The sequence below is a fragment of the Onychostoma macrolepis genome, chromosome 03, assembly GCF_012432095.1.
Source record: "Onychostoma macrolepis isolate SWU-2019 chromosome 03, ASM1243209v1, whole genome shotgun sequence".
Taxonomy (NCBI): Eukaryota; Metazoa; Chordata; class Actinopteri; order Cypriniformes; family Cyprinidae; genus Onychostoma; species Onychostoma macrolepis.
In genome coordinates, this window is record NC_081157.1 from 21,077,759 (window position 1) to 21,221,937 (window position 144,179).

The 144,179-nt window shown below is 38.4% G+C and overlaps 4 protein-coding genes and 4 long non-coding RNA genes across 17 annotated transcripts; 4 read left to right on the forward strand and 4 right to left on the reverse strand.

The window, feature by feature from the left end:
* Positions 1-14,476: 14,476 nt before the first annotated feature.
* Positions 14,477-26,979, reverse strand: LOC131536925 (uncharacterized). The gene is made up of 3 exons (XR_009270143.1): positions 25,604-26,979; positions 23,248-23,344; positions 14,477-14,768 (listed from the first exon to the last, which is right to left on the reverse strand). It is a non-coding gene; the product is annotated as an uncharacterized LOC131536925 (long non-coding RNA).
* LOC131536924 (uncharacterized) lies at positions 20,756-54,407 on the forward strand. 2 transcript variants are annotated; one of them, XR_009270141.1, is made up of 5 exons: positions 20,756-21,032; positions 23,268-23,336; positions 52,673-52,750; positions 52,838-52,925; positions 53,490-54,407. It is a non-coding gene; the product is annotated as an uncharacterized LOC131536924 (long non-coding RNA). The 2 variants fall into 2 exon arrangements; XR_009270142.1 differs by lacking the exons at positions 20,756-21,032; positions 23,268-23,336 and adding an exon at positions 51,135-51,535.
* Positions 42,910-50,610, forward strand: LOC131536923 (uncharacterized). 5 transcript variants are annotated; one of them, XR_009270137.1, is made up of 4 exons: positions 42,910-47,919; positions 48,305-48,343; positions 48,525-48,804; positions 49,674-50,610. It is a non-coding gene; the product is annotated as an uncharacterized LOC131536923 (long non-coding RNA). The 5 variants fall into 5 exon arrangements; XR_009270140.1 differs by having other exon boundaries at positions 48,528-48,804; XR_009270139.1 differs by having other exon boundaries at positions 42,910-46,386; positions 46,563-48,343.
* An 846-nt stretch (positions 54,408-55,253) lies between the features above and the next one.
* LOC131535867 (uncharacterized) lies at positions 55,254-60,420 on the forward strand. Its single transcript, XM_058768379.1, has 2 exons — positions 55,254-55,519; positions 55,742-60,420. The coding sequence occupies exon 2, from the start codon at positions 57,352-57,354 to the stop codon at positions 60,418-60,420; it is 3,069 nt and encodes a 1,022-aa protein (XP_058624362.1). The 5' UTR covers positions 55,254-55,519; positions 55,742-57,351.
* A 16-nt stretch (positions 60,421-60,436) lies between these two features.
* Positions 60,437-62,565, forward strand: LOC131535868 (uncharacterized). Its single transcript, XM_058768380.1, has 2 exons — positions 60,437-61,685; positions 61,908-62,565. The coding sequence occupies exon 1, from the start codon at positions 60,437-60,439 to the stop codon at positions 61,400-61,402; it is 966 nt and encodes a 321-aa protein (XP_058624363.1). The 3' UTR covers positions 61,403-61,685; positions 61,908-62,565.
* A 12,731-nt stretch (positions 62,566-75,296) lies between these two features.
* On the reverse strand, positions 75,297-77,297 carry LOC131535891 (uncharacterized). Of its 3 annotated transcripts, none has more exons than XR_009269770.1 (4): positions 77,158-77,297; positions 76,621-76,671; positions 76,026-76,294; positions 75,297-75,829 (listed from the first exon to the last, which is right to left on the reverse strand). It is a non-coding gene; the product is annotated as an uncharacterized LOC131535891 (long non-coding RNA). The 3 variants fall into 3 exon arrangements; XR_009269771.1 differs by lacking the exon at positions 77,158-77,297 and having other exon boundaries at positions 76,026-76,081; positions 76,222-76,294; positions 76,621-76,758; XR_009269769.1 differs by lacking the exon at positions 77,158-77,297 and having other exon boundaries at positions 76,621-76,758.
* A 14,875-nt stretch (positions 77,298-92,172) lies between these two features.
* On the reverse strand, positions 92,173-109,772 carry tom1 (target of myb1 membrane trafficking protein). Of its 3 annotated transcripts, XM_058770231.1 has the most exons (17): positions 109,647-109,772; positions 109,068-109,177; positions 107,357-107,441; positions 105,679-105,757; positions 105,428-105,577; positions 105,173-105,307; positions 104,848-104,952; positions 103,791-103,907; positions 103,520-103,653; positions 101,491-101,527; positions 101,273-101,396; positions 99,573-99,624; positions 98,594-98,660; positions 98,323-98,400; positions 97,819-97,878; positions 96,922-96,952; positions 92,173-95,733 (listed from the first exon to the last, which is right to left on the reverse strand). In XM_058770231.1, the coding sequence occupies exons 2-17, from the start codon at positions 109,117-109,119 to the stop codon at positions 95,639-95,641; spliced, it is 1,401 nt and encodes a 466-aa protein (XP_058626214.1). In that variant the 5' UTR covers positions 109,120-109,177; positions 109,647-109,772; the 3' UTR covers positions 92,173-95,638. The 3 variants fall into 3 exon arrangements, with proteins under 3 accessions (XP_058626214.1, XP_058626215.1, XP_058626216.1); XM_058770232.1 differs by lacking the exon at positions 109,647-109,772 and having other exon boundaries at positions 98,323-98,391; positions 109,068-109,216; XM_058770233.1 differs by lacking the exons at positions 98,323-98,400; positions 109,647-109,772 and having other exon boundaries at positions 109,068-109,214.
* A 2,491-nt stretch (positions 109,773-112,263) lies between these two features.
* Positions 112,264-140,228, reverse strand: zgc:171844 (uncharacterized protein LOC100151763 homolog). Its single transcript, XM_058770234.1, has 6 exons — positions 139,976-140,228; positions 128,462-128,585; positions 120,807-120,880; positions 118,049-118,163; positions 116,343-116,413; positions 112,264-114,680 (listed from the first exon to the last, which is right to left on the reverse strand). Exons 1-6 carry the CDS (start codon positions 140,052-140,054, stop codon positions 114,562-114,564), a joined length of 582 nt encoding a protein of 193 aa, XP_058626217.1. The 5' UTR covers positions 140,055-140,228; the 3' UTR covers positions 112,264-114,561.
* Positions 140,229-144,179: the final 3,951 nt, after the last annotated feature.

Consider the following 144,179-nt stretch of genomic DNA (forward strand, 5'->3'; position numbering starts at 1 on the left):
TTTTGATTCTATAAGACCCTAATACATTTGGAATATGACACCTCCCACTAAGGGGGAGGAGCCGCTAAAAGATTTAAAGTACCGTTTCTATGGAAACGCAATGTCCGATTTCAAAACGGTTTCACAGGATGAATTTTGAGGGTTTTACGCTTTCAAATTATATATAATATATGATGATTACTAAAACATGTGTTTGGAAAAAAAGGAAACTAATAGAATTTTTGTGTCAAAGGTCAGAGCTCCTGTTATCCTGTTTTGAGGTGCACTCTTGTCATAAATTAATCTATTACTGCTCCTACAAAAGTTTTAACAACAAACAGTGGTAAAATATCTATTTAGGAGTCTTGGACCTTTCCAACGATATATAGTTTGTCATGATTAGATTAGAATTTAATTGTAATATATTGAAGTAAAGTTAGGTGTCCCATATATGGGACAGTGACAGTTATTAACATATCTTTTTGTACTGAAACCAATATCTTCGGCACTAAAAATGTCTCAATGTAGATTTTGGTGAGCTTAATAGGTACGTTTACCCTAAAAACATTAAACAAAATTAATAAGGTAGTTATAACACTGCGAAATCAGTTAATTTCTGATGCAGATTTTATACATACATACATATATATGTATACCCAGGTGGAAAAGACATAGTATTAAATGTATTAAAAATATACTTTAAATTCAAGTAGTATGTTTATAATACATTTGTATTCCCAACATGCTTATGTGAGGCGCGATGCTTAACATGCTTCCTCCTGACGCGCGCGTGAGCGCGGCGCTAGAACTGCTGGCCGATCAAATCACACACACAGAGCAGCGTTATCCGGACTCTTTCATCATCATTCTCGGTGATTTTAATAAAGCTAATCTCACCCGTGAACTGCCTAAATATAGACAGCACATCACATGCCCCACCAGAGACAGAAATATACTGGACCACTGCTACACTGTCTTAAAGGATGCATATCACTCTGTCCCCCGTGCAGCGCTGGGACTCTCTGATCACTGTTTGGTTCATCTCCTACCAGCCTACAGGCAGAAACTCAAATCTGCTAAGCCTGTAGTAAAACTGTAAAGAGATGGACTTCTGAAGCAGAGCAGGTTTTACAGGCCTGCTTGAACTTACTGATTGGAGTGTTTTGAGGCTGCAGCTACTGATCTGGATGAGCTCACTGACACCGTGACGTCCTACATCAGTTTCTGTGAGGACATGTGTGTACCCACCAGGACTTATTTAACATTTAACAATGACAAACCTTGGTTCAGTGCAAAACTCAAACAGCTTCGCCAGGCCAAAGAGGACGCCTACAGGAGTGGGGACAAAGCCTTGTACAAACAGGCCAAATACACACTGAATAGGGAAATAAGAGTAGCAAAATTAAACTACTCTGGAAAGCTAAAAAAACAGCTTTCAAGCAATGACTCTACATCAGTGTGGAAAGGCCTGAAAGCCATCACCAGCTACAAGACCCCATCCCCCAGCACTGAGGCCAATCAACAACTGGCTGAAGACCTGAACGAGTTTTACTGCAGGTTTGAAAAGACTGGTCTGACACCTCACACCCGCTCCGACTGTCTCACAGCACAGCCATTCACACCCTCACCCTCCCTCCCCTACTGTTAATCAGCCTGTACTCAAGATCTGTGAAGATGATGTATGCAAAGTCTTCAGAAAGCAGAAGATAAGGAAAGCCAAAGGCCCAGACGGTGTCTCTCCAGCCTGCCTCAAAGCCTGTGCTGTCCAGCTATCATCCATCTTCACATTGATCTTCAACAGATCACTGGAGCTGTGTGAAGTCCCTCCTGCTTCAAAGGTTCCACCATCATCCCTGTACCCAAGAAACCAAAATCACAGGACTTAATGACTACAGACCTGTTGCCTTAACGTCTGTGGTCATGAAGTCATTTGAGAGACTGGTGTTGGCCCACATGAAGGACATTACTGGACCCTTGCTGGACCCCTACAGTTTGCTTACCGAGCAAACAGATCTGTGGATGATGCAGTTAATATGGGACTGCACTACATCCTGCAACATCTGGACAAACCAGGGACTTATGCAAGGATCTTGTTTGTGGACTTCAGCTCCGCTTTCAACACCATCATCCCAGACACCCTTCAGAACAAGCTGACTCAGCTCTCTGTGCCCACCTCCATCTGTCAGTGGATTACCAGCTTCCTGACAGACAGGCAGCAGCTAGTGAGGCTGGGAAAACACACATCCAGCACCCGCACCATCAGCACTGGAGCTCCTCAGGGCTGCGTTCTCTCCCCACTGCTCTTCTCCCTCTACACCAATGACTGCACTTCAAAGGACCCCTCTGTCAAGCTTCTGAAGTTTGCAGACGACACCACAGTCATCGGCCTCATCCAGGACGGCGACGAGTCTGCTTACAGACAAGAGGTTGAGCAGCTGGCTGTCTGGTGCAGTCACAACAACCTGGAGCTGAACACGCTCAAAACTGTGGAGATGATAGTGGACTTCAGGAGAAACCCCCCTGCACTCCCCCCACTCACCATCATGAACAGCACTGTGGCTGCAGTGGAGTCATTCAGGTTCCTGGGCACCACCATCTCTCAGGACCTGAAGTGGGACAATCACATTGACTCCATCGTGAAAAGGCCCAGCAGAGGTTGTACTTCCTTCGTCAGCTGAAAAGTTCAACCTGCCACAGGAGCTGCTGAAACAGTTTTATTCAGCTGTTATTGAGTCGGTTCTGTGCTCCTCCATAACTATCTGGTTTGGGTCAGCCAGCAAATCAGATTTAAGAAGACTTCAACGGACTGTTAGGACAGCAGAAAAGATCATTGGTGTGCACCTGCCCAGCCTTCAGGACTTGTACAACTCCAGAGTGAAGAAACGGGCAGGTAACATCATCAAAGACCCCTCTCACCCCGGACACAACTTGTTTGCACTTCTCCCTTCAGGCAGACGCTACAGATCTCTGTGCACTAGAACATCTAGGCATAAAACAGTTTTTCCCCATGCCATCTCCAGCTTAAATAGCTAACACGTGGATCATTACCTGTGTTCTGTAATTCATTCTGGAATTCATTCTCCATCTTTAATTATTGCCTCCTCTCAAGTATAATGTAAATACACATACATATGTTTATCTATACAGCTGTATATAGAGTAAATAATGCACAAATCTGTACATAAATCTACTGTTCCAGATTCATACTTATTATTATTATGATTATCATCCATTGTTAAGTCTTACTATTTAAATGTTTTTTCTGTTCTCATGTCAGATGTGTATTTATGTATGTATGTATGTATGTATGTATGTACCAGGAGCACCTTAAAACCACAACACATTCCTCGTGTGTTTGCGCACACCTGGCGAATAAAGCTAATTCTGATTCTGATTCTGATTCTGAAGTGCATTAAAAATATACTGAATTGCATTTTAATATATTTCTAAAAAGTATACTTGAAGTATTTTTGTATTAAATATATGCTTAGTTATACTTCTAAGAAATATGCTAAACACAAGCATACTTTTAATGTACTTCTAAAAAGTATACTAGAAATACTTTGGTAATAAATATATTCTTAGTTTCACTTTTAAGGAATATACTAAACTTAAGCATACTTTTAGTGACGTTTTAGTGTATTTACAGAAAACACACTTATGTTACCCTTACTTAAAGTATATTTTATGTCTACTTTGTGTAAGAACATAACAAAATGATTACACTTACATTTACAATGTACAAACGTTTGTCAACTATCATTAAGCATTGCAATACTTAAAATATGTTGTTTAATGTGTTGTTCAGTTTTACTTAAAACGTTATACTTTGGTTGATTAGGCTGTTGTCCATTATATGATACATTAATTGTAAGAAGCTACTACTGAAATTCCCACAAGGATGTGAAATGCTTTAAAAAATAAATAAATAACTAAAAAAATCTTGGGTTTACTTGTGTTTAAATTCAAACAACACACTGACTAAACCTGACTGCTTCCAGAGCCATTGAACGACTCTGATTGGTTTGTATGATAATGAGCTGGCACTGGCAAGCTTAGTAAATCCGGTAGAATCCCCCTCGGTAGAAATCGCGATCGCGTTCCCAGTAGAGCCCTGCATGGGCCTCAAATTTAGGCCCTAGCCAAGACGCTCAGGCCCTAGTCCAGCACATGTCTGACAGTTTAACAGAATTACTAGCAGGAGTCCAGCCCGTCTTTTTTTCCCCTTCTCCCAAATCAGATTATAATACTGTTTCAGCTATTAAAATAGTTCAGTTTTGTATGTAATGGCAAAGTGATTATATTTCGTTTCGTTTTTTTATTAAGTTAATTTAGAAAAACGTTTGGAGCATTTTTTTTTGTTCATTAAATAATTATTTTCTTTCTTAAAGTAACGACCAAGTGGCCAGCAGCAGACCGGCAGGCTGAGCCTATTTGATCAATTTTAGCCTTCTCAAATCATCAGGACTTAAAATAAAATCTATAGATATACTAAAACAGTTCAAGCATATAGCAATAATGTTTAAACTTTAAACCTAGAGAAATGTGCGCTGCATCCAATAGTTTGTGCGGTGAGTCGAAGCTAAAGCGCAGGACATGGAGGCACAATCAATTGCATTTTTTTCAATGGAAACACCTTAAAATACGCCGTAATTTTTGCTCATAAAGGTAAGAGTAATACATCATTCGGAACTGTAAAGGGTCTACTTTTATTTGTGTGCACTCACAATATCAACAAAACGTTGTGCTTTTAAGAAAACAATGATGCGCTTTCTGCCTTCTTGTCTTACAGGAGTGCTTCACAAAAATAAACAGAAAGTCAGGGAATACATGCCTCACAGACATGATAAATATATCTATAGAAAGCTTTAAATTACTATTTAACGGAATAAATCAAATCGATAACAAAAACTCTTTCGTTATAATTCGTGAAGATGCACTTCTCTCTAAAGGCGCGTCTAATGAGGAGATGGTGAGTCAGGATCTTCATCTTCATCTTTGCTACACTGACACAGAAAACACTGGTTTATTAGTAAATAATTTAAATATCTCCCTACTATTTCCCCCTGACATATTCATGGAGGGCTAATTACTTTTGCTGGGGCTTTGCAGCAAGCTTCAGCCTGCATGCATTTGAAGCAGAACTCCTCAGCTGCGCCGACGGCGCGCTCTCTGCTGCTGCTGGACACTAAACACCGTCGAGCCGCTCTTCACAGTCGCGGCACGGTCTCCTGTTGTTTCCACCAACACGGCAGTTTTTTCATCACTAATTGATGCATGTCTAAAATATAAAAATAAGGAGAATCCTAAAACAGGCCCGAGGCCCGGCCCGCGTCTGAACTATGACATGAAAATTGGCCTGATCGAAGCCTGGCCCTAGAGGCGTAAAAAAGTCGGGGCCGTCCCGTCAGGCATTTCAGGCTGAAACGCAGGACTCTAGCGTTCCCCTCGGTAGAAGAGAGGATCCATCCCTACGCGATCTCCTCATCCACCTCCAAAACCCCCTCCATCCCTCCCAATGCTGTCGCTTGAACTTTATCATCTTCATCTTCAGTCTTTGCACACACACAGCTATTCACTTCTGCACTTTGTTTTTCAGTAAATTTTTATTTATTTATTTTTTCTTTCTATTCATTTATGTAAAATTCTGTACTTTTCAGTAATACAGGTATAACTGAAATGTTCTACAAATTGATAAGATAGCTCTGCCATAGCATTTCAGTCTTTTTCATTTATTATAATGTTTTTTGTATAATGTTTTAAAATGTACTTGAGTATGTTTGTAGTAATACTATACACATACTTGTATTTCAAGTGCATTTTTAATACATTTAATAGTATGTTTGTTTTTTGTTTTTTTTTTCACCAAGGTATACCTTATGTTTTTGTATTGCATATTGTTATGTTGTTGCATTTTTATGTTGCCAGTTTTGTCACCATACATCATTAATAGTAGCCTACTGTTTTATGTGTTTTGTTTTGTGCACACATTTGAATTAACTTGATATTAAAAGTTTTAACATTTGATAGTGCATGCATGATATAGGCTGATTCCTTTTAGTAAAATGTTTGCTCATTTGCAGACCATGCATAGAGAGCTCTGATTCTGCTGTGACCGAAACCGCGCCCTATCACTATATAGTGCACCAAATCGGGTGTCATTTTGTAGTGCAGTCCGACTCCGAATTCTGAGTGAACGACTTCATTCACTACTTTTTACCCACAATGCATTCTTATTTCGAGTTGTACAACCGATGTACACTCGCTGAAGCACTATTTCCCACAATCCAATGCGGAGAACCGACGAGCTGGAAGAGAGAGCGGGAGCAAGCGAGTTTGAATGTTTAATTTACAAAAATTATTATAATTTGGTGGATTTTTTAAAATGTTCATTAGTAGCGTATTCATTCTGATGTCAAATTAACGGTCGCCTGAGGGCGCTCTACGACCATTGTCATCTTATCTGAGTGCAAATCGCTGCTCGGTAGAGTTTCAAGATGCTACAGCCAATAAATACATATGAACGTGCTTATGTGAGTTTATTTTTGTTGACAGTTTATGATAAACATTACAAAACAAATGAAACCACAAAGCTGATTACACTAAAGTCATTTTAATTGTTATCGCTATTACTTTCTAAAGGTACATGTAATATAAAAGTACATATGTGACGAAGATGTTTTTGCAACAGCCAAGTCTCACGCGCAGTGTAGCCTACACATCACCGTCCGAATCCGTTCACTTCATTTTGTTCACTCCTTCTGATATAGTGCACTCAACTGCCACACACTATAGCCTAGGGATTAGTGAACGAGTGAGCGATTTGGACACCAGACATTTCGCAATAGACCGCAGGCAGAGAGAAAAGGAAATCGTCGACTGTCTTGATCCAAACTGAAACACACCCAGTCAAAACAGACTCTCCAACCATTGGTTCACACAACATTACACTCCACCAATAGCTGAACTATTCACATGCAAACTTTCTTCCCGCAGATCTCTCAATGACTTCCACTCCTCCTTCATTAAGACACAATCAAGCATCGATCTCTTATTTCACGCGCTGTTTGGCACTACCCCGGGAAATCCGCAGCAGCTCTTCGCTTATTGAAAGATCGTAAGGAATTACTAAAGTCAAAAACCAGTGACTGACTTGGAAATTAATCACGAGGGTGAGAACTGTGTGATTTTAATTACAGTATCTTATTAAACGCTTGTCATAGGCTGGCACTTATTTCTGTTCTGCTTTCTATCCGCTATAACTTATTTATATATAAATATAACTATTTTGGAGTTATTTGTTAACTTCACACGCACAAATGCCAATATTTCAACTAAAATAAATAGATGGTTTTGATTAGATCTTAAGCTAGTTTGCTTTAAAGTGTTTAAGTGTACTTGTTTTAGCTACAGGCTTGTACAAGGGATGAATGTCTTCACTTCACATAGTGAAATATCACAACAACCGACAAGAGACATTTTACTTGTGAAAAAAACCCTCATAATTAAATTTAGTCATTTTTATGGTTTTCTGTGAGGTTAGGTTTGAGGTTAGGGGTTAGTTCTCGGAGATAAATAAATAAATACCATTAACCTGATAGAAAATACTGCAATACAAATTCAAATCTCTCTCTCTCTCTCTCTCTCTCTCGCTCTCTATCTCTCTATCTATCTCTATTTCTCTCTCTCTCTCTCTCTCTCTATCTCTCTATCTATCTCTATCTCTCTCACGCACGAGAGACAGAAACTTGCAAGGGCTGTCCCGGCCGCTACTTATCAATAAAATAGTTTAAGACTGGAAAGCAATCTTATACTTATAGCCTATTTATTATTAAATCTGATTGCTTACAAAAAGGCTATCAGTTCATAAAATGATCTGTCACAGATATCATAAACTGTCACAGGTATCGCACACTGGACGCGTCATCTTGTTACAATATCTCATGATTTGCTGTGCAACTCATAAAGCGCCCTGAAAGCGCCCTCTCTTATACTTGCTTACTTTCGCTGAAATGACCGTAATCATAGTAATACGCGCACCCTGTTTTATCGCGTCTGGCTTGGGCGTGTGTTTTGTATTTTCTTGTCATTTAAATGGAAATATAAATAAGGCAAGATTTTAAAACAGGATGCAATGGTGCCTCGGCGTGTGGACACTCATGTAGCCTACAGTAGTCAACATTGGAAGTGGATCAAAAAAGTTAATCAAAGTTGTCCTAAGACAAGAACGCATTTTGGTTTTAGATTTTAAGGACAACTTTGATGAAAGGTTTTGATCCACTTCAGATGTTGACTGCTATATTTGAATTTTAAAGACGTGGCGCTTCTCGTCCAATGTGCAACCCTCTTTAAGCTTTGCTACTTTTGTTAGAGGCACCTATATTAAAATAAATTGTACTGCAGGTACCATGTTTGAATGTCTGTGGAGGCCACTAGTAGGAGTCTGGAGACTCCTGTGCAGCCATGTGACTGATGACTCTGGTATGAGATTTCCAAAAATATTATTTCAATATATAAGGCTAACATAAAATGCTTTACAGACCATTTAACTTGCAGTGTTTGTTCTTATTCAAAAGCTTAAGAAACACAATGAAAACATGTAGCCAAAGTAAATTCTATATACATGTCTCACCAGAAATAAAACTTTCAGAAGAGGAAACAAAACCAGTGTCCATCATCACCAATGTCCCTAGCTCTGTCCAACCATGGTTTGAGAGTTATGAAGAAGATGATGGAGTTTAGTGTGGAGGGGTGAATACATGACAATTGCTTCTTATGTTATTATGTTTTTTTGGCTGGTTGCTCATGGGCTCCCCGCCTCTTTCCCCACCTGTGCATATATTAGGAGCACATGCCTTCACTTTGTGGAACAGCTCTCCAGGAATCTGAAGGACAAGATTTTCCCAAAAGGGCCAGACTGTAAAAATTGCTGTGGGCATTTACCTTCAGTTCATTTGTTACACTGGAAATGGAAAATTGAGTCAAGCACTGGTACTGTTATTCTGACAATACTTGATTGTAACCTTGAGTATTCAAACTCGATGAGTATTGTTTTTTTTATTGGAAATGAGTGTTGTGACGATGTCATAAGTTAACTTTAATCTTTGGTATATGACATGTGTTTTGTTAGGTTAATGTTTGTTTCAGTTTACATTTAGCTGTATGAATGTTTGTCTTTTATTGTTTGTTTAAATACAATTTTGGACTTGTTTTTCTTGTCTAAGCTGCACATTAGGTCAAGAGAAGGGAGACACCAAGAGTTTTTCTTGTAATTTCTTTATTTATTTAAAGTTTATTCATTTAATTTCCTTATCTTTTTTCCTCTGGGTTCATGACTGCAGTATGGTTCTGGGGTGGGTGTTTAAGAGGAAGTGCGGCCTTCCTGTTTCCCGTTTTATACCATCATATGGAACGCTGGGTAATGCAGGCATAGTTGACTTGCTAAGCTAAGCAGGGGGATCATTGTTTGTTGTGTTTATTTGGAATATACTGTATGTATAAATGTATTGTATATTGTTTATTTCTTGTATTTATTTTGGTTAAATTGATGTCAATTTATTTTGAATCTTATGTTTAATTGAGTTTATTTAGGTGTTTGTGTAACAACAGATAATTTTGTTTTCCCTGAGTTCCCATGAGATGGTTTGACCCTTGGGTGTAAAAAGGGCTTACCTTTTACAATTTTAAATCACAGATTGTCACTTTTAGCCCAACTGTACTGTTATAGGGAACAAAAACAGCACTGAGCCTCAGCAATGTGCATAAAATCTGGGCAATGGTGATGTATTTTTTAGGCCACCCCAGAAGTTCACATCGCCTTGCATGTTCCCTTGACAAAAACCCAATGGGATTTTCCATTGACTTTTGGATTATTGCAGAAAATATGTTTTGTGACCAAGAAAAGTTTATGATTCTTACATGTTGTGTTCTTCATGATAATCTTCACAGATTAAGCCTTCTGAAGCCTAAATGCAATGAGCAGAAGTAAAAAGCTAAACGTAGGTTATAAATGAAATAAACCGTGTTCACATGCCTTCAACAACATCATCATGAAGCTCCTGACAACTGCTTTAGTGTTTATTTTAAACACATTTTCCCTGACGATTTGAGTTTGAATAGTTTGCAAGAGTGTGAATATAAAAACAATGTGGCTGTTAAAGTGGACTAGTGAGATGGGTGTGTTTGGTGTAGATGGTTTGATGACAACTACTGTAGTCTCATTTATCCTCTTGTTACCAACCTTTTTTTCAAGACACATTAAAGCATAAAGGAGTATTACTGATGTATTTTATGTCACATAATAAAATGTGAATGTCAGCTTTAGAATTGGAACTGGAAGCCCTAAAATGCAAACTTGTTTCCAGCCTTTGGCCTATACAAAACCACATCTTCCCTGCAGCATTCTACACATGGCATAGCTTAGCTATTCTTGCATCTTGTCAGTTTCCATTACAGCCAAAAGGTCTTTTAGATGTCAGCCAGTTGGTCATCGCTACTCCTCAATCACACTTAAACCTTAACTGTAATGCTCCATTATGAACATGTTAAAAACCTGCTTTAAGGCTGAAATCTTTATTAATTTTTTATAGCATAGATGTATCAGAAAATCTGTCACATGGTGTTATTATCCTGCATTATGACAGCATTAGTCTAATGTGTTTTTTTGAAGTGTCTTGTCTGTTGGACCACAGCAAAGGCAACTAAGCAACCCAAAAATATTTTAAGAGTGTTTAATGGTGGTGCATGTGGATCAAATGGGTTTTCTATGACATTGCTGCGAAAATCCCCTTATGAAACCTAAACCTTTATTTGTAAGAGTGCATTATTAAAATGTAGTAGTAATAATAATAATGATAATAATAATAATAATAATAATAATAATTCATTTTATTTAATGGTGCCTTTCTAAACACCCAAGGTCACATTACAGCAAGCAAATTGGTAAAAACAGTAACAGTAAATAAACAAGTCCTACCAGCATTACAAAATTCAACAGCACAACTGCATACATACATCATAAATACAATAAAGGCTTAATAAGAGCAAGTCATAAGAAAGTCTGGGTAAAAAGATAAGTCTTAAGACAAGATTTAAAAGTATGAAGGCTGTCACTGTACCGTATATTGGGGGGAAGAAAGTTCCATAGGTGAGGGGCCGCAAAACTAAAAGTTCTTGCTCCCATGGTGCTTAAACCTATACACGGTGACACAAGAGAGATTGAGTGTGAAGATCTGAGAGTGCAAGAAGGAGTATAGATGTGGAGAAGGTCAGTTAAGATACGGTAGAGCAAGGTTGTGAAGTGCCCTAAATGTGAGAAGAAAAAATTTAAAATCAATGTGATACTTTACTGGGAGCCAGTGTAAACGTTGGAGAACTGGAGAAATGTGCTTGATTGATGAAGTCCTATAAGAACACGTGCTGCTGAGTTCTGAACCAATTGGAGTTTATAGAGAAGTTTAGAAGGAAGACCAGTAAGGAGACCATTACAATAGTCATTACGTGAGGTAACCAGTGCATGAATAAGAACTGCAGTATTATTCATTGCAAGAGAGGGATGGAGGCGATTAATATTACGCAGGTAAAAATACGCAGTACACGTAATATTATTGGCATGAACTTCAAAAGGAAGTGTCCTATACAGAATGACACCGGAACTCCTAACCTGCTGAGAAGGATAAATTGCATTATTATCGATATCCACAGTAAAAAAATCAGATCTAGTCAAAGTAGATTTTGTACCAATAAGTAAGACCTCAGTTTCAACACTGTTAAGTTTTAGAAAGTCTTTAATTTCAGCTAAACATGAGGTCAAGGAAGGTGGAGGAAAATAAGAGGGTTTGGAAGACAGGTAGAGCTGTGTGTCGTCGGCATAGCAGTGAAAATGGATACCATATTTCCTGAAAATATGGCAAAGAGGAAGAAAATAGATGATAAATAAGAGTGGGCCCAAAACAGATCTCTGAGGGACACCAGTAGTAACTGTAGATGGTCTTGATTTAAACATTTTAATTTGAACAAACTGAGTGCGACCAGTAAGATAAGACCTAAACCAGGGGGTGCCAGTGATCCCTATAAACTAAACTATCCAGGAGTATTTTGTGTGAGATCGTATCAAAGGCCGCACTCAGGTCAAGAAGGACATGTACTGTTAATAAACCAGAATCAGCTACCAATAACAAATCATTAGTAATTTTGACAAGAGCAGTCTCTGTACTATGATGGGGACGGAAACTGGATTGGAATTGCTCAAACAATTTATTATTGGAGAGATGATTGTGAACTTGAGCTGCAACACATTTTTCCAAAATTTCATCTGTAAAGGACAACTATCATCTAACATTTTCACAGGAGATCCGCAACAAAGTAGCACATGTACTTTTTTTTCTCCCTATAATTTCAATGCACACTTGGAAAATAAATAGTTTTCAACAACAACCATATATATTTTCTAAACAGGACCTGTTGTTGCTGTTTTTCTTTCTTGTTGTATTGAAACATTCAAAGTAATACAAAAAACCCACAAACCACATCCTCTTCCAGCTTGATTCACCAAACTAATTTCTATAGTGTGCACTGTGGTAGCGATATCAGAAAACCAATATAATCCTTTATGGTAATTCTCAATTTACAAAAAAAAAAAAAAGAAGTAAAATAGTGAATAGAAAAATAATGAAGACTGACAAAACCACATGTGATCATTTCTATTCTAAATCATTATACTTGAATAAAATTGACAGGCATGCCATTTTCTCTCAGGAGCTCACAGGATGTCAGGCAGTTCATTCAGCTCAGTGTTTTTTTTTTTTTTTGCTTTTGTTTTTGTCAATGTAGTCTGCAGTGATGATGAGTCATCATCCAACACTTACACCCACATATTTGATGTAAAGTTCATAACATGACTGAAACAAAGATGATTTGGTAACACTTTACAATAAGGTTCATTAGTTAACTACATTAGTTAACATGAACTAATAATGAACTGCACTTATACAGCGTTTATTAATCTTTGTTAATGTTAATTTCAACATTTAATAATACATTATTAAAATCTTGTTAACATTAGGTAATGCACTGTGAACTAACATGAACTAACAATGAACATCTGTATTTTTATTAACTAACGTTAGCGAAGATTAGTAAATACAGTAACAAATGTATTGCTCATGTTAGTTAATACATTAACTAATGTTTAACTAATTAACCTTATTGTAAAGTGTTACCGATGATTTTTATAGTAGTCTTCTTACACTGGTATGGCACTTTATGTTAGAGATAAAGTTATGTTATCAAATATAAATATATTACACTTTATGGCATTTCTGATGTACTTTTATGGTGTGTGTAGCGTTATATGATGTCATGATTCTTATTAAATGTTATTAATTAAAAATATAATAAAATTGCTGTTTAAATGTTGAGGTTTGTTCAGTTTGCTGCAGTAGTTCTGTGTTATTTGGACACAACCATTAGATTTCAACAGTCCCTATCATTCACTCTCAGTTTTCATCCACTATTCTTATGCCCTGTTTAAAGAACAAAGACTAGCCTATTGTTCTTAAAACACCAAACAATGAGGCTGTTAACCCTTTCTGGTAAGTTTAAAATATTCTAGCTGTCCCCCCAGAGTGAGTCAGAGAGTCCTGTCAGTGGAATTTACAGCAGGTAAATTCATCAGTTTCTCCCAAAATACATGTAAGTAAGTGGCCAATGAGCTGGGAGAAGAATAGAGTGAACTTTATAGTTACTTACACTATGTGTATCTGATATGTATAAAACACGTTGGCAAAATGATATTTGAATGGATTGTTATTGCTGCTTCCATAGACATCCGTGTGTTTTTAAAAAAAGCTCTTAATGTATTGTTTTACTAGTACTTATGTGTATTTAAATGTCTGAAACCTAAAATAAACATTATGTGGTTAAAAACACTACATAGTTGTGATTATGTCACAAGTGCAGAGTGCATCTCAGCGCCAGCCAAAGCGTGAAACCACAGTTTCAATGGACTACTTGCACTGAGCCTCGTGACGCACTTCCGTTTTGAAATAACACTGCTCAGTTATTTCCGGTTATGTATATTTTCAGTGTGTCGTAATCATCTAGTTCAGGGGTAGGCAACGTTGGTCCTGGAGTGCCGGTGTCCTGTAGAGTTTAGCTCCAAACCTTATCAAACACACCTGAACAAGCTAATCAAGGTCTTTACTAGGGCTACAGGCAGGTGAGGTTTTTTCAGGGTTGGAGCTAAACTCTGCAGGACATCGGCACTCTAGGACCGATGTTGTCTACCCCTGATCTAGTTGAATTAAACGCTTATTAAAATGAGAGTCCGTGGGATGATTTCAAAATCCGGACATTGCAGGGACAAGAGAAGAAGAGATATTCTGATGTGTACAGAATTTTCCAAACTCGACAGAATTTTAAAAGAAGTTTTAATCCAACATAAACCAATCTGAGAAAGCAGTGGCTGGATTGTTTCACCACAGGATGTCAGTGCCACCTTTTTCTTCCTGTAAACATGGGCATGGCCATTTGTAAATTCTATAGGTCTAGCTTCTGGTCTCATCTGCGTCCAGTCAGAGATTGTCTTATATGCGTCCAAAAGTTCTAAAATGCTTCCTTCGGAGGCAGCATTCCAAGGCGGGCATCAAGCACGTCCGAATCCAAATTCTGCTTTACTTCCTGTGCCCGGAGGTACCTTCTTCTGATCTAATTTTGAAGGCAGCATAGATGTATCCTTCGCTGCCTTTGATATCCCTCAATCCTGTGCATTCCATTCCGTGATGGTTGAGCTGAAAAATAAAGATAGCGTCTGAAAATAACGTTTGGTGGTCAGTTTGTGTGTAAATGTATATTTCTGACTAACCTTTTGCACTTTTGATGTTATTTCTAGCAAGAAATCAGTATTATAGTAATTTAAATATTTGTTTAGTTATCACCAAAACTCATTCTATTTTGTTGTAGATCATTAAACCGTTACTCTGCCTCAGAAGCCTGTCCGAAATCAGTTTCATGTGGTGCCTTCGTGCAAAAATGCTGCCTGGAAAGTTATTGCGTCATAAGTGACAAAAAGTGACAAGTTTTGTACCCTTTTTTCTGAGAGTGTATTTATTGTATTCATCATAGCACTTTCTTAAATATCTGCAAACATATTATTGTATTTTTATGCTTTAGTAGAGTCAAGTTTTTTTTTTTTTTTACATTTATACTTAGACCACATTATTAGATTGCCTTTTGACTTTATGAATACATATAAATGACAACTTAATTATTTATTTTTTTTAGCTTTTTTGTGCAATTATTTCAAGACCACATGTATCATTTTTTTGTCACTGGTGTTACCTTCTTTAGCAATATTAAAAGTTTTTATGAAATATTATTTCTAAAAAAAAAAAAATCTGCACATGTAGTCAGAGTTACAGAAAAATAATGAAAATGCAAGAAATAAGGAGATTATGTTTTCTTTATTTAATGTGACAGACAAAAACAGTACAGTAACACAGTACCACAGCACAGTAACACCAGTGACAGTAACACCAGTGACATACATTAGACCTGATATACTGATCGTCACTGGTGTTATCCATAAGGAAGGTAACACCAGTGACAATTTTCATGCAAGGTATCAAGCCACATGTTGTCAATCATGGTATACTCACTAAATTAAGTAGTTTAATCCATTTGTATTATAGTTTTTTTTTTACATTTCCCTAACAATAAATAGGTCACACCAGTGACATCAACTAAAAGCTTCATATGAAATCATGAGATAAATTAGAAAATGTATCATAACTGAAAAGAAACAGTGGACTAAACATGGGCCTTTTTTCATAGATGTTTAGAAAATAGGAAGGAGGAAGTCGAGTGATGTCATCAGTGTGATTTTTTATTCCAAAATAAAAGACTTTTGTTAAGCGGTAACACCAGTGACACAACTCCAGGGGACCACTATTTTCATTATATATTTTATAATATTTTTTTGGCATTTTGTTTTATTATGCCATTTATATCATATATTTGATAGTTATGAATAGACTTTTGTATTTTAAATGGTAGAAAATCCTGTTTTTGACCTCAAAATAAAGCACTTTCCTGCTGTACATGGCTGTGGGGACGAGCAGTTTTGTGGTACTTGGAATTCTATATAGGCCTAATTAATAATAAAAAAAATTACTTCTTTTTTGAGACTTTATAACTCGATTTAACTCAACAATAGCGAGTTTGTCCATCCCAAAAAAGAATTGTGAGACAAAATAGGTAACGTTAAATGTAAAATGTTATAGGTTTAAATAGTATTTCATGCTGTAACTGTAGGGCAAATATAATATATTCCCTATGAACTGCATATGTGAATATTATGTAGACCAATTGTTTAAATCCTGGTTTTACCACAGTAGCCGTAGTTTTACTGTGGTATTTGTAGTTAAAGCAGTAATTGTACTGAAGTAAATGTAATTCAATATTTTTTTTCTGTCTTGCAGTTACGTCAGATCACATACTCCAGCAGCTCTTTTAAGTCATCTCTTGTAAAAGCCATAACTTGTTCCTATTTTTCCAAACTGTAATCCATAATTCATTTACACATAGTTTTTGCTCTCTTTCTCTTTCTGTGCTTCGTGACATTTTTAAATCTCATAATCTCATATTTTTGACCTATTCTTTCAGAAAGCTGCTAGAATTAACAGGGAACTCAATGCTGATCTTGAAGAAGCTGCCAAGGAGGCTGAACAAGTCCTTTAATGATTCAACTCTTCACAGTAATGTTGAACACATTCAGCTATAAATGATTTGCTTTAAAGAACGCATCCTTATTTTATGTGTTAATAATAACTTTCCTTACAGTCTTTCCTCTCAAATATTTTGGTCACTGTCTCAATGTATATATTTCTCTTTGTTTCAGCTGAAAGGGAAGACCAAAGGAAGGCCTGTCCTGGGATTTGATTTTGGCCGTATTGTGCGTTTATGGAGAAGACCCAAAGCTGCAAAGGCAAATGGTACGTCTGTGTTGGTCTGAGCACCTTGACTGAACTGTACTGCAGATACATTTTGCACAGTATTTGATTTTTCTTAAACTTTGCTTATCACACTTATCCCACGGCCCCATCAGAAAGAACCCCCAACAAAGTGTCATGTCGAAGTAGTAATAATTCATACAATTGAACAAGTCAGCAAATTCTATGGCGTTATTTTTTAGTCAAAAGTTATGAGCGTGTAAGACATGTTCACGAGCACATTATGTTATTTCACACGCGCAAAAATGAACCTTCAGCTGGCATGATAAAAGTACTCGCGCACAAATTCAACAACCGAGAGGTGTACAGGTAGCTGCGCGCGAGCGCCTGGCATACTCTCATAGGTTAACTCTGCTTGTACAGTGGAATCCTGCTTGCGCGCAGCGGGCTTCTGCTCGCGGAGTGCTGTTTTGCTCGCGCAGTGGATTTCTGCTCGCTCAGCTGATTTCTGCTCCCTCGAGTCTACATGACTTTTGACAATTTGGGGACGGAACCACGGGAGGGCACTGACTCTCTTATGATTGGTCAACTTTCATCGTAATCACACCCACAGGGACATCCTTGTACCTTGATTGACAGCTCTCATTACAGGAAGCACGGAGTTGGGTTAAGTTACCACCGAAGAAGAGTGGGAATGAATTAGAATGAGTTTTCTAATATACATAAAATGTCTCTGCACGTATAAAATGCTGCGCAGATCATAGTTAAATCACTGCACAGTGGACGGAATGGCGGCGACACCTGAAGATGTAGGCGTAAGTGATATTGATATATGATGGGGGCTGTGTGTTTGACAATGTAGCAATTTAATCTGAAATTTGTTTGGAACATGTAAGTAGCTGACAAAAGCTAATCAACCTTAACTAGCAAGTTTTAGGCTAGCGAGCTAGCAAACTCAGCAGGGGCTAACTAGGTGTCTCTCAGCAAACTAGCGTTTTAGTCAGTGCTGCATGTGTAAAACAAAACGTAAAGTATGGCCAGTGGTTCCCAAACTTTTCATGGCAAGTGTTTTAGTTGAACTAGTGACCATGTATGTTACTATAACATACAGCGCTTTCAAGAACGCCTCTTGACTTGGACTTCTTACATACTTCTTCCATACAGTTTGCATGTCGGCAGGAGCCTGTACCTCTGGGAAGCACTGTCAAGGCATGTAAATGTCCCCCCAGATATTGTACAGTGTAAATTTCATGTTGTTTTCCACTTCAACAGGACATAGTCAGACGTGAGATTACTTCCAGGCTTATTTTGTTTTACACATGCAGCACTGACTAAAACGCTAGTTTGCTGAGAGACACCTAGTTAGCCCCTGCTGAGTTTGCTAGCTCGCTAGCCTAAAACTTGCTAGTTAAGGTTGATTAGCTTTTGTCAGCTACTTACATGTTCCAAACAAATTTCAGATTAAATTGCTACATTGTCAAACACACAGCCCCCATCATATATCAATATCACTTACGCCTACATCTTCAGGTGTCGCCGCCATTCCGTCCACTGTGCAGTGATTTAACTATGATCTGCGCAGCATTTTATACGTGCAGAGACATTTTATGTATATTAGAAAACTCATTCTAATTCATTCCCACTCTTCTTCGGTGGTAACTTAACCCAACTCCGTGCTTCCTGTAATGAGAGCTGTCAATCAAGGTACAAGGATGTCCCTGTGGGTGTGATTACGATGAAAGTTGACCAATCATAAGAGAGTCAGTGCCCTCCCGTGGTTCCGTCCCCAAATTGTCAAAAGTCATGTAGACTCGAGGGAGCAGAAATCAGCTGAGCGAGCAGAAATCCACTGCGCGAGCAAAACAGCACTCCGCGAGCAGAAGCCCGCTGCGCGCAAGCAGGATTCCACTGTACAAGCAGAGTTAACCTATGAGAGTATGCCAGGCGCTCGCGCGCAGCTACCTGTACACCTCTCGGTTGTTGAATTTGTGCGCGAGTACTTTTATCATGCCAGCTGAAGGTTCATTTTTGCGCGTGTGAAATAACATAATGTGCTCGTGAACATGTCTTACACGCTCATAACTTTTGACTAAAAAATAACGCCATAAAATTCATATGATATTGTACAAGCGTACTCGTACAAAATTCTACGACTTTTACTCCTACTTCTGTCGTTGGCCATTGCCTCAACTTTCATGCAAATTGTGCTCATAGTAAGTAGTCAGAGAGTTTATGTCATAAAGATTATGAAACTGGTTGAGAGACACCCTGGGGCAGTGAACTGTTAATCTGAATTGAAACTGGTCTGTGAAACCAGAGAGTTTATTTTTTAGAGCCATCCAAAATCTAAGACAATACTGGTCATATATGAGTTTTTGTAGGGCTTTTATTTTGTAATGCAACATCAGATCGTCTTGAAACTGTTTGAGAGATACCCTGGGGCAGTGAACTGTTAATCTGAATTGAAACTGGTCTGTGAAACCAAATAGTTTATTTTTTAGAGCTATCCAAAATCACAGGTAGAATATGAGTTTTTTGGAGGGCTTTTATTTTGTAATGCAACATCAGACAGTCCTGAAACTGGTTGAGAGACACCCTGGGGCAGTGAACTGTTAATCTGAATTGAAACTGGTCTGTGAAACCAGAGAGTTTATTTTTTAGAGCTATCCGAAATCTAAGACAATACTTAACACATATATGAGTTTTTGGAGGGCTTTTATTTTTTTAATGCAACATCAGACTTGTCTGATTTTTAGTGAGTGACAATCTGAAAAGGTCTACTATCAATCTGAATTTAAACTAGCCTGTGGTAACAGGGACGTTCCTTTTTAGAACGATCTGAAATGCCAAGTAAAACAGGTTGGATATGAGATTTAGGAGGGCTTTTATTTTGTAATTCAACATCAGTTATTTTGATATTTTGTTTGTTAATTATTAGGTTGTTACTTAACACTTTTAGACAATTTAATTTTATAAGGCCTATTTAAAATACATTTTTTAGAGATTATTATAATAATATTACAGACAGTTAATCTGATATTACTTTATTAATTAGTATAGTTCATTTTCTTAATATATATTACCCTTACTCTTATTTCCTTGTTCTTGTTTGTATGTATAAGTTAAGCAGTAAAAAAAATAAATAAATAAAAAATAAAAAAATGGCTGAGTGAACGCAGGCGAAAGACCAGCGGAAGATCGCCGTAATGCACTGTATATGCGCGCATAACAAAACAGCGCGGCGGCTAGATTGACCATGCATTTCGGAGTGGCGGCTGGCTTGACCGCAGTGTGTTTCTGCCACCACAATGCGCGCGCAGCTGCGAGTGAAGTAACTGTGACATCTACACGAGGTCTATAGCTACACAAATAATCTTTGTATTTATTTTTCTCCTCTGAAACATTGTTCTACAGTTTAAGATTGCTATTATATTTTGTGTATCTGGATTTACATTTTTGTAATGTTCAATCAAAAAAAAAAAAAACTTTATGTAGCTTGCCATGTATACAGAGGCCCTAAATATTATGAGAAGTGATAAGGCCAAGAAGTTATTTGATTTGTTTAATAAGTGTGATTTTGTTTAATCCCCTACATTGATTATGGTTGCATGAATGTATTTTTATTTTATTTGGATTAATGTCTTGTATGGCGGTTTATTTTTCTGTTATAGTATGAATAATATGAATGTCTCAGTCTGTGTTTATCTCACACTCATCTGAAAATTTCATTCTGAGCAACTACTTTTTTTATTATTGATTTGGTACATTTTGGTGCGATTTAACTAGCATAGACAGGTGTTAGACATCAACAGTAGGTGGCGCGATGCTCCACTTTCAACTAAAAAGCAACCAAAGGAAGCAATGCGCGGGAACAGACATTTCTCGGCAACGAACAACTTGTTCATCTCTCTCTGCAGGAATTATTAAAAGAACGGAGATTTAATCAGTATAATGGAGCTACTGATAAAAACACCGACGAAAAGAAGATGCCGAATAAGGCGATTTAATTCTGGAGAAATTGGTGGGGAAAAAAGAAAAATAGTGAAGTGCATTCATTCCTTCATGCAACAGAGGCAACTTCAGCGAGAAGAGGGGTTTAGAAAGGTAAGCATTTCTTTAGTGTAGTGAATGTGTTGCCATTATTGTAGACTGTGAGTACTTGTTGAACTTTAGTGTCATGAGTTTGCGGAACAGTAGGAATAGCTTATCAGATCTAGGAAGAGAAAGCAGTTGGTTATAAAATGAAGTGCAAAATAAAACACTTGCTTCACGAACATACGAATTAGTTTTTTTTTTAATCGAGAATTTTATTGATCAAAATAGAAATTAGAACCAATTCTAAACTGCTGTTCGTTGGGTGGAACGCGCGGAAGCGAGACGGATTCCCTGGTAATGCCCAGAAGTAGTAGTAGTAAATGCTGTTTTATTGTAAAGTCACCATTGATTCCTCCGTGGAGAAAAAAAAAAAAAGTAATATTTTGTGTTTATCATTCGTACTATTTCTAACATTTAAAGATATAGAAATAGTAAGAGCTGTGCACGAGTGGTATGCAACAACAAGGACTAGAATGTGTGACAGCAGCTTGAGAGAATCCCGCCTGTCAGTCGCGGGTTGCCATGTACCGTGATTAAGCTAAACAGCGCACACAAGTAAAAATGGAAAACAACGCATGTTTTTACGTATCAGTGGGGTAGAGGGCTCGGGCCAGGTAAAGACAGAAACACAGGAAAATAATGACAAACAACTATGCCGATTAATGATGACATTTTGCAGATTGTGACTATCTTTATTGTAAAGAACGGATATGGCAACACTGACTTGCGGAACAGTTCCACAGCTGCGCCGCCAACCCATAATAATCAGATGCGCGTTGAAGTTTCCAAATTCTAATAATATGGAAACCAACACCAGAGGTGAGAACCTACTTTGTTTTTACTGTATGAAGCGGCGTTTGATCTGATTCCTGCAAATATCCCATGCTAAAAAACAAACAAACAATAGAAGCCCAATAGAAACCATCACAGAAATTCTAATGGTTTCCATTAAAATACCATAAAGCATTAGCTTTTTCCAGTAAAACCATTACAAATTTCCTTTTTGTAGTGTGTTTTGGGCATTTTTCCAATAGGATTTAACATCCCACCAATAGAATCCATCACATACCAGTAGACACCATTATAGTTTCCATTAAAACCAATACAATTCCCATTATAACCATTAAAACCATTACATTTTCTATTGTGTTTTGGGCAGGGCTCTATTGTTTTTTTCAGCACAGATGGGACGCGTTCTCTCAACCTGTTTCGTAGCTACTTTATTGTCAGGTATTGCTCAGAACGAGTTCATCCACTGTAAATATTTCGATTTCAATATCATACTATTAAATACAAAATAACATTGGAATAGAAGTTATTTGTGGAAGTTATCGAACAACTTTGGACCACGGAAAAACGCCAGATATGCGCCATTAATTTGAACCAAGTACCTATAGCTTAGTATGTGTGCATATTTCTTATAGAAGCTGTTGATATATTTGTTAATTTCTTGTGAATATGCTCTGTTTTTGTAACTGAAGATCGGGAGCATTGTGAATTATTCGTTGGATTTTAAATTAATTTTGAGTAAGAATGTCAAAATGTTTTAAGTGATTATTTATGTATTTACCTGTAAAAAAAGAAAAAAGAAAAGCCGTATGCGTTTCTAGCCGATCGTAATTTAAAGCTTAGTGTAGGCTACATAATATTTTTCATAGAAGCTGTCAACAAGAAATATCATTCTGTAGCAAAACAAATTATTCGTTGGATTTTAAACAGTGGTTGTTAAATGTTTTATGTAATCATGCAGAATTTAAAAATAATAATAAATAAAAGGCGTAAGTGTTAAGTCAATCGTAAGTGCACTCTAAATAAAATCTGTAAAAATAGGACACAACATAGCCTACTGTATATAATTTGAATAATTTTTTTCCGTAGCCTATTTATTTTTTTATATGTGCAGTATTTTAAATTTTGCACCATTGCATTGTGTTTTAGAGTTAACACAAATGTCCCTAAAACTATTGGATAATGTCGTGTGTAAAGCTGCCAGTGCTTTTTCTGTTATTTTACGGATTTAATTTTACAGCGTGCGATATTTACAGAAGCCGTCAATAAGTTTTATACAAACCCGCCCGACCGGCGGAAAAAGAAATCGGCGCCTATAGGACTTGAATTATTTGTATCAATAGCCTAAACGACGACGTGATGATTATAACCTGGTTTAAGTCTAGTTTATAGTTTGATCTATTTCAGATTAGTTTATTAAGAAGTGATCGCTCACAATATCTTATCTTGTCGCAGGTGGGATGTTTGAGTGTCTGTGGAGGCCTCTGAGAAGAGTCTGGAGACTGCTGCGCTGCCGTGAGCCTGGTGAGTATCTGAAAGATTGCAACAATATCATTAAAAACACTTTATTATAGTTATAAGTCATTAACTAACATTATATAGCCTAATGCTGAATAGATCAGTAGTTAATGAACACCAAATAAGTAGCCTATTTTATGGAAAAAGTACCATTTGAATATTAGGCCTACATTAATAGGATGATTGCAGGTAAAGTGGGCCACTTTTTGTTAAACGTTTAATTTAGATATCTAGTTTTTTTTCTTTCTTTTCTTTATTACTTTTAAGTTTAAGGTCCAACTATAATATATCAATTTGAATACAGTTCATAAAATGTTATTTGCAAGGTATATACCAATAAACATTTTGAGATCATGAGCTCAAGTAAAGTGGGCCATCCCTAATTTATCATAAAATAATTCTTCATCTTAGGAATTTTAAAAACTCTGTTTATTAAAACATATTATTCATTTACATTAAAATCAATTCAAAAATTTAATTTTATTCATCAAATGTATGCTTTAAAAAACCCAAAAAACATGGGGAATGCTTAAAATACAAATGTTCACTCAGTTAATGAGTACAATGCAAAACAATGCATGTTAACGTTAAATTTGCAAAATTTTAACAGAATATTGATGAAAATTACCAAAGTATAAAAATGTGACAATAACACACATAGGCCTACGAAAACTAATAACATTAAAAACATGGCTGCTGTGGCCATCAAGTAGGAGGAGGCAGTGGCGGTCTTAACATAGAGGCATAGGTAGGCGGTTGCTTGGGGCCCCCTACCGGCGGTCGAAGTAGGGGGGCCCCCAACCAACCTAAAAAAAAAACAAAACAAAAAAACAAAAACAAAAACCTTATCATCATGAACGCTTCAAAAACATGGTGAATTGTATTAATATTCTTAAGAAATACGTTGAAACATTGAAGTAGTAGTTAAAATGTCCAGTTCATGGTTATCTGTCCCTACACATATACAGCCCCTACTTTCATAATGAAATGGACCAGTCCGTGACGGTGCGCGGCGCGAAAGATAAACACACAGTGACAGGAGGACTGGGAAGTACACAAACAGAGACGAAGCAAGACGCGAAAATGAAACGATGTTACCCAAGCGGCTCAAATTAGAGAAAAAAACGAAAAGACACAGATAAGTATTTGGCAACGCTGCTGAAGATGACACACTTTTTTACGGCTACTGTTGTTGGGGTTGGGGATGCAGACAGCCCAAAGCGTTGAACATGCCGCTACAGCAGCATCAGCAACAGCTAGCTGTGAAGTGGCGCTAGTTGTAGTTGAGGATAACATTAACCAAGAAATCAATGAAAAGGACATCACGTTGTTGCCGCCCGCCGTCACCGACAGTGTTATCGACTTTGACACAGATGAGGTGGAAGAGTTGTCCAGTGATGGCCATTTTGACACCGATGATGACGATGATGGGGCTTTGGTGAGTCAAATGCCTACTTCTGCTAGTAATAGCCCTAGCCATACCCTAATAAAAATGATTTTGTGGTGAAGTAAATACTACAGAAAAAACATGTAATTTCTACATGTAAACGGTCTCATTCTCTCTCACTCACTCACATACACTCACGTGGATATACATGGATTTGCTTGGAGCCAAATGCAACCTCACCTCTCCCCAGTTCGCCCCTCTTACCCCCTCTCACTCACTACTCATTCACTCACTCACTCAGACAGACAGACACACACACACACACACACTTTCTGTCATACCCTGCATCCTGTACATGGGTCTGCTTATGCAATGGCCTCTCTCCCTCACACACACACACACACACACACACACTATCATGTACATAGGTTTGTTTGTAGAATGTTTGAAATGTCAATCTCAAGTAATACCAACTGCAACCTCACTCACTCACTCACACATACAAAGTAAATTATTCGTCTTGACAGTATTTGTTAAGTAGATGACTGTTTGTGGGGGTTTACCCTAACTTTTCTTGCTGGTTATATTGATTTGATCTTAAAAAAAAGAATAAACAGTGCTGGTTTCCTGGCATTTTGGCAAAGACGTGTTATCTGAAACCTTATTCTCTGTTGGGTTCCATCGTGACTGTTAGTTTGTATTGTGCTACACTGTGTTCTCTGCTTTCCATCTTCATTTTGGAGTAAAGTGTATGCAGGGTTTAAAGGGGAAGGTTTTTTCTCTCCTCTCCAACCTTTACTTCCCCGTAGATTAGCTTTACCTGCCTATCCACCATTTAGTCAGTACTTTCTTTTTAAAGATTGGATGGGGGGGGCCCCATACATACCTTCGCCTTGGGCCCCCAATTTGCTAAATCCGCCACTGGGAGGAGGTGAGGTCTGCTGTCATCCGTCGGGAGCTGTGCGATAAACATCTTTCCCCACTCATAGAAGAGATCTGCATTAATCCATTCATTGTCAGAAACCCTCACCATGGCATTTTGTGGAGAGCCATTCTTGCCTCACCCTCTTTCCCTTGAAGATGATCAGTGGTGGCACGTACTGCATAACACCATTAAAAGCAATAGCAACAACTGTTGTGTCGTTCTCTCCTGCTGTGACCTCAAACCAGGGTTTCCCAGCCCCTCCCACTGCCCGATCAGAAGAGAAATTGTCTTGAAATCCACTCTAGTTACAGTTCCAGATGACTGGGAAGATCTTTGATATCTAGTTTTGTGAGATGCGAAGAACTAATATTCTTCGAACCACCACCTGTTGGTTCATTCCAGCAGCCCTGGCAGCTAAGAGTACTTGTTTTTTTTTTAAGCAGAGCCCAGGATTGCGCTTCATGAAGCTCTTGAACGAGTAGTAGCCAGCTTTCTTTTCTTTTCTTTTTTTTTCTTCAGAAAATCCCTTAATTCCTGCTGCTGGTGCAACGTCATAAGCAACTTTCCAGTCATCAGATCTTTTAAGGGGAAATCCCTTTTGAGAAAGAGTTGTGAGCGAGCTGCAAGTTCCTTTTCAGACTCCTCTGATTTGCATGGTTTGCGCCCAGACATATGGCCAGCACCCTGTGCCCTACATTCTACAGGGTGCTCCTTGGCACATTCCATGCCCTGGCTAAGAAGCGCATTAGGATTTTTGCATAATTCAGGTGACCACGTGTCATTTTTCCCAGACACTTCCTTGCTAGGATTTGTGGCTTTGTTTTCCTGTTTTCATGCTTGCTGAAGGTAATGATCGAAAAGTAGTTTGACCAATAACATGCAGGCATTGTAATTGACCAATCATGATGTGTGTGAGAAGGTGGGATCTATGGTCAAAGCGATGCAATTACGCGTACATATTAGGTGTGTTTGACTTAAAAGCAGCACGGCTCAGACTGATCAGTGTTTGACATCAAAGTGCCTCGAGAGCGTTTTGAAAGCATAAGGAACCGTCTGTATGGTACTTTGATGTCATACACCGATCGGTCTGCACACGCAAACAAAGCCAAAACCGAGATATTTTAGGCGATATAGAAATCCTGGGCAGGACGCATCCGGGAAAAATGGCACGTGTGGTTACATAACGCCTCCTGCTCCCTGAGTTCATTAACTGCTCTTCTCATCCTCTCTTCATTCCATAGATTTAGCTTCACGCCTCGCCTAGCTTCCTCTCTGCTCTCTCTCTTTCCTTTCTTCACTCTCTGATCTGACATTCCTGACTGCACACTCATTTTCTGTGAATTACACACGATTATTATAAAATAACCAATGAATATCAATTTATTTAATGAATGTGAATAAAATTTGAAAGATTGTACTTTGCTCACTTTACCTGAAACCTACTGGGTCGCTTTATCTAACACATTCAGCCAGTGGTGTAGTCTAGTTTTTGTAGTGAGCATTCTGGGATTTGTTTTTGTTTGTTTTCCTCCCTCACCCGTCCCAAAGCGACACCCCATAAGCACCACTCACTAATGTGTACACAGTATGCATCTACATGTAACTGACAGCATTCTGAAAGACTGCTTATGCGATATCTTAAGTGTATATTTAATTCCATTTCTTAAATGTATATTTAAGAAATTTAATCATCTATGATAGATAAATAATTTATTTTGTTGTAAATATAACTTCTTGATTCTGGTACCTACCTCTGCTAAATATGTTTCTGATCTGCACAGCTTGATTTGCTTCACCTGAATGTCACACATCTTACTGGAGAACCATTTGAGTAGGCAATTCACTCTCCTCAACTTATAATCAGAGGAAAAGTTGTTCACTATACCAAAGACCATTTCTGACCAAGGAAAACCCTGTTTAATTTTTCAAGGCAGTCAGATAAATTAAAGGTGTATTTCACCCAAAATGTAAATTCTATCATCATTTACTCTCCTTCATGTTATTTCTAACCTTTATGATTTTCTTTCTTCCACGACAAAAAGAAAATGTTTTCTGTCCACTGTAACATGGAAAAAGGAGTCATGGTTTGGAACATGTGTGTCATGGATTCACCAGGCTCTCCGTCACACACACACACACAGACACAGACACACACACAGACACAGACACACACACAGACACAGACACACACACACAGACACAGACACAGACACACACACACAGACACACACACAGACACACACACAGACACAGACACAGACACACACACAGACACAGACACAGACACACACACAGACACAGACACACACACAGACACACACACAGACACAGACACAGACACAGACACACACACACACACAGACACAGACACACACACAGACACACACACAGACACAGACACAGACACACACACAGACACAGACACACACACAGACACACACACACAGACACAGACACACACACACACAGACACACACACACACAGACACAGACACACACACACACACACACACAGACACAGACACACACACAGACACAGACACACACACACAGACACACACACAGACACAGACACACACACAGACACACACACAGACACACACACACACACACAGACACAGACACACACACAGAACTCTCTCTCACAAGCCTTCTGATTAGGGCTGTAGCTATCGAATATTTTAGTAATCAAGTATTCTACCGAAAATTCTATCGATTAATCGAGTAATCGGATAAGAAGAACTTTTCTTTATTACTTTTAAGTTTAAGGTCCAACTATAATATATCAATTTGAATACAGTTCATAAAATGTTATTTGCAAGGTATATACCAATAAACATTTTGAGATCATGAGCTCAAGTAAAGTGGGCCACTTTTGTTAAACGTTTAATTTAGATATCTAGTTTTTTCTTTTCTTTTCTTTTCTTTTCTTTTCTTTTCTTTTCTTTTCTTTTCTTTTCTTTTCTTTTCTTTTCTTTTCTTTTCTTTTCTTTTCTTTTCTTTTCTTTTCTTTTCTTTTCTTTTCTTTTCTTTCTTTCTTTCTACAACATACAAACTGGGGATGATATGCTTTATTCAAAGTTAAACGTGTCTAATATGAGTTTAAATATCATATTGCGTGACCCTATAGCCATACTGAAAGCAACAACAGATAGTTTACCTTAGATCTTGAAAAATAAATTAAATCAAAGATGACCATTAAAACTGTGAACTCACTGCGAACCAATGACACCGTGTCCTAACTACACGCGACGCGACAAGATTCCAGCGACAAGCAATTTGGGTGTCCACACCAGACACGATGCGACACCTCAACGCGACAGAATCAATCAAATATCACAGCCAATCAGAAGCGTGTGTGGGCGGGCTCTCTGAAGCGCACTGCTCTTGCAACGAAATGGATACGTTTATAATCTAATTAATAAATTTCAAAGCTTTTAACATCATTAAATATACATACTGAGTGACTGATAACATCTTTGTTATGGAATACACTCATTGGTTCGCAGTGAGTTCACAGTTTTAACGGTCATCTTTGATTTAATTTATTTTCAAGATCTAAGGTAAACTATCTGTTGTTGCTTTCAGTATGGCTATAGGGTCACGCAATATGATATTTAAACTCATATTAGACACGTTTAACTTTGAATAAACAGTGCTGGTTTCCTGGCATTTTGGCAAAGACGTGTTATCTGAAACCTTATTCTCTGTTGGGTTCCATCGTGACTGTTAGTTTGTATTGTGCTACACTGTGTTCTCTGCTTTCCATCTTCATTTTGGAGTAAAGTGTATGCAGGGTTTAAAGGGAAGGTTTTTCTCCTCTCCAACCTTTACTTCCCGTAGATTAGCTTTACCTGCCTATCCACCATTTAGTCAGTACTTTCTTTTTAAAGATTGGATGGGGGGCCCCATACATACCTTCGCCTTTGGGCCCCCAATTTGCTAAATCCGCCACTGGGAGGAGGTGAGGTCTGCTGTCATCCGTCGGGAGCTGTGCGATAAACATCTTTCCCCACTCATAGAAGAGATCTGCATTAATCCATTCATTGTCAGAAACCCTCACCATGGCATTTTGTGGAGAGCCATTCTTGCCTCACCCTCTTTCCCTTGAAGATGATCAGTGGTGGCACGTACTGCATAACACCATTAAAAGCAATAGCAACAACTGTTGTGTCGTTCTCTCCTGCTGTGACCTCAAACCAGGGTTTCCCAGCCCCTCCCACTGCCCGATCAGAAGAGAAATTGTCTTGAAATCCACTCTAGTTACAGTTCCAGATGACTGGGAAGATCTTTGATATCTAGTTTTGTGAGATGCGAAGAACTAATATTCTTCGAACCACCACCTGTTGGTTCATTCCAGCAGCCCTGGCAGCTAAGAGTACTTGTTTTTTTTTTAAGCAGAGCCCAGGATTGCGCTTCATGAAGCTCTTGAACGAGTAGTAGCCAGCTTTCTTTTCTTTTCTTTTTTTTTCTTCAGAAAATCCCTTAATTCCTGCTGCTGGTGCAACGTCATAAGCAACTTTCCAGTCATCAGATCTTTTAAGGGAAATCCTTTTGAGAAAGAGTTGTGAGCGAGCTGCAAGTTCCTTTTCAGACTCCTCTGATTTGCATGGTTTGCGCCCAGACATATGGCCAGCACCCTGTGCCCTACATTCTACAGGGTGCTCCTTGGCACATTCCATGCCCTGGCTAAGAAGCGCGCATTAGGATTTTTGCATAATTCAGGTGACCACGTGTCATTTTTCCCAGACACTTCCTTGCTAGGATTTGTGGCTTTGTTTTCCTGTTTTCATGCTTGCTGAAGGTAATGATCGAAAAGTAGTTTGACCAATAACATGCAGGCATTGTAATTGACCAATCATGATGTGTGTGAGAAGGTGGGATCTATGGTCAAAGCGATGCAATTACGCGTACATATTAGGTGTGTTTGACTTAAAAGCAGCACGGCTCAGACTGATCAGTGTTTGACATCAAAGTGCCTCGAGAGCGTTTTGAAAGCATAAGGAACCGTCTGTATGGTACTTTGATGTCATACACCGATCGGTCTGCACACGCAAACAAAGCCAAAACCGAGATATTTTAGGCGATATAGAAATCCTGGGCAGGACGCATCCGGGAAAAATGGCACGTGTGGTTACATAACGCCTCCTGCTCCCTGAGTTCATTAACTGCTCTTCTCATCCTCTCTTCATTCCATAGATTTAGCTTCACGCCTCGCCTAGCTTCCTCTCTGCTCTCTCTTCCTTTCTTCACTCTCTGATCTGACATTCCTGACTGCACACTCATTTTCTGTGAATTACACACGATTATTATAAAATAACCAATGAATATCAATTTATTTAATGAATGTGAATAAAATTTGAAAGATTGTACTTTGCTCACTTTACCTGAAACCTACTGGGTCGCTTTATCTAACACATTCAGCCAGTGGTGTAGCCAGGGGAGGGGCCATGGGGGCACTTGCCCCCCTTGAAAACTGATTGGCCCCGCATTGTGCCCCCACCCTTATACGTGTCTGTCACTCAAAAATTCAAATATCAAATATCTTTCGGCTTTAATTTAAATAACGCTGCTTCTCAACAATCAACACCATGTCCTAACTACACGCGACGCGACGCCGCGACACGCGATAAAAGGTATCTTTTCCATGTTAATCAGAGTTTTTGTCCTAACTAGACGCGACGGCGACACGCGAAATTTCTAATTTAGAAACGGTTTCTATTTCCGCGACGTCGCGGCTGGAACAACAACATACAAACTGGGGATGATATGCTTTATTCAAAGTTAAACGTGTCTAATATGAGTTTAAATATCATATTGCGTGACCCTATAGCCATACTGAAAGCAACAACAGATAGTTTACCTTAGATCTTGAAAAATAAATTAAATCAAAGATGACCATTAAAACTGTGAACTCACTGCGAACCAATGACACCGTGTCCTAACTACACGCGACGCGACAAGATTCCAGCGACAAGCAATTTGGGTGTCCACACCAGACACGATGCGACACCTCAACGCGACAGAATCAATCAAATATCACAGCCAATCAGAAGCGTGTGTGGGCGGGCTCTCTCTGGAAGCGCACTGCTCTTGCAACGAAATGGATACGTTTATAATCTAATTAATAAATTTCAAAGCTTTTTAACATCATTAAATATACATACTGAGTGACTGATAACATCTTTGTTATGGAATACACTCATTGGTTCGCAGTGAGTTCACAGTTTTAACGGTCATCTTTGATTTAATTTATTTTTCAAGATCTAAGGTAAACTATCTGTTGTTGCTTTCAGTATGGCTATAGGGTCACGCAATATGATATTTAAACTCATATTAGACACGTTTAACTTTGAATAAAGCATATCATCCCCAGTTTGTATGTTGTTGTTCCAGCCGCGACGTCGCGGAAATAGAAACCGTTTCTAAATTAGAAATTTCGCGTGTCGCCGTCGCGTCTAGTTAGGACAAAAACTCTGATTAACATGGAAAAGATACCTTTTATCGCGTGTCGCGGCGTCGCGTCGCGTGTAGTTAGGACACGGTGTGAGTGTATTCCATAACAAAGATGTTATCAGTCACTCAGTATGTATATTTAATGATGTTAAAAAGCTTTGAAATTTATTAATTAGATTATAAACGTATCCATTTCGTTGCAAGAGCAGTGCGCTTCCAGAGAGAGCCCGCCCACACACGCTTCTGATTGGCTGTGATATTTGATTGATTCTGTCGCGTTGAGGTGTCGCATCGTGTCTGGTGTGGACACCCAAATTGCTTGTCGCTGGAATCTTGTCGCGTCGCGTGTAGTTAGGACACGGTGTAAGAATAAGCCAGCTGCTGTTTTCCAACGAAAAAAAAAAGCACATGGAAGTTGATCTATTTTAAATACCTTATTTTTTCCATTAGTGAGTTGCAGCGCTACATTTTTCCCTCTTTCAGTGTTAGGACAGACAGCACAATTAGCCTAGGTTTGTAGGTTTTTAATTTTTTAAATTTTTTGGCCGGTACGCAAAGTGATATTGAGATGCCGAAGCAAATCGTATGATGTTTATCTCACATTCCTCAATTTAAAAGCTGTAAATATCAGAGGTGGAGGAGTTACATGCGAATTTAAAGATTTCTAATAAATGAAGAAAATGACTTGACTTTGAGTTGTGAACGAATAGCCTACTCTAAATTAAATCAGTCTCGAATCGCATGACTCGATAATGGCTTTATAAGAACTGTAATTAAACTTTAAAAATCATTTAAAAAATAATTGCGACATTAACTAATAGCCTAACTCAGTGGTTCTCCAACTGGGGTACGCGTGAGGTGATGGAGGGGGTATACGCGAATAAGTTTTGGCATTCATTTAATTCTACCCCAAATTAAAGTAACATTAAAACCGAGGATGTATTTCTGATGAGAAAAATGTAGCTTCTAATATAAAACAGGAAAATGGAAGTGCAGTAAATGGTCAAATACATGATATCCAATTAAATTACCTCATCTTTTGCGGTCAAAACCGTTGGATAGGATGCCCGCTGAGTATGCTGCTTTAGCAAATCGCGCTGCTGTTCATCTTTAAAGTAGATTTGTAGCACTTATATCATGAAGAGCAAATATTGGCACTGACTGTACATTGAGTTTGATTTAAGAAACTCTCTTCAATACAGACATACCCTGTGCGAGTTATTGTTTTTCATGTTTAAAATACCAGAAAGAATGCAATTTTCCTTGAATATCCAAGTGATTGCAAATGTGACATGAATTTTAAACAACAGTTCTACAAAAAGGTGATATTAAGCGAACATTTTAAAATGTAGCCTACATTTTAAACACAATATTGTCAATATTGTTTGTTATATAACGCCTCGCTCATTAAGACAGTGACTTGCATCCACCTACTGGCGGTTTTATTTTTAAATCTACAAGTATCACTTCCTTTTGCCAGCATTTATTGTTTTATTTATTATATTAATAATACACTTAAAGGAATATTAAGAATATGACATAAAACATTACATAAAATTAATAAGGATAGAAAACCTTTGCCTCTATAAAGGTTAAAAAAATGCGCCTGTAAATCAATTTAAGGGGGCAAATGTTGTCCTTTAATAAAAAAGGTGTGACTGCGGTCTAAGTGGAAGAGAGGGGGTACGCCAGTGGTGTAGTCTAGTTTTTTGTAGTGAGCATTCTGGGATTTGTTTTTTGTTTGTTTTCCTCCCTCACCCGTCCCAAAGCGACACCCCATAAGCACCACTCACTAATGTGTACACAGTATGCATCTACATGTAACTGACAGCATTCTGAAAGACTGCTTATGCGATATCTTAAGTGTATATTTAATTCCATTTCTTAAATGTATATTTAAGAAATTTAATCATCTATGATAGATAAATAATTTATTTTGTTGTAAATATAACTTCTTGATTCTGGTACCTACCTCTGCTAAATATGTTTCTGATCTGCACAGCTTGATTTGCTTCACCTGAATGTCACACATCTTACTGGAGAACCATTTGAGTAGGCAATTCACTCTCCTCAACTTATAATCAGAGGGAAAAGTTGTTCACTATACCAAAGACCATTTCTGACCAAGGAAAACCCTGTTTAATTTTTCAAGGCAGTCAGATAAATTAAAGGTGTATTTCACCCAAAAATGTAAATTCTATCATCATTTACTCTCCTTCATGTTATTTCTAACCTTTATGATTTTCTTTCTTCCACGACAAAAAAGAAAATGTTTTCTGTCCACTGTAACATGGAAAAAGGAGTCATGGTTTGGAACATGTGTGTCATGGATTCACCAGGCTCTCCCGTCACACACACACACACACACACACACACACACACACACAGACACAGACACAGACACAGACACAGACACACACACACACACACACACACACACACACACACACACACACACACACACACACACACACACACACACACACACACACACACACAGAACTCTCTCTCACAAGCCTTCTGATTAGGGCTGTAGCTATCGAATATTTTAGTAATCAAGTATTCTACCGAAAATTCTATCGATTAATCGAGTAATCGGATAAGAAGAACTTTTTCTTTATTAAAGAGCAATACTAAATATACAAGAGAAAATAAGACATGTCTCTTAAAGTGAACAAGTAATTTGTTTCCTTTTTAGAAAAATTTACATTTTTATTGCTGAAATTGCATATATTAATAAAACTAAACCCATTTAGTGCATTTAACTGCCATATTACATTCAAAATACAAATATATAAAAATCAATTTCAAATTACTTTAAAAAAGGTAAACATAGTACAACCTAAAACTAAGACATTAATCAAAATAATAGTAATAAATAAATAATAATAAAACCTAAACATTGTGCAATTTAACTTTCAAGTTTCAGCCTAACTACAGCTTAGGCATGACATGAGCCTTTGTTGTCTTCTTAGAAGGCTTTGTGGCTTTTGTAAGAGGTAAAAATTAGTGGGCAGGAAGCTAACATGGAACAAAAACAAGAGTCCATACACAACATTTATTAACACATTTTTCAGCAACATAAATTTAAAGTTATTTGGAGAATAAACCCTCTTAAATGTCTCTCTGCATACTGGTGTGTGTGTAATCCTTTAAAGGAGCATGTGGTTGCAAACACAGTGCACTCTATGCAGTTACAGGGATGCACCGAAATGAAAATTCTGGGCCGAAACCGAGAATTCTGGATGTGCTTGGTCGAAAACGGAAACTGCTTTGTAATAATTATTTATTTTATTCAATAATATAAAGTAGTTTTGTAAGACTTTTTAATTTAACTCAATTTTAATGACACAGAATTTTAAAAACACAAGCCAATAAAATAACCACACTTTTATTGAAAGAAAATTGGACAGAAAATATATTAATATTAAATATCAATGTATTATTTTTTATTCAGTTCTATGCAACAGAATCAGACAAAACTGTTGTTGTTGTTGTTGTTTTTGACTAATTATCCAAATAATGTATAGTCCTGCAAACAGGGTTTTTTCTTTTCTTTCTCAAAATGCGGCGGAGGTGGTACCATCCTGATCATGTGCATTGAGCACACAATGTACCCACCCTTCAAGTGGATGAAACAAACACGTTTTACATAGTTTAGGTGTTATTATAATTATAGCTATGATTAAAGAAAATGACACTTATAAAGTTATGTTTTATAACTTTATGTTTTCTCTCATCTAATGTTTTATTGTTATTTATTCTGAAAATAGCCTTATGAAATGTTTTTTTTTATGTTTTACAAATTAAACGGGACTTTTAATTTGACGGGTTGCCGTGAATTCCTTTAAATTTCTGTGTGAATACGATATGACGCTAGTTTTACTCAAATGACACGGTGAAACGCTCATGAAGTGACTCTCAGAGCAGTTCTGGAGATGTTGTTAGTGTGTTTATGTCCTCATTGAGACGGCAGAAGCTGAAATCACCGCGAGCCTCACGCGCGCTTCAGTGTGTGTGTGTAAAACGCGCGTCGCTTCATACAGAGATATGATCGCGTAATATGAGTTAACGCTCGTCAGATCGCGTAAATCAGTGGGAAATGAATATAAATGATGATTCTGTGAACAGAAATGTCAAGTAAACGTGTAAGAATATAAAAACCCTGGCAAAGCTATTATTATCAGCGCATGTGAGCAGAGCATAGCGGGGAGCGGATCAGTGAAGGAGATTTGACCAGCGTTGCTCAGTACAGCTGTACTAAAGCATGTCACCGCTCAGTAACGCTACTGCAAACAGGAACAAGTATACTACATAGAAATTTCTTATCACGCGCTATTTGAGTGGGTTTAGCTTTTCCGGTGAGCATGATCGGTAAATGAGCAGAATGCACATTATACTATAATGATTATAGAGCGGAATATTGAACAGAGCATCACGTGGCTGGAGGAGAGTGAAACCTGAACACTGCTGTGCGGCGCGGGCGGCATATATTTTCGGCGGCCGAAAATTCAGTGCATCCCTAGTAAATAGACTAAAACGATTCTTCGAAGCACAAGAATTTGCCTCGATTATTTTTTTTGTATTCGAGTTACTCGAATTACTCGAGGAATCGTTTCAGCCCTACTTCTGATGACCATCAACTGCACTCATCAGCTCATCAGTCGGCTCGGCATTAAAGCATTGTTGAATTTTATTATTTTTGTGAGCTTTACTCTATTCACACGTAGGATTATTTTATTACAATTTTTCACTTCTGAAAAGTGAAAAGTTTATACATTGCATGTGACTGTTCAGATTTACTGCAGTGAATAAATGCCATTAAAAGATAATAAAAGATAAATAAAAGATTTAAAGTTCAGTGAGCTTTAAAATCAGCAATAAACAGTGATAGTTTATTGCTGATTTGAAAGCTTACTGAACTTTAAATAATTCGGATATCTACAGTTCTGCATATATACAACATAAAATTGTCCCTTCTCTATTAATTGTGGCCCCTCTTGTGCCCCCTAGTTTAAAAAAAATCCTAGAATCGCCCCTGCATTCAGCCAAAGTGGGCCAGCAATATTTTAACACCTTACAAGGAAAACTAATGATTTTTTAAATAGTTTTTTAAATTTTAATCCCTGTTACCTGCAGCAACACAAAAAGTACTGTCACAATAATGTTTGTTTACCTTTAGTGAGCAACCTTACAAGTTGGAAATGAAAATCTGAATGACAGAGGGGTGACTGCCTTTCACCACCTTCTTTGAATTGTGGCCACACCCACCACTGCCATATTGCATCAGCCAAAACCATTTAATTATTTAAAGAAACAGTGTCCCTTTAAAACAAGATAATTAAATTTGCTCAATGGAGTATACCCTTTCAGCACAGTGCAATCAAACTTAAATGGCCCACTTTACCTGCAATCACCCTACTTAATATGTAAAGAGTTGCTTATTCTTTATAAACATCATAAAACCCTGTGGCAAAAAAAAAAAAAAAAAAATTCTGTATGTAATTTTACCAGAAATAAAACTTTCAGTGGAAGAAACGACACCACTATTCAATGGTCAAAGCTCTGTCCGTCCATGGTGAAGACCAAGTTGTTTTCTTCACTGAGGCAAGGTGAGACATATTAATTGTGAATTACCCTGGTTTTTATTTGCACGCTGAAATGTGATAGTGAATATCCTTTTTTTCCCTTGTCTTTTGAGGAAAATGTCCTATAAATTTAGTTTTGTCCATTTTCCTATGGCTAAAATGCCATATAATTTTAATAAAGAACAATATAATCTAAACTAAATGTAAAAATGGCTTTTAAAACAGTGCATGCATTTAACCATTATAGTTTTTAGAAAGAAAATCTAATTCGGCAAAAATCAGTATCGGCTGGTCACACTCATAGATACATAGATGCCTCATGTTACGACCCATGGCTCAAGGGAAGCAACAAACAGAGGACACACGCTAAACCAAAATGTTGACTCAAAATATAATTTATTTAAGGACTGAAACCACATAGAAAAATAAAGAAACTATAAAGAAACAATCATGAATTGGAAAACGTCAGTAATGTCAGGGTGTAATGTAAGATGCATGAATGTAAGGGAATGTAGTGTGCTGCAGTGTTGAAGGTGCCAAAACAAAAGCCAACCAAACCAAAAGTCCAAAACCAAAGTCAGCTCTCAGACCCAAGCGGAGGCCTCTTTTAACAAAGCATCTAATAACAAACCGGTGTTTCAAACGACTGCCAATCAAGGTAATTTATGGACTCAGCGGCAGTTCCATGAAAAGACGACAGGGTCGCCACACCCTCCCCATACGACAGGGACTCCCACAAGATCCCTGTAACGGAATATCAAAACAAATCAGCCAAACAGCATACATGAATCAGAACCAAGGACAGCTCCTACAAAAACACCAAAAGAAAACATCCAAATTAGCACAAAATCATGGCTACATTATACGTCCGGAGCGCGAGACAGCGCATCGGCTACCACATTGTCCAAACCTCGGACGTGACGGATATCCAGGCAGAAGGACTGTAAAAACAGAGACCAACGGATCAGCCGCTGATTCGGACACTGTAAAGAATTCAGAAAAGTCAATGGATTATGATCCGTGTATATCACAATAGGGGCACTTGAGTTTAGATACACGGCAAAATGCTGTAATGCCCAAATAAGGGCCAACGCCTTTTCAACCACAGAATAATGACACTGATAGGAAGTAAACTTTCTTGAAAAAAAACTAACTGGATGATCTACTCCATCATCATCACACTGCTGAAGGACCGCTCCAGCTCCAACGTTGCTGGCATCAACGTGTAGCGTAAAGGACTTATCAAAGGACGGAGCCCGAAGCACAGGCTCCGAACACAGCAGAGACTTAACATTTTTAAAAGCCGCCTCACAACTAGGAGACCAAATAAACTTTACCTTGCCCTTCAACAGATCTGTGAGTGGTGCGACTACAGTAGAGAAATTACGACAAAAAGATCGGTAGTACCCTACCAATCCCAAGAACCGCATAAGTTCTTTCTTGGTTGTGGGAAAAGGAAAGTTCTGGATAGCTTGGACCTTTGCATGCACTGGTCGCACTTCCCACTCCCCACTACCTTCCCAAGATAAGTCACCGACGCCTTGGCAAACTCACATTTTCCCAAGTTCACCGTAAGCTGAGCTTCAGACAAGCGTTCTAACACGGAACGTAACTGCTTTTAAGTGAGACGCCCAGCTGTCACTAAAGACAACCAAGTCATCCAAGTAAACAGCACACCCCTCGAGACCGGACACCACTCGGTTCATAAGGCGCTGAAACGTCGCTGGAGCATTCCGCAGGCCGAAACTCATGACCTGGTAGGAGTATAGCCCAGACGGAATAACAAAAGATGATATTTCTTGTGCTCGCTTGGTAAGAGGCACTTGCCAATAGCCCTTCAGCAAGTCAAACTTGCTGACGAACTTGGCAGAACCAACCTGATCTACACAATCTTCTATACGAGGTAAAGGAAAGCAATCTGGTTTAGTTAAATTATTTACTTTACGGAAATCTGTACAGAATCGAACGCTACCATCTGCCTTCCCTACTAAAAGGCACGGGGAGGCCCAATCGGAAGACGAAGGCACCGCAATATTATGGTCCTGCATGTTCCTAATTTCTCTTTCCATTAATTCCCGTTTCTCCGGTGAAACACGAAAAAAAACGTTTAACTGGCTTTGCATCCCCCACATCAATATCGTGTTCAACCCAATCAGTACGAGAGGGCACATCACCAAACAATTCAGGAAAACTACGTAATAATTCACATAGCTCCTGACCCCTTTCAGAAGGCAGATGACGAAGAGTGAATTCTAAATTCTGTAATGACTGTAAGTTTTGTAACCGACCACGAAACACGCAATCATCCGGCGAGAGGGTCTCCTCTTCCTCTCCCACTAAACTCGCACTACCCCTACCCACAGAAACAACAGAAAGGGCGGGATGCGAAGATATTAACTCTCCAAAAGGCTTCCTTTCGACTTCATAATAAGGTTTTAATATATTTACATGACAACGTTTAACAGATTTTCTTCGTGATGGCATTATAACTTCATAATTTGTGTCACTCAATTTACGCTGTACTACGAAAGGACCATCAAATTTAGCCTCAAAAGGAGAAGATACAATAGGTCGTAAAACAAGCACTTGATCGCCTGGATTAAAAATTCGCTGCTCAACTGTGCGGTCGTATAATCGTTTCATATTCCCCTGATGTTTCTTAAGATTCTCCTTAGCTCGCTCCCTCACTTGGAGAAGTCGGTTCTTAAAACCCAAAACATACGACGCCAAGTTTTTAGGAGGTTTGGCAACTCTACCAGCCTCCTGAAATGTGGACAATAACCCACGCACTTTATGGTCAAGACCAAGTCATTAGGGCTAAAACCCATACTTTCCTGCACCACTTCACGTGCTGCTAGCATCATCCATGGCAAACCCTCCTCCCAGTCCCTATCCAGCTGCACACAGTACGCCCGGTAGTGACTTTAACGACTGGTGGAATCTCTAAAGCACCTTGGCTTTGAGCGTGATACGCGTAGACTGATTGTGTTTGATGCGTAACTGTTTCATCACTTGCTGGAAAAAGTGGGAAGTAAGGTTAGAGCCTTGGTCGCTTTGAATGATCTTTGGAATTCCAAAGACTGACATAAATTGGGTTAAAGCTTTGACAATAGAACGAGAAGTAATACTGCGCAATGGATATGCCGCAGGGAAACGTGTATTTAGGCACATAACCGTAAACAAATAAATACTCCCAGTCCTGGAACGAGGTAGTGGCCCTACGCAATCCACAATGAGATGTTCAAAAGGTTCACCAGTAGCTTCAATTGGTCGCAAAGGGAAAGGTTTCAACACCTGATTCGGTTTGCTGGTTAGTTGGCAGGTCTTACAACTTTTAATATAAGCAGAAATGTCTCGCTCAAACGCTGCCAAAAGATATCGCAACAAGCGATCGTAAGTTTTACGCACCCCTTGATGGCCTAATTGATCATGCGCAATTTCAATCATCATTGACCGATACTTAGCAGGAACGACCACTTGGAACACCGGGTCCCCAACAAAATCATCCTTGTGAGGAATATATTTCCTTAACAATACCCCATCGTGAACAAGATAGCCACGAGCCACGTTATCCACTTCCATAGGAGAAACAACACTTTGAAACAAGTCATCCAAAGAAGAGTCACTGCGCTGTTCCTTCCCCAATTCCACTGCAGAGACAGGAAAAGACAAGGCAGACAAATCAGGCATTGACACATTAGTACACATTCCAGATTGGCCATCCTTTTGAGTACGCGTCTTTTCACCACACAATTCAGCATTTTCATATTTCCTTGCCCGAGTCACAACACGCACAGAATCCTGGCCCAAAAGATCCAACTCCTTAGTGGTTGTAATTTTAGAATTAACAATAGGAAACCCTGAACTATTAGCCCACACACGCTCACCTACTAATCCATTTCCCAGAATCAAATGAATTCCGTCCACTGGCAAAGCAGGTCGTACTCCCACTAACACCTGTCCTTGAACCAAATCAGACTGGATCTCTACCTTATGGAGTGGCACAGACAAAGTATTTAATCCTATTCCCCGAATTAATACATTCTCCCCAATATAGGAGTGCGAGGAAAAAGGCAAAACGGATTCCAAGATGAACGAATCTATTGCTTCAGTGTCCCTTAATAGGGACCTCTTTCCCTCCAACAAGAGACACAAACCCTTCAGTAACAAAAGGAGTGTAAGAAGAAATAAAATCAACAGGTTCTTCCTTCTCCATAGATTGACTTTTCCCAACCTGCACTGGTGCCACGAGAACTGTGGGCTTCACGTGTGAACCCTGTGCAAGACGTTTAGATTTATTTTTAAGAACAAAACAGTCTGCCTTCCAATGTCCTCTCTCATGACAATAATTACATATTTTATCTCGATCAAACTTCCCCATAAAAACATGACTGCCTTTAGGCGAAGACCTTACAGGCACAGCACCCTGCATCTCATGAGCACGCCAATCAGAAAAAACAGTTTTGTGCGTCAATACAAAATCGTCTGCCAATGCAGCCGCTTCCTCGGGCGTGTCAACGTTATGCTCACAAATGTATGTCGCAACTCGACCAGGAACTGAATTTTTAAGTTGCTCTAAAATCATTAAGTGACTTAAATCATCTAGTGCTTTAACACCTACTGCTGTGCACCAACGATTAAAGTGTTTTCTAAGGTCACGCACAAATTCCAGATGAGACTGCCACTCTTCTTTCTTCTGTAATCGAAAACGCTGTCTATATGCTTCAGGAACACTCATATAATTTTAAAACTGCAGTTTTAACTCTGTCATAATCCTTACAATCGTCAAGTGACAAAGAAGAAAAAGCAACTTGCGCTTTCCCAATCAAAACACACTGTAACAGCGCAACACGATTCTCATCTGACCAGTTTCTTAATTCTGCCACACGTTCAAAAAGAGTGAAAAAAGTGTCAGGATCTTCTTCATTAAATTTCGGAACAAGTTTTAAACTTGAAACGAGTGAAAAAGACATACCTTGTTCTTCCGCAGTTAGAAAATTTACCCTCCTTCATCACATTCAATTTGAGAGCTTCTAATTCCAACTTTGCCTTTTCCAACTCGATTTTACCCTGTTCAGAACGATGTTTCAATCTCTCATGCTCCATCTGTAAAAGCAATAATTCCTTTTGTTGTTCAAATGACAGATTAGTCTGCAAGGAAGATACAACCGATCCAGACTCTTCCATTTTCAAAATACCTTTTCAATCAAATTTGTCCTTAAAATTACTTTAATATTTTCTTTGAGTCTCTTATCAGAAATTACGATTTCATACCTATCCGCAATTTTTAATAATTGTTCTTTTGTGCATTTTTCCAAAAGATTACAAGAAGGCGAATTAAAGAAATCAACATCAGCCATGAAAACAATCGCCAAAAATCAATTATAATGTGCAATTAAATAACGAGAATTTTCCCTCTACCTATATTCCAACAACTACCTACCTCAACCCTAGTCTTCATGCGATTATTTGTGGGGGGTACTTACGCACTGTAGCCCGCTGGGTGAAAAACGCAACTGGTAACACCAGCGACGCCTTCAACACCACGGATGTGCTCCCGAGATAAATACTACTACCCACGTTCACCGCAACACTACAGAAAAACAACAAACTCGACACATCTCAAAAGAAACGTGCCGCTATGCCTAACAGGGAAAATCTCCTTCAAACAACATTGCACAACATAATTACTCACCACCTGGCGACATTCCATGGCGACTAATTTACTTTGGCACAAACTAACTCACGTGTGTCTCAAATTATCAAACAATACTCAAAACCAAACGCGCTTAACAAAATAATTTAAACAAACGGACGAGCCCCCAATTTGTTACGACCCATGGCTCAAGGGAAGCAACAAACAGAGGACACACGCGAAACCAAAATGTTGACTCAAAATATAATTTATTTAAGGACTGAAACCACATAGAAAAATAAAGAAACTATAAAGAAACAATCATGAATTGGAAAACGTCAGTAATGTCAGGGTGTAATGTAAGATGCATGAATGTAAGGGAATGTAGTGTGCTGCAGTGTTGAAGGTGCCAAAACAAAAGCCAACCAAACCAAAAGTCCAAAACCAAAGTCAGCTCTCAGACCCAAGCGGAGGCCTCTTTTAACAAAGCATCTAATAACAAACCGGTGTTTCAAACGACTGCCAATCAAGGTAATTTGCGGACTCAGCGGCAGTTCCATGAAAAGACGACAGGGGTCGTCACACTCATTAGCGACTGTTTCTATGGGCCGCTATACGTAAGCCATTGTAATGGTCAGCTTGATGTTATTCACCATAGTAATCACTGAATATTCGAAAGATGCCACAATCCTGCAAAGCCGATGGTCTGCAAACCCAACGACTCTGTGCGAATCTACAGTATGGTGAATGACGTCAAGTTGACCGTTCCAAGATGGCGGCCGCATCTACATGCCTGGAGCGGCCGAATGGGGAATCTGTATTTGTATAATAGCTCATATGTATATGTACATATATATGAATCGATCAGGTTCGATTTTCTGCGTTTTCGCATCTGTAAGCATGCATTTGATAGGAAAGGATGAGGAATACGAAAAAAACTGAAAAACGCACGCGAAAAGTTCGGACTCAGTGTGCAATGACCTTAAAGATTATCTTATCAGATTTTCCTGTGGTGTGTTAAAGAGTGACTGAATCTGCTCGGAAGAATGTCGGAGGCGCCCCGATCGCGAATCGTAAATATTCAATGCTGAATATATGCGATCAGAAATCCTGATGTGTGGGGGGAACATCACGGCACACCACACACTATAGGAGCAAAACTGTTAAATCTAGGATTTTTTGTCCTTGTGTTTGTGGTCTCTCACATTTTGAAGATCTTATAAGATTTTAAAAATCTTTTAGTGTGTACCCAGCATTAGCTGGTATAGGCCATTAGATCATCAGCCTGTCAACTTGAAGATAATGAAGCATCTCTCCACTGTTACATTTTAGATGGGTACTACTGTTTCATGAAATCACTGAAACATCTTGCTTTGTGTGCTCTCAGGTGAGAATGCACCTCTCAGAAACCCTTATGGGGATGTTTTATGTAATTTATTACCTGCAGGTAAACATTCCCTCACTTAGAATAATCCACATTCATGAAGATAAGAACAAATACTATTATGCTTTTTTACACCTTCAATTTCCTTTAGAGCATAATGTTGCTGTTTGTGCTTGAATAGAAGTCATTCATTCATTCATTGTGCTTGAAAAGAAGTAACAGAGCACACTGTCTACTCCAAAATGATTTATTCTCTGTATCTGTTTCTGAACTACATCGATTGTAGTCCTGAGTTTTCTTCTGGGAATGTACGTCACAACATTCCAAATTCAAATAATTCCTGTCCGTGTTAATGATAGTAAATGATTTTGACTAGAACTTAATGGATTATACCACTGCCGTTACATTATTTATGCTGTTCTACTTGAACCTCTTAAAGGGATAGTTCACCCAAAAATGAAAATTCTGTCATTTACTTTTTTGTGTGGGAAACAAAAAATTATGATTTTAAGATACTAACCAAACAGTTTTGGTTACAATGGGAGAAAAAAAGAGGCAGTAAAGGCTATGTTACACAGTAGTCATCAAGAACAATAGTCATTCAGGGCATGAGCATGATTGTTTACATTCTGAGAATTGAATATGTAATTAATAATATGTGGAGATAAAATTAGATACATTATTATTTATTATTTCTACCTATACTCTAAAACTCAGTGATTTCTAAAATATCAACCAAGTTTGGATATGGATAGATTTAAATAGTAACATTTAAATGTAGCCCTCTTGGTGGTGATAAAACCAACAGTTTAGGGGCCCTTTCTGCTAATATACACACCCATATTAAAAACCTGTCCAGTGGGATTTAAGGGAAATTAAAAGGCCAGTAAATTAGTGACAAACCATATCCAAACCAATCAGTACCAACAAAGGCACTGGCAGTGATGATATGTCACAGTAGACAATTCATGTTACCCTTTATTTATTATTACTTGTGGGTTGTTTTAACAGAACACTGGTTGCTTTGTTTGATTCAGCCCCAAAATATGATAATGTTGCACAATAATGTTGTGAAACTTCCCTTCATACTGGGAATAATGACTAACTGAAATCTGTCCTCTCACTTTGTCATCTGGTGAAAGCCTGTGTTAAACACTCTTCACCTGCTGCTTGTCCTAAAGCCCTAAACACACTGCACGATTTTCGGGAGTTGTGAAATCCTGTCCTAAAGGTTTATGACTGGTCTAATGAAGACCTGTGCTGGCCTCATTGGTTCACCAGCCCTGTTTAGAATTCATGTTTTTAGAGTTATATATTGTTAGTTGTTATACTTTGTCTGCACTTAAACTTAAGCTCAGTTTCTCCTTATTTTGCTTATTTAGACTTTGTAAAGAAAACTGTTCTAAGCGCTGTTTAAATTAGTTTTTACATTATGGATTTTATATATTATGAAGTTGCCAGATATTTAAAGAAATCTCAGTATATAAAGTATCAAAAGTTGTATGAATGCAAAACTGATTTCTGTAAGGAAATTGGCTGTATGGCATGTTTGTTTTTTGCTTGTGTGTTTTGCATCATCTGACTTATCACACACAGCCTCAGTGTTACATGCTTTGAACAAATAAAGTTTAATTATCTAAATCCATTTTGCTGCATTTATTTACATTGCACTGGAGCAGGGGTGTCAAACTCAGTTCCTGGAGGGCCGGAGCCCTGCAGAGTTTAGGTGCAACCCCAGATAAACACACCTGATCCAGCTAATCAGTTCCTTCAGGCTTATTTGAAAACTACATGGTTTGTGTGTTGGAGTAGGGTTGGCACAAAACTCTGCAGGGCTGCGGACCTCCAGGAACTGAGTTTGAAGCCCCTGCACTAAAAAAATGATTCGGTCTAAATTTACATTTTATGTAATTCAATTGCATAACAATTTTCCATCCATTTAAATTACATAGTTTTAACATAAACAAATCAATAAACTTAATGTGATTCATATCCATCAGTCATACGTGAATGAAACGGGTAAGATTTATGTAATAATTCACAAAAAAGTCCCCACACTGCTCAGTGTTCATGTGTTTCCACACTACACACTGTAAAAACTAAAGGTGCCTCAAATATCCCTTTGAGTACTCGAGGAACTTCAAAATGTAATTTAAGTGCCTCAAAGCTCTTTTTTTCATAACGGGTTCCTGGAGGAACCATTTCATTCTTTGCAGTTCTTGCAAGAACTTATGGGATCCTTGAAGCACTTTGTTTCCAGTTCTGAGGTTCTGGAGTCACCCTTTCATTACACAGAGACCTCAAAGTGCTCTGGAGGTTCCTGGAGGAACTCAAATTTTTTAAAAGGGTTTTTGTAAGATCTGTTAACGTTGAAATGGTTCCTGGAAGATCTGACTTGTATAAGCCAGCATCTGGAGGAACCCAGAGATTCATGTGACAGAAATGAAATAGGACTGATTATTATTATTGTTGTTATTATTATTATTATTATTTACTTTTTTGGAATGGTATGGAACGTAATCACTTTTGTGGCACTTGGCATGTGAAAACAAAAAACTTGGGCATGATTAGAAAAGACTAAATAGTCTTACAAATTGTCAAAAAAAGGGACATGCAAAATCTACAAATCAGCCACGTATATCTAAAAATTATGTCTGAAAACACTGTTTTCAGCAATAGGGAATATACACACAAGGCCATACAGGCAGTGGCTACACCATGGTATTACAGATTATTTTCTTTATTTCTTTCTGTCAGATTGCACTTTTATGCCTCCATTTGTTGGATTTTAAATACCTTTGTTGTATAACTTAAATACTGCAATAACTGAAAAATAGTTTTTAGTTTAGAAAGAAATGTAAAATTATTTGAAGGTAGATATTGTTTTCCCTGAAACTTTAAAGCAAACATTAAAAATATTATTGAACTAAATATGGCTCAACACATTTGATTAAAAATACACTAATTATAACAATCAGTACAAGTGTAATATTTATATTTTTATTTCCCTAATGAAATAACTTTCAATTATTCAGAAATAATTGTTTAACAATTAATATAATAAAAGTATGCTGTTGTCAGGAAGAAGAAAATGTCCTCGCGCACCTGCTGTCTGCTCGCGCGCGCACATGCAAGTGCGATTTCAAATACAAAGTATCATTAACGGTTCCTCTCCTCAAAGAAACAACCACAGCGCAGGACTGTCTAACAAAAGGTGAGTAAATTCTCCAAAATAAATATACAGATTTACTATTTGTACACAAATTTCTGTACTGACACGCTTAACTGTATGTTTTTATATTTAAATGTTTGTTGTATACCATTTTAACCGCTAATTTAATAGCCGCGATGCTAGCTATCATAATGAACTTAGTGGGGCGAAATGGAGAGTATTAAATCACAAACGGCGATTTTTAGTCAGCTTTGTTCATTATGTTCACTTTTAGTCATTGTAACTGTCTTCTTTTCTGAACTAATTTGTTGTCGTTTACGTTTGTTAATCGTTACCCATCCATATTACATGTAGACTATCTAATAGCTTATTTTTCGATTCATTTAACTTACAGAAAAAAACTGTTTTTGTCCTTTTCTCTCCTCAGAACCTATACATTTAACAGGGTTCACTGAGCAGCACTAATGTAAGTAGACCTATTTTTTTTTTTTTTTTTACTTTGAAATAACTGAAAGTGTTTCAGAGTGAGGCCTAACGTTAATCCAAAATTATATATGAATCCAGTCTTATATACAATATTAATGTTACACTGAATTGAATTAAAGAGTTTATAATTTATCCATGTTTTCTTTTGTTTGTTTTTTTAGCAGTTAATGAAGACGTATGTTTCATGAATATGGCTCTGTAGTGGACTGCTGGAGCTGCTGATGTCTGTTGCTGGCTGACAATAAAGTGATCTCTTTGGACTTAGCTCATCTTTTGAAGGTGTGTAAATAACAACAATTGAGGAGAAACATCAGAAACCGATCTAAAACATTCAATTACTTATAGTTTATATGTTTTATTTTTTTCCACTTTTATATTCTTCTGAGAAATCCGAGCCTTGCTCCTGATCCTGCTGTGCTGGACGGTATATGATTAATTGAGGTAAGTCTGAGTTTGTGCATTTTGAGGTTTACACACACACTATATATATATATATACACACACACACACACACACACAGGTGCATCAAAAAAAAAAAATTAGGATATCGTGAAAGTGTTTTTTTGTAACTTATTTCAAAAAGTGAAACTTTCATATATTCTAGATTCATTACATGTAAAGTAAAGTAAAACATTTCAAAAGTTTTTGTTTGTTTGTTTTAATTTTGATGATTAGAGCTTACAGCTCAAGTCAAAAATCCAGTATTGGATTGCTGCAGTTAAAGCTATTTCTATTCAAATCATCAATCTTATTGTCTCTAGCAAAACAAATCATTACAGCTCCAAGTGAACCATGTTCGACAGCTCACCAAACTATTGTTCAGGCTTTAATGTGTGTTGCTGCAGACACACGGAATTTGTACTGTAGGGATGGTCATTTAATTCAACTCAAATGTAAATATTTTTGGCTTTTGTGATCTGTAAACTGTAATCACCAAGATTAAAACAAAAAAAATATTTTTTTGAAATGTTTTACTTTACATGTAATGAATCTAGAATATCTGAAAGTTTCACTTTTTGAAACAAGTTACAGAAAACTTTTTCACGATATTCAAATTTTTGAGATGCACCTGTGTATATATACATACACACGAACACATACATACATAAATACATTCAAATATACATACACTGTGTGTTATTGCAATAGATATTGCATTGAACTAGTCCACAACCATTAATCAGTACACCAATATAACAAAATACTCATTTTTAAGATACTCTGAATAAAACCATGTGCTAAATGAATAAATGTCAATATTTTGTTATTAAATTTTATGTAAATCCCTCCTTTTTCAACGAACTACACAGAATCTTACACTAACTGTGGTAATGGAGACCCATTTGGTGAGAGCAGCACTGCAGATTTTCCTGATGGTGAGGAGCTACTTGCTGACGAACCTACCAACATGATTTCACCTTATAAGTGCCTTTGTTCTATTCAACATTATACAGAAAAGCTGTTAAACGTACAGCAAAGTGTACTATTTTTCTGCTGCTATTTGTTGGGTATTCAGGAGGAGATCATCAAGCTACCTACAGCTGTCTTGAGGCTTATCAATTTCTTAACTTTCTGTGTGAATTTTCCCAATATGTGACCTCTATTTAGAACAAGAAAGAATGTTATTGACTGCGATGTACATTACATTTGCTCATTTGAATTGTACTATTTTTGAGGTATGATTGTTTTAAAGTTCTAAGATATTTGAGTCACATTTATTTGGGAACAAATATTAAAGAACTGAAATTGAGAAATGGTGCCTCGAAGCACCAAGGTGGTTCCTGACCATTCTTAATTAAAGGGTTCCTCCAGGAACCGTTAAAAGTTCCTCAGAGAACCACCCCTTTTTAAAGGGTGCCTAGAGGCTCTACAGAGGGTTCCGCCACAGTGGCAAAGTGAAGAACCCCAAAAGGTGCCTCCAGGAACCTTTAGTTTTTACAGTGAGAGTGTTCAAATAGCATTGAAGCAGTGTTGAGTTAAGAAGATAATTATGTGATGATTGATCAGTAATGATGGACACCTGCTGTTATCAAGAAGAATCACCAAAGGAAAGAGAAACACAAGAACTACAACTGACTTCAGCCACAGCCGAAGATGAAATCAACTGATATAAAAGACATTAAATCTCTCAAAATCAGATTAAACAACTCCACAAACAACATCAGATGGACTTTATTTCTGTCAGACTTCTAGAGAAGCTCTTGTTGAGAATTAACAAAGGTTTAGATGCTTTATTGTTTTGTTTGAAATCACCATCAAAGAGACCAGTGTTTCTTTTTGTTGGGCTCTTGACCCTCGACATTTTGGTGTTAATATTATGCTGGTTGCTTTAATTGTGTGTTCATATAAAACGCACTTAGCTTAGCCAGCAAAGCCAAAAAAAAAAAAAAAGAGTTGTGGTCAGATGATCCATTGATCTCATTTCAAGTCCAATATCTGATTATATGGGTGTTGCATCACTTTCGATTTTTATTTTTTTATATATATATCTTCAGGTTTAGTAGTATTGTAAAATCAGATAATTTGAATAAGAGACAAGCGAATGACGGAGAAGATCATGTTTTGTCTATCATGGCTGAGGCAGCAAGTGCATCGCTTTCATCAACTTACAGGTTATAACGTTTAATGTAGCTGGGCACTTAGTTTTTCTTGTTTAATACGCTTAGCCCAAATGTTATATAAACGATGAAGCGCTATATTTAAAACGTACAAAAGTATAGGCTACAACTAGACAGTAAATGCTCTTCTCCTCTCTTCAAACACACAAAAACATTAGCCTTTACACACACAGTGTTTGAGTAAAGAAAACGTTGTACTTTTTCAAACATCAGTTGTTTATTGCATTGTGAACAAGCTGAGATCTGTCTCCAGGCTGCGCGCGGCGTGTCAATCTGATTGGGGCAGGATGAAGTTTCCGGCGAGGTTTCGCTGACGGTTTGAGGACCGTGGTGTTTAGTTGACAAGCTCACTGTGATATTTTCTTTCACGTGACTGGGAAGAATTATACACCATTCAACGTCTCGATCTGCCTGATCCCGCCCCCTTCGCGGACACTGCTGCACCGACCGACTGACTGACTTTGGGACTTTTTCTGCTGCCTAAGTTCATAAAGAGTAACTGAACAAGTTGATCGCAACACCTAAGACTAATGATATGGAAACCAACATCAGAGGTGAGAAATATGGTTTAAACTTAAGAAAACGTTCGTAAACCGGAATCATGTTTATGAACACCGGCGCGTGTGCCGCTCATCATCTCGTATCACTGTTTAACCTGTCCTGTTTTGTACTTGAAGAATCAATTTACACTGCTCCGACAGACGCAGACAGAAATCGTGTCGGTTTTTGAGCTTTTTTTCGCCGATTGAACGTGCTGATTTTGGGATGTCTGAGCGCCCGGCGCGCTGGTTTGCGCAGGCTCGAGGGTCTTGGTGTGGTGTAATTGGCCTAAAGACAGTAACGTTATTAACTTAAGTTATTATTCTACTGTAAGTATCTCGGTGTTGATGTGAGTAAATGCAAAATAACATCGAAATAGTTGCAGTTTGTGGATATTAGTGAGAAACTTGAGCTACCTGTTATCGGAAATTCAAATTTACATCCTGGCTTATTGGTCTAGTTTATAGTTCGGTCTGTCTTTAAAGATGTTTAATAGCAAAGCGATCGCCTGGCTCGCCTGTGTAACGGAAGCCGGCTAGTAGTCTAAGCGGTGTGCATAATCTCACGCTGCCTCAGCCAGCACTGACAGACGCGCGCCTTGCGGGAACAGCGCGCCTGAATGCAACCTGAATGGCTGCCTCTCAGCTCCTTTGAAAGTAAAGTAACTAAAGCATGCTCGAAAAGTCGCAAAACATTGCTGAACGACGTTTTCTAATACAGCCAAATTCAAATTAAAACTGTTTTCATTTAGGCCATTTCTTTTTTCTTTTTTTCTGTTGTCAGACAACGAGATGAATATGAAATAGTGACTGAAACGCGGCCCATTAGACTGCATAACCGGCTGCTTTCTCTTCCAAGCTGTTAATCTGCACTAAAATCCTGATTTATAATGGAGACGTCGAATGACAAAATCACATACATAAGATAAAGACAATGGCTGTGCTGTATATATCGACTACATATAAAATGGTCATTTTTTCTATTTTAACTGAAAGCTATGCTCCTCTTTTCTTTTGGAAAAAAATGTCGCTAAAAGGTGTATAAAACGACACTAAATCTAACGACAAGGTCGCTAAATTGGCAACATTGAGCAGAACCGGAGGGATTCCACCTAGGCTACAGAGAAATATTGTGATTTTATCTTATCGCAGGTGGGATATTTGAGGGCCTGTTGAGGCATCTGAGAAGGGTCTGGAGACTGCTGCGCTGCCGTGGACCTGATGAGACTGGTATGTATCATCAAGTGTTACTTATTCATAATAAACACCATGTAACACTGTGGCAAAAAACAATTTCTGTATGTAATGTTTTACCAGAAATAAAATTTTCAGTGGAAGAAACATCACCACTATTCAGAGGCCAAAGCTCTGTCCGTCCGTGGTGAGACTGGCTTTCTGCACTGAGGTGAGACAAATTAACTATTAAACAGTATTTGAAAACCTAAGCTCATGAAAAATAGCATAATAAATGCTACCTACTTTGTGTGTGTGTGTGTGTGTGTGTGTGTGTGTGTTTTAAAGCAACATTATGCATTGGATTTATCATCTCTTCAAGTATAAATAATAGCATGTTCATGTTGTGGCTCAAGTAGATTAATCATACATTTTTTCTATAATTAACCCGCCGGTAAAAATGTGGAGTTTACCAGCATTCAACTCGGTGTGTCAGTCCTCAACATGTTACTGGATTATTTGAATCAATTATTTCTACATTTTCTTTTTTCTATAGTAAAAACATTGTTAGTGTATTGTTAGACAGCAGTATACCATTTTCATCAACAGTGAGTTCAAATTGTTTATAGTCATGTAGTTTTTGTCTTCATTATTGTTGAGTAAATAAAAAAAAAACACCTTCAATATTTTTTTGCAAGTGTAGTAATTAATAAATAATCTATAAATGAACTATTAATAATGTAACTAAGACATACATGCTTATACCTCATGAGGTCTCCACATCTTTCCTATGTAGATGATAATTATTGACGAATGGATGAGCAGCCAAACAACAGAATTCTTGGACCAACATTTAAAGCATTTAAAAGACTGGCAAGATTGATCTACTTCCCTCAAGCTGTCTCCAAAGAGGCACTGTTACTGAATTATGCTGACCGCACATGATGCGGTCACTACTGCTTAGTGCCTGTGTATTCTCAGCAGACCAAACCCTGTCCTCTTTGGAGTCGTTGGATGTATGGATTCAGACCTCAGGAAATGTGACCACCTCATTTGCCAACCACCAAAGACAGTGTACTTTTCTTGCATCAGGTCAAATAGGTCAAATAGTTGTATGAGCTCAAGTGCACAAAACAGACCTAATTTTGTTTAGGTCCATTTAAAGCCCTATTCGGACAGGATTAGTTTTACACGGAGAGGTAAGGTAAAGTAATTATTACCAGAGCTTCTCAGTGATTTTAGTCCCATCCGAATGGGTAATCTCAGTAATCATTATGGTCAGTGTCAGTAAAGATTATGGTGACTTTTACCTTTTAAAAAGGTCCAGAAAAATGACCTCAGGTAATGCTAATCCTGTGCAGAAAGACCAGTTGTAAACAAGCACGTAAATATTCCATAATTTCCTGGCATGAAACTTCTGTTAGCTTTAGGTAAGGGCCTAATAACAGAATCCAGTCAGAACTGAATTAATTTAATTTATATATTGTTTGACCAGACCTAACTAACATAAGCAACACATTATAAATATATAATAAGAAACTTAGTATGCACAGGAAGCCATTTGGCATGTAGCCTCGACAGGGAGGTGCTTAAATCGAGTCACCCCTCCCAATTCTGGTAGTTTTACTAAGCTTTCTTATCCCGTGCGAATTGGCCATTAATATTACAGACGTCTTGTGGTAAAATTACATTACTCCATCTACTCCTGAAAAAGTAATCCTGTCCACATAGGATATATATATATATATATATATAATATGGGATGCTTTTTGTGCTTGACACTTTTTTTATTGGTCATTTTGTGTTTCAAAAAGGTCTAAGGTTAAGAATAGGCTACGCTAGAAGTAGCTTACTTGCATGTAAAATGTTTAACAACATTACAATAGTGAAAGAAGAATTCCCTTATTGATCACATCTCAGTTGCGTGTTTTCTTGCACGGCTGGATGTTGGACCGATGAAAAATAATAGTTTGCATTCGCCAAAGCTGGTTCGAAGTCAAAACACGGACGGTGAAGGTAATTTGCTTTAGCACGAGCGCTGCTTGCTGTGAAGCGGGAGCGACAGTTATGCTCACAATTTGTGATGGAAGTGTTACTGTAATGGCAAATGTAAGTATTGTTTTTGCAAATAAAAATCATATTTATTGTATATATGACTGTAAGTTGTTTTTAAATAAATCTGCTGTTAAAGTGTGATCCGTTTAGGTTCAGTATGAAATGCTTGAATGTGTAGCCATATCTGGCACCGGTAATAATTGAAAGCAATGTTAAAATAGTGTAAATCAGTGCCTATAATCTTCCCCGCTGCACTAGCAGTTTGAAATTATATATTTAATATATAATTCGAAAATACTAGGCCCATGTTTTGTGTTCATAAATTCACAATTTGTAAGATCATCCTGCTAAAGAAAAACCCTGCTGAACCAGGTTTATGGTCTCTCAGTCTAACCAGTTGAAAAGTGCCCAAACTCCCCACTAAAATCAAAAGACTAGCCCAAACAGGTTGATATAGTTTTTACATACATGCGTATTGATGTTATATCATTTCGATATTTATAGTAGGCTAATGATAATGAACTTGATTTTTGTAAATGTGTCAGTTGTGTATGTGTCTTTATTATGCCATGTCTAACAATACTTCTTCCTGCCCACTGGAGGGCGCTGTTTGACATAGGTTGAGTTAAAATCCAGTTCGACAAAACTTTATTTGTTATGCTTCATAGCCTAAAAGCACGAAAAGCACAGCGGCCATTTCGCAGCAGAGAGATTGCGTGTTTCTTTCATCTTCTTCCTTCTGTTGTGTAAAACCCTTAAGAAGCTTTGCTTGTAAGTTTATCGTTTATATTCGGTAATTTTTATACTTTGTTTGTATTTGTTAAGAGCTATAAATGTTGGAAGCATGCTAGCGTTTCACATGCACTATATTTACATTCAAAGTTCAGTATAACTAACGTTACTGCAGTTTACCAATGTAAATGTAAACGTATAATTAATGTGTTACTATATTTTGTTTGTTTTATTTAAGTAAGCATTGTATTTATTTTGCAGTTTCACAAAAGAATGTAACGGAGATTGAACTACATGATTGCACTCAAGCAAAAGTAAAGAGAAAATTTACTCAATCATCTGAGTGGTCATTGAAGCTGATCAGTCATCTCCTTGCAATGTTTGGCTATCTGTATATGCATGCTCGACACACACGCATGCAGAGGACAGAATAGTGAAAAAGCATCAACACGAAAGGTAGAACACAGCACTTACAAGAAGAACAGCTATCCAGTTATTTCAGCCATCGCAACTGATTCAAGATGGAAGTTAAAGAGAAAGCTGAGGAGCAGCCACAGACATTGAACGTCTCACTCAGTCGACTGGAAACCAGGTCAGTGATATCTGCATCTTCCAAGAGCTCAAGATCATCCACAGCAAGCATGGCAGCTACCAGAGCGCGGGCTAAAGCGGAAGCAATGAGAGCACGTACAACCTTTGTCGAGAGAGAGGCTGAGGTACTGCTAGAAAAGGCTAAACTGGAATCTGAACTGTTATCTCTACAGCATAAAAAGGAGGTTGCAGCAACAGCAAAAGAGGCCGAAATTCTGGAAGCAGAGATAGAGTCAGGAGAAATTGATATGGCAATTGACGCCACAGCAAATCCACCGGAGACCGCTGAAAAGCGCACAAAGGACTATGTGGACAGTCTTTCTGGGTCAAGTTTTCACTGTCTTCCTCCCGTTAAAGCAGAACTTGACTCCCGTGATCACGAACAGTTCATGACAACGCCTGCACTGCCCACCATGACTGCCACAAGCCATGTCCCACAAGATGCTGGCAGATTGACACGCATGTCTACTTCCAAACCATACCAAGTAAGTCAGCCTAGAATGCCCAGCAGACAGCTATCATTTCCCCAGCACACTCCTGTTAACCTGCCATACATATCGTTCTCTCGTAACCAAGGATATGGACAAGTTCCTGTTTCTGAGAAATCTAACAAACCTCAGACTCCCTACCTCAGCAGTACAACACAACAGCCATCCTCTTCAGACCACATAGGTATGAGTGAAATCGCTAGATACCTTGTGCGTCGTGAGTTTGTTAACTCGGGGCTTAGTAAGTTTGACGATTGCCCGGAAAATTACTTTGCATGGAAGTCGTCATTTGTTAATGCTCTAGAAGGACTATCGCTCACCCCTAGCGAGGAGCTTGATCTTCTGATAAGGTGGTTAGGACCACAGTCTTCAGAACAAGTTAAGAGAGTAAGAGCGGTTCATGTCGCCGATCCAGCAGCTGGCTGTAGAATGGCATGGTCCCGTCTAGAAGGAAGCTTCGGGAGTGTGGAAATAATTGAGAGAACACTTTTTGATAAGCTGGACTGTTTCCCTAAAATCAGCAACAAAGAACCCCAAAAGTTAAGAGAACTTGCAGATCTTCTCAAGGAGGTGGAGTCAGCAAAGACTGGAGGCTTCTTACCTGGGCTCTCTTTTCTAGACACAGCGCGGGGTGTGGCACCTATTGTCAACAAGCTTCCTCCTAACCTCCAAGAGAAGTGGATGTCCCAAGGGTCTTAATACAAGCTTCAGTTCCAGGTACCATTTCCTCCATTCTCATTTTTCACAGATTTTGTATGCAGGGAAGCCTACATACGCAACGACCCAAGTTTCATGTTCCACTTATCTTCGACTGCCCCTGTAAAGCCAGACGTTTCAGTGAAAAGAGGCGGACCACTGAAAAGCTTTATCTCTACTCACAAAACTGAGATTGCACAAAGAACCAGCTCTACCGATTCACTGAATAGTAATCCAGATATCAACAGACAGTGCCCCATTCACAAAAACCCCCATCCCCTCAAACGATGCAGAGCCTTCAGAGCTAAGAGTATTGAGGAACGAAAAGCGTTTTTGAAGGAGCATAATCTCTGTTTCAGATGTTGTTCTTCGAGCGACCATGTTGCCAAAGACTGTGATGTAAGCATACAGTGCACAGAGTGTGGCAGCAACAAACATGTCACAGCTCTTCATCCTGGACCACCTCCATGGATGCTAAAAGTACCCAACGCAGAGCATGGCGGGGAGAAGGAAAGTTCAAACCCTTCCATTAACTCTAAATGCACAGAGGTCTGTGGAGGTACTAATAGTTCACGATCTTGTTCAAAAATCTGTCTCAAAGTTCACCCCAAGGGAGAGCCAGACAAATCACTGAATGTCTATGCTATACTTGACGATCAAAGTAATCGTTCACTTGCCAGGTCTGAGTTCTTCGACCTCTTCAATATCAAGAGTACAGAATTTCCCTACACCCTGCACACGTGCGCTGGGGTCACAGAAATGTCTGGGAGGCGAGCTAGGGACTTCATCGCACACCCTCTAGATGGCAGTCTGTCAGTCCCACTCCCTACGCTCATTGAGTGCAACTGCATTCCTGAGGACAGGTCGGAGATACCCACTCCTGAAGCAGCAAAACACCACCCACATCTCAAATCTATTGCTCATCTCATCTCTCCTCTAGATCCAAATGCCCAAATACTTCTCCTTCTCGGACGTGATATCCTTCAAGTCCATAAGGTAAGAGAGCAACGCAATGGGCCACAAAATGCTCCCTATGCTCAAAGACTAGACCTTGGCTGGGTTGTGGTCGGCGAAGTCTGTCTTGGTGCTGCTCACAAGCCCTCAACTGTGAGTGTTTACCGCACCAACATTCTAGAAGATGGGCGTCCATCCTGCTTTAGCCCATGTCCCAATAAGCTCTACCTCAAGGAGAAATTAACTGCACATCCAAGTGTTAAAGCCTCTCTGTTTCCTCAGCTTGCTCCCAGCCCATCAGCCACCTCAATCTTCGAAAGTACGAAAGATGATGAAAAGATAGCCCCCTCAGTTGAGGATAGGCAGTTCATTCAGTTAATGGACAAAGAAATGTATATGGATGACACTAATAGCTGGGTAGCACCCCTCCCTTTTCGTTCACTCAGACAACGCCTTCCAAACAACAGAGAGCAAGCTCTGAGTCGTTTCAACTCTCTCTGTTGCACTCTACGTAAGAAATCCGAGATGAGAGAGCATTTCGTGGAGTTTATGCAGAGGATCTTTGATAACGACCATGCTGAGCCAGCTCCTCCTGTGAACCCAGGGGAGGAGTGCTGGTACTTACCCTCCTTCGGTGTGTATCACCCACGCAAGCCTGGACAAATCCGCGTAGTGTTCGACTCCAGTGCCCAGTTCCATGGTGTGTCTTTGAACGATGTACTGCTAACGGGCCCCGATCTAAACAACAGTCTAGTAGGAGTTCTACTGCGATTTAGGCACGAGCCAATAGCCATCACTGCGGACATAGAGCAAATGTTCCACAGTTTTGTCGTCAGGGAAGATCATAGGAACTTTCTCCGCTTTCTGTGGTTCAAGAACAATGATATGTCTGAAAGCATGGTAGAATATCGCATGAAAGTCCATGTCTTCGGCAACAGCCCCTCTCCAGCTGTTGCCATTTACGGCCTTAGGCGTGCTGCCTTGTACGGTGAAGCTGAGTTTGGTGCAGATGTGAGACGTTTCATCGAAAGAGACTTTTACGTTGATGATGGACTTAAGTCACTTCCCTCCATCAATCAAGCAATAAGTTTGCTTAAGGCTACCAAAGATATGCTCGCAATTTCTAACCTAAGACTCCACAAAATAGCATCCAACTGCTCAGCTGTGATGCACGCATTCTCTCCAGCCGACTATGCTAAAGACTTGAAACATCTGAATCTAGACACTTTGCAGCGCAGTCTCGGCTTGAGTTGGGATCTTCAGAACGATGCATTCACATTCCATGTCAACCTCAGTGACAAACCATTCACACGCAGAGGAGTCCTGGCGACTGTAAACAGTTTGTTTGACCCTCTCGGCATGGTTGCGCCAATTACCATCCAAGGGAAACTGCTACTCCGTGAACTTTCAAACACAAAGTCAGACTGGGATGCCCCCCTTGCAACCGAAAAGGAAGTAGAATGGAACCTGTGGAAAGACTCATTGCAAGACTTAGAGCAGCTCAGAATTCCCCGAACCTACACTCCAATGTCCATTTCTCACTCAGTAAGAAAGGAGATTCATGTCTTCTCGGATGCATCTGTTCAGAACATATCCGCAGTCGCATACTTGAAAGTAACAGATCGTGACGGAATGTGTCATGTCGGGTTCATTATGGGAAAAGTCAAGCTAGCCCCTCAGACAGTACATACAATTCCCAGACTTGAACTGTGCGCGGCCGTCCTTGCAGTCGAAATAGCAGAACAAATTGTCCAAGAACTAGACATCAACCCTGACACCCTGTTGTTCTACACGGACAGTAAAGTAGTTCTGGGGTACATCTGCAATGAGACCCGACGGTTTTACGTGTACGTCAGCAACAGAGTGCAGAGAATCAGAAAATTCACTCACCCAGAGCAGTGGCGGTTCATTCCAACCTCACAAAACCCTGCTGATATTGCTACTAGACCAGTCACTGTATGCCGCCTAATTGAAACAAACTGGCTCACTGGTCCGTCATTTCTGCAACATCCAGCATCCATTCCTGTGAAAGAAGCTCCCTATAATCTTATCCACCCAGATACGGACGTAGAAGTGCGAGCACATGCCACTACTTGTTTAAGTCTTTACAGAAGGAGCAATCCGCGCTGGAGGATTCTGGATAGTTGGAGCAAAAAGACGCATCAGTGGCATCCTTTACAAGTGCATCACTTGTCGCAAACAGAGAGGTAAAACAGCCGATCAAAAAATGGCAGACCTCCCTCCTGACCGCATCAGCATGGAGCCACCCTTTACTAATGTCGGTTTAGACGTGTTCGGCCCTTGGAATGTATCAGCACGCCGTACCCGTGGGGGCCATGCTTACAGTAAAAGATGGGCGGTAATTTTCACATGTCTATCAGTGCGAGCCATCCATATCGAACTGATAGAGTCAATGGACACATCAAGCTTCATTAACGCACTTCGCCGGTTCTTTGCCATTCGAGGCCCGGCAAGGATTATACGATCCGACTGCGGTACTAATTTCACAGGAGCATGCAGAGAGCTGAACATGCTTGTGGTCTCTTCCAAAGATCCCAGTGTGACAAAATACCTCAGTGATGAAGGTTGCAAATGGATCTTTAACCCACCTCATTCATCTCACATGGGGGGAGCATGGGAGAGGATGATCGGACTTTCAAGACGGATTTTGGACTCCATGCTTCCTCAAATCAGCTCCTCGCATCTGACTCACGAAATGCTGTCAACTCTAATGGCTGAAGTATGTGCTATTATCAACGCAAGACCTCTTGTATCCATTTCTACTGACCCCGAGTCACCTCTTCTCCTCACTCCAACAATGATCCTCTCCCAAAAGGTGTGTACCCCATCCGCACCTCCAGGATCGTTCGAGAACGCTGATCTGTATCGGAAACAATGGAAAAGAGTGCAGTATCTTGCCAGCTTGTTTTGGGGAAGGTGGAGACGAGAATACCTTGCTTCCCTTCAGCCTCGTAAGAAATGGCAAGACAGCAAACCAAATATCAAAGAAGGAGACCTGGTCCTTCTGAAAGACGATCAGGTAAAAAGGAACGAATGGCCAATGGCTCTGGTCACCAAAGCTATCCCAGACTTAGATGGCAAAGTCAGAAAACTGGAACTGAAAGTCACTAAGAGTGGTACTGTTAAAACATTCTTACGACCTATTACAGAGGTTATCTTGCTTATGTCTTAAACTACCCGGTGAACATATATTCACTAACAAAAAAAATTAAAAGTGGTATTATACTTCATACCAGACGGGGAGTATTATGCCATGTCTAACAATACTTCTTCCTGCCCACTGGAGGGCGCTGTTTGACATAGGTTGAGTTAAAATCCAGTTCGACAAAACTTTATTTGTTATGCTTCATAGCCTAAAAGCACGAAAAGCACAGCGGCCATCTCGCAGCAGAGAGATTGCGTGTTTCTTTCATCTTCTTCCTTCTGTTGTGTAAAACCCTTAAGAAGCTTTGCTTGTAAGTTTATCGTTTATATTCGGTAATTTTTATACTTTGTTTGTATTTGTTAAGAGCTATAAATGTTGGAAGCATGCTAGCCTTTCACATGCACTATATTTACATTCAAAGTTCAGTATAACTAACGTTACTGCAGTTTACCAATGTAAATGTAAACGTATAATTAATGTGTTACTGTATTTTGTTTGTTTTATTTAAGTAAGCATTGTATTTATTTTGCAGTTTCACAAAAGAATGTAACGGAGATTGAACTACATGATTGCACTCAAGCAAAAGTAAAGAGAAAATTTACTCAATCATCTGAGTGGTCATTGAAGCTGATCAGTCATCTCCTTGCAATGTTTGGCTATCTGTATATGCATGCTCGACACACACGCATGCAGAGGACAGAATAGTCTTATTTTAAAAATATTTAAAAATGTCTCATTTTAAAAAACAAATATTGGGGACAGCATTTTGCACCACTTCTGTAATGACTCATGTAGCACTGTGAGCAAAACGAAAGCTGTCTTATAAGCTCAAACAAAAAAAACTCAATGTCTCTTGGACAGACTTTAACAACGTCACTAAAGGTGTACATATTTCTGTGACTCATTATGTACAAGTTTCTAAAGTCTGACATTTTAAAGCGGGAAATTCGCAGCAGCTTCTCTTATTTAAAGTAGCCTATAAGGATTAGAAAACTAAGGCTGTCATGGGAATCCAAAACGGAGGTGAGAATTGTGTGCTTTTAATCGCAGCATCTTTTCAAACTCTTGTTATATGGGCACTTTGGCATGATGGCACATTTTCTGTCCTGCTTTCTATCCGCTATAACGATGTATAGCCTACTCTAAATATAGCCTAGCCTAATAATGGAGTAAACTATACACGCGTGCTATAAAGGCCCCCTTCTCCAACTCTGTCAATTCAATTTTCAGTTCAGTTTAAAGAAGGATATTTTATTGGAATGATTGTGTTTACACACAATAATGCCAAAGCATTATAAAACAAGTCGTGAAAGTCGCTTTTCAGGCTGTCTGATGTTCTCTCTCTGTTCAATTCGATTCAGTTAAAAAAAAATGTCCTTATTGGCATGACTGTAAAAAATACAATATTGCCAAAGCTTGAAATATATGTGGAGAAATATAATAACAATGAAATGATCAAAATAATGGAAGAAAACATTATAACAATTTAAACCCAAATAAACAGTGTAATAAATTAGAACATGTGTGAACATTTCATACCACAGTGTTTAACAAACACACACAGGCTGAGGGTCACTGTGACCGTAGGGAAACCTGCTGTCTTTCAGGCTGTGGCACATCCACACATATCTCGCAGCCAGTGCTGCTGTCTGTCCCTCTCAAAGTATTATCTTTATTCCTCTTAAGTCATGGCTGTAAAGTTCTTTATAATGTTTGTGAATTTGTTGATGTAATACCAATTTAAATCAATCAGAGACATACAGTTTCACTGTTACCAATTTAAATCAATTGGTGCACCTCTGTCTGGATCTCTCCTGTCTCACAGTGCAACGTGATCTCATGATAATTCCTATGTATTTTACGTAAAATACGCACATTCTTACGTTTTTACAGGCACTAAAACGTACAATACTGACGTATTTTCAGCATCTAAACGTACAAAACGTACGTCTAAAAATTAATCCTTATGAATATTGAAAATTTGAAATCGCGGCATTAACTTTATTAGTTGTTTTTAGTTGTCATATCAATTACCTTGTTTTCAATTGCATCATTAAATTGTTTACCCGTTTACTTGAAATGATAACATTTCATTATGTTGTGTGATTTCTGCTGCGAGCTGGTTTCCAATAATAGGCCTACATAAATGTTAAACAAGACTTCACTTTAAACCGTAAAGGTCCCATGGCATGAAAATTTCACTTTATGAGTTTTTTTTTAACATTAATATGAGTTCCCCTAGCCTGCCTATGGTCCCCCAGTGGCTAGAAGTGATGTTTCATTAACAAATTTCGGGAGGAGCACGCGCAGATAATTAACGCAGCCACTTCATCATCAGCAATCACACCATCTGTCCAATCAGCTCGAGAGAGAACCCCTATAAATAAGCAAAGCAGTCTTACCTCCATCAGCTCTAGTCTTTCAGCATCCCTCCACCACCCCGACTCCTCACCTTCAGCCTGTTCCTACACCGGGGGGGGGCGCTCTGGGTCCAGGCTAAATGCAGAGCTCGGACCCCTCTCCCCGTACAGGGGGAGTACCCTGGGCTCGGGGGTAAGTACCGAGCTCGGAGCCCTCTCCCTGGACAGCAAGTTATCCCACTTAAAAAGATGAGAGAGGCCTGTAATTTTCATCATAGGTATACCTCAACTATGAGAGACAAAATGAGAAGAAAAAAAAAATCCAGAAAATCACATTGTAGGATTTTTAAAGAATTAATTGGTAAATTCCTCGGTAAAATAAGTATTTGGTCACCTACAAACAAGCAAGATTTCTGGCTCTCACAGACCTGTAACTTCTTCTTTAAGAGGCTCCTCTGTCCTCCACTCGTTACCTGTATTAATGGCATCTGTTTGAACTTGTTATCAGTATAAAAGACACCTGTCCACAACCTCAAACAGTCCAACTCCAACTCCACCATGGCCAAGACCAAAGAGCTGTCAAAGGACACCAGAAACAAAATTGTAGACCTGCACCAGGCTGGGAAGACTGAATCTGCAATAGGTAAGCAGCTTGGTGTGAAGAAATCAACTGTGGGAGCAATTATTAGAAAATGGAAGACATACAAGACCACTGATAATCTCCCTCGTTCTGGGGCTCCACGCAAGATCTCACCCCGTGGGGTCAAAATGATCACAAGAACTGTGAGCAAAAATCCCAGAACCACACGGGGGGACCTAGTGAATGACCTGCAGAGAGCTGGGACCAAAGTAACAAAGGCCTCAAATCCTGCAGTGCCAGACGTGTCCCCCTGCTTAAGCCAGTACATGTCCGGGCCCGTCTGAAGTTTGCTAGAGAGCATTTGGATGATCCAGAAGAGGATTGGGAGAATGTCATATGGTCAGATGAAACCAAAATAGAACTTTTTGGTAAAAACTCAACTTGTCGTGTTTGGAGGAGAAAGAATGCTGAGTTGCATCCAAAGAACACCATACCTACTGTGAAGCATGGGGGTGGAAACATCATGCTTTGGGGCTGTTTTTCTGCAAAGGGACCAGGACGACTGATCCGTGTAAACAAAAGAATGAATGGGGCCATGTAGTGTGAGATTTTGAGTGAAAACCTCCTTCCATCAGCAAGGGCATTGAAGATGAAACGTGGCTGGGTCTTTCAGCATGACAATGATCCCAAACACACCGCCCGGGCAACGAAGGAGTGGCTTCGTAAGAAGCATTTCAAGGTCCTGGAGTGGCCTAGCCAGTCTCCAGATCTCAACCCCATCGAAAATCTTTGGAGGGAGTTCAATGTCAAGTCCGTGTTGCCCAGCGACAGCCCCAAAACATTACTGCTCTAGAGGAGATCTGCATGGAGGAATGGGCCAAAATATCAGCAACAGTGTGTGAAAACCTTGTGAAGACTTACAGAAAACGTTTGACCTCTGTCATTGCCAACAAAGGGTATATAACAAAGTATTGAGATGAAATTTTGTTATTGACCAAATACTTATTTTCCACTATAATTTGCAAATAAATTCTTTAAAAATCCTACAATGTGATTTTCTGGATTTTATTTTTCTTATTTTGTCTCTCATAGTTGAGGTATACCTAAGATGAAAATTGCAGGCCTCTCTCATCTTTTTAAGTGGGAGAACTTGCACAATTGGTGGCTGACTAAATACTTTTTTGCCCCACTGTAAACCAACTAAAGTACCGTATCCAGACACAATATTTTAAACTAACCATTCGGAGACGTCCTGCTGTAGCCGCTGAGTTGCAACTTCTTCATCCAGTGCTTCTCCATCCAGATCAGATTCTTGGTCAAACTGAAAAGCTTGAATGACTGTGTGTCTACCAGCCATTGTGATACATCCACTGTCAACATTAGCGCATGGTAGCGCAAGCTGGTGCAAGCTGGTTAAGGCCACACACCCACCCTTCACCTTGCCCCGCCTCTCTCCTCCTCATTAGCATTTAAGGCTACAGACACAGAAATGGCACGTCCTAAGGAAAGCTCATTGTGGGACTGGGTGAAATTCTGCACCAAGGCTGAATTTCGGGAAACAGACTTCAGATACAGTACTAAGGACCACTTAGGCCTATATAAAAGCATCCAAAAAGCAGCATGTCATGGGACCTTTAAAATAAATAACATTTGAAATCGTTTAACCTTTACTTGTCATGTAATGTTTACTTTGTTTGCCATAGGCCACAAAAAGCATTTTCTCCGACATGCTGTGACTGACAATAAAACTATAAAAACACCAAAACGGCAACATTATTATGAAATGAAACAATTTTATTGGTGCGCCATCTTCAGAATCCATACGACCGCAAGGAACAGACCCAAATACAAGCCTTTATTCGGCATTCTTAGTCTCCATCCCGAGCAGCGAGTGCAGAGACCGAATCTAGCTGACTTCACCTCTTCCATTATATGCTCCCTGATGACTGATAGCATGCAATCCAATGGCAGCCCGCTAGCCATTTTTTCCGCTCATACCACGTCCTTGAAAATCCCCGTTTATACGACTTCCCACCCTTTGTAGATTGATGTTTAAATTTGGTCTCCGTGGTCCTAATTCTTTAATTAACAATTTATCCTGATTGCTATGACGGCTGAATGGTATTTCTTTCAATGACATGATAGAATTAATTTGCGCTGAGGTAACGTTCGCCATGATGTCGATCAAGTTCAACTGACAACTGAATTTGAGTTGGCATAGCTGTCCCGTCTCTCTCTGTTTTTTTCCCACATTTGATAAAGTAGTAAATATTATTGGATGTCACTGTTCCCACCAATCCTTGCACAAGTTATGGTTACGTATGATGATGAAAGCACATTACTGCTAGCCCTCCCGGAAGCCATAGAGATTGCACTGCAGTGCCTGCAGTTCTAAAAAAATTATCTTTGTATGGAAGTTGTTACGGTCCCTAATATAAGTGTCTAGAAGCCAAGAGGGACACATAACATAATAGACGGACAGCGGCTAGAGTTTTCCAAATGAATTATTTAAACACAAATTACTCACAAAAGTAACCAAAAATAAGAGACGGGGAACCCAGCAACAAAGGAAAGAATAACTAAACTAACAGAAACAAGCGGGGACTCCGCGCTCCAAACTATAATTACAAACGAAGAAAAAGTATGTGGCGATGTGGCTGTGGAGAAAATTGTGGCTGGTCGAGAGAGAGCGAGAGGGTCCGCCTCCTTCCACTTTATAGCCTTGTATCACCAGCTCAACCAATAAGAAACTGGAAAAGACAAAAAAAACACTCTGGGCCAGGGCGTACACGAGGCACGCGTAACACCCCCACCCCCAGATGGTGAATGGTGAGCCAAAAAAAGAAAGCCACCAATCACCATGTAATGACGTGCGACAACGCATCTACCAGGACATTATTTTTGCCAGCTACATGTTTTATTTCTAGATTAAAAGCTTGGACAAACAAAGCCCATCTCATTAGGCGTTGATTGGAATTATGCATTTGATTAATAAAAGTGAGAGGGTTGTGGTTTGTATAAACAGTAACCGGACACGAGGAGGAACCAATATAAACCTCAAAATTATTAAGGGCCAGAATTAGAGAGAGGGCTTCTTTTTCAATCGTTAAGTACGACTTTTGATGTTTTTGAAACTTTTTAGAATAATAGCACACGAGGGTGCTCAATGCCATCAGGCCCATCCTGCAACAAAACAGCACCTGCTCCCGCATCGCTACCATCAACAGCTAGTTTAAAAGCACGATCGTACACTGGGGCAGCAAGGACAGGTGCGTGCATCAGGAGGGCTTTAAGAGACTCAAAAGCATGCTGGCATTCTGGTGACCTCTTAAACGCAGTTTTCGGACTCAGCAGGTCAGTGAGTGGGGCAACCACAGAAGAAAAGTTTTTACAAAAGCTGCGGTAATACCCCGCCATTACCAAGAACTGCTGTAATTCGCAACAAGTGGCAGGAACTGGGAATGACGTGATGGCCTCCATTTTTGCATTTACCGGCTTTACCATGCCACCACCCACAATTTTACCCAGGTAAACTACTGTCGCTTTAGAAAAAATCACATTTAGCCAAATTAACAGTTAGATTTGCCTCAGCCAGCCTCTGGAAGACCTGTTTTAACTGATTGATGTGATCGTCCCATGTTGCCAAATGAACAACTATGTCGTCCAAATGCGCCTCACACCCCTGCACCCCCCACAAAACGCAGTTAACTAACCGCTGAAAAGTAGCAGGCGCATTGCGTACCCCACAAAGCATTACAGTATACTGTAAAAATGCATCAGGGGTAACAAACGCACTAATTTCTCTGGCACGCGGAGTTAAAGGCACCTGTCAATAGCCTTTAAGGAGGTCTAACTTTGTCACAAAAGCTGCTGACCCCACATAGTTGACACAGTCCTCCATGCGAGGAAGAGGATGACAATCAGGCTTAGTGACATTGTTAACCTTTCTAAAGTCTGTACAAAAACGATCAGACCCATCAGACTTTATGACGAGAAGACAGGGCGGACTCCATGAACTGATACTGGGTTCCGCAATACCATGTGACAACATATAGTTAACTTGGTTTTGGAGGCGCTGACGTTTTTCAGGGTTGACACGATAAGGGTGCTGTTTAATCGGCGTGTTGTCACCAACGTCGATGTCATGCTGCAATACGTGTGTTTGGGACGGCACATCTGGAAACAATGAAACATGACCATTAATTAGCTTTATTATATCTGTGCGCTGTGAACAGGGGAGATGCAAAAAACAAGAAATCAAGATTAACAAGCGTATCAGAGTTTTTTAAACAGAGATTTTTAAACCTTGTACAGTAGCAACAGAAGGACCCTCAATATCACAACCAATTTCAGGGGCAGATAATGACTCATAGGCCTCAAGGACAGTTTCAGCACCGGATGGCAACACAGAAGGATCATGTACCTGCAGAGCACTAGACAAAAACGAACACAAAGTTGGAGAACACTCAGCATTGGACAAGGCCAGAACTGTGTCTACATTACCAGAGCTGGGTTTGTTCAACTGCTCACGATCATAATAAGGTTTAATCATATTGATGTGGCAAAGTCTGCTACGACGGGCACGGTCAGGAGTAGCTACAATATAATCCCTGTCACCGACTCTTTTTTTCTATGACATAAGGACCACCATAACATGCCTGAAGGCTGGAACCAGGGCTTAAACTGTCTGACCATGGCCTTTTTGTCAAACCAGCCTTTCATCTTGGACTGAGCAGCAGACAAGTTTTGTGTTGCCAACTCACAAGCACGATGTAACTTGTAGCGAAAAGAGCTGACATAATCAATCAGATTTTGCGGTTTAGACTCGTTCAACCAATTCTCCCGAAGCAGTTTTAAGGGACCACGCACATTATGAGCAAATACTAAATCTGCTGGGCTGAAACCAGTAGACTTTTGCACAACTTCCTGAGCTGCAAAAGGCAGATGTACGCCATCATCCCACTCTTTTTCAAATTCAAGGCACGGAGCATGGATTTAAGAGTTTGATGAAACCTCTCCAGTGTGACCTGACTTTCTGGGTGGTAAGCGCTTGAAAAACAGTGGGTGATGTTCAGCTGATTGGTGACCTGTGCAAAAACACGAGACATAAAGTTTGTTCCCTGGTCAGTTTGAATTACCTTAGGGAGTCCAAACAATGAAAAGAACTTAAGTGCTTTTACAACCGCAGGTGCAGTGATTTTGCGCATAGGTACACATAATGGTCAATAAGAACTGGTTGCCAGATTTAGTACGGGGAAATGGACCCACACAGTCGATAATAACATGATCAAATGGTGAATCAACAGCTGGAATAGGATATAAAGGGTATGGTGGGATGGGTGGGTTTGACTTTCCAGAGGTTTGACACGTGTGACATGTTCTACAGTGTAACTTCACATCCCGTTTCAACCCTGGCCTAAAGAACTGGCGCAAGATACGATCGTAAGTTTTGGTAACACCTAAGTGACCGGCTAAAGGACTGTCATGTGCCAGACTGAGTATTTCATTTCGAAACTTGTTTGGAACAATGACCTGTGTGACAATGCTCCAGTCATCCTGTGTGGAAGCATACGATGGTGTCCACTTATGCAGCAGGACATCATTTTTAAGAAAATAGCCAGATGCCATATCTGCCAGCTCTTCCTCAGAGACAACCAATTCAAATAAAGAGGAGAGTGACTGATCACACTTCTGCGCAGAAAACAAATGTTTCCGGGACATGTGTCCTTAGACGGTGACAGCTTACAAAAAAAGACTAATCAAAGGCAGACAACTCACCAGGAGAAAGCAAACAGGGGATCGACGGCGGGGAAGACTATAACTGACCACAGCTTATGAAGACATGTTAGAGAAGTCACACACAATGCTTTACCCGGGACCTTTTAAAACAGTGTAGATCAATACACTTCAATCAATGAACCACACAGGTGTGCTCAATGACACTACGCAACAACGCCAGTGGGTGTGTCTTACCAATGGGGATATACCCAAACATTACGAGAAAATTTAACTAAACCGGTCACATAAAGAACGCCAAAAATAAGAAAAACACTCCAAAAGAACAAACAAAGTAGCTGTCCACCAACGCATTCACGCCTCCGCTTATAATGCGCCGCACGGAATTCCCGCTGACTGGAAAACCCCTCAGCAAATCACTACAGTTCTGCTCATTCAAAAATAGATCAAAAGCTTGGCGCAAACAGGCAACAAAGAAAGTGTTCGAAAAGAACACCAAAGATCCCATTTAGCGCAAAAAAAAGAAGCGTTTTGACTATATGTATAATGTGAAAAATGACTAGAGCATTTTGATACACTTTAGCGCGAAGCAAGGCGGCGCGAAATTAGACTATCGTAAATCAGTATCGTATAAGACAACTCCGAAAAAAATTCCCAACCATATAATTTTGGTGGACAAAAGAACTTTAACTTGACTTGAAAAATCCCGGACGAACCACCAATTATGTTACGGCCCCTAATATAAGTGTCTAGAAGCCAAGAGGGACACATAACATAATAGACCTACAGCGGCTAGAGTTTTCCAAATTAATTATTTATTTAAACACAAATTACTTACAAAAGTAACCAAAAATAAGAGACGGGGAGCCCAGCAACAAAGGAAAGAATAACTAACAGAAACAAGCGGGGACTCCCCACTCCAAAGATAGCAAGCACACTCGGGCCGATTCTGGCTAAAATGCGGCACTGTCGGCTCAGTCACGACATTGGTGAGAAAATAATGGGCCAGAGCCGCGCCGACTCTACAAAACACTTCTGGCTGACGGACGGCTTTTTCTCTCTGGGCCGATCTCGGCTGCAAGCTGTTGTACGTGCGGCAGGTCCACACTCGGTGTAGTTGTGTGTCTCTACCTTCGGCTCGAGTTGGTTTTGTCTCCGGCGGCCGCTGCTAGAATGAAGATCAGCTGCTGAGAGAAAGATTTGGCGGTTAATCCTGAGGAGATTTCAGCGGGCACAGTTCTCAAGAGGAGTACTTCAGCTGCAAAAAGGTAAGTTAAGTTATTTAATGATCAATCTAGAGTTGTTTGATATTTAAATGTCACAAAGAGTATTTAGATGGTTTCTGTAAGGTTTGCGATGATAACATAGCGTCAGAAAAATCATTCGGTCCCGGATATATTGAGTGTTGATGAGTAACGTTAGGCCTAACTGTCAGGCGCGGTCTCTTTAGGAAAACAATATGTAATTTTTTAATATGAAAAACCGATGAGCTGTATCCAGTGCACGATAATGTTAGGTAATTAAATTGTAATGAGTTAAATTCTATTTTGTTTGCTAGAATTCATTCGATTCGTCTTTTTCAACGAGTGATTGCTATTGAATCATAGGAGTCGGACTGCGCTGCTGGCGCCATAAACATCTATACGAGTGACTCTGTCTGATTCGATTCACTTAACCGTTCAAATGAGTCATTTGTTTGTGAATCAAACTGAGCACGCTGTAGTAGCATTACACCTGCCAAGACAATTCAATATGTGCAATCTGAATTTAATAATAATATTTATTTTGTGGTAACACTGCCGTGTGGGAAGCTCTGACAGAGAAAAACACTATAGATACGTAAGAGGGAGCTGTAAAATGTAAGTGCATCAACTTTTGTTCTTGAATGGAGGCCTAATCTGTCTGCTGCACTTGAGCAGGTTCAGTTTTTAGAGTGAATTAAAACTTTTGAAGCATAGATATGCCATATGATGTGATTTAAAATCATACTTATTTTACTGTGGTGGGGATTATGAGCAAACAAACTTAAAAAATTTAATCTGAACACTATATATGTGTAATCTGACATTTATTTATTTATTTATTTTTTTACAGAAATTCTGAGCTGCTGCATGAACATTCATCAAACATATAAGGTGCGAATTCTGGGTCTGGTCCTAATGATTGTAAAAAGCTGTAATGCTTAAGATTAAATAATTACCTTACAATATATATTTGTACACTGATGCAATTTGGAAAAAAACTTTCAAGCTAATGCTGCTGAAATGGAGGTCAAGGGGACTGAAGAGGTGGCTCCAGCTGATCAAAAGGGTGGACTTCAGGAGGCAGACACACTCTGTGAGTTTAAAAGACCATCTCTTTAACCTTCCACACACATGACACACTATCACATTTCTATAATTCAAATCTCTTAAAGGATTTTTATGCTGCACCAATTAGGGTAAGCAGCAACACTTCCTATAATATCTAATGTACTTGTTAATTTGTAAGAAGAATGACATCAATGCTTATATTAGTTGCTTATATACTGTCTCACCCTTATCCCTAGGTTACAATAATCAGCTGATCCAGTCGGTATCCAGCCCAGACGGTGGACCTGCACCCAGGAACGACCACAACACATCCCTGACTGTCAGCGGAGACCATGTCAGCTAGATGACAGATCCCTGTGAAGACCTCATTGATGGCCCCAGCACAGATCCTCAGCAAAGACTACAAGAACCAGACAAGCCCTCTGCACAGACCCTTTTTACCAGCTTCACCTGCTAGCGTGATATTACTTCATGCAGAAGAAGTTGGATGAAATATTCTGAATGATATCAATCCACAATCTGACTTGTGATGCAGCCTGGAATAATCACACCACGTTCATTCGTTTGGCCAGACGAGACTGTTTCCTGACTGAGCCGGGTCTTGTTTGGGTTCCTTGTCACTGTTGCCTTTTGTCTTGCTTGGTTGAAGACACCTAATATTCAGCAATATTATTGACTTGACTGCACTGACACCATTTGATAAGAACTGAACTGAATTATGACACACAATGTTTTATATATGAAGAGTTTATTTACAAAAACAGAGAACTCCGTTTTTAAATATTTTTAAAAATCATGTTTTTTGTTATGTTTTTGTTTCGTGTTAGTTAGCTAGTATTTATTAGTTATTCTTTACCTAATCAAAATAACCTGAATGCAGATTGATTGAGATTAATTGGAATGCACAATGAAAAAACATGATTTTTAAAAATAGTTAAAAACGAAGTTATCTGTTCCTGCAAATGAACTCTTCATATATATATATATATATATATATATATATATATACAGTAAATATAATTTACTTGTTACTTTGTGGTTTAAAAAGTGTGAACGTTTATACTGTAGTGCATTTGTTCATATATATTTATATTAAAGTATTTGGTAATTTTATAATTAAAGCCTTTTTAATGTTTTTAAATGGTTGTATTTGTGTTTCACTGCTGAATTACATTTAGCAGTTTCTGGGCCACATTCGGCCCGGGGACCAAGCCGAATCTCAGCCAGATCTGGCATAAAGTGTCTGGGCCAGACCTGGGCCACATAAAATAATAGAAGTCACTCTACAGTATGCGGGCCAGATCTGGGCCACGTCAATAAATAAGAGTCATTTTACAGGGCGTGGGCCGCATCTGGGCCAGAGGAAATTGTTTGAGTCTGTTTTCAGTGTGTGTGCCAGCTTTGGGCCGGGGACCCAGCCAGAACTGGGCCAGAAGCTAAGCAAGGTTGTGGCCCAGAGGTGGGCCAGACAAATTTTGCTATCTGATTACAAACGAAGAAAAAGTATGTGGAGATGTGGCTGTGGAGAAAACTGTGGCTTGGCAAGAGAGAGAGCGAGAGGGTCCGCCTCCTTCCACTTTGTAGCCTTGTATCCCCAGCTCAACCAATAAGAAACTAGAAAAGACAAAAAAAAGGATATAACAATGAGCACTAATGTTTATTTGAGGACTCTGGGCCAGGGCGTACGCGAGGCACGCATAACAGAAGTCTATGCCTGCGTCCCAATGTGCATACTATCCATTCTAAATTCTATGTGATATTAGTAATTTTCAATACTATTTAGGGCAGATAGGGTGGATAGTATGCACATTGGGACACAGGGTATGAGAGCACACGGGGCGATTCTCAGTCTGACAGAAATCGTCCAAAAAGGGGCGGTACTACACAAAACGCGACTCGACGCTGATTGGACTATTCAGAGGCAGAACAAACAGTCTAGAATAGTGAAAGCTAGCATAACGCTGTGGTTGAATGTGAAAGAAAAAAATCCCTCCCTTTGGGCTTTGGTGGTGCATCGCCCTAATGGAGAAACCCCCCTGTATAAACATGAGACCAGGGGCCTGTTCTTCGTACGTCGCTAACTTAGTTAGCTGGATTTGATTGTTGATGATTTGGCATGATCTTAGATTGGTTGGTTCTTCGACAGTTAATCTGAGCCGTGCATTAATTTGAGTGGTGACAGCTACTATTACGGGAGTGGCTTGATGGAGCGCAGGAGATGCAGATAACTTGATCTTGACTCTTAAGAAACTTTAATTAATGCTGTCACGTAACAAATCTGTTTCAAAGATAAAATTAAATGAATTGCTAATTACAACATTGAAATAAAATGTAAAGCCTGTACAAAAACTAGAAATCGTGAATATAAATAATTGGAAATCATGCAAAAAAAAAACTAAAAAAAACTGCGCATTTCATTTATCTATTATAACATTAATGTAGTTTTGCTCGCTTGGCTGTTCCCAGGTGAAAAAGAAATATTTAAATTGTGCTTTTTCAGACACACTTAATATATTTATATTATACTGTACTAATTGCATATTAAATGTATTATTTTGAAACAACTTTAAATATATTAAGTGTATTTCAAGATATGCTTAAGTTCAATTTTAATCTATTTGTAATATATTTAATATATTGAAATTGTGTTAAATTGGAACCACTTTAAGTATATTTAGTGCAATTTAAGTGTATTTTTAAAAATACATTTAAAATGTACTTTTAATACTTCATGAACTACAGGTAAGGTATATTTGAAGCATCGTTTTAATGTGCTTCAAGTACATTTCAATTGTATTTCAGCTTATTAGAAATGCATTAGCATTACACTACTAGTATATTACATTTATTAGTATTATATTTTTCAATATATACACACACGTACACTTTGATATTTAGAAAGCTTTAATGTATTATATAGTGTACATTACAAATATTCATGAAGTACTTTAAAAAAGTACAGCAGCATATATATTTCGGTGAAAAACAAAAAAAAAACATACTATTAAATGTATTAAAAATGCACTTGAAATACAAGTATGTTTATAGTATTTTTGTATTACTACAAACATACTCAAGTATATTTTAAAACATTATACAAAAAACATAAATGAAAAAAAGACTGAAATGCTATGGAAGAGCTATCTTATCCATTTGTAGAACATTTCAGTTATACCCGTATTACTGAAAAGTAAAGAATTTTACATCAATGAATAAATAAAAATTACAATGCAATTTTCTGAAGAAAAAAAAAAAACATGTAACGTGAATAGAACAAAGACTGAAGATGATAAAGTTCAAAGGGAGGGAGGAGCCAAGATGTAGATGGTGTGGCTGCCGACATCTGGGGGCCGACCGATGGAGACAGAGCTGGTGGATCCGAAGCCGCAGACTAAGGGCCAATGGAGCGGAGCGTCATCGCAGGTTCCGGAGACCTGGGCACAGCCTAGTCAGTAGTGTCTTGCAGCTTTAGAAAAAAAACAAAACGGAAATAAAATTAGATAACAGATTTTTACATGAATGACTGAAAAGAAGCACAAATTAGCTACCTGGAATGGACACATTGCTAACGTTTTTCTTCCAAGATTGACCGAATCCCCCTCCATTAGGCCTGATTCAAAAATCTCTATAACAGAGGTGATACGACATTAAAATATACTTACTATTCCTTTGCTTGTCTCTGCACTCAGATTTCATTTTGTCTTCTATAGCAGCTGATCTAATAAAACAACAAATGTTAATATTTCTTACACGCACACACACGAAAAAGGCAAATCATGATTGATGATTGATGATTTGTTTTCTATTTAAGAATGACAGAACAATGTACCTGGTCGGAAATATAGTCAAAAACCTTACCAGTCTCAGCAGTTTCAGATGTACTGTATGCTTTTATAAGCAACCCTTCTTACAATTTAATCTTTGTTCTTATCTGTAATGAGAAATATATATATTAGAAAATAAAGTCATAAGGTTGTCAAGCTTGAACAAATATAGACACCAATCAACCAACACTACCACAGTTTGCTGATCAGCTCAAGACAAAGTAACTGTATGTTCATAATCATGGTTTTTCAAAGATCATTAACCTCATTACAATGAAGCCAACTTGTTCAGGAAATCAGAAATAAATATACTTCATGTTGCAAATAAAAGAATGTTAATGTTAACTAATTTTATTTAATTTTTTTCTGCCAATGCATGTATCAAAAACATGACAGGTACAGACAAATAACGTTAATTAAATACAAATCTTACCTGAAGTCACAGTGAGGTTCTGAAGCCAGACGCCATACACGCTCGCAGAAGCTGGTAAAAATAAGAACATACCGCTTTATGCCATGGTCTGTCTGAATACTGGATTCTGATTGGCTGGCAGGTGTTGATTAAATTCGTTGAACTGCACAGGTAGTTCCAGGTCAGTTTAATCACGTTCTATATTAATGCACTTCCTATAAACATCGGTAACCATAGTAACATACAGTTACAGCTGAATAGTAATACAGATGAAAATAACCGTCATGTTTATCGTTCCGGTCAAATATTGCAGCACAAATATTATTAACATCTTTAATATGTGAATGCTGGCAAATGACCATGGCATAAACGGGATAATCAACGGCTAGCTGTGCATTAAACGATTTGAATGCACTCCGCTGCGCGTCGGGTGGTTCTTCGCCTCCAAGTCGTGCATTCAAATCCTTTAATGCACAGCTAGCCGTTGATTATCCCTTACATATTTTCTAATTCATTTCATAATTCCCCCAAAACAATTTGAATTCTGCCATCACTCACCCTTAAGGCCAGTTCACACCGCACAGACAAACGCCAACAAACTAGTCTGTTGGATCAGTGTGTTACCCCTGTTGGCGTTTGTTTTCACCCGACTCAACATGCTTAATCGCCGTTTGTTGGTCGTGGAATGTCTGAGCAGAGTGAAAGGGTTTTCCAACAAACTACAACAAACTCTGACGTGCCACGAACCGTTGCCATGACGATGTGCATATTTCACTTAAAGCGTGCTCCACCCACGGCCTCTTTCCTTTTTATTCGCCATCTTTTCAGGTGAAGAATGACACGCAAAGACATTAATAACAATAAAATTTTGATTCTGGTTACAGGATCATCAGTTTCGTCCCCAATCAGACTTCCACCATCGCCTTTAAAGGATGGCCGTCCGAATGTAAAAAGGTCCGGAAGAATTACCTCAGGTAATACTAATCCCGTGCGAATAGACCAGCTGTAAATATGTACGTAAATATTCTGTAATTTCCTATTTAAAAGTAGTTTTCCGCGTTTTTTCCGTGCTTGAAGAACCATTCAGTTGCGTTCTAGGCGGTGGGACAAGTCTGCGACAAACCTCAAATGTTTTCTGAATATAACGATGCATACCATTCAGATCAAAAAGAAGGTCGAAACTAACGACTTGAAAGCACTTGTTAGAGGCATGAAACTTTTGTTAGCTTTAGGTAAGTGTCTATTGCAAAGAGAATCCAATCATAATTTAATTAATTTAACTAATAAATCGATGGATGTAGCACGCACAAGACGACAGGGAGGTGACGGCGGTGTGTAAATCGAGTTACTCCTCCCACTTCTGGTAGTTTACTGAGATTTCTTATCCCGTGCGAATTGTCCATTAATATTACAGACGTCCTGTGGTAAATTAACATTACTCCACCTACCCTTGTAAAACTAATCCAGTCCGAATAGGGCTTTAGACAACTTAATCAAATTCGTTTAAAGAACCAAATTAGCCAGAGATCAGTTATCAGGATTAGAAGATCTGGCATCTTTCAAATCATCTCAGATGTAACAAGTGAAGTACGCAGAACGGACCCCAGGCTGCACAGTGAGCACACACCCTCTTTGCTCTCTGGGGAACGGGGAACCAGCTCTTTTTCCGGTATCTATGGGCTAGACTGTGCTTTCTTCCTCTCTGACGCGGTTGTGGTTAGCCTTTGCAGTCTCTTGACTCCCACTCTTTTCTCTACGTTACCCAACTCAACTATCTCTGCATGGCTTTGAAGATTTTGATGATAACTCTCTCTCTCGGCGGTTCAATCCCGGCGAGCCAGGTTTGTCTGCACCGGTGTTGTGGCCATTTTCGGCTTATATATATATATATATATATATATATATATATATTTATATTTATATATTTACATATTTATGTATATATATATATATATATATATATATATATATATATATATATATATATATACATAAAAATATATATACATAAAAATATATATACATATATATATACATATATAAATATATATACATATAAATATATATACATATAAATATATATAAATATATATATACATATAAATATATACACATATAAATATATATACATATACATATAAATATATATATATATTGTGACGCGTGTCCTGGGACCTCATCAGCGTCGCCCTGGAAACGGAGATCCACCTGCACGCCATCAACGCGGGCTGGCCGGCCACACCTGAACCTCATTAACCAACGCCTATATAAAACACCAAGAGGCGCAGACCGGTAAGAGATGACTCCAGTCGCAGTATCGCTAACTTTCCTCTCCTTCTCCCGCCAGAGAGCAGCATGTAACCGGCCGGCCCGAAGCACCCCACGCACTTGGAGCACGGAAAGACACGTCACTTGAGCACTACGGCACGACGGTTTTCACAATAAATGCACCCTTCGGGGCCTTTATTGATCTCCCCTTGTCGTGTGATTCTTCCACCCGTTGCACTGGTGGAGAATGCGGGCATAATCCCGGAAGAATCACCGACAAGCACCTTTTTTTTTTCCTCATAATTTACACTTCTCTCTTTTTGTCTGGCACTTAGGTGGCGTTGCCTCCCCAGCCATGGAGGAACTATTAAAACACCTGACCGAAGTGAGCATATGACAACAGCAGATCGTCGAACACATGGCTGCCCGACAAGGAGAGGTGGAGCGGGAACTCGCCGCCCTCCGGACCGCCTCCGCCCAGCGGGTTCCGCTGCCCGACCCCCGCGTCCGAGCCCCAACCCTGCTTCCGAGGATGACGGTCCACGATGACTTGGAGAGTTTCCTGCTGATGTTTGAGACCACAGCGAGTCAAGAGGGCTGGCCGCGAGACGAGTGGGCGCGCGTGCTGGCACCGCTGTTAACAGGCGGACCCCAACGAGCCTACTTTTCGATGCCGCCGGAGCTGAGGGACTCCTATGAAGACCTCAAGAAGGAAATCCTGTCCCGAGTGGGTCTCTTCCCCCATCGCGGCCGCCCAGCTGGTGCACGAATGGGAATACTCCAGCCGGTTGCCTGCCCGCGCCCAAGCCGCCGATCTGTCTCGTCTCACGCGCCATTGGCTGCTAGCGGGAGACCCCAGCGCCGCCCAAGTGACTGATCGGGTAGTAGTGGACCGTCTACTTCGGGCGCTCCCGCGCCCCATCCGCCAGGCCGCCGGCATGCGGAACCCGCTCACCGTGGGAGAGCTAGTGGAAGCCATCGAGCTGGCGGAGGCGGCACAACGTCGCGAATACATTAATTAATGTAATTTAATTACTTTTATATTTTATTAAAGTTCTATTTTGATCCCTATATGCTGCGCTTTTTTTTTTTTTTTCCCCAATAATACTTCCATAATAATTGACAGAGGGGGCACAACAATACAATTCTGCTTATAATACAATTCCATTTGGCCAGCAGCGGCCCTGTTGCGCAGCACTGAATATGAATCACTAAAGGAGATATGAAATGAAAGCAAACTCAAACTACACTCTTTCAGTGTTATCGTAAGTCTGCCTCTGAAGCTGCTGCTGCTTCTGCAACAGATGACACCAATTGCTTGAATGTTTTAATTGGCAAGGCTTAAAAACCGTGCAAATGATAAAGTTTCGTGAGGACGCATCAGTGGCCCCATCGGAGCAGTGACAGATTCACACTGGCCTCTTTGATCATGAGTGTGAATCTGTCACTGCTCCGATGGATCACTAAAGGAGATATGAAAGAGAAATGTTTGGCAGCATAAAGGAAAAGTATGCAATTATTTGTAAATTTAACTGACTGAAAAAGAAAGTAAATGAGGGGAGTTGACAGATTTTTTTATTCTGTGGCTCCCTCTAGTGGACTGCAGTTGTCCTCCAGACGGCATTTTTGCTCAGCCTATGCAAGTCTATGAGAAATCTTTGATTTTTGATAATTATTTATACGAAAACTGTAAGTCTCATCAGTTAGACAAGACATAGAAACAAACTACAGATCAGGTCCAAGTTCTCTTGACGAGTTTGGTGCCTGTAGCATTAAAGCCCTAGACTAGGAAGATATACAGTACATCTGAAAATTACAATCTCAGAAGAATAATAAGACGTTTAAATAGTATAACAGTTACTAGCTAATAACTTCAGTAACATTAGAGTGGTGGATCAGTGAATGCGGGAGAAGGGGAGAGATAACGTTTAAAAAATCAGAGTATACTCACTACAAAAAACTAGGCCACTGGTAATAAAGAAAAAGCAGCAGTGACAAGCATGCAGCAAACTCACTTCTTTTTCTTTATTCATTTTTTTTTTTCACCTCCAGGTTATGAGTGACACCTAGTGGCAGCATCATAGCATAACATTTTGAGATAACACAAGATGCAATTTACATTTAGTCATTTAGCAGACACTTTTATCCAAAGCGACTTACAAATGAGGACAATGGAAGCAATCAAAATCAACAAAAGAGCAATGATATGCAAGCGCTATAACAAGTCTTAGTTAGCTTAGCAGTACAAGCAGCAAGTTTTTTTTTTCAATTATATAATAAATAAAAAGAAAACAGATAGAATAGAAAAAAAGAATAGAGAAGTTTTTTGTTAGTTTTTTTTTTTTGTGCTAAAGAATAGAATTAGAATAGAGAGAGAGAGTTAGAGGGTCATATAAAGATGGAAGAGATGTGTTTTTAGCCAATTCTTGAAGGTTTCTTGAAGCAATTTAGGTACATATTTCCTCATGTATCCACTTTCATCAAGTTAAGAAACAAATGTATGTCTGTTTGCACCTGTTATATATCCAGTGATAATTTGTGTGAACTAGGGCTGTGACAGTGACAGATTTTTTACCACTGCAGTATGATACTTGTGCCACTGATTGTTCATATTCTACTTGCACCTCTTAAAGTTATAGTTCTCTCAAAAATGAAAATTCGGTCATTTACATTTTTGCACAAAACACAAAAACGATGATTTAAAGAATGTTAGTAAGCAAACTGTTTATACACTGACATCCACTGTACGGGCAAAAAATAAATTAATTCCTGTTACACAGAATAAAGTCACAGAGGTTCAGAACAACATTAGTATACTGGGAGAGTAAAGTGATGGAATTATAGCTGAATCGTCCCTTGGCCTTGATGCAGAGGGTTAACACTCCTAAAGGTTTTTGACTGGTCTGCTGAAGTCCTGTGCTGGCCTCAATACTTCACCAGTTCTGTTTAGAGTTCACCTTATTTTTAGATTTATATATTGTTAATGCTTATCCTTTGTCTGCACTTAAGCTCAGTTGTCCCTTATTTTGCTTATGTTGTTTAGATTTTATAAAGAAAACTAACATAAGCACTGTTTAACTGGTTTTACTTTATGTATGTAATCTTCTATGAAGTTGCCAAATATTTAAGGAAATATCAGTATAGGCTATTTAACAGATCCAAGAGATGTATGTATGTATGAAGTGGGCTGTATGGCATATAAAATTGTCTCATAGTGCATCATGTTGCTGTTATCATGCAAGGCCTCAATGTGTTATATATTTTGAACAAAAAAAACCCTTAAATGATCCAAATCCATTTTGCTGCATATAATTATTTATATTGCACTAGAGGGTGTGCAGTGCATAAATGAGGATTATGTCTTCTAACAGGCTTTTCTTGGGTTAAGCATGCAAAATGGGAAATTTTTACACGCTTGGTCCAGTTGGAACTCTTGCGTAATGCAGTGGTGTATATACATTTTAACTGAGAGGGAACATAAACATACACGTTTTTATTCAATGCATTAGTGTATATACATTAACTAAATAACAGGGAACCTACATTTTTAATTCCATGCTGTTCTTAACAAGCTATTTTACATAACAGATGTTTAGTCCACAAGACAAAATCATTAATGAATTTACTTAAATTATCCCATTCAAAAGCTTACATTTTAAATTTTTACATCTTAATACTTGAAAATGTTTTCACATCAGTTCTCAATGCATTGTGTCACTAGAGTTCAAATATCCAGGAGATTCTGGTAAACCAAAGACTGTGCAGGACCTCAGGACAACACATAAAAATGGATCATCCATGGATCATCAGAAAGTCGTTTTTTATAAAAATCAATTACTATTTTTGAAAAAAAAAAAAAACGTAATGTGAAATAGGGCAGTGCTAAATTAAAAAAATATATAAATAAAAGTAAATAAATGCAATTTGTATGATATTACTTTTATATTTTGCAGATAGATTTTACAAGGTGAATGTAAACTTATGACTACAATATATTTTCAGTGATTACTTATTTTTGTATTATAATAAACATTTAAATATTTTCAAATATCCTTAATTTTATTGACTATATTTTAACATATCCCCCAACATAAGCTATATACAGTTTTGGATTACAAAATCTCAGAGACATACAGCAGCCTGCAGATATAAACCACATTCTGATGTGACACATCTGCAAAATCAAAATTAGAATGACACTGTCATTTTCACATTTTAGCATTGACATGATTAAAGTTTTAGCAATTTCAGCTCTTTCGTGGATGCTGAATTTGTACTGTATATAAGTAGGCCTAGCTCTTAAAACGCCACCCGCTTGCAAACCATGGATGTGTTGCTTATTTGTATTCACATGCTGTTTTCCTACAGATTAAGGAGTTCATTTACGGTTGTTTAACATTTATTCAAGTTTTAGTTTATTTTATACTTATCTGAATAATTTATTCTGTACAGTTACATCTGCCTACTTTATTGCTTTTCACTCGATAAACATACTTTAGACTGGTACTTTACCTCGTGGTGGCGCGATGCTTTATCATGTTCCCTTTCAACTAAAAAGCAACCAAAGAAGAAGCACCAGTACTTGAACACGCGCGGGAACCAGAGATTAGGCAACGTGTTCATCTCTCTCTGCAGGAATTATTAAAACAACGGAGATTTAGTCAGTATAATGGAGCTACTGGTAAAAACACCGAAGAAAAGAAAATGCCGATTAAGGCGATTTAATTCTGGTGAAAATGGCAGGAAAAAAAAGGAAAATAGTGAAGTTCATTCATTTCCTTCATGCAACAGTGGGCGGAATTTAAGTGAGAAAAGGGATTTTGAAAGGTAAGCATTTCTTTAGTGGAATGAAAGTGTTTTCCATTATTGTATTTATGAAGTTAAAAAGACAGAAAAGACAATTAATTAAAAAGACATTTTTTTTAATCGAGAATTTCATTGATCAAAACACAACCAATTATAAACTGCAATTTGCAGCAGATTTTTTTAAAAACATAATATACGCTTTTATTTTACATATTAAACTGCCCAGCTAAATCAATGAAGGGCATTTTACACTAACTTACATATGCTTGCTTTTCTTGCCGCCTTTACAGTACTGTAACTGGGTGGATTGCGGAAGCAGTTGGTAACCGTGCTGCTTTACGCTAGCCAGTAAAAACACATGTATCAGACTGTAAAAAAAACATGAAATTTACTCATTTTTCAGTTTAGATTTGTGACGGCATATTTGATTGTTAGCATGCTTTCTTTCTCGGTGTGTGTCATTAATACTCGTGCACGACGAACAGGCTCACACTCGCAAGAGTTTGGACAGTGCGCGCATCCGCGTCGGGGTTGCCATGTACCGTAAAACAGCGCATGGACCTAGAAATGAAAACAGAACATTATATATAGCTCAGTGAAAACACCATAATAAGTGGGGTATGGTACGATCGGGTCTGATAAAGATAGAAACCCAGAAAAAAACAATGACACAAAAATAAGATGGTATAAATAATGATATTATTCAGAGTGTGATTAATTTATATAAAAAATGCGGACATGGCAACAAAGCTTGAAGTCAGCTGGGCATGCCCCCAAAGAAGTTGGTTGAATTGAAGTAGTTCAAGTTTACCGCGAGAAAGGAGCATGTACTTGTCAGAGTAAACAAAATTTATAACGGATACAATAACACACTGATGGCCTCTCCAAATACCAATATGGAAACCAACTCCAGGGGTGAGAAATACTTCATTTTACTTTAGAGTGTTATTTAAACTGATCTGATGTGTAACGTTAGCGGCGCGCTCTTGTACCTGTTTTCTACCTCGACTTCGACTCTCCGGTATTGCTTGGATGAAGTTAATCAAATTATCATCCACTATAACTATTTCGGAGTTGATGGTGGAAATTCACACTCTTAAATAGTGTTAAATGTAAAATTATTATTGTTATTAGTTATTTGTTGACATTTAGCGAACAAACATCTTGAGTTAGCTGCGCCAGCTCAGTACACGACGCTTTTCTGATGGTTTTAGTTAAATAGAAGTGATTATAAGCGTATCTATGTCTGGTTGATAGTTTGATTAATTTTTAGATAAGTTTAGCACTGAAAACTGCTCGCTCACGCAGTAATAATGTATCTTATCTTATCTTGTCGCAGGTGGGATGTTTGAGTGTCTGTGGAGGCCTCTGAGGAGAGTCTGGAGACTGCTGCGCTGCCGTGAGCCTGGTGAGTATCTGAAAGATTTACACCATATCAGCAGGAAACACTTGAAGTCATTAACTAATATTACAAAGTATACTCATTCATAAATAGAAAATAGGAATTTATATGAAAATGTAACTATTTGAATATTACATTAATACTTATAATATGTAATTTAGTACAAAGTGTTACTTGTTCTTTATAAACTGGCAAAAATAATTTCTCTGTATTTATCAGAAATCAAACTCTCAGTGGAAGAAACATCACCACATTACCTCAACCATAGCTCTGTCCGTCCGTGGTGAAGATCCTCAAGTCTTATCTTCACTGAGGTGAGGTAAGATACAAATTGATTGTCTTCTGTTTGCATGCAGAATTGTAGTAATGTGAATTTATTCGCTAGAACAGTGCTTCTGAAACTTGTCCGGCGAACACCCCACCACTGTACCTTTTGGATGTCTTCTTCCTCGTCTAAAGCCAGGTGCACACTACGATTTATTATAGTCCTTTACGATTGTTTCTTGTCAGACTGTACTAACACGATGATCATGTCACACTGTGGGATCTCATGCTGCGTTCAAGTGCTCCTGGGATGTTCGTACTTACGAGTTGACAAGTCGTAATAATGACGTCAGATGCGTTCAAGTCACTTTGGTTGGAACAAGATGGCGATTTAACTTTTCTACATAAAATTCTACGATTTTTTAAACTCTACATCTACAAAATAATGAATAATGTGCATCATTGTGTTTTTTTTTTTCAGTTTTTATTCAATTTATGAATTTATGATTACATGTTCTATGGTAATTATACACTAATATAATGTTTTGTATATGTTACTTATATAGTTTTATTTTACATTACAAAAAAATTCATAATTTTATTAATTTCATCAAATTTACCATCAATACAGATGCTGTATATCTATATAGTCTTTGGCTGCGTCCATTACATCTGACACGTTTTCTCACTGACATGCCCCCAACTCAGAAACTCATGTGCGTTTAACTCGTAAATACGATCTATCCGACATGACTTGAACGCACCATCAGGTGTCATTAATGTCATTGACTGTACGACAGACAAGATGTGTTAAAAACAGATGCGTGCAAGAAAACTTATCCAGAGTTTTGCATTATCAACCCATACGTAGTCAGTGACTGCGAGCTAGGGCTGAACAATTTCGGAAAATAATCTAATTGCGATTTTATTTTTTTTAAACCAATATTGCAATTGCGATTTAATATGCAATTTTTTTTTTTTAAAGCTCTTTATGTGCTGTATTATTCAACAAAGAAAAGCAATAAATCATTGTATAGAGTGACCAACACAATATTAGATGGATTAAACAAATGTGACCCTGGACCACAAAACCAGTCTTAAGTCGCTGGGGTATATTTGTAGCAATAGCCAAAAATACAATGTATGGGTCAAAATTATCCATTTTTATTTTATGCCAAAAATCATTAGTTATTAAGTAAAGATCATATTCCATGAAGATATTTTGTAAATTTACTATTTGCTGAAATCAAAACAGGGACGATAAAAGGTGAGCGCCAGCCAATGAGATTGTTGAGGCAGTTCTTAAAAGCTGAAGAATTCCAAAGGAACTCCGTTATTTTAACAGGAAAATACAGCAAAGAACATCATTTACATACCATGCAGAATTGACGCGCTACATGTAAGACTCTCTCTCTCTCTCTCTCTCTCTCTCTCTCTCTCTCTCTCTCTCTCTCTCTCTCTCTCTCTCTCTCTCTCTCTCTCTCTCTCTCTTTGCGTGTGAGGAAAAAAAGCTAAGCGACGGCGAGTCGTGCGCTTCACACTAGAGCTTACGGTGCGTCAAATACAGGTGCGCTGCGCATTCATTCAGATGATCTGAAAAATAGATAGCTTGACGGAGAGAGAAACTCTGAAGCGCTCAGAGTGTTCAGCGAGTGACAATATATCTGTGCTAAACTTATACATAGCCTCCAACTCACACACTGGCGAGTAAAATCTGATTATTTATTAGCCAGTGGCTAATATTATACATTATTTAGTCGCCCAGGGTGAAGATTTAGTCGAATATGCGAGTGATTTACTGGCAATGTGCTAGGCTAGCATGTTTGTATTTCTTCTTCGCTGCTCTAAATAGTGGTTGCTTGTGGCAACATAGCACAACTTCCTGTGTTTTATTTTGATTTTTTTTGCACCCTCAGATTCCAGATTTTCAAATAGTTGTATCTCGGCCAAATATTGTCCTATCCTAACAAACCATACATCAATGGAAAGCTTATTTATTTCATCATCAGCTTTCAGATGATGTATAAATCTCAATTGAAAAATTGACACTTAAGACTGGTTTTGTGGTCCAGGGTCACAAATGTTCTTTTCTGTAGGCCAGGCCTATATGTCACGATTAAATTAGGTGATGCAAGACATATGAATGACATTTTATTTTTAACAACTACAATCACCGTAGTATATTGACTGATTTGTTGAACTCTCAGCCTAGTAAGCATATAATAATTATGACAACATAAAACACTGACAAATAAGCCTGGTGTAAAGATTAATATGAAAGTCAGTAACGAATCACACAAACTAAAGTAGATTGTAGAAATATAAAAACAAATCTGTTGCTTTACCACACTCAGTAAAAGTCACTGTAATAAGCATGTAAACATGTGGATTGCACTTTTTAAACACTGTCTGTTAACTTTAGACAGTCTTTAAATAAATAAATAAGAATATTTATATTACCTTATTATATAGCCTTTATCTTAAGGTCGAAGTCTTCAGTAATGAAATGCACGTAACACTGTTACTGCTTGAGTAATTTCTATGTGCCGTTTTGAAGTACGTTCATACACTTTCAAACATTTCCGCGTGTAGCGTGCCAGGTTTTCACAACAAAACCCGCCCAATTGCTACTCAAAACTAGCCCAATCGTGTTTCGAGGGGGGTCCACTGATAAAAAGCGCATTCCGGGGGGGGTAAAATACTCATTTTTGGAGGGGATCCCTTGGTAAGGTTCGCATTTCAGGGGCTAAATATCATGTTTTTGGAGGCAGACCGTGGACTTGGCAACACTGTACCATGCCAACTTGATGCTTCCTCTGAAGACTGCTTAAATGTGTTCGAACTTGAAGCAGCATTGCTTAGACCGATTGGTGTGTGTCATCAAAGTATGCGATAATATCTATAAGAGAGCGGACGTCTCCTTACGCTTTCTCTCGCCGTACTTTGATGCCGTACACCGATTGATTTTTAAGCCGAACACACCTCTTTACTCTCACGTGTCACGTGACCGAGTATAATTGCAGACTCTGCGGTTGAAAAATCATGTTTTTACATATATTATGTAAATGATTATATTATCGTAAATGCAATTAACTGTTCTGCCCTACTGCGAGCTGTATTACACGCAGGGCTGAAATGTTGGCTATCTTGAAAAGTATACGAATGGCAGCAATACCAGTATATTTAAAAAGAATAGTGTAAGCAGCACTACACACCCACATGAAAACTGTGGCATAATATCATATCATATCATAGGAATTCTGTGAGCGGTGGCCAGGTTTATGGCGGTTAGAAGATTAATTCTGATTATGGCTTGTCTTGAAAAGTGAAGACAGTCTGATGTTCGTCGTAGGAGACGTCACACTGCAGCACTGTGCGCCAAATCTTCTGACGCTGCCAGAATTCATCGGAGGTAAAATTTGATCACAACGGCCACTAATTTGCTGTCGGTGGACATGTCAAACTAACAATCAAAGACTACAGATTTCAGCCTAGGAGGATTATAGGAATCTTTTAGGATTTGTGAAATTTGTCTCAGACCGCAAAATCATGACCAAAATCGTAGTGTGTGCCCGGCTTAAAGCACTTTATTGAAGTCATCAGCTCATTAATAGAGACTGCAGGACATCAATTGGGCATATCCAATGTGAGAAACATACAAAATATGGAGTGGGAGAAGCACTGCGCTGGAACATTTTATGTTGTTTGTCTGTTCTTGTCTTTTGAGAAAATGTCTTTTTAAATTTTTTATATTTTTCTTAATTAAAATTATATGCCATCAACTATAATGTTGTAAAATTTTAACCACTTTTTTACATTTTGAAAATTTTAACAATATACATGTCAAACATGTTCAAGATTTAATCAACATAAAGTACAATTTGAAAACCCAAGCTCCTGAAAAATAAGTGTTACCTACTAGGGATGGGCATTTCAAGCAAAAATAATAATCGAAGATCGCTGGGAATTATTCGATTATTATTTGAAAATTGCACACCTCCCCCGCATTCGTTTTCAATCTGTATTAGGAATGTCAATTTTTGATCATTTCCATAATCGATTGTCGTTTAAATTAACAATCAATTAAATCATTAACCTTTATACTGCAAAATGAGTCTATTGCAGTGGCATATAGTCACCGGCATGACAAGATGTGCAAATGACACTCAAAATGCCAGCGCCCTCACCCAAATGAAAAGGTTTTTAGTCTAAATAAAAAGCTAGTAGCAGGACTGTAAAATGAATGGATGTGATTATGATCATTTGATAAAATGAAGAGAGTGCGCCGTAGTTATGCACGGGATCATTATACTTTGTGTGCTGCTTCATATCCTGTCATTGGCAGCGCCACCCTCTGCTTACATGAACGAGTCACCACCACATCAGCACCAAAAACATGGGGAATTGCTTTAGACAATAATCGCACAACCTGTTCGATATTGTATAATTAAATCAACTAATCGAATATTCGAAAATCGTGACCCATCCCTATTACCTACATACCTGTTTTTTTAAGCAGTTAAAGGGATAGTTCATTCAAAAAAATGAGCTGATCGTCGATTACAGGGAGCAGTATTTCTCAAAGCCTTCTTTTGAGGCATTCATTTAGGGCCTGAATTATATATTTGAAATTTTGGAATTTCCCTCTTGGGTGACTCTGGTGGGGGAATTTTTTATTTGAGGGGAGGGGCATTTTTAGACATTTAAAAAAAAATTATAATCTCAAACTCAAATTACGTTTGATCATGCAGTGCATTTTTTGTTTTTACATTGGGGCAATTGTTGCACAATAGCTTACACACAGCACAAGCCTGATTTCATGAGCTGTATGCAAGGCCAGGTTCACACATACTCCGTTTACAGTGCGTATAAGTCCATGTGAGGTACAGAAGCAGCACAGACTCATTGTGCTTTCACACAGGAGTCCACTACTCTGATCCGTGGCTGTTTACCATGAACACATTTATCCATTATTTTAATTTTCAAATCTAAACGTAACAGAAAATGCTTTTTCGGCATTATTCTTTTTTAACACAGTACAGTAATACAATCTTTCATAGACGTGTTTAAACAATATATATAAGAAACGCATTAGTCAATGTGCTTTACTTCTAGATTCATATATTAAGTTAGAGTTATGATTCTGTGTGTCCATTAGTTTACACTAATGACGCTTGCAAACTCGCGCTGTGCCGCGAATCGGTCTGTTTTAAAATTAAAAGATGGAAAACAGAAGTTTTCTCAAGCTGAGAGATAAGCACATGTATGTGTGTGAGAAAATATCATATGGTGTTTAAAAAAAATAAATGACAGCGGATGATAATAGCTCTGTTTTTATTTAAGCTCCATTAGACGAGGCAGGTTCGGAACATTCTCTTGCTGTTTACTGTTGCTGTCAGGAACTATTTTTTTAGCGGAAGGACAGCATTTAACGAACTTTCAATACATACATTTTGGGTTTTAATATTTTTTTTATTGTGTGGTAACCGGTTTATAAAAGCAATAAGGTACTCGAGGCCTTGCTGTATCGTGAATGACAACGCCTTTCAGCCGTGATTTATTCACGATACAGCACGGCCTCTCGTACCTTATTGCTTACTTATGCCATGGTCTGTCTGAATACTGGATTCTGATTGGCTGGCAGATGTTGATTAAATTCATTTAACTGCACAGGTAGTTCCAGGTCAGTTTAATCACGTTCTATATTAATGTGCTTCCTATAAACCATAGACTTGGTAACCATAGTAACATACAGTTACAGTTGAATAGTAATACAGACGAAAATAACCGTCATTTTTATCGTTCCGGTCAAATATTGCAGCGCAAATATTATTAACATCTTTAATATGCGAATGCTGGCAAATGACCATGGCATAAACAGGATAATCAACGGCTAGCTGTGCGTCGGGTGGTTCTTCGCCTCCACGTCGTGCATTCAAATCGCACGTTAAGTAAAAACATTGTTAATGTATTATGCTTTCTCATATTTTCATTGTTTGAATTCAAATTTTGTTATTGTCTTGTCAGTTTTCTCTTGTCGTTGTTGATAAAATCAAAAAAACTTCAATTAACAATTTCACCAATAATTTTTTTTTTTTTTTTGGCAAGTTTAATGGTATCCACCATTTAGTAGTGTTGTAATTTATAAATAAGTTTTTTAATGATTCATAAATTAACTGTCAATAAAATAATGTAACTAAAGACTTGTTAATGATAATAACTATAAAGATAAAAAGAGTCCACATCACAACTATAATGGCACAGAGGAACGATATTGTTGGAATTACTTTAAAAAATATTTTTTCCAGCTAATGAACAATAAAAAAAAAAAAGCCAACCAGATTCTATCCTGCTTTAAGGAGCTCGAGCATTTACAGTGACCGCTCATAGAACTGCAGTGCAGTGTTATTGTATTAGCGTCCATTGGTGTGGATGCTAATATAGTTGTCGTTCTTGGTTTGAATGGGCCTTAAGGCACACATGCTTATTGCTCATGACCTCTTCACCTCTTTCCTATATAGATGACAATTGTGAATGAATTGCTGTCCAGCCAAACAGAGTTCTTGGACCTATGTTGTAAACCCAAGTTTAAAGACTGAAAAGATGGATGTACTTCCTCTCAACTCATCGGCCCAGCTGTTCAACATGTCCGTCTGACTGCCATACTGATATGGAATGGATTTCGTATCTGCTAGTCATCGGTGTCACGTCACCTGTAGCATTTTTTTCCCGTTAACAAAGGAATGGCCCCGCCCAACTCTGCCTCTGATTGGCTTACCTTAATGTTCTTTCCCTCATCCAACCAATCTCACTCCTGAAGCATAACTTTTAGATGCTGCAGGCAACTGTCCATATTTCCAGAGGCTACGTAAAACATGAAGGAACAAGCTAACGGCAAGCAACTTATTTTTGAAGTAATTGGGCTATGTTGGTGGTTAGATTAGCCTGTTTGTAGCTAGCTAAATTAAGTTAGCTTGTGTTCCAGTATAAATGGTGATTACCGCGTGAGACTGCGGTTTGTTTGTTTTTTGTTGTTTTGCATGAGGCTGCTGTTGCAATAGCTATGAAGTTTGTAAGTTACTTTATCGCTACTTGAGTTCGCTACCCTTTGCAAACTGCTCCTCAGTCTCGACCTTAACATTTGTCTCACATATCAGTAAGTATTACACTGACATGAAGTCGTTTTGTGAACTGTTCGACCTACAAGTAAAGCATGCTGTTTAATGTACAGTAATATTAGTATCACTCAGCTCAAGTGGAGGCAGCGCTAAGCCATAGCTAAGTGTCCGTCTGTAACAGCCTGTTTCAAGACGGAGAAACACCTCGCGTTTAGCCCGTCAGCTGCTTCAAAAATTCGAGTGCTGAAATGAAGATTTACAGTAGAGGTCTGCACGGGCTTTAAATTGAAGCCCGAACCAGGCCCGTGCCCGACATCGTCTGACCCGACCCGAGCGGCACAGTTAAATTTAGAGCCCGAACCCGAATTTATTTATTTTTTCCACAACGAATAGCCAATTTAATAATAATAATAAAAAAAAGGATGCTGTATTTCACGATTGCATGCAACGGTCAGTAAGCACATGTCAAGCAACAGATTCATCAAGGCTCGGCCACTTCACAAGGCAAAAGAAAAAAAACACTTAACGTTAGGCCTACCAGTTATGAAAGTTTATGAACATCAGGTGTCACCTTTTTCACCCCTGAGGAGTTTGCACCCGTGTTGTGAATCTGGCAAGAATTTTGTACGAACTTTATGCACTTAAATATGCAACAAATTATTAGTGATTGGCCTGATATCTTTTGATACATTTCCATTAGGTTTTATGTAGGTCAGTTCTCCACAGGGTAGTTAATGATTTTGTCTAGCACTTACAGTGGTTTCTTACAATGGACTGTACCACTGCTGATGGATTTTTCATGCTGTTCTACTTGAACCTCTTAAGCCCGAGACACACTGCACGATTTTAGCAATCCTTTAAGATCATTGCTGATCACACTGTGTGACATTGATCTAATAAACTTGGCTACGAAGTGTGTAGACTGTACGATGATAACACCTATTGACTTGTACGCTACGACACACGTTACTATAGAAGAATATAACATCATCAGCATCAGCTAGTGGTAAACAAAAAGAGCTTGATAATGTATGGCCAAAAAAAAAAAAACACTTGAGACTTTTCTCATATCTTTTGTTACACAGTAGATAAAGTCATACAGGTTTGGGGAAAAAAAACATTATAAGGAGTAAAGTGACAGAATTTTGGCTGAATTGTTCCTTCAGGCTGAGGCTTGTTACTCCGAGCATGACAGTTTACAATCAGGATTGGGAATGTAGCCTAATTTATAATATGTGGAGATACAATTAGGTGCATGACATGATCATTATGTTGATGCACTCTCTACCTTACTTTGTGCTAAATCCCAACCAAGTTAGGAACCGAAGAGAGATTACTATATTTGGCTCTCTTGACTCAGGCCTGGATAAAACCAACAGTTTAGGGTCCCTTTCTATTCATATGCAATGCTCCAAAACCTGTCTGGTTGGATTTAGGGATTCCCCTAAAAATCCAAGAAGCATGGGATTTCTTCGGGAGTGTTGCAACAAACATTTTGTCACCATTACTTGAATATTTGTAGTAGGCATGCAGGATTTTACAATGTTCTCTCAACGTGCCTACACTGGAAGGAAGTGACAAACTAAATCACTTCCATGTGCTACCAAGCAAAGCTGTCTACAGTGCAATTGAGATTGCGTGTTTTGCATGCCTCTTGATGGCAGTGACTACATGGTGTTACAGTTACATTTGAGTATATATTTTTTTATTACAGCTTATGGGTTTGGAGGGGGTTTGTTTTAACAGAACACAGGTTTTTTTTTTTTTTATTCAGCTCCAAAATGTGACCGGCGCAATAATGCTGTGACACTTACCTTCATAATAGGAAGGAAACTCAACTGTTTGTAGTTTTCTAGTGAAACTGAAGGTCTTAATTAGTTTAGGTTGATTTGATCAGTTGACAAACCCTGTCCTAAAGGTTTTTGCTAAATTGTGCCTTTTGCTTATTTATTTAGATTTTTGTAAAGAAAAGCACTGTTTATATGAAGTTGTTAAATATTTAAGGAAATATTAGTGCATTTAGTGTCCAAAAAGACATATGAATGCAATACAGTGATGTGTATATATTGTGTTTGTATCATAGTGCAACATGTTGCTGTCATCACACACAGCCTGAATGTGTTATATGTTGTAAACGAATAAACTTAAATGATCTAAATCCATTTTGCTGTGTTTATTTATATTGCACTAGAGAGCATGCAGTGTATAGGCAAATGAGCATCAAGTCTTTTAACAGGCTTGTTATGTATACTACAGTATATACACGTAGAAGTTACAGAAGGGGCAGAATATCATAACTTACTGCAATGTTTCACTACTAAGAGAATAACAGTACATAGAGTTTAGGTCACAAGTTTATCATGAATCATCCAGGTAATGACATGCAGTATTAAGAATCAAGCAAATGTACACTTCTGAACAGGGTCATTTTTGTATTTGGTCTTTGTGGACTATATTTAAACATAGTAGTGCAGTGCTTAAGTTAAAAAAGAAAAAAGATTTTCAAATGACATTTTATTGAATATATTTTAACATAACCTCAACAAACTGTATAAGGTTGTACATATTACACTCATACTAGAGACATACAGCAGCCTGCACACATTAATTGTAATTTTCAAGTTTACTTTATTTCTAAAGCACATTTAAAAAAGTTGTTTTGTGCCTTTTTTTTCTTTTAAGTTTACACTTTCCAGAACTGTAGCGGAAATTGGTGAGAGAGAAACGTAAACCCATAAAATTTATCTCTGTAAAATCCACTTCTTTCCTTCAAAACAGCCTAATATAACACATTTAGTGTATACATACATACAATGGCTTTAACCTCAACAATCAAGATCTTTAATAAAGATCAATAAAAGTTCTTCACGCGTCACCATGGAGCCTCTCTCCATTAAAAGATGAAAGAAAATTACCTCTACAATAGACCGTACTGAAGAAATTAATATCTGGTTATAAAAATATTTCATAAGGTTACACATCTGCAAAAACAATTTGTGTAACATGAAACATCTCCAAAACCCACACCTAACTTTTAGACTTATAAAGTTTAATAAAGACATTAATCATGGTTAGAAATCAACCAAAAATACTATAAATAAAGTGAAAAGTGAGCACATGGTTAATCAACTGAAATACAAATGTTGGAAGTTATGAACAGGGTTTTGTAGAGAAAATTAAACTACAGTTGTGAACGGCCAGGGTCGTGCTGTGATGCTTTTACTGAAGGAAGACGCTCCGCTGCTTTCGCTCTTTCCGCTAAGAACTTATCAAACTCTGAGGGTGAGACAGAAATGAGACACTGAAATTAGTCTGCTGTTATAAGAAATGTGGTTTGATTTAATAAAATATTGCTGAATATTAGACATACGGCAAAAAATAGCATATGAAATAGCTAAAGAAATGCTTCAGAATGTGCTACAAGAACCCTAATGGCCTAGTTCAGTTCCTCAATAGGTGGCCAGCAGAAATTAAAATTCTAAAGCATCAGTAAAGCCAGAGCTGGGTAGATTACTTATAAATTGTAATCCGTTGCTTATTCCAAATAACATGACAAAATTGTAAATAGTAGTGTAATGTAATCCATTACAGTACGCATTCTAGGTAATGTAATCAGACTACTTTTCGATTACTTTTGAAACAAGTCATTTATCACATTGATTTAAATAGGATAATCTTGTACCATATTGATATAAAAATACAAAGTGTAAGAAAACATATTTCATTCATTGTGACTAACAAGACGTACATTAAACATTACATTTACGTCAAGGTTTCCAAAACTAGGGTTTGAAATGAACTGAAGGGGATTTGTGAGTTTAGTGAAAAGTTAATAAAGCATAAAAAGGTAAAAATAAATAGTTAAATTAAAAATAACAGAAAAAAGCTAATAAATATTAATATTTATGTCATAATTAGTCGGTAGCTCCCCCTTGTCTATGCATTGAAAGAATTTAGCCCAATAATGAAAATTAACTGAGGAACCCTCATTTTGGAAAGTACTTGCAAGTGTGAAAAATATAGGCGCCTTTTAATGACCACAGAAAAGGTTAACAAGAGGGCACAGCTAATGTAATGAAACCACAAGCTGAGTAAGAGACTATGTGACTAGTGAAACGTGGAAGATGATGTGTTGATCACGAAGGTGACTACGTAAGGACATCCGGCAGAAATGAGCTACAGACTCTTAATAACAGGAAGATTGGAACATATAGAAGACTGACAGAATGCAATCAGATTCTCTAAAAAGCATAAACTTTGGCCACTGATGACTTATATGCAGAAGAAAAGATGAGTGAGCATGCAAATATAGTTTTAGCATATGGCACAGAAGGACTGAAGCTTTTTCCACATTTGTGATGTCAGTTTAAATCTACCTCAGATTAAATACGGCAAAATGTGTTAAAAGGTGCTAAAAGTACTAGCTGAAAGCATTATCATAATAGCCATATTAAGAAGGGTTACCTTCACTAGTCACTCCTTCAGAGTCATCTTCCTGTGTCACAAAATATCAAACACAAATACACTTAGGAAATACAATAAACAATCAATGTTTTAAGAGGACATGAAATCCAAATGTACCCACTTATATTGTATAATGTCTTATTCTTCATAAAAGGTCTTATTGTGAAAGTTTCAGTAAAAATGTAAAGAGGTTGTACAGCAGTTCTTAATTTACTGAACTGCTAATTACTTTTGTCATGTTCAGTGTTCCATATTTTATATTAAGACTTGTGAGTAATTACTAACTGGTTCACGTGACAGTTCATAGTTATACATATTCATATAAACTACTGTTTTTGAAGAAAAAAGTCTCTTATGGTCTTCAAGGCTGCATTTACTGTATTTTATATTTTAAAAATACAGTAAAAACAGTAATGTTGTGAAATATTATTATAATTTACAAAACATTTAAAAATATATTCAAATAGAAAATGGTTAATTTATTCTTGTGACGGTAAAGCTGAATTTTTTCACATGATCCTTCAGAAATCGTTCTAATATGCAGAAACATTATCAGTGTAAAAACAGTTGTGCTGCTTCATATATATTTTTGACATTTTTATTTAGGATTCTTTGATGAATAGAAAGTTAAATGAACAGCATTTATTTGAAATAGAAATCTTTTCTAAGATTATAAATGTCTTTACTATCCATTTGTTGCGTAAATAAAATTTCAAACTTCTGAACTGTAATTTTATAAGAGAGTTTTGATATTTGTAAGGTTGTTTTAAAACATGAATAGTGTTATTGTTATATGAACAATTATCTGAGGGGGAATCAGTGGAATTGGAATTAGAGCCAGAACTGGTATATTCCTATGCTTAGCACCTAGTTAGAGATCTAAAATGTGTCACTTACATCATCTACGTCCAGCCATTGTTCAATGTCATCCATCACCTCACTCTGATTGACAGGAATCTGACAGCAGGAGAAAAAAATGTGTTATTTTACGTTAAATAAAGCAATATAATCTGTTGCAAACCACACCCATTTCAAACGAGCTTCCCTGCTTCTCAGTGCTTTAAAGTGTAAAGGAAGAATCAATATGCTTCAGTCCTGAGGATGGAAAATAAGTTGTTTTGAAATTTGGCAACACCATAAAATAAGGCACTGAGGAGCTATGGATCGCTCAGCATCCAGGCCTGAAACACAGAATGAGCTAAACACCAAAATTCCCACAAAACCTTCAGCAAATAAAGATAATGAAGCTCCTCAAACCATGCGGGCCACTCAGAAGCAAGACAGCAGACACTTATTCACCAAATGAGAAAAACTTTGACATGCTAAAAGAAAAAAACTCCCAGCTTGACCAATAGCACTTCTCACTGGAGGCCGACTGTTTTATCAGCCAATCAGACCCACCATTCCCTTTTCAAGCATCCAATGAAACTGAGGCGAGCTGCTGAGGGAGGTGGAGTCTAGGCTGTCATCCTTAACATCCTCAACCGTTTTAAATGATGGACATGTATCGTTGCATCCGATGGCAGGTGAAAACAACACACAGAAACATCTTGAATGCTGTTACATACACTAATGAATGCTGCTCTCTCGTAATACAAAGAGATGCTAATTGAACGCTCTATTTCAAACATGATATCCTTTCTGCAGAACTAAATAATTCAGAGACACTTACCACTCCAGTGTCCTGTCGCTCTCTTTGAGTGGCTGCAAGTCCCTCTAGACCTGCAGAGCATTCTGGACTGGTAATAAATCACACAAAATATGTCATGTAAAGATCAAGTATTACACTTTGGTTTTGCTGCACTGCAATATTTATGTTATGAACACAATCAACACTCTTAAAAATAAGGGTTCTTAATTGGCATCTATGGTTCCATGAAGAACCTTTAACATCAATGGAACCTTTCTATTGCACAAAAGGCTCTGTATAGTTGAAAAAGTTCTTTAGAGATTTTTCACAATGGAAAAATATTCTTTTTAAAGAACTGAAAAGTTCTTTGAGGAACCAAAAATGGTTCTTTTATTGCAACAATTGTGAATACCTGAAATCATGCAAAATAAGCAAATTGAAATTCAAATTTGAGGACCATCCAAGATGTAGATGAGTTTGTTTCTTCATCAGAACAGATTTGGAGAAATGCATCATTACATTACTTGCTCACCAGTGGATCCTCTGCAGTGAATGGGTGCCATCAGAATGAGAGTCCAAACAGCTGATAAAACATCACAATAATACCCAAGTAATCCACACCACTCCAGTCCATCAAATGTTTGTAAGAAACAAATCCATTAAGACTTTCTCAAATTACAATATGAGCCCTCCAATTACAATATTGTTTTTTTTTTTCAGTGAATAATTCACCTTGTCTGAATCACAAGAGAAATATGCACAGATCAAGCATCACTGTTACAAAACAGTGAAACAGTTATAAATATGCTTTTCACTTCACAAGACATCAACTGATGGACTGGAGTCATGTGGATTATTGTTTTTATTAGTGGTTTGGACTCTCATTCTGACGGCACCCATTGACTGCAGAGGATCTCCTGGTGAGCAATTGATGTACAGGTAATGATAAATTTCTCCAAATCAGGCGAGTACATTTTCAGCAAATTTTCATTCTTGAGTGGACTATTCCTTAAATTCTTACCTTTTTTGTGATGAAGTGCTTTTACTTAGTTTTAAATCATCAGCTTTTGTGCCTGTAGCAAATCACGCAACAAAAATGCATTAACAACTGTGAAGATTAATATTAGAATAAAATGTGAGTATAAATGATTCAGAAATACAACCCGAATTCCGGAAATGCTGGGACATTTTTTAAATTTGAATAAAATGAAAACTAAAAGAATTTCAAATCACATGAGCCAATATTTTATTTACAATAGAACATAGATAACATAACAAATGTTTAAACTGAAAAATTTTATGCACAAAATGAGCTCATTTCAAATTTGATGCCTGCTACAGGTCTCAAAATAGTTGGGACGGGGGCATGTTTACCATGGTGTAGCATCTCCTCTTCTTTTCAAAACAGTTTGAAGACGTCTGGGCATCGAGGTTATGATTTTCTGGAGTTTTGGTGTTGGAATTTGGTCCCATTCTTGCCTGATATAGGTTTCCAGCTGCTGAAGAGTTTGTGGTCGTCTTTGACGTATTTTTCGTTTAATGATGCGCCAAATGTTCTCTATAGGTGAAGGATCTGGACTGCAGGCAGGCCAATTCAGCACCCGGACTCTTCTACTATGAAGCCATGCTGTTGTAATAGCTGCAGTATGTGGTTTTGCATTATCTTGCTGAAATACACGTCGTCTGGAGGGAAGCATATGTTGCTCTAAAACCTTTATATACCTTTCAGCATTCATAGTGCCTTCCAAAACATGCAAGCTGCCCTTTCCGTATGCACTTATGCACCCCCATACCATCAGAGATGCTGGCTTTTGAACTGAATGCTGACTGGAAGTTCTCCCTCCTCTTTAGCTCGGAGGACACGGCGTCCTTGATTTCCAACAAGAATGTCAAATTTGGACTCGTCTGACCATAGAACACTTTTCCACTTTGAAACAGTCCATTTTAAATGAGCCTTGGCCCACGGGACACGACAGCGCTTCTTTTTGTTCACATATGGCTTCCTTTTTGCATGATAGAGCTTTAGTTGGCATCTGCAGATGGCACGGCGGATTGTGTTTACCGACAGTGGTTTCTGGAAGTATTCCTGGGCCCATTTAGTAATGTCAATGACAGAATCATGCCGATGAGTGATGCAGTGTCGTCTGAGGGCACGAAGACCACGGGCATCCAACAAAGGTCTTCGGCCTTGTCTCTTACACACAGAGTTCTCCAGTTTCTCTGAATCTTTTGATGATGTTATGCACTGTAGATGATGAGATTTGCAAAGCCTTTGAAATTTGACGTTGAGGAACGTTGTTTTTAAAGTGTTCCACAATCTTTTTACGCACTCTTTCACAGATCGGAGAGCCTCTGCCCATCTTTACTTCCGAGAGACTCTGCCTCTCTAAGACATCCCTTTTATAGCTAATCATGTTACAGATCTGATGTCAATTAACTTAATTAGTTGCTAGATGTTCTCCCAGCTGAATCTTTTCAAAATTTCTTGCTTTTTCAGCCCTTTGTTGCCCCCGTGCCAACTTTTTGAGACCTATAGCAGGCATCAAATTTGAAATGAGCTCATTTAATGGCTAAAAGTGTAAAATTTCTAAATTTAAACATCTGTTATGTTCTCTATGTTCTATTGTGAAAAAAAATATTGGCTCATGTGATTTGAAAGTCTTTTAGTTTTCATTTTATTCAAATTTAAAAAACGTCCCAACAAGCAAAAGCGGAACTTACTCAGTCCTGCCATCTGATTGGATAGTGTAGTGACTGCTGATTGGCTGATTGCGCTATGAGCACCATTGGCTGCCTTTGATTGGTTTGAAGTTTCCAAATCAATAAGATCTGTGTTAGATGAATTCTGAAATACAGCAATGAATTATGAATGAATCAAATAAAGAATCAACATATATAGTCGTTATAGTGCATTTAATATCAAATTTATGAATTCTTACAGATGCACTGCTCTGTCTATGGAGATGTCTTTCAAATCTAAAAAAAAAAAATAGAAGTTAGATAACACTGATGAGATGTGATATTAAATGAACTTTACTTGATGTGAGATATAACATCTAAATGCTGTGACATCATTACAGGGCTCCACATCATTCAGTGAATTAATTTTCATGACTTCTCCAGTTGTTCAAGGGATTCTTAAGAACCCACAAAGAGCATTTTTAGCTGAATAAAAACACTTGTATTAGATGTATTTTTATTTATAAAAATGCCCGTGAATGTTTAGGATTTTATTTATTTCCATAACCTTCCCAAGTCTGAAAATCCAAGTTGAAAAATTCCCTGATATATCTAAACTGTAATAGTAGGAACCCTGTCATTACAGATTCATGATTACATGATATTCCCCAATTCCCACAATTGCCAATATTAATTAGGATCATCAAGGATCATTTAGCACTTTGGACTTCTGTAAGTTATTGTGACTGCCACTGTAGTCTTATTATTTGTATAATATTATAGTTTTTATTCATATATTGAATAAGCTTTTTATATTTACAATTTTAATTTAATTGTTATTAATTTTATGCATTTGTCATTTTATTTATATTTTCTAAATATTGCTATTTGTTTAATTTATTTTTATTCTCAATTTAGATTTAGTTCCACTTTAGTATTAATTTATTATATAGTATAGATAGTAATTTTAGTGCTTCAACTTAAACTTACTGCAGTTAGCTGACAAGGCAACAGTTCTAATTTTCATGTAATATTTATAATTTATTTTATTTCAGATTAATTTCAATTAACAAAAATGTTTTCAATAGTTTGGTTAACGATAATTACCCACAACAACACTTGGAGCAATTCTTGTATTTTCCTGTGCAATAATTTTGTTGTCCACAGGGTGGCAGTACACTGAATAAATTGCAGATAAGAGATCATCTGAGGTTAGGAGGTCAGCTGTCTTGGTAATCAGGGAAATGTAGTTTTTAAATGGGTTTGGAATAGCATACTACTATTACTATTTCTGCCATATAAAAATAAAGTATCACGCTAAATAGTAACTATGGCAAATAGCAAACAGATCAAAACAGTATTATAAAAATGTATAAATAAATAAATCTTGTATTTAAAAACAATTTTGTATTTAAACATTGTTGCAATTAAAAACTACTTGATATTTTAATTTTCAAAAACTGAATATACCGTAGAGTAATTTCAACTTTTTAATCTTTTCAAATGTTTATGTTTTTTTAAATGTGGCTTTGCTATCCCTAAAAAGGCATTTTATTTAGAATTTTAGGCTTATTTTGAGTATTTTCTGCATATGTAATTGTTACAGGTATAATTGTTTAATTTTTATCTATTAATTTCCAAGCACTCGGTATAACAAAGATGCGTGTTTGTCAACTCTCGGAACATGTCAAATTGAGTGCAAAGCAATTCCGCACACTGTTCAGGTCCTGTTATTTAGTACATACAAACAGTATTACTTCATTTTAATATGAATATGGCTAATTTGAAACTATATAATTAATGAAAATAGTGCTCTGCTCTTGTCCAGGTTAAGTTCTTAAGGTCTAAATTACCAAGCAATCAGTGTAGTTCACAGCGCCCTCTATTGGTGAAGATAATAACTACACGAGTGCTTTGGTAACCAGCAGGCTATTTTAGTCTGGATTTTTAGGGCGTTTTGAATATGCAAGGAAATTTCCAGGAACAGATCAGGTCATGGACAGGACACTAAAAACCAGGACTGTCCCTGGAAATGGGGACGTCTTGTCATGCTATGCTAGTATGCCATTTGTAATTTGTGTTTATAGCATGTGAGAATCTGTGAGACAAGCAAGGAAAACACATATCGAACTTTGTGATGGAACTGTTTGCCTTAACAACTTTGATGTGTATTTTATCTATTTACATTTACACCTCGCAGGTCTCCATGTGCATATAATGAACATTCATAGATTAATTATTCATAGAATGTTCACAAACGTCTTATCTTCAAGACAATTTTCCTCTAACCTGTGATACTGTGCAAACGTGCCGTTAATGTCGTCATTGGCACAGAGTAGCTGCTCTATAAGCTTCTCATCCCTCAGTCTGGGTATGAGCTCCACCATCCGGCCCTGCATATCTTTAGTCATGGAGTAGAGCTGCTACTGACCGGCAGAGAGAAGAGAAACAGCAACAATCCTTCACATTTATAGGCCTAAAATCATGACTGGAGGATGAGTGTGTACGTGCTGAGAAAAGAAAGTCAGGGTGTGTGTTTGTGGCTGTGTTTGATTGTAACCTGTAGCAACTCTGTGTCTGTTGGCTCAAGACTCGCAGGCTCCATCTGACTCATCATGTCTGACATCACAGATATATTATTACGCACCACTTCCAGTTCGGTCTTCAGTGTCTTCATCTGAAACACAGTATTCAATAATACAGTAATAAAATCAATCATATTACATCATTTATTTAACATGGTTAATGCTAAATTTGACATATAATCACATTTTTAACATTTTAAGATGTATAACTTAACATTAGTTCATGCACTATGAACAAACATTAATTATGTATATTAATTAAATGTTTTAAAGTATAGTTAATATTAATAGTATATAAATCTGAATTCATATAAATTTTTAAATGTACTATTAATAATTAATAAATGCTGAAAAAAAAACACTGTTAACTGTCACTTCATGGTAACAAATTGAACCATACTGTAATATGAACTGGTACTTAAAATATTTAACATTAAGTCTCACCAGGTGTTAATTTTGTGAGGAGCATCATTACATGTAATATGCAAAATAATAATCACAAACATTTTTAATATTTATTCAAATAATTTAGATTTATCAAAACAAATGCATAAATATCAAATATAAAAATATAACGGTCATAAAAAATTTACCCAAAGCGATTATGTAAAAAAAAAATTATATATATATATATATATATATATATATATATATATGGGTTGCTTTTGCCATGATCATTATATCACGTAATATCACATGCAAATTACAATTTAAATACGAATTATTAAATACAAATATTAAACTCACCATTTCAAAAATAGATTACTTAAATAGTACTAATGTACTACTCAAACTTTTGGGGGTTAATTGTACAATGACCATCATGTACAGTATGTAGACAAATTGCTATTTAAATATTAATTATTAAATAATAATAATAATATTAAATATTTAATGTAAATCTAAATTGAGTCCTGCTGAATGGATACTGTTGTAGTCGGCTTAGTCCATCCATAACACTTTATTCATTCCTAAAATGTTCCAGTCCCACCCACACGTCAGCATTGCTGTCTGTCTGTCTGTCTGTGTTACCTGTTGAGGTGACAGTGTGATGGGCATCTCTGTATTCTGTGGCTGTGAGGATGTGACAGAGTGACTTTCTGTGTGAGCGGTTACCGGGGACGCTGACTCAATGGTCTGTTGGAGTCAAGCATTAATTCATTATTAATTAATAAATCTGAAATTAAGCAAACATGGCACATATTACATGTTAGCACTCTATAGAGTGAATATATTTTCTGATTTTGAGATGTGCAGATTTGGAATCTTATAAATCCTGATAAATCTTTACTTGGATTTCTAGTTGTTTATTAAAAGCAGCTTATTGTCATGTATTTGAATGTGCAGCGCTTTATACCCTGTTGGGAGTGTGTATAGGAGAACAGCCATTCAGTTCAGTCATGGGAAACTCCACGCCTTTTCTCCTGAGATCCTCATAGACGGTCACGACACCCGTCAAATCTGGAGAACTCCGAAATGCATCGGACCACGCCTAGAGGGAGAGTAAGATACAATCAGACGCCAGACACACCCAGAGCTCTGTTTGAATACTTCACACTTCACAGCAGAAAATATGAACCGCATAAAGACTTTATAAAGGGTTTATCTGGACCTGTATCATGCACAAGACTCTGTCCTGAAGAACCACTGGGGCGTTGGTTTTAGGCAGGATTGTCTGGACCAAAACATTCTCCACGAAGTCTCTGGTGGACACGTAGATGTGAAATTTGTGTCCGCAGTTCTTCACACAGGCCTCCAACACCTGCAGCAAAACCAGCAGGAGGATTCCAAAGATTGTGTCAAATATTATGTCAAATAAGACACATAAGAGTCGATGGAAATAACAATATGTTTCACACTTACACTCAAAGTCAGCATAACCTCTTTGAAATTCCTGTTTCCTAGTATCCTCTTCTTTATTGCTCTGACTGCATCTTTAGGTCTGCAAACAGAGCAGCAGCATCACAAAAATTATGTAATGTTATATAATGCATGTTACACTATCAAAAACTTCAAAGCACCATACAGTTAAATTAAATATTTATATTCAGACACTTAAGCCATTTATTATTATTTTATGTATTTAATAGAATGATAACAGAGGCAAAACAAAGAAAAGAAAAGTTCATTAGGTTTTAAATGACAGCTATATAGCTCAAAATGAAGACAAATTATATTGTGAAACTTTCTGGTTGTGAAACATTAGTTGTTATTTGTTATGTAGTTTGTTATTTTATCTAACACAGGGATTCCCAAACTAAATCATTAAATCACAGAAATGTAAAATTAAGATCATTTGTGACCCTGGACGACAAAATCAGTCTTAAGTGTCAATTTTTCAAAATATTGAGAAAATCACCTTTAAAGTTGTCCAAATTAAGTTATTAGCAATGCATATTACTAATCAAAAATTAAGTTGATACATTTACGGTAAGAAATTTACAAAATATCTTCATGGAACATGATCTTTACTTAATATCTTAATGATTTTTGGCATAAAAAAAAAAATCTATAATTTTGACAATTTTTACAATGTATTTTTGTCTATTGCTACAAATATACCCCAGCAATTTAAGACTGGTTTTGTGCTCCAGGGTCACATTTTAAAATAGAAACTTTTTAGAATTTATTCGTTTACCTACATGCCATGTGACCATTAACCAACATAACAGAACCATGAACATACACAAATGTTGTTAAATTTTATGAAATATTTACTCAAAGTAATAGTTTACTCAATAGGAATTTGCTTAAAATGCACTCATCCTCAGGTCATCGAAGATGAAAAAGTAATCGACACAACTCAAGTCCATCAAGTAATGTCTTGTGAAGTAAAAATATGTGTTTTTGTAAGAAATAAATCCATAATTATCCTGTTTTAACTTTAAACCATTGGTCCTGGCCAAAATATGAATCCATAATTCATAATAACATTTCCTGTACTGAAAAAGTTATTCCTCTCACACCAACATATTTGCTTAGAGCTGTTTTGGGCTGTATTTGCTTGTAAACGGTGCTTGATCTGTGCATATTTCACTCCTGATTCAGACGAGATGAAAGCAATATTACTAATATTATGGATAGAGAACTGAAGCAAATGTTTGAATTTAAAAACATCTTAATGATGGATTTGTTTTTTACAAACATGCAACAAGATGTTAAATGATGGACTGGAGTGGTGTGGATTGTTCTGATGTTTTTATCAGCTGTTTGGACTCTCGTTCTGACGGCACCCATTCACTGCAGAGGCTCCACTGGTGAGCAAGTGTGCAATGATACATTTCTCCAAATCTGTTCTTATGAAGAAACAAACTCATCCACATCTTGGGCGGCCTGAGGGATTTCAAGCTAATATTTTAGGTCAAATCAGTTCAGCTGACAAAAAATAAATGTCAGTTTGGGAATCCGTGATCTAATACAATGACATTCAGACATTTTAAGTGTAGTTTAGGTGTCCAAATCCAACTGGGGAAGAGTTTAAAAAGAATTAATTATTATGACCACATAAACAGAAATCTGTTGTATCTGACAACATACACACCCTTCATCCGTTTCATTGACAATGTCACAAATCTCCATGTTGAGGCCCCAGTCTTCAGAAGGGAGAGAAGAACTGGTGGCATGTTCTGAGCAAGAGAACCAAGAAACAGTCAGAGACACACACAAAGGCTTCAGTCTAAACTGAAAGGATACAACAACATGTTTTGATCACATACTTATTTATCGTTTCTTTTAGTTAAGCACAACTGAACAAAATGCAGAAACACAGATGAACCCAAAGCGATTATGTAGAGATGTTTGGAAGCTAACTAGCATTGTTCCCCATCAACAGAATCAACAATCAACTTTAAAAGTAACTTACTCTTGCCTTCAAACAACTCATTATACGCTCGCACACACACATAACAAACATCACTGAACCGGCAGTTGACTGGCCTGCTATTACACCAGGACATTGTTGTCATCTTACTCATCAGCAGCGGTGTGGTTTATGATTCATAACAACACTGGTAGACTTACAAACACTGAACTTCTGCTGACATAACAGCTCATCGTCATGAAGAGCCCAGACTAACTTTAAAAAGAGCCCTTGTATTCACACTCAACTCATTCTGGATTAGAGAAATCCCACCCATATGCTGAACTGATCATTTAAACTAGGTTACTGAGTTAAAGTGACTTGTCGTATTGTTTACAGTGCTTAATGTTCTGCATCTAGGCAGGGAAAACAGGCTTTGCAACAGTATGAAAGGGCGAGTTCCATCAAAAGCTCTGTCATAACACTGGTATTCACACAAACTTGAATACCATATTTAAAGGGATAGTTCATGCAAAAATATAAATTCTGTCATTATTTACCCACACTGTTGTCATTACATACATTCCATACATAATGTTCCATATGGAACACTATATGAGATGATGTGAATTAAAATTCTTAAAATCCTATTATGTTGCACAGAAAAATAACAGCATAAAGTGAACTCTCTCTCTCTCTCTTTTTGGTGTTTATTTGAGCAATCTGCATTCTATTCCATTCATCTAAAGGAGAAATCTGGGATTGCAAAGATTATTTTGCTGCTAATGCATAATTATCGTGCTTGGCTGGAACAAACAGTTCCTCCCGAACTAATTGCTCTGTGCAGCCCATTTAGATGAGAGTCTAGCTGCAATGACACGATCAAGAGAAGCAGAAGAGCCTTGAAATGAATGAAAAGTAGCCCTGATATTGCATTTCTTGTGAAAGCAAGAGTAAATTCTGGAATGGGTTACATAACCGGTTTAATACTCGGATGTAAATAGTTCTTTTCTAAACAAGAGCGACAAAGAAAATGGGTCAAAACGTTATTAGGGTATACCGAGACGTGCAACTTCCAACACAACCCTCTTCGTCCCGCCCTTCATCGATACTATTTGCGGATAGCGTTTGATTGACACACATTTCCGCCAATCACGAACACAGCGACGGGGCTTTGAGCCCGCCTTCGACATCGGATTGCACGAATGAAGTGTCAATCTAAATTTAATCGTATCCTTTTCTGTCATCCTTAATTAAACGATGTGTACGTGTTCATGTGTGTCTTGCAAGTGAGCTAGCCACGAATATACGGCTAATATTGTTGAAATCCATGTGAATATCAAGCAGTCGTATCAAGACACATCAAGTTTAACTACACTCGCTTATCTGTGCGTTTGATGCTCGCTTAAACGTACTGCGTGTGATTTGCGATCTCATCCAGCGTGTTACTTACCTATAAGTTGACCCACGGGTGTAGAAAAAGGGTTTCCTATGAAAAACTCCATCCTCCGAGCGTGTCTGCTGCTCAGTGTTTCGGCTTTGGGCTGATGATCAGCTGGAGAGCTAAAACAAACTTAACCGATTACATCATTTCTTAAAGTGACAGTAGCACTGGCGGGGACTTTATAAGTATACACTGTGTGCTGCGTACTGTTTTCGCTAGTACAGCAGTGATAAACACAGTTTTGCATGTGTAATTCAACAAGTGGCATGTTTGTACTTATCTTAAATTGGAATTTAAGCCAATTTTGTCGTTTTAATCAAATAAAAAGTAAAAAGAGCAAATAATGAATCGAGAACAAAGATTTTATAATTGCTGCTGATATTACTCAGTATATAAAACCATGATCCACACTCACAAAAGCGTTTTATTTTACATTGATCAAATAAAACGCTAAAAAGAAGAATAATTGTGTGAGTGCGGATCATGGTTTTATACACTAAGTAATCTAATAGATTGACACACCAAAATAAAATATTAAGTGACAAAAGAGCGCAAGTGCAAACAACTTGTGGAACTGCTGATACTCACCCATCTCACTGGAAGTTGAAGGTTGTGTGTGAACACATTGCATTGTGAGATCCATGCATTCAGTTCTGTATATATGTTGCACATTATGGCAAAAGTTGTAGGTCATCCAGGAGTTCAGTGCATACAGAAAATTCAGATATTGTGCACAGTACATAACTGCTTATATTGCATACTGAAATTTTTCTGGTTGCATACTGTAGATTCTTGTTGTTTGGAAATGTCTACCATGGAGTTATGCATAAATTACTGTATAGGTGTGGTGTTGTGAAATGCAGGCCCTGCCCTAGTGTGTTGCCCACATGATTTGATTGGAGAGTTCATAACAAAAGCAGTCTGCTGACCTGTCAGGGCGTGTGTGCTCTCACAGAAAACATCTCAATCCTTGGTGTATGAGATGCATTTTTTTTTTTTTTTTTCTAGAATCAAATTATTTATAGCATGGTATTATAAAAACTAAGGGAGGTCAAGCCAATTTTTATGCATGTCAGACTTTATCGCATCTGTCTGCAGTAATATTAGTCTTTTTGTCTCTAAAGGTCAACCACATTCTAGATACAAGCCACAAAACCATTACCAATCCATGTCAGGCCTTCCAGTTTCAGATAATAAGAGATTTAATTGACATACACTATACACTGCTGAGATAATCTTATAATAATCATAATATTTCATTTTATGCTTCATTTCTTCTTCTTTTTCTTTTTATGTTTAAAACAGTTATTGCTACTTAATATTTTTAATTCCATTTTAATTAAAAGTTTGGGGCAATATTAAAAATAAAATACTACATGAACTACATTCATAAGAATGTATTAAATTGGTCATTTGAAATATATGCTGTACTCTTGAACAAAAGAACGGCATTAATATAATAGTTCTTCTGAGTTGATGAACTTTTGTGATGAACCACATGGTGGTGTATGTCTCTGTGTGATAGTCTTCAGTCAGACAGAGCAAGCAAACCAACACGTGTGGTACTGACGTGAAAAACTGCTGTTGTTAAGGTCAGAAATTTACATTACACAAGAGAGATACTGTAATAAAATGGCGGATTCTTCATTATTATGTAAATTTTTCATTTCATGGTCTTAAATCTGCATATCATTTCAGATAATTCTAATAATAGCAGCAAGAAAACGACAGCTGAACAGCAAAATAATTATTTTTGGTGTGTGTCTGACTGTTGATTAACCTACCTGAGAAAATTTCAAAGCTTTTCACAGTTCTTCATTAGAGGCAGAACTCACAGGAACTTCCTCCTGTAATTAACTTGGTCACGAATGAGTCAGTTATGACTCACGGCACATTTCTGAGTGTGATGCAGATCAACAGAGGAAAAGGTTGAAAGCCAAATTTTATAAAGAGAGAGAGGGAGAAAACACATTTTGGTAAGACCCTGCTAATTATTCAAATAAAGTAAATCAGTAACCAACTAAATAAATGAAACTGATTCAAAAGTCACAGTAAACACTAATAAAAACCGTTCTATTCCTAATAAATGCTGCTCTTTTAAATGTTCTTTTCTTTCCATTCAAGAATCCTGAAAAAAGAATCCTGTGTTTTCACAAAAATATTAAGTGGAACGACTGTTTTCAACATTGATAATAATAATAAATGTTCGATAATAATTGACGATAATAAATGATATTAATAGTAAATCAGCACATTAGAATGATTTCTCAAGGATCACTGAAGACTGGAGTAATAATGCTGAAAATTCAGCTTTAATATTACAGGAATAAATTACATTCTAAAATATATTCAAATAGAAAACAGTTATCTTATAGGCTACTGTAATAATATTTCACAGTATTATTGTTCTACTCTATTGCTGATTAAGTAAATGCAGCTTTGGTGAGTCTTTAACTGTGTAGCTTCAAACAGACAGTTTTAGGAGCTCTACAGAAAAAATCCAAGAAAAAAAAAAAAAACAACCTCCATGAGTCCATAGTCAATAACCTGTGCAGATAATGGACATAAAAACACTGAAAAACTTTGTTTGGTCTTGTCAGCAGCACACAAAGCAAGGGAAAAGGCTCTTTACGAGAATAAAATGGTCTTTGCTAGAGCAGAAAGCATTTCATAAGAGTTGATAATTCATTTGAAAAAAGAATCAGCTTTTCCTTTTTCAGCTGAATGTCAATAATCGACCTCACTTGACGATACTGTCAAAACCAATTAAGAGATATTTATTATGAGTTTGATCATTTTGACATGAACATCACACTGCCAGCAGCGACAGGGGAAATGAGCTGGATTTCCCTGCAGCTGTTCAGCCAATCAACAGAAATGTCACAGACGCTGGATCCTTTGTGAGAGCTTGATGAAGAAGAATCAGCCATGTAAACTGAATCCTGATTATATTGTGCAGAGCGAGAGTCTGGACATTCAAAATACCAGCAGATTTGACAGCAGCAGCCATTTATTGCCTGTAATTTCTTGGTTCCTTCCTGCCGGATCCTGTCAGTAAAGCCACACACTCAGTGACCTTGCTTTATTAAATAAGAGCAATGCTAGTGCTCAGGATGAGATTGATTTGTTGGGACTTTTGTTGCGGTATGGAGATTTTACTCTTTACTCTTTCCACACTAAGAAATCTTTTTAAGAAAGGGTCACTGAATGTTGATCTAGAAATTTAAGATGCTGGACTACATTATTAGACGTTTTATATTATATTTTCAAGTTTGATTATCATGGTTTTGTTATTTATATAAAAGATAATGTTACGTGTCTGTAGTATGTTTAGCTGTCCACTAAAAGACAATGAAGCATCGGTTCATTCATCATAATTCTTTTATATTCATTAGTGGAAAAATATCATTTAGAGGCATGAAAATAACAACAGAAGCATTAGCATGAATAAATTCCTGCACAGCTAAGCAGCATAGTACATGTCAAGTATGTCTGTGAGCATTACATTTCAACATTTTGTTGCTGCACATATTAATAGACAATTATCACCAGCTTCACAATTTGATTTCTTTTTCAAAGATAAAATACTGTGAATTTTTTGGCATAAACACTGTAGTTAATATGATACATCACAAATACACTACCATTGCGATGTTTGGGGTTGGTAAGATTTTTTAATATTTTTATGTTCGCCAAGGCTGCATTTATTTGACGAAGAATACAGTAAAACAGAAATACTGTGAAATATTATTACAATTTAAAATAACTCTTTGTATTTTCTTGTTGCAGTTTTCAGCATCATTTTATCCTGCAAAAATCATTCTGTACTGCTTAATATTTTTTGCAGAAACGTATACGTTTTATTAAGATATTTTGTTGCATTATAAATGACTTCACTGTCACTTTAATGCATCTTGCTAAAAAAAAAATAATAATAATGAAAAAAAATCTTACTGATCCCAAACTTTTAAACAGTAGTGTACACAATTTGTTCATATAAATAATGTTATTAATACTAAAGCACATTGCAGTGGAGAGAGATCAATTCATTTCCTTATTAAATTTGAAAATCAACTAAAATTGGGTCAAAAATAAATATATCTGTTTTAACTTTCAAACTGCATTTGTATTATGTCAAGATACATACTGAGCACCACAAAACGATACGACTTTCATCAGAATCATAGCTAAAAATGAAGATGAAAACTGTGAAGGTAGAAGTCAGAAGCAAAGGTGCACATTCTTCTAATTAGTAAGCAGATCTTCTGGCAATCTCTGTTTTTAATTAATTATACACCATCATTAAAAAACATGCTAGTGCTCCTTAGTACTCATCTAAGCAAATGAAACATTTGTTAAGGTTTATTATTTTACCTCTAATCCCTTGTTACTATGAATTCATTTTTATTATACTAAACATTTAGTAATTTTGTTTTTGACATTTTAAAACAGGTTTATATACTAATTTTTATTCATTTGATTTCAGTTTTCATTTTAGTTATTTTCTGGCACTGTTCAACTAAATGAAAATGAGAAATGTTGCCTTGGCAACTAGATGAAAAAAAAAAGTTTTTTTTTTATTCTAGATTTCATGTTAGTTAACATTCAAGTAACGAAAATGTTTTTTTTATTTTTTTATGGTTTTAGTTTTAGTGAACTAAAATAACCCTGCTCTGCACTGAATTCATGAGCTTTAGCAAACTAAAATTTCCCAATGCAAATCTCAAGTCAATGTATTTTTCTCTCTAGCCTAAGTGGAGAGATTTTGGACAGGGCAGATCCTTATCGCTCTCCCTATCATCAAATATTGACAGAATCTTCATTTTTAGGTGAACTATTCCTTCAAAACCCAAGGACAATGTCAGTGGTTTTGGTGACATACATTGTGGTTGGCTGGTGATGCAACTCCACAACAGATAATTGAGTCTTTTGCAAGAAGGAAGGGAGGAAATAATGTGCTAGCAAGAGCAAGAGGTTAACAACTGCTCATGGGAATTCAGACGTTAGTCTGCTTTAAAAGAAGAGTTCACCCAAAAATGAGAATTCTGTCACAGTTTACTCTTCCTCATCCAGACCTGTATGAATTTCTTGCTTCTGTGAACCACGGAGGAAGATATCCTTATCATACAATGGAAGTCAATGGGAACCGAAACTGTTTCGTTACCAACATTCTTCAAAATATCTTTTTTTTGTGTGTGTTCAGCAGAATAAAGAAACTCATATAGGTATGGATTATGGGTGAGTAAATGATAACAGAACTCTCATTTTTGGGTGAACTACGCCTTTAAAACTACACTGTACCATCTAATCACACTGCTAATTCTGCATGTCTCCTCGATTACGTTAATGCAATAATTCTTCATAATATGCACATTAGTTTGGCACTCATGCACTGCCGTCTGTTCTGAAATGTTATGTGAAAGAGTGCTTGAAAATATTGTGCTGAATCACGGATCTGAGGGCTTGTTTACTCGTCACTCTCTCCTGTTTTACATTCACATATCTACATGATGGAGCAGGTGAAGCCGCAGCACTCCTTCAGCAGGGTGACACCTGTCTTGGTCACGTACGGAGACGAGGTCTGCTGGGCTCTGGACGTCATTCTCTTGTCCTTGGTGTGACCTGAATGAGAGCGAGCGAGAGAAATGCAGTGACCTTCTCTGAATCACACTCTCAAGCATCTGTGAACAACGTCGAGCATCAGCGCTGAGGTATATTCATACCAGAACATTTGCAAATATATTGGGCTTAAATGAATTTTGACAGCATTAGATGAGTTGAAATTACTTGTGCACTCACTGTACAACAATTGTTTTGTAAACAGAATAAAGATTATTGGAGTACATTTAGCAAGAAAATACTATTTCAATTTTTTCTATTTCAAAATTTAAAGTTTAATTCAACGTGTCGCCATTTCTAATTAAATGTGAAATGTACTAACAATTTCTGAGTAAAAATTGTTTCAATAAAATATATATTTTTTGTGAATTTAGGAAAGTGCTACAAAAATACAACTGAATTTAAACGAGTTGAATTATTTGAATTTAACGGAGTTCAGTCAAGTCAAGTGCACTTTGGTAAAACTCAAGTGAAGTAAACTGAATTGATTTCAGGAGTCTGAAATAATTTGAGTTCAGTATCAGTTCATATAATTTGAGTTGATTTGAATTGAACTGCATTGAATTAGTTCAGTTCAATCAAGCAGTTGAGATTTGGTATATATTTACTGTACGTACTGTATGTTAAGGGAAATCTCAATTGCTTGATTGTAATATCATCAGCTATATTATTACCCATCAATATATTAATATTTGGAAATACAGTGCATCTGACTTTACCTGCATACAAACAGCACACTCACATAAAGTGATATACAGTATACTATTAAAAAAAAATTGTAAATGTAAAAAAACAAAAAACATAAACGTAATTGTTGCAAAATGTAAACAGTGCACTCATGTAAAACATTAGCAAAATGTAACTATATTGTCGCCCAGCTCTTTATAAAAAAAATAAATAATGAGACATTTATCCACATACTGTACATACAATATACTTGCAAAGGGCGATATATATAATATAGTACATCTCAACTGCTTGATTGCTTGTATCAATGCAAAATGTTAACTATTGACCAGCTCTAGTCTGCCAAATATGACTACAGGGCATGAAGATTTTATGATACTACAAACATTAACATCACGATTTTCTGTAAAGCTGCTTTGAAAAACAAAAAGTGTGTTGTGAAAAAATAAATGTAAATAAATCTTGATTCACACTGAACTGAACTGTGTAATAGAGTTGGACTGAGTTCAGATGAATTAAAATATGTTTACTTTGAGTGAAAAGCTCAGTTCATAAGCTTTTTAAAAGCAGCACTAAAGATTATGAAATATTTCTGTATTTTTGTGAGATGTTTCAAACTTTACAGTCAAGCCTTCCCACTTTCAGTGACATTCATGTACTTCTGCACGATTTATTCCGGTTCTGAACTAGCTCATTAGATTTGAACTAAAAGAAAACAAATGAAGACCACTTATTAACACCTCGAGAACAGAATTAACATTCACACTTCTGACAATACCACACCATAAGCAGATTCCTTATTCATTTCTCTAGTTTCCATTTTCATTAAACTTGAGCAGGCAGTAACTTGAGTAAAACAATTAGGGAGATGCTCAAAGAATGCATTATTATGTTAATTTGTGCATTCAACACTGAAATACGGAGGTTTAAGACCTTGGCCTTGGGCTCACAGCACCACAGTAACACACACATACATACTTTTCATGCTGCACCTGTTGGGAAATTTGGTCTGTAGGAAGTCAGCCATCTCTTTGTCCTCTTCTCGCTCTCTGAGTGGAGAATAACAGGCATCAGGAAGGCAAACGCACAAACACATACATAAGTCAGGATACATTTTCATGTGCACATGCCATTCAAAAGTTAGGGGTCAGTAAGATTTTTTAAATGTTTTTGAATGTTATTCGAAGAAAAATACAGTAAAACAGTAATATTGTGAAATTTTATTACAATTTAAAATAACTATTTTGTATTTGAATATGTTAAAATGTAATGAATTCCTGGGATGGTAAAGCTGAATTTTCAGCATCATTGCCTCACTCTTCAGCGTCACATGATCCACAGAAATCATTCTAATATGCTGATTGCTGCTTAAGAAGCATTTATTAATATTATCCATGTTGAAAACAGACGTGCTGCTTAATATTTTTGTGGAAACTGAGATGCATTTTTTTCAGGATTCTTTGACAAATAGAAATTATTTTTAATTTACTTGTAAAATAAATCTTTTATAACATAATAAATGTCTTTATGGACACTTTTGATCAATTTAATGCATCTTTGCTAAATAAAAATATTAATTTCTTAAAAATCTTACCGACCCCAAACATTTCAATTGGCACACAACTGCCAAGGTATGTTAATAGAATGCACATGTACCTTCTATAAAAGCACTTTTTTGCCACTAATTTTTCATATACTGTATAAAACTGTATCAACTCACTATAGCTATCATGCATCATTACAACATTATAAAAAACACCATTTGTGAATAAAACTGAACCTTATTCTGAATCTGTTCTTACTTTAATATATTTCAGACTTAAATGAAATAAATTAAAACTGATTTTTAAAGCTTTAGATACAAAATCATTGCAAATTGTCCTAATTTTTAATCTAATAAATCACACTAAGCTTTCTGCATTTATATATTTTCATTGAGATTATATTCAGCATTTTTATAAAGCCATTGTTCTTGTTCAGTTGCTGTTTGCTCCCCACAGTGCCACAAAGATTGACTATTTTTTCACAGTCCCTGAAATGTAAACGCAAACAACTGTGAAGTGAGACACCGAGCATTAACCAAACATTCACACTCAAACTCCAAACAATCAATTATTCTCTTAGCACATCGGTTTAGTGTGCAGACCGAGAGTGTTTGACATCTCTCCGTCTCTCTCTCCACCATCCATCCGTGTAATAGCTGCTTGTCATGTGGGTGACGCCGGCTCATTTATCCCATGAATAAACTGTGAGGACTTCATTGGTGTTGGGCTCTGATGCGTGCGTCACTCACGATTACTCACACACACACACACACACAGTCATGAGGTCTTGGCAGATGGCAATCAGCCCAACCCACCGAAAAAAAACACATCTCTCTTCTTTTTTCCATTTCTTTCTTGCCTGCAAATCAATCTCTCTGGTTTCTCAGAATCAAGCCGCTGGGACCGTCTGTGAGCGTGATGTGAGGTGTGTGTGTGTGTGTGTGTGTGATGGCCATGGTGAGGTAAGGGTGGATTATTGGCTTCAAGTGGAGGGTAATTGGATTGCAGTATCTTCACAGATGAGGGAACAGCCACAAGAGGCACAAAACACATTCTTGGGGCCGACAGTCATGCATTCTAGCTGGCAATCTAAAGGGTTACGGCCCATGTTTCTGTCCCTGAAGGCTCTTTAAAACTGACCTGAGCCTCTCAAACTCCATGTCGTCCACTAAAAAGTCCCGCGTCTCCACCAGCTTCTGGATCTGCTGAAGTAGTTCTTCCTCACGCTGCCTGTCCTCATTTGACTTGTCTTTGTCTGCAAAAAACATTTGAGCAAGCACGGAAGTAAAGGCATTTATAATGTTACAAAAAGATATCTATTTCAAATAAATGCTGTTCTTTTGAACTTTCTATTAGTCAGAGAATCACCACAGTAGACACAAAAATATTTGAATTTTTTTAACTGTTTTCAAAAAATGTTTTTTGAGCAGCAAATCGAATGATTTCTAAAGGATCATGTGAGACTGAAGACTGGAGTAATGATGCTAAAAATTCACAGAAATAAATTACATTTTAACATATTTTTAATTTTAAATTGTAATAATATTTCATAACATTGCATTTTTGACTGAGTGTAAATAAACATTTTTAATAAAATTATTAAATGGATGCCACTTTATTTGGAAAATAAAGCCCTCCTTACACCTACCTCTAACCCTATTATTAAATACATGTGAGGCACTTTATTTCTGCTTTTTGAGTGTTTCCTTCATTTTTATTGAAAATAAACACCTTTCCTGATATGTGATAGGAAAAGGGAGAAGAACGAGTTCAGAGAAAGGTGGATTCAAGTCAGCGCAGACAGCCTAGTGGGCAGTACAATGACATATAACGCCATTGCGTTACGGGCGTCCCAAGTTCAAATCTTAAAAAAGGCAGATTTGAACTCAGGTTGATTGTGTCAAAAGTTTCTGCCATGTGCCTTACGCTGTGTCCTAACTACATGCGATAAAAGGTATCTTTTCCACGTTAATTGGAGTTTTTGTCCTATAGCCGCGACAGCGACACACAAAATTTCTATTTTAGAAATGGTTTCTATTCCTGCGACTTACAATTACCATGATTATGTGCTTTATTCAAAGTTAAACATGTCTAATATTAGTTGAAATATCATTTTGTGTGACCTTATAACCATACTGAAAGCAACAACAGATTTACCTCAGATTTTGAAAATAAATTGAAGCAAAGATGTACGTTAAAACTGTGAACTCAATGCAAACCAACGGGTGTATTCCAAAACAAAGATAGTATCAGTCACTCGGTATTACATACATTTAATAATATTAAAAAGGTTTAATATTTATGAATTAGATTATAAACGTATCCATTTCGTTTTGAGTGCAGTGCGCTTCCAGAGAAAGCCCGCCCACACACGCTTTTGATTGGCTGTGATATTTGATTTGATTATGTCGCGTCACATTTGGTGTGGACACCCAAAGTGCTTGTTGCTGGAATCTTGTCGCGTTGCGTGTAGTTAGGACACGGTGTTACTCCTTACACCACTGCAGCTGTTATCAGATGGGCGTGTTTTAGTGAGAGGAGCTAGTGTAAACAGCTTCAAGGCAGGCTACTGTGTAAATAGACACTCCATTTCATATGGACTACTTTTACGCTTGTTTTTTACATTATCTGAGCTTTTCAGCATCAAGCTATGCTACACATAATTTTTTGAAGATGTAACTAAAACTAATTATTGGAGTTATTTCAGTCTTTCTACTTAAAACGTCATGTTTAATTTAATGTGTTACTTGTGGTTTCATTGTTATTATTTGTCAAATCAGTTTCTAAGTGAAAATCATTTCCTTAGCTTTTTTAAGCAAATCCTACACCATATTTTCATTGTATAATTTTATATAGAAAATAAGAAATTATTGCCTTTTGTTGTAAAGACAGGAAGTCATTATGGTTTGGATCAACTTGAGGTATGAGTAAATGATGATAGATATGATAAAATATCAAAGTACTTAAAAATCCTGATCACAGATGAGCCAGAAAGCACCTGAAGGTCTCAGAATAAATGGACATCCCTAGCACTGGAATGTGTTTCCCACTTGGGTTGGGATGGTACACAGTATAAGACATTATTACCTGCCGGTGCGGATAAATAACCTCTTCTGTGCGCACAAGCTTTGTATGCACTAGCGAAATGAGGTTTCAGCAGTAAACAAAACGTGGTGTATGCTTCATTCGTGCATCTCCTTGGAAACAGTAGACCTATAGTGAAGTATGTCACAACCATGTGCTGAAGACAGGCTGACATGAAAGCAGGAGGAATGATGCTAATAAAGAACATGCAGAAATTAAAAGCAGTTGCATAATACTGCATAGCCAATCCATTTTTTCTTGAATTCTCTTATAGACTGTAGATGTTATCTGAATCAATTTATTATATGCTATGGTTCAGAAGTTCAGGGTTTGTAAGAGTTTAAATTTTTTATGTTCAAAAAGGCTGCATTTATTTGATATAAAAAAAAATACAGTAAAATTAGAAATATTATGCAATATTATTATAATTTAAAATGCTTGTTTTTTATTTAAATATATATATTTTTTAATTTATTCCTGTGATGGCAAAGTTTTCAGAATCATTACTCCAGTCTTCAGTGTCACACGATCCTTCAGAAATCATTCTGATATGCTGTGGGACTAATTTGCATTTAAATATTTTGAAAATATTCTGAAAAAATATTACTCGAGTATCTAACAGACATGATGTTTGGTTTAGAACTGTTTAAAGCATCAGGGAGCTGCTCGTTGTCTAGGAATTGTTGTTGTGGTAGGAATTAAAAACAGATGTTCTTCACCACTGAGAATGAGATCTGAATCATCTCACAGTCTCAATGCAACAGCACAATATTAATGCTTCAAATTCTGGTACAGCATTTTTTGGTGAACATACCTGGGATGGAAACCAATTTCTGGAGTTCTTTTTTGAGCCTTGTGATCTCCTTACACAACTGGATGTCATCCATCCTGACAAATAAGGAAAAAATGAAGAAAAATTAATGTAATTGATTTTTTTTTCTTTTAACCATCAGTCAAAATCCTTAGTTCCCTTTCGGTCGGTCACTCCGAGTCACGTCGGATGACCAACGAATTGGGATCTCGCCAGAGAGACCAATCCACTTCGAGTGTAACTAAACGAGCCAATGGACATTGGCATGCGATCATTGCATCCAGCTGCCGCTGATCACAGCGTGAGTATAAGAGGCAGCGGTGCACCGTGACATTCATCCTTTCGCCGGAGCCGAGCGACGGTGAATCACTGCTGCTCTCCTATCCTGCGAGTGAGAAGAGCGAGCGAGTGCGGGCGTTACAGCGCAGCAGCGGTGGTCGCGGTCTCACGGGAGAAGAGGTCGATTCCCGTGAAGACAGTCACACTAGGAGTGTGTGGTGGCCAGCTCCCTGCGTGCTTCAGCACTTAATAAAGAGCAAATTTCTAAAAGCAACACGGGTGATCGTCTTTTTAAAGATGTCTTATCACCCGTGCGTTCCTGGGTGTGGTCGTTTCCTGGCGCCTCAGGACGGTCACGATCGCTGCCTCACGTGTCTGGGCATTCAGCACGCTGAGGAAGCTTTCGTGGATGGTTCATGTTCTTCTTGTGGGGACATGACCATCTCGGAGTTGCATAATAGACTCTGCTATGTCAAACATGGCGGAGTCCCTCTGCCTCTGCCGCGATCCAGCGTTCGCTCCCGGGCGGCGCTGTATCCGTGGAGTCAGAGGTGATCTGAGGGTGACAGTGAGGGCTTCCCAAGAGGAGTTACTCACCCTCAAGCACTCCGCAGCCGGTGGAGCTGCCGAAGGAGCGCGCTGGGCCCTCTGCTGGACAGAGTGCACCACGTGTTTCCTTCGGTGCCCCCTCTGACGACCAGATGTCGATCGCTGCATCGGAGGGCGAGTCCTCTCTCTCCGGGGATGACGACCCGGCTGCGTTGCCTCCTTCGGGTGTGGTAGCGTTGTCCGAGCCAGACCCAGAGATGACGGCGATGCTTTCCCGGGCCGCCGAGAATGTCGGGCTTGTGTGGAATCCTCCACCGCGTCCCGATCCTTCGAGGCTGGACGAGTGGTTTCTCGGCGGGGGTCGCGCCCCTCCGGTGCCATTCTTCCCGGAAGTGCATGAGGAGCTCACAAGATCGTGGAAGGCACCTTTTACTGCCTGAAACAAATCCTGTGGCTCCTCCCCCTCACCACCCTCGATGGTGGAGCCGCTTTGGGGTACGCGGGCATCCCCTCTGTGGAGCGGTCTGTGGCCATGCAACTATGTCCAACAGCCGCTACCACTCTGCGGGTGACCCGTGTCTCTCGCGGGCCTGTAAGTATTCGTCAGGTCTAACTGGCAGTGCTTATAGAGCCTGTGGGGAGGCGGCTTCTGCCCTTCACGCCATGGCGTTACTGCAGGTCCACCAGGCCACAGCCCTGAAAGACCTGCACGAGGGTGGTCATGACCTGGCGGTTCTACATGAGCTGCGTGCTGCGTGCTGCGTGCTGCGTGCTGCGACGGACCTCGCGCTTCGAGCAACGAAGGTGACCGAAGGTGACTGTGTCTCTGGGTCGTGCGATGTCCACGTTAGTGGTCCAGGAGCGCCATCTCTGGCTGTGTCTTGCTGACATGAAGGAGCAGGAGAAGGTACAGTTCCTGAATGCTCCCGTGTCGCAGACCGGCCTTTTCGGCGACGCTGTCGAGAGCTTTGCCCAGCAGTTCTCGGCAGCCCAGAAGCAGACTGAGAATCAAACACATCAAAACACATCAAACACACGAGTGGTGAATGCGCCGGAGGAAACCTGCTGCTTCCACTCCGGCTGCAGCCCCTCAGCCTGCTCATCGCCGTGGGCGCCCCCCTTCGGCTGCCCCCGCAGCCGCAGCAGCCTTCCACCAGGCAGTGTCGTGGAGCCGGTCGCAGGCAGGACGCCCAGCCCGTCCAGGCCCCCGCCAAACCTGGCGGCAAGCGCAAGTGCAAGAGGCCCTGAGACGGGCGACCCAGAGATGGTGGAGACTGCTTGTCGGGAGATGGTGACCGCACCATTCCCTCCCCCGGAGGAGGGCCGGGTGGAGAATCTTTTGTTTCGTTTTGTTTTTGTTCCGCCGCTGGCCCAGCAGCCAGCAGTACCCAAAACATCAATAAAAGAGCGGTTTCCTCAATTTCTGGGTCTCAAGAGGAGGAGAGTGGTGAACCGTGCATCACGGGATCACTTCCCTTCTCCTCTCTCCAGCAGGCAGCAGTGGGTTGCCCAAGAGCACCCCTCCTGCCCATTCGTGGAACCAGGTAAGGGCGGTAGCACTCGAGTCCCCGCTTCAAGTCGTCACACGCCAGGCTGTCACAAGCCTCAAGCCGGGTTCCTGTGTTTCCTCCCTCACGAGGAGGTATCAGGTGAGTGTTACACTGCACACCCAGACCCCGACCCCCGCCATCACAGGCCAAGCTGTCACAGGCTCCGGGCCGGGTCCCTGTGTTCCACCTCGCTGCCCCACCGCGGGTATGTCGGTGGCCCCGTTGGTCCCACTGGTACGGTCTCTCGGAGCCTGGCTAGCGCTCCCCAGTCCGTCTCGGTGGCTCCTGCGGACCATCAGACTCGGCTACGCGATTCAGTTCGCCCGGCATCCCCCCAAGTTCGGGGGCATCCGGTTCACTTCAGTCAAGGCCGTCGATGCCCCTGTCTTGCGTGCAGAAATTGCAGTCCTGCTGGCGAAGGACGCGATAGAGCCGGTCCCTCCAGCCGATATGAGGTCGGGTTTTTACAGCCCTTACTTCATTGTGCCCAAGAAAAGCGGTGGGTTACGACCGATCTTGGATCTGCGAGTTTTGAACCGTGCACTTCACAAGATGTTGACGCAGAAACGCATTTTTGGGTGCGTCCGTCCCCTAGATTGGTTTGCAGCAATCGACCTGAAGGACGTGTACTTTCATGTCTCGATTCTCCCGCGACACAGGCCATTCCTGCGATTCGCGTTCGAGGGCCGGGCATACCAGTACAAGGTCCTGCCCTTCGGACTGTCCCTTTCGCCTCGCGTCTTCACCAAAGTCACAGAGGCGGCCCTTGTTCCACTGAGAGAACGGGGTGTGCGCATCCTCAACTACCTCGACGACTGGCTCATACTTGCACAGTCTCGAGAGCAGTTGTGCGCACACAGGGACCTGGTGCTCAGGCACCTCACCCAGTTGGGTCTTCGGGTCAACTGGGAAAAGAGCAAACTCGTGCCAACGCAGAGGATCTCTTTTCTCGGCACGGAGTTGGATTCGGTCAACCAGACAGCATGCCTCACCCAGGAACGTGCTCAGTCAGTGCTGAACTGCCTCAAGACTTTATCAGGCAGGACGGCGGTCCCACTGAAACTCTTTCAGAGGCTCCTGGGGCATATGGCTGCAGCTGCGGCGATAGTTCCGCTCGGTCTGCTCCATATGAGACCGCTTCAGCACTGGCTCCATTGGCCGAGTCCCGAGGTGGGCGTGGAAACGCGGTACTCACCGGGTTCAGATTACACCGGCCTGCCGCAAAACCTTCAGCCCGTGGACAGATTCCTCGTTCCTTCGGGCAGGAGTGCCCTTGGAGCAGGTATCCAGGCATGCTGTCGTATTCACAGATGCCTCGGCCACCAGCTGGGGAGCCACGTACAACGGGCACGCAGTGTCAGGGGTGTGGACGGGTCCCCAACTGCGTTGGCATATCAATTGCCTCGAGTTGCTGGCAGTACGCCTTGCCTTGAGCCGCCTCAGAGAGCACCTTCGGGGCAAGGACGTTCTGGTCCGTACGGACAACACTGCGATCGTTGCGTATATCAACCGGCAAGGCGGTTTACGCTCCCGTCACATGTCGCAACTCGCCCGCCACCTCCTCCTCTGGAGTCAGAAGCATCTGAGGTCCCTTCGTGCCATCCACATCCCAGGAGTGTTCAATCAGGCGGGCGACGAGCTGTCTTGAGCGGCACTCCCTGGGGAGTGGAGACTCCATCCCCAGGCGGTCCAGCTGATTTGGAGTTGGTTCGGAGTTGCTCAGGTAGACCTGTTTGCATCTCCAGAAACCACCCACTGCCAGTGGTTCTACTCCCTGTCCGAGGCAACTCTCGGCACGGACGCACTGGCACACAGCTGGCCCCAGGGCCTGCGCAAATATGCGTTCCCCCCAGTGAGCCTGCTAGCACAGACACTGTGCAAGATCAGGGAGGACGAGGAGCAGGTCTTGTTAGTGGCTCCATATTGGCCCAACAGGACCTGGTTCCCGGAACTCATGCTCCTCGCGACAGCCCCTCCCTGGCCGATTCCTCTGAGGAAGGATCTGCTTTCTCAGAGACAGGGCACCCTCTGGCACCCGCGTCCAGACTTGTGGAAACTCCATGTGTGGTCCCTGGACGGGACGCAGAAGTTCTAGGTGATCTGCCCCAGGAGGTAGCTCTCACTATCGCTTCAGCACGAGCACCGTCCACAAGACGGGCCTATGCGCTGAAGTGGAACCTGTTCGTCGAATGGTGTTCCTCTCGCCGTGAGGACCCCCGGAGATGTTCGATCAGAGCCGTGCTTTCCTTTTTGCAACAAGGGTTGGAGCGTAGGCTGTCCCCCTCCACCCTTAAGGTTTATGTTGCTGCTATTTCCGCTCACCACGACCCCGTAGAGGGTTTAACATCCAGAAATAACATTTTCATAAATTAATAGAAATGTTCTTACAACATATTTTGTTAGCCGGGTAAGTGTGAATACCATGATTTCACTGGTTGATGCCAAAGTAGACTCTGTTCAGCAATGAAATTACAGATAATATGTTTTTCTAGATGAGTATTCACATTGCATAGAGGGGAGGTCGGTGGGGAAGCACGATCTGGTTGTCAGGTTTCTTAGGGGGGCCAGGAGGTTAAACCCTCCTAGGCCTCCCTCCCTACCCTCTTGGGATTTGGCATTGGTGCTAAGAGCCCTACAAACTGCCCCCTTCGAGCCTTTGCAGTCAGTCGAGTTGAAGTTTCTCTCTATGAAAACCCTACTCCTGACTGCGTTGGCCTCGATCAAGAGGGTCAGGGACATGCAGGCATTTTCGGTCGACGAATCGTGCCTTGAGTTTGGGCCGGCTGACTCCAGTGCAACACTGAGGCCCCGGCCCGGCTATGTGCCCAAGGTTCCTACCACTCCCTTCAGGGACCAGGTAGTGAACCTGCAAGCGCTGCCCCTGGAGGAGGCAGACCCAGCCCTAGCTTTGCTCTGTCCTGTACAGTATGTGGATAGAACTCAGAGCTTCAGGACCTCAGAACAGCTCTTTGTCTGTTACGGAGGACAGCAGAAGGGGAAGGCTGTCTCCAAGCAGAGGATGGCCCACTGGATAGTGGATGCCATCACCTTGGCCTATGGAGCACAAGGTGTGCCCTGCCCGCTCAGGTTGCGTGCTCACTCCACTAGGGGTGTCGCATCGTCCTGGGTGCTGGCTCGTGGTGCCTCGCTAGCAGACATCTGTAGAGCTGCGGGTTGGGCGACTTCTAACACGTTCGCTAGGTTTTATAGCCTACGTGTCGAACCGGTTTCCTCCTGTGTTCTCACCTCAAACGGGTAGTGGCACTGAGAGGCCTGGCTCAGAGTCAGCTTGCGACGTTCTTTCGCCTAATTCTCCAGAGAGTTCCTTAACCAGACAAACCCTGTCGAGTCCTCCAGCACTCCGGCGTCCGGATGTGGCGGAGCGTCCGGCGCCAGGCCTTTCAGCCAATGAATTCTTGAAATCTGATGTGAGGCTAGTGCCCATATGAGAGACCCTGCCGAGATCCCATATGTGTATTCCACGGTATGCTTATTAGAGCCATGTTTCCTCTGGCAGACCACGTTCTGCCATCTCTAATGATGCAGCCTGTGCCATCTCAGAGACTTCCATGTGCAATAGGGCCCTATGGGGTTACTTCACATGTCTAAATGCCACTTAACCCCCTCGGGGAGGAGGTGACTCCGCAGTGTGCCAAATGGAAGGGCACGCTTCCCAGTGTTATCCAAGTCCTACTGTCTGGGTTGTCCAAGGAACAACAGTAGTTGACCTTCTCTGTGTAGAGCCCGGTCCTATCATCTGCCTTATAGGAAGGATCAGGAGGCCTACACAGGGCACTGGAAGGGGCAGCTCCTGTGGCGTCCCGGAGTGACCGACTGAAAGGGAACGTCTCGGTTACGTATGTAACCCTCAGGGAACGGAGACGTCACGTCCCGTCGCCACAGTCGCTGTACCACTGCTGAGTGGCCGGGTCACCGCTGTGATCAGCGGCAGCTGGATGCAATGATCGCATGCCGATGTCCATTGGCTCGTTTAGTTACACTCGAAGTGGATTGGTCTCTCTGGCGAGATCCCAATTCGTCGGTCATCCGCGTGACGTCTCCGTTCCCTTCTTCAGGGAACGAGGGTTACATACGTAACCGAGACGTTTCTTTCTATAATAAAATAAATGCACAAATTACCTCAAAACCTCACAACAGTGTCTTCATGCTTTAAAACGTTTTCCAGTCAAGTCAGAAATCAAGGTACCCAGCTAACAGGGAATGTTATTAGAAATTTGGCTGAAGTTCTGGCAAGGTTGTTTTAAAATTACGAACAAACATCTTGCAGTAACAATACACAACTTTTTTTTTTTTCTGAAATGCTTTAGCATAATGTTTGCATAACAGTTTTTTTTTTTTTAAAGTTACTGTTATAGAATGTTTAGAAACATTCAAAAGTAACAATCCCATAATGTTTGCAAAATTAAAAAATGGAACGTTCCTTTAACATTTGGATAACCAAGAAAAAACATGTTTAAACATTTTAAAAAATGTATGCTTTTAACATCCAGAAATAACATTTTCATAAATTAATAGAAATGTTCTTACAACATATTTTGTTAGCCGGGTAAGTGTGAATACCATGATTTCACTGGTTGATGCCAAAGTAGACTCTGTTCAGCAATGAAATTACAGATAATATGTTTTTCTAGATGAGTATTCACATTGCTGTCAAACACACACAAATAACAACACAGACACATATATTTGCACTTGATGTCTAGCTCCGGCAGACACATATTACTGCCATAACAGACAAATCTCACTTGCAGGGCTTGTGACAGACTCCATTAGATGCTATTGTTGTAAATAAATGCAGTGCATCCCTTTATCTATAAATGTCCTCAACAATTTCCCCTGCTTTTATCTCATCTACGCCTGTATCTCACACTCCTGCTCTGCACTGATGCTGGCTACACATTATTTGTGTTCAAACTGGTATTGAATGAAAAACAAACAAGGAATGACAGTCAATGTGACACTTATTCTGATTTTTATTTTTTTAAAGGCATAGTTCATTTAAAAATTGTGATGATGTTTTTATCAGCTGTTTGGACTCTCATTCTGACGGCACCCATTCACTGCAGAGGATCCATTGGTGAGCAAGTGGTGTAATGCATGTAGATGTAGTACATCTTGGATGAACTGAGGGTGAGTAAAATTTCAGCAATTTTTCATGTTTGGATGAACAATTCCTTTAACCTTGTATGTAAAAGAGCTACCTCAGGTTCTACCATGGTACAAGAACACAGTAAAACTCATTCAAAAAACCCGACTCACATATATCTGAGCTCAGACTCTTTCCGGACCAGCGCATCCTTTATCCTCTCGATTTTGAACAGCTCTCCCTCAATGTCCTCCACAGTTATGGTGGAATCAGCCATGGACACCACATCCTCTTCAGCTGTGATGAAGAACACATGAACTATGAAGAGAACTGCTCATGCACATTACATTACACCCATGTAAAGAAGCAATTTCAGAAAAATACACTTCAAAAAAAGAATATTTTAAGTGGGAATTGAGTGACAGCGATTTGTGGTACAGTGGGAAAAAATCTAAAGATTCTTAAATGAAGACACATTGACTTGAGAAGCACAATTACTTAAGATATTAAGCCTTGTTTTCTAAAAAAAAAAAAGATAAAAATTAAGTGACTTTATGCTTAAAGGGGACATCAGATGCAAAATTCACTTTTACATGGTGTTTGAACTTAAATGTATGTTGGCAGTGTGTGTACACAACCACCCTATAATGATAAAAATCCACCCAAAACCCCTCAAATAATAAGCACTTTCTCTGTTCACATTCTTGGCAAAGTGACATAGTTCTGCAGGTGTAGATAAGAATGACTCCTGAGCGATTGAGGTGTTTTGTTGTTTGTAATAATGAACATAGCAGTCGTCATTAACTCCAGACATCTGAGCTGCTGAAGACGCAGTGGATTACGTTTGTTTTTGAAGTGAATGCGCCCCCTGATCTGCCTAAATGCGTTTTTGCGCGAATCATTTTACACCAGACTGCTTTGTAAACGAGGGTCAGTACAAAGCAGGTTTTGCTAAAAAGTTCTTGAAGGATGGATCAGTACAAACTGCTTGTGGTCCAGCTTCACCTCCAGAAGAAGTGAGTATAAGTTTTTTTAATGAATCTTTGCAAATTACCTTTCCTAATAATGTGCTAGTTAGCAAGTTCCATGATGATTGCGGCTAAACTTTACAGTCTCAGAGATAGGGATGTAACGATTCACTCAACTCACGGTTTTGAGTTCATGCTTCGATTCACTATTTTTTTTTTTTTTTTACAAAATGAGATTTAAGACAAATTATAAATTAAATGTGTCCTTTTATTATTGCTTAGACAAAATGCAGCACGTTTCTTTGTGAAAGTGAAATATAACACTATAATAATATACTAACATAGCACTTGCATATTATTGCTCTTTTGTTGGTTTTGATTGCTTCTATTCTCCGCATTTGTAAGTCGCTTTGGATAAAAGCCTCTGCTAAATAAAAAAATGTAAATATAATGTAAATGTTAATAACAAAACTAAATTGAAATTTTAAAACAAGCTCCAAATCAAATAAATAAGTAACACAAATAAAAGAAATCTCTTCATATAAACAAAATAAGGCTTTGTCTGTGCTCTTTCCATTTAAAATTAGAGGCAACCACTGCATTTTAATCATGATCCAAACAAAGATGCTGCATTCATGCAACATGAGCAGTTTTTAATCTAGATTAGATTGTATAATTTCGAAATTTGAAGCAAAAACAGAATGGTCTGACTTCAGTTTTGCGAAACTACTGTATACATAAAAAATATCTGCATGAAACAGAAACAGCAGACGAGCTGAATGAGATGCAGATTCACTCTCTGCCAGCAGGTGGCGCTTAAAGCGTTTCCTTGGTTTCCGCTGTAAACAAAGCAGTGCTGCACTTATGAACTTTAATTTGCATTATACAGAGGCAAGATGAAAAGAAAAAATACCATATAAACATTTCTAAAGACAGTAAGTCCCCCTCAGACATATCTTCCATATAAACTCCTACCCCTAATTGAATCGCGATTTGTTTAGCATCTCAACCGATTTGAATCGTCACATATATGAATCGATTTTCAACCGGCTCGCGGTTAATCGTTACATCCCTACTCAGAGAACACTGTTATGTCATTATTTCTATATAGAATCTTCTCAATATAATTCACAACTGCACGTTTATAATGAACAATGCATTAAGGTGATTGTCTTATTACAAACTTTGTTTGTGTTTTCTGTAAAGATAACATGGTAACACTACATTAAGTTTACCTTTGTAGAGGGTTTATAAAGGAGTTTGTTAATGACTAATAAGTGATTTACAAATGTATTGTAAATAGTTTTTGAGCATAACTGCATGAATAAAAATCGTGACTTTAACACAAGAACAGAAGAGAGGGGCGGGGTGAGCTGTAGCTCATTAGCAGTTAGGGGTAGTGGCCTAATGGTTAGGGAGTCGGGCTTGTAACCTGAAGGTTGCTTGCTGGTTCGATTCTCGTGCCGGTGGGAATTGTGAACAGCACTCTCTCCACCTTTGATACCATGACTAAGGTGCCCTTGAGCAAGGCACCGAACCCCTAATTGCTCCCGGGTGCTGGAGCAAGGCTGCCCACTGCTCCGGGTGTGTGTGTGCACCACTCACTGCTGTGTGTGTGAACTTGGATGGGTTAAATGCAGAGCACCATTTCGAGTATGGGTCACCATACTTGACAATACGTCACGACTTAACTTAAAGGGACAAGCACCGAAACGGGTCGCTGTAAACAAAGCAGTTTTTGACAAGGTAAAAAGGGTGTTGTTTTACACTACCATTGACAAATTTTAACCAAAGTATGTTGTAGACTTTTCATTAAGACCCTAAAGAATCATAACAACTTGTGGAAAATGGGCATCTGATGACCCCTTTAAAACAAGAAAAATATCAGCTATATCAAATAACAAGTAACACGTTTTTTTTCTTATCCTACTGGCAAATATTTTTCTTCAGATTTAAAAATCAATAAATTTTGTCACAGGAACAAGAGTTATTATCTTATATCATTCTGCTCCTCAAGTAATTGTACCCTGATTTCAGAATGTTTAGATATTTGTACTGGCAAAAAATCATTATCATCATACGAAAATAATTTTTTGCAATGTACCACCAACTGCTGTCACTATCTAGTGAAGTTTGTGATTTTTGTGAAAAAAAGTAAATAAATTAACCATAATATAATATAATATAATATAATATAATATAATTTAATTTCCAGAGAAACAAAATGTTTCAAGCAAACAATGATCAAAACTTTGTATTAGATACTGTATACTGTTTTGCCAGTTTGTTGTCTTCTCCTTGAAGATAAAAATAACAGCATGATCACACATTTCTACAGAAGCAGGGCTTCTCTAATCTGGAATCAACTAACAAGCGCCCTGGTGTTGTCCAGCCATATTTCAAACAGGTTGAAACTAAGGAGTTGGGTGACAGTGCTGCAGCATGTGTTGTGTATGATGCTCGTCACTGTGCTAATTGGGCTCGTGTTATTATTACTGAACTCTGCATGAATCCGAGGGTGGGCGAGAGCGTTCTGGTCACTCTATGACAGACCAACATCATTTTATCATATGTAGCGCTGATTAAGAGAGTCAGTGCTCTATATACTGTATGTGTGTATGATTACAGGCAGCTACTAATAAAACCGAAAGAACATCTAAAAAAATAATTAGGCAATAGTGAAGCATACATTCTGGCACTAAATTTCATATTAAACATTAAAAAAGGTCTTTTAAAATCTGTTTTGATTTGTTTGTCTGATGAAAATTGAGAGTTTTTGGATTATTGTGATGTTTTATCAGCTGTTTAGACTCTCATTCTGACGGCACCCATTCACTGCAGAGGATCCACTGAGTAAGTGATGTAATGATAAATTTCTCATAATCTGTTCTCATGAGGAAACAAACTCATCTACATCTTGAATGGCCTGAGGGTGAATACGTTACATTTTTTTGGTGAACTACTGCTTTAAATAACTCAAGATAAACTCAAGGTTCCGCTAATGTTTTATTTGTGTGCACAGTCATTGCACATTGATTTACAATTCCATGTCTGCATTTCAAAGACCTTCAGCCTTGAGAAAAACAGCAGAAGTTTTTTTGCACCCTAAAAAGCAAGGCAGTCCGTATCCTCTGATGACTCATTTGGCTTATCCTATGATGCGTTCAAAACTGCAATGCCTCATAAACTAGGTTCTGTTTCTATGGCAACAACCTGGGCCTTCAGTTTTACACAGTTATTGGATTTCAAAACAATGGGATTGACCCCCAAATCCAGTAGCGTTCTGGTTAAGGCCACTGCAATCCCTGGTGCAGATCGACAAAGCAAACACATGCGGCATTTCATTTATTTTACACCTATGTAAACATGAAACTAAAATGAATATGAATTATGTAATACTTACTGGAATGATGCTATGCTATTCCACATCTATAATTACAAATGTATACAGACTAATATTACAAATATTGTACTGTATGTAATATGTAAGTGTGTCTATGTATGGGCTATTGGGGTTGTTCAATATTTTTCATTGCTGTCCTTTTCTAAAATGCCAAAGTAAATCAGGTAAAGAAAACCGAGTTAAAGGAACATTACTGTTATTAAGATTTTTTAGCACATGTACGCTTAAAAAAAGCATGTGTAAGCACCCGCTTCATTTCCTTTGGGTAACATATTCCATCTTTATTAGTCTGCTGTTTAGTCTGCTGTTATAAAAGCCGATACATATCAGGTTATGATTTAAGGGTCCTCTATGAACAATATCTTTCTGATATAACAGACAAACCCGATTTATATTTGATCTCAAACAGATTTACTTATCAAAAGGTTTCACGACTCACTAAGAGATAGAATACAGGAATATCATAATTTAGAGCAGGGATTTTACAACTGGGGTCCAGGGGGCCACGAGGGGGCGCCAGGGGGGTCCATGAAAAAAATTCAAAATGTATTATAACAAAAAACAAAACAAGAAACTAAATAAAGAAACGAAAAATGTTTTGCATTTGTTTCTAAATGTTAATATCGCTTTCTTTGTGATGCACACTTTCCTATATTCTAATAAAAAATATTATATTTCTTTCCAGATAATACAGTTTTAATATTTTTTTGTTTGTTTTAGTTTTAATACATCACAGGATAAATGGGTTTGCAGTGTTGTAGTACTTGAGACTCAGACTCGGTCTTGAGACCATATTTTAATGGTCTTGGTCTTGTCATGGACTTGTGTGCATTTTGAATGGTATTGACTCGTACTCGAACATATTAGGAATCTGACTTATTCCCGAGTCCACTCGAGTCCCATTCAAAATATTTCATGATTATTACTGTTAATATTTCTTTATATTGATGTTTGATTGACACGTCCAATGATTGGTTTGATTGGTTGATTTTCTTGTGCGCAACTGCGCATGACTTGAGACTAATATTTATTATAAAAATACACCGAGAAACAATAAATGCATTAAACTATACATTACAATTATAGCAAATGAATAAATCATAAAAATGAAAAACTTCAAATAATGAATAAAACACAAATATAACAAATACATTAAATTATAAATTAAAATGCCCCATTGGGACAAGACCACGGAATCAGATAAGCCCTTTACACAATCTGACATGGCTGCGGTTGGAATTAAACTGCTGTTTCGTCTGGCCAGAGGAGAACTGGCCCCCCGACTGAGCCTGGTTTCTCCCAAGGTTTTTTCTCCATTCTGTCACAGAGGGAGTTTTGGTTCCTTGCCGCTGTCGCCTCTGGTTTGCTCAGTTGGGGACACTTAATTTCTAGCGATTATCGTCAATTTGATTTCACAGATACTATTTAAACTAAACTGAGCTAAACAATGACATCTCTGAATTCAATAATGAAATGCCTTTAACTGAAAATTGAGTGTTTAATCTTATCATTATACATTACTGACACTCTATCCTCCAATTTGATACTGTTAAGTGCTTTGACACAATCTGTATTGTTAAAAGCGCTATATAAATAAAGATGACTTGACTTGACTTGACTAACATAGTGCAAAGGCAGCAGGACTCAGGTCAGGATGTCACGTGGAGCCTCTTAACTATGTGTTGAAAATGTCCAATGCATCATCTATTATTCAGTTTGCATATAAGAGCCACAAAGACTTCATATGCAGTAAGACTCTAAATTTTTTAATACTGCTATTAATACGTTCTCCGACAAGCGGAAGCGATGAGACCTGTTTTCTGGGTTTGGTTAGGTGACGTTCGACATATACCCAATTACCGATGCAAATTGGGTTTGTTTACATATATATCATTCAAAAATTCGGCGTAAGATTTTTTTGCAAGGCTGCATTTATTTGATCACAAATGGTAAAAACAATAATGTTGTGAAATATTATTACTAGTGCTGGGCAACGATTAATCGCGATTAATCGCATCCAAAATAAAAGTTGTGGTGTACATAATATATGTGTGTGTATTGTGTGTATTTATTATGTATATATGAATACACACCCATGTATGTATATATTTAAGAAAAATGTGTTATGTTTATATATTAAATATATTTATATATCATATAAATTATATTAATAAATATATACATGTAAATACATGTAAATCTTTTCAAAATATATACTGTATGTGTGTGTCTTTATATACACATAATAAATATACACAGTACACACAGATATATTATATAAACAAAAACTTTTATTTTGGATGCGATTAATCACGATTAATCGTTGCCCAGCACTAATTATTACAATTAAAAATGATAATTTTCTATTTGAATATATTTTAAAATGTAATTTATTCCTGTGATCAAAGCTGAATTCTCAGCATCATTACTCCAGTCTTCAGTGTCACATGATCCTTCAGAAATCATTCTAATATGATGATTTTTTTGCTAAAGAAACTATTATTATCAATGTTGAAAACTTCATATGTTTTGGAAAACCATGATTCTTTTTTTCAGGATTCTCTGATGAATAGAAAGTGCAAAAGATCAGAATTTATTTGAAATAGAAGAAATTATTTGTAACATTTAATCAATTTTACGCAACATTGCTGAATTGTTCTAAATTGAATCTGAATTAAAAAAAAAAAAAAAAACGTATAAAAGACTGTGAACATGTATTAGCTTAGAACACTTTAAAAAAAAACTTAGATAATCGATTTAACAAATGACACATTTTATGTGTAGAGTAAAACGAGTGGGTTTGGAGAGATGCAGTGAATGCGAAAAATAAAAGCACTCACAGGAAAACTAGAAATCCCACACAATCACCAATTTAAAGGTGAAGTGTGTAATTTATATCAACACACAGCATCTTTAAGGGGTTCAACTTTATATCTAGTGTTTAACAGGAAACCCAGGCGAGTTCACTGGCTTACAGGCAGTGCTATCTGTGTTTTTACTGGCGGCTGACACTGACACCTTCCTCAGGCTGTAAAGAGCGAACACATTGTTCTGATATAAGGTACATCTTTTATCCCTCCATCTCTCCACTTCAATGCTTTTTCTCTCTCTCTGCCCTCGGAAACACTATAAGCTATGAGTCACCTCACAGCGCTGAGCAGATATTGGCTTTTAATTGCCTGACAGTCAGTGAGAAAAGACGTCTAAACAAACCATATCCACCAAGGGAAAACAAAAGGGATGGAAAACGGGTAATAAATCAAGGGCAGGATTATGGGATACCCTGATGTGGTCTGATCAGTGTGCTGAGACGTGTGTGCACGCACACAAATGTTTCAGATCAGTCCTGACAGATTTATTCATATGTGTCAGTTTACCAGAGACTTGATCTGTCTCACTCGTGGAAAACTCTGCAGGACTGACAGGAATTCACAGCTCCATGTATCAAAACAACAGTGATACTCTGACAGGGAACAGGTAAGAAGTCAGAGAGATGGAAGAAATGCAAGAATGTGAACTTAGTCATGTGAAAAAAGTAAAAACATGTCTGAAGATCAACTAAGCCAATGATTCCCAACCAGTGGGATGTGTAAGCTAACAGGAACTTGGAAAAATTGTGATTTTGCTTTGTGAACGAGTATTAATCAGTCTTGGAGGGTGAGTGTTATTTAAAGTGTCAAGAATGGTCCATCTATACTAAAAAATAAAATATAAAATAAAAGCCTATAATTAGCCATTTATGATTTTGAACTTTGATATTATTTTCATTACAATTAAGCACTTTTAAATTCCCTTTTAATTCTCAGTTAGTTATATACTTCTCAGTTCCAATAATAATAATTATTATTACTATTAAATTAATGAGTATTAAATATATTATTAAATATAATAATTGTATAATATTCTATAAAATACAATAAATGTATTATAGATGTGTGTGTGTGTATTTAATTTGTATAATGACATGGGTATAACAAAGGTATTACAACGTGAAGGTGATTTATGAGGACACTTTCTGTGTCCCTGTAATCCAAAAGACTTAAAAACATACTAAACAGAGTTTTTTAAAAAATCTAAAAATGCAGAAAGTTTCCTGTGAGAAGTAGGTTTAGGTGTAGGGTTGGTGTAGGGCGATAGAAAATACAGTTTGTACAGTATAAAAACCTTTACGGAGAGTCCCCGCAAACCATAAAAACCAATGTGTGTGTGTGTGTGTGTGCAAAATATTACCCAGAAATGTCTTACATGAGCCATGTAACATCATAAAAATTCATGGTCTTCTACTAGTGTCTATACTATATGATAGTAGGTGGATCAACAGCCTTTAAAACATTAATGTGACAATAACAGATCAGGTTGGCACATCTCCTACGCTTGAGAATCTCTTAAACCTGGAGACTGTAAATCTACGTCATTCCTGTTGGAACGGAGGAGGCGTTGGGACCTCACGCTATCTCACAGTGTCAATCAGTCTTCACAGTTTCAGTCACAATGCCTGGAGTGACTCCTACACCAGCTGATGCAGTACGACAACACACACACAAAGCATTTTACCACATGAACTATACAGCATTGAACATCAAAAGTTTCTGTAAAACACTATAAACACTTCAAAATGATCTGTTTGTCCAACCAATGTGGAAAGGAGGGAAGTAATCAGGAAACCTGTTTGTAATTATTTATGCAATTACATTTAGTGGCAATTTAAAGATGCGAGGAGGTACTGAGGCATAATTTACTACGGGTCATTGAAACCAACACGTTTAGATATAATTAAAAACCACGTCTCTTCTGCCTGTGCACACGCTGCACAAAAAGCATCAAAGTACTACGAAACACGCACTGCGGCCTTGTTATAGCAAAACCAAAGAGATGTAAGGAAAACAGCACTTTATATGTCTTATTTGTATTTATGTCTTCTGAAAGGTGAATCTCTAACCATTAAAGCCATTGCATCCATAGAACTGATTCTAGTTAGATCATTGTGCCAAAGGATTGGAGGTGTTTCTTATACTTTTCAGAGTCTGTCAAGTTCTATCAGATTTAATGAGAAGTTCTTGTGAACTGCGGTGAACTGCAGATTTTCAATATGGGTTAAAGTTCAGGCTTTGCTCTGAAACACTCTTGTCTAGAAAGCACATTTCAGACTTGATCTGAGGTTTTTCAGCTGTAAAGTCAAAACTCTTTTGTAGCTGACACATGCCAGAGTGTGCGATTGGTGTGAAAGTGGATTTGCATGATTCTGCCTGGAGCGAAGTACGTTTGTTTGTTGCAAAATCAGCGCTGGTGTTTCATCTTGTTATAAAATTGCACCGAGATGTTTTTTTTTACTGGAGAAAGTAATATTATGGATAGAAGGCTTGTATTTTAGCCAGAAGCAATGGTTTGAAGTTAAAAACATCTCGATGGATTTGTTTATTACAAACACAGCTTTTCTCTTCACAAGGCATTAACTGATGGACTGGAGTGGTGTGGATCACTGGTGGATTATTGTGATGTTTTTATCAGTTGTTTGGACTCTCATTCTGACGGCACCCATTCACTGCAGAGCATCCATTGCTGAGCAAGTGATGTAATGCTACATTTCTCCAAAACTGTTCTGATGAAGAAACAAACTTGCACATCTTGGACGGCCTGAAGGGGAGTAAATTTAAGCAAATCTTCTTTTTTTTGGTGAACTAATTTATGGGATTTGTGTTTGTTTTATGAGAATCACAACAGTGTCTTACATAAGCTGTGCACGATGGTTTGGCTAACAGTTGAGACTCCCCAGACCACATTAGATTAAACTGAAAGCCTTTAACAGACTCGTACATCTGTGATGAACCTCCTCTGACTTCTCTTATTCAATTTACTGCACTATTACGTTATGTCATGCAGAAAAGCTGAATCACAAAGATAGTTTTCAATTGTCTCAGTCACTTTGCATAAAAATCTCGAGTGTATCACTCCGATTTAACCATTTGCACGGCTGTTTGCTGCGGCACATTGTTATGTGGAGAACTGAATTCTTTCAGTTAATGAGTTAGTGTTTCTGTAACAGTTTTAATTGCATGATCCAAATTTAACGTCTTGCCATATTGTGCCTTGTGATGAAAATTATAATGATGGGATGTTAACAGAACGCATTCCTGGCATCGCCACACATTATAGGGACCCCATCAGTTAAAGGTATTCTTTCTTATGTGGGACACAATTAAGTAGTATTTTGAATCTCTCCAACAAATCAGCTGATCTAGTTTACAGGTCTGACTGTTCAGTTCTTTCATTTCAACTCACTGACTGGCGAAGATTGTCAGTACATAACTGGATTCAATTCAAAGGTCATTGCACACTGAGTCCGATTTTCAACCATTTGCACGTTGAAAAATAAAACGACCTCATGTTGTGTCAATCACGTTTCGTCCGTCATAAAAAAATTCAGATCAGGCGTTTTCGCATCCGTAACAAGCATTTTGATAGGAAAGGATGACGAATGCGGGGAAAGAAAAAAAAAATGGAAAAGGGCCTTAAGAGTTGCATGTACCATCTTTTGTTCCTTTTGTAAGTTTGAATGCCTCAGTCGGAAAAAGAGAGGCTACAATTCTTCAAAATGTTTCCTACTGTGTTTCACCCAAGAAAGTCATATGGGTTTACAATTTTTCCATCACTAATAATCACTCCAAATCTCATGGTCTTTAGTTAAATAAACTGAACACACCTTGAGAAAACACATTATGCTTGACTAACCAACCAGTAATCCTTGAAAGTACTAGAAGATCAACAGTCTGTTGTCTTCATTACAACTAAAGTGAGAAGAAATAAGCGATACTGGAACCCGAAAGGAAAAATAACTTTAAATGTAGCCTACTGTTAAATCAGGGACAAATCATGGCTTTTACTGCTAGTAGCCTACACTTCAGGTAAAAAAAGAAGGAATAAAAAAAGACAGAAATAGTAACTGAGCTATTTTTTGAACACCCACTTAATATTCACTAAACATACTGTAAGAAAAATGGTGAAAGCACATAATGTATGTTTCATAATTGTTTAAAACAGTTTAAAACAGCCTAACAGTTTAATTGTTTAAAACAGCCTACTTATAAAAATGACATCTTCAGTTGCACCCTCAAAACATGAATTCATTTAAATAGAGCCTTCACATAAGTTGCTTTGTGTAACTATGGACTGAATTAGCGACACTATAAAGCGACTTGACGATGTTAAAGAGAACTGCATCATTGTAAATGTAACATCTTGCCTACGTCAAACTGAAGTTAGGTATGCCATGAGAAAGCACTCAACATTCATAAACGCATGCAGACATATTTCATCACCTTGTTTGACTGTGTCTCCGCAGAGCTCTGTTTGATCCAGGGATCCGTACAGTTTCGGGGTGCTGCGTCCTTTCTCCATGCTTTCAAGCTCCACAACACACTTGAAGTTTGAGCTGGATCAGAATGCTGCTGCTTTGCTCTTCGGCCGGTGAATCAAAGCGCAGTTTGACTGATGGAGGTTTTCAACTCCATGCCCTCGGTGATGCACACAGTGATGCGCGCGCCCGCACCTGCTGCCGATGCTGTGTGTGTGTGTGTGACACATTGATGCTCAAAGCAAGTATTCTCCCATTACCTGAAAGCGCCACCCTGTGAATAACGGGGAAAGTGACATTACGTTAAAATCTCTTTGTTTTCCTTCCGAAGTTAAATTATAAAAAAAAAATCAATACCCTCATGACAAAAACGACGAACATTTTTTGTATAGAGACTTCAATGTTTAAAGGGATACTCCACAACAAAATGAAAATTTTGTCATTAATCACTTACCACCATGTCGTTCCAAACCCGCAAAAGCTTCGTTCGTCTTCGGAACACAATTTAAGATATTTTGGATTAAAACCGGGAAGTTTGTGACTGTCCCATTGACTGCCAAGTAAATTACACTGTAAGAAGTAAGACGTATATGCTCCTCTGATTATATAATGGTAGGCTAAATATTACAATATCATAGCACAACAACAGTGATCAGCAATAATGATAAGACTAACACTCACAATAAAAATAATAAGGTCATGTAGTTCATTACAGTCTCGGAGGTGAGAAGTGGATTATCCTTCATCTGAAATGTAAGGCAAATGTTGGATCACAATCATTAGGAACCACAGTTTCCACAAATCCTTCACTCGATTGGGATGCTCTCTTTTATTCTGGATAGCAAGGGCAGTGACTGTAACATTGAGTGTATTTTGCAGTATTAAACACTTAATACCGATTTCATCAGGCTCCGAAAATTCTTCGAAAAGAACACAAAGAATGATCTTCTCAGCTGCCAGTTGCAACTCTTGCGTTATCAGAACAAGGTGTTCAACGCACCACCGTTTCCGTTTAATAAACGTTTTGCACCGTTTTTTCGGGGCTGAACGCAGCCCAGGCCTAAAGGGTAACGGCAAAGTGTTTTTCTTTAGAGGTAAGTAATAAAAGATTACTAAAAAAAACTTGACGCATAGAAATAATTACTATATATATAAAAAAAACTTACTTTCTTTACAGAGAGTTCCCTTTCGACAGTTGACAGATGTTGATCCTTTGCTACGAACACAACGGATTCACCTCAGAGAAAAGAAGTAGTGTTTTCACTTCGCGTATATTTCACTATTCATCTTCCGTTATAACTGATGTGTTTTTCGAGTGAACGAGTCTGCAACGAGTCACATGAACGCGCGCCGTCCAGACCAACGAACGGCCGAGGTAAGATTTTTCATTAAATATATTTCACTTTGTTTTTCCACCAAATCCTACCAGACACAATAGTGAGAGTGTAATGTTTGTGTTTGAACACTGTGTGTGACAGTACATGCAGGCTGATCACGATTTTGACTTTTCTTCCTGAAAAAAACAAACAAAAAAAAACATGTAAAACATATTTCTACAAACTTATTCGTGCCATCGACCTTATTTGAATTTCGTGGGAGGGAAAACCTTGCATTGTTTGATTTTATGTAATTTTTTAATGTTATGTGAACAATTTTATATATTACTTTTGTTTTACTGTACACCTGTGACACACCTTAAAGGGATAATTCACCCCAAAATGAAAATTGGCTGTTAATTTACTCACCCTCAGGTCATCCAAGGTGTGGGTGACTTTTTTTTTCTCCAGTAGAACAGTAAAGAAGACACAAAACCAGTTACAACCAATATTTGGTTAACCTAATAGCTATGTTTTTCATTCTTCATTTTCCCCTTTTTGTAGGCCCATCAGAGGGACGTTTCCTTGGTTTGCTCACATCAGGTAAGAATGAATTTCTGTTGATTGTTACCTGTGACAGGTCTTGCGTACACTTAATTTTTACTTTTACCTTTTTAAATCTAGGCCAGAGGATGGAATCTCCTGGATCAAGCTTAATAATAAAAGGCAAGTCATTATTAAATGTATAAAATACATGTCTTAAAGCATCTTAATGTTAATACAATCTTTTATTTTGTAAAGGGAAATAAGATGCTTTTTAAGCTATTTATTTAAGCTGCAGCAGTAAATAGTAAAAGAAGCATAGTCTCATCTCCCGTCCTCAGGCCCCGTCCCAGAATGTTTTAGATGTCTCACTAATTAAAACACCTGGTTCAGCTGTAACATCCTGGGAGGGGGGCCTGAGGGCTGGAGCTGAGAAACTCTACACTAAGGGTTATGAAAAATTAAGGCTGTGTATCATAGAAGTTGTTGATATACTGTGTTTTTTCTCAAACTGCTTTCCCATTGCTTATTCTGAAGTGACTGTAATACTGGCTGAGCTAGTGTCTGGATGTCTGGGGTTTCAAGAGACGCAGCTACCAGAGCGGATTCTTCAAAGTGAAGATGACAGATGTGTGATGATAATTTACATTAAGATTGATTTATTTATGTTTTTTTTATTTTTTTATTGACAAAGTTTTTCATTCAACACGGAAACTACATTCCCATGACATGTATTTGTAACCTATCCATGTTTTGTGAAAATATGTTCCTGACGCCCTTATAGGTTGATGTTTTGCTGTTGGAGGAGCATCAGTTGAGGCATATATTAGGATGCTGGGCTGTACTCTAACCATTGAGCCGGCTTCTCAGATGAACTGGGCAGTAGGAGACCGAAAGATCAGCATGAACAACAACAACAAAAAAACTCATTTAGAGACACCAGGCTCCAAGCTCTTAAATATTTTAAATGGAATGAGAAAAGCCTTGGTTATGTTTTCAAGAGGTCTTAAATTAAAACAGTCATTGCAAAATGGCCTAATGTGATTATTAAGGGTTAAGGCCCATTCAGACCAAGAGCGATAACTTTAAAGATAACTATATTCATCTGCTTATTCTAAGCACACTCATCTGCTTTTTAGAACTATATCTTTATCGTTATCTTTAGTGTTATCGTCCTTGGTGTGAACAGGCCTTCAGTTCACTCAAAACTGTTGTTCCAAACCTGTATCAGTTTTATTTTTTGTTGTTTTTTTTTACAAAAGATGATATGTTGAAGAATGTTGGTAACTCAGCAGCTGACGGAAACCATTGACTTCCATTGTACGGGGGAAAAATCCTATGGAAGTTAATGGCTACCGTCAACTGGTTACCAACATTCTTCAGAATATCTTATTTTATGTTCAACAAGTCAAGTCAAGTCAAGTCACCTTTATTTATACAGCGCTTTTAACAATACAGATTGTGTCAAAGCACTTAACAGTATCAAATTGGAGGATAGAGTCTCAGTAATGTATAATGATAAGATTAAACACTCAATTTTCAGTTAAAGGCAAACAGAAGAAAGAAACTTATACAGATTTGGAACATTTATATATTGACTATGTACTCTTTGAGTTTGTATGTTATACAGGTGCTGGTCATATAATTAGAATATCATCAAAAAGTTGATTTATTTCACTAATTCCATTCAAAAAGTGAAACTTGTATATTATATTCATTCATTACACACAGACTGATATATTTCAAATGTTTATTTCTTTTAATTTTGATGATTAGAGCTTACAGCTCATGAAAGTCAAAAATCAGTATCTCAAAATATTAGAATATTTACATTTGAGTTTGAATAAATGACCATCCCTACAGTATAAATTCTGGGTATCTCTTGTTCTTTGAAACCACAATAATGGGGGAAGACTGCTGACTTGGCAATGATCCAGAATATGAACATTGACACCCTCCACAAAGAGGGTAAGTCACAGAAGGTCATTACTGAAAGGTGTGGCTGTTTACAGAGTGCTGTATCAAAGCATATTAAATGCAAAGTTGACTGGAAGCAATAATTTGGGTAGGAAAAGGTGCACAAGCAACAGGGATGACCGCAAGCTTGAGAATACAGTCAAGCAAAGCCGATTCAAACACTTGGGAGAGCTTCACAAGGAGAGAACTGAAGCTGGAGTCAGTGCATCAAGAGTCACCACGCTCAGACGTCTTCAGGAAAAGGGCTACCAAGCCACTTCTGAACCAGAGACAACGTCAGAAGCGTCTTACCTGGGCTGTGGAGAAAAATAACTGGACTGTTGCTCAGTGGTC

Bases quoted from the DNA above. Each gene is read 5' to 3' on its own strand.
- LOC131535867 (XM_058768379.1), top strand. From the start codon at position 57,352: ATGTTCCACTTATCTTCGACTGCCCCTGTAAAGCCAGACGTTTCAGTG.
- LOC131535868 (XM_058768380.1), top strand. From the start codon at position 60,437: ATGGCAGACCTCCCTCCTGACCGCATCAGCATGGAGCCACCCTTTACT.
- tom1 (XM_058770231.1), bottom strand. From the start codon at position 109,119: ATGGAGTTTTTCATAGGAAACCCTTTTTCTACACCCGTGGGTCAACTT. The intron at 103,654-103,790 runs GTTACAATCAAA...GCCGGTCAGTAG, and splicing joins CAGACACAGAGTTGCTACAG to CAGCTCTACTCCATGACTAA. The intron at 99,625-101,272 runs GTAAGTTCCGCT...GATTTGCTACAG, and splicing joins CAATCAGATGGCAGGACTGA to GCACAAAAGCTGATGATTTA.
- zgc:171844 (XM_058770234.1), bottom strand. From the start codon at position 140,054: ATGGAGAAAGGACGCAGCACCCCGAAACTGTACGGATCCCTGGATCAA. The intron at 128,586-139,975 runs GTGATGAAATAT...TCTTCATCACAG, and splicing joins CGGAGACACAGTCAAACAAG to CTGAAGAGGATGTGGTGTCC. The intron at 120,881-128,461 runs GTGAGTCGGGTT...CTTATTTGTCAG, and splicing joins GAGTCTGAGCTCAGATATAT to GATGGATGACATCCAGTTGT.